Raw genomic sequence first — 144,179 nt, 5'->3', positions numbered from 1 at the left:
AACCACCAAGTTGGATTGGCAGTAAGGAAAGCGAATGCTATATTGGCATTCATTTCAAGAGGAATAGTGTATAAGAGTAAGGAGGTGTTGATGAGGCTCTATGGGGCACTGGTGAGGCCTCATTGGGAATACTGTGTGCTGTTTTGAGCCCCCTATCTTAGAAGGGATGTACTGATGTTGGAGAGTGTTCAGAGAAGATTTATGAGGATGATTCCTGGAATTCAGGGGCTAACATGTGAGGAGTGTTTGTCCGCTCTTGGACTGTGTTCATTAGAGTATAGAAGAATAAGAGGGGATCTTATTGAAACATTTTGAATATTGAAAGGGTTGGACAGAGTAGATGTGGAAAGGCTGTTTCCCTTGGTGGGTAAGTCCAGGACAAGAGGCCACAGTCTTAGAATTAGAGGGTACCCATTTAAAACAGAGATGAGGAGAAATTTTTTTAGCCAGAGGGTTGTGGATTTATGGAATTCGTTGCCGCATACAGCTGTGGACGCCCGATCATTGAGAGTGTTTAAGGAGGAGGTTGATAGGTATCTGATTAGTCAGGGTATGAAGGGATATGGGGAAAAAAACGGAAATTGGAACTAGATGGGTGAATGGTTTAGCTCATGGTGGAGTGGTGGAGCAGACTCGATGGGCCGAATGGCCTACTTCTACTCCTTTGTCTTGTCTATAATGGATTGTGTGTGTGTGTGTGTGTGTGTGTGTGTGTGTGTGTTGGTGTTCCTGTAATGGATAGTGTAAGGGTAGCTGAGGTCCTGTAATGGACATTGTGTGTGTGTGCACGCGTACATGTTGGTGTTCCTGTAAAAGAGAGTACTTGCTCATCAGTCTCTGAAGGTGAGTGAGCAAGTGCAGCAGGCAGTGAAGAAAGCTAATGGAATGTTGGCCTTTATTACAAAGGGAATTGAGTACAAGAGCAAGGAAATCCTTTTGCATTTGTACAGGGCCTTGGTGAGACCACACCTGGAGTATTGTGTGCAGTTTTGGTCTCCAGGGTTAAGGAAGGACATCCTGGCTGTGGAGGAGGTGCAGCGTAGGTTCACTAGGTTAATTCCTGGGATGTCCGGACTGTCTTACGCAGAAAGGTTAGAGAGGCTGGGCTTGTACACGCTGGAATTAAGGAGATTGAGGGGGGATCTGATTGAGACATATAAGATTATTAAGGGATTGGACAAGATAGAGGCAGGAAATATGTTCCAGATGCTGGGAGAGTCCAGTACCAGAGGGCATAGTTTAAGAATAAGGGGTAGGTCATTTAGGACAGAGTTGAGGAGGAACAACTTCTCCCAGAGAGTTGTGGAGGTGTGGAATGTGCTGCCTCAGAAGGCAGTGGAGGCCATTTCTCTGGATGATTTCAAGAAGGAGCTAGGTAGGTATCTTATGGATAGGGGAATCAAGGGTTATGGGGACAAGGCAGGAGCCGGGTATTGATAGTAGATGATCAGCCATGATCTCAGAGTGGTGGTGCAGGCTCTAAGGGCCGAATGGTCTACTTCTGCACCTATTGTCTATTGTGTCTGTGGTGGGGGGGGGGGGTGTTGTTCCTGAAATGGACAGTGTAGCAGTGAAGGAATGGGTGAGGTCCTGTAAACCCTTTCCAGTGCGCCTAATGCTCAAACCGGTGCTCTGATTATGCCATAGGCCTCGCCCTCCACTCTGTCCTGACCCATCAAGAAAATGATGCCTCATATGCCTGGATGCTGTCCATCAACTTCAGCTTGGCATTTATCACAGTCGTCTCTCTGAAGCTGGTGGGTAAACTGTCCTCGTTATGACTCAACACCCCTCTCTCTAACTGGATGTTGGACTCCTTAGTGGAACAACCCCAGTCAGTTCGAGTTGGCAGCAACATCTCAAGTTCCATCATGCTGAGCACTGGTGCCCCCCAAGGCATGCACTCAGCCCATTGTTGCTCACAATATTGACTCACGACTGCACTGCCAGATCCAACTCAAACCACAGCATCAAATTCGCTGATGCTATAACGGATGGCCTCATCAGCAACAATGATGTCTCAGCATCCCAAGGGAAGGTTGACAGACTTGTCAAGTGGTGCAAAAACTACATTCATGGACAAGACAAATGAGATGATTATGCACTTCAGGAAGGCACATGTTGACCACTCTCCATTGCATGTCAATGGCTCCGCCGTGGAGAGAGTGAAGAGCAGAAAGTTCCTTGGTGTGGACATAATGAATGATCTAACCTGGACTGTCTCCCTTTCTCTTCACCATTTACACCTCAGACTTCAACTACTGCACAGAGTCTTGTCATCTTCAGAAGTTTTCAGATGACTCTGCCATAGTTGGATGTATCAGCAAGGGAGATGAGGTCGAGTGCAGGGCTACTGTAGGAAACTTTGTCACATGGTGTGAGCAGAATTATCTGCAGCTTAATGTGAAAAAGACTAAGGAGCTGGTGGTAGACCTGAGGAGAGCTAAGATACTGGTGACCCCTGTTTTCATCCAGGGGGTCAGTGTGGATATGGTGGAGGATTACAAATACCTGGGGATACATATTGACAATAAACTGGACCGGTCAAAGAACACTGAGGCTGTCTACAAGAAGGGTCAGAGCCGTCTCTATTTCCTGAGGAGACTGAGGTCCATTAACATCTGCCGGACGATGCTGAGGATGTTCTACGAGTCTGTGGTTGCCAGTGCTATCATGTTTGCTGTTGTGTGCTGGGGCAGCAGGCTGAGGGTGGCAGACACCAACAGAATCAACAAACTCATTCGTAAGGCCAGTGATGTTGTGGGGATGGAACTGGACTCTCTCACGGTGGTGTCTGAAAAGAGGATGCTGTCTAAGTTGCATGCCATCTTGGTCAATGTCTCCCATCCACTACATAATGTACTGGTTGGGCACAGGAGTACATTCAGCCAGAGACTCATTCCACCGAGATGCAACACAGAGCGTCATAGGAAGTCATTCCTGCTTGTGGCCATCAAACTTTACAACTCCGCCCTTGGAGGGTCAGACACCCTGAGCCAATAGGCTGGTCCTGGACATTTCATAATTTACTGGCATAATTTACATATTATTATTTAAGTATTTATGGTTCTATTACTATTTATTATTTATGGTGCATCTGTAACAAAAAACAATTTCCCAGGGGATCAATGAAGTATGACTAAGGAAGAAGGCAGAGCAGTGTCTACACTTTCTGAGCAGACTGAGGCACGCAAGGCCTCCCATCCCCATTCTAACAGTTTTCTATAGGAGCAGCACTGAGAGTGCCCTGTCTGGCTGCCTGCATCATTATGTGTTATGGAAACTGCCTTATATTTTATTAATGTATTGATGGTAATGTTTGGTTTATGTGCTGTGTGATAGGTGTATTGTGGGTACAGTGTGATCGGGGGAACATTGTTTCATTTAGTTGTATACATGTACAGGCAGATAACAATGAACTTGAACTGTGTGTGAGTGGATGAGGTCCTCTAACGGACAGTGTCAGGATGGGTTCAGGGTCCATGTGTGTGAGCATACATTCACGGAACAGGCTGGACAGGATCTAGGATCAGCTCCTGATGGGACGTCAGTCTCATTTCCCTATGCTGTGTAATGTGTGCACAATGGTACTTGGGAGCAGTGGTACTGGGTCTACAAGTGTGGTGTTGCAGGGGACAGCAAGTGAGCTGAGTACAGGTGGAGGGGGATTGGAAACACTGTGCTCCCATCTCTGGATGCTGTGGAGAGGGTGGGATGGGAGCAGTGGGTAGACTGGGCAAGGTCCAGTGGTCTGGGCATCCTCAGGAAGGTGGCTCCTTGAGATGAATGTTTAAGCAGAACACTCTGTAATTATCAGGGGAGGGGAAAGCAAGATCCTTCCTGTAATCACAGCTCAGGATCTGAGCAACCTCATAGCATAATGGCTAAATTCACCAGGTGTAACTTTACATTGATTAGAGGAAAGTACTGTATAGGGGGTATGTCAGACGCAGGTTTTTTTCACACAGGATGGTGGTGTGTGGATCGGGATTGGTGGAAGAGGGATTTAAAAGGCTCTTAGATAAGTGCGTGGATGAAAGAAAAATGGGGGTGTTATGTGGGAGGGAAGGGTTTGATTGATCTTAGAGTGGGTTAAAAGGTTGGCACAACACTGAGCTGGTGTGTTCTAAGTTCTATGTCAGTGACACAAAGAACTTAAGGGACAAGTTTCATTGTGGAGTTTATCACCAACCTGTCCCAGTCCAACCATATTGCTGCCACAGCCAAGGAAACTCACCGGTACCTATACTTCCTCAGGAGGCTTCAGAAATTTTTCATTTCCCTGTCAACCCACCAACTTTGATCCATGCACCATTGAAAGCATCCTATCCAGGTATATCATAGCTTACAATGGTAACTGCTCTGTCTGTGACTGCAAGAAATGGCAGAGAGTTGTGGACACAGGTCAGCACATTACAGGAACCAGCCTCCCCTTTGTGGACTCTGACTAGATTTCTCACTGCCTTAGTAATCATCAAAGACACCACCCAACTGGATTTTCCCTCTTCTCCCCGCTCCCATCAGGCAGAAGATATAAAAGCCTATAAGTTCGTACCACCAGGCTCAGGGACAGTATTCAGACTACTGAACAGTGCCCAGAATAGCATGATATGCAGAGAGTCTTGACCTGACGGTGTTCCTCATTATGATTTGCACCTTATTGTTTACCTGCACTGCACCCTCTCCGTAACTGGAACACTATATTTGCATTCTGTTACCGTTTTACCTTGTTCTACGTCAATGTACTGTGTAATGATCTGATCTGTATGAACGTATGGAATACAAGCTTTTCACTGTATCTTGGTGTCTGTGACAATAATAAATCAATTTACCAATATATACAAAAAGGTGGTTGGGTTGAGCTGATCGCCGATCTTGGCAATTTACTTGCAAATGTCTCATCTCCATGCGAGGAGACGTTGTCAGTGTGTATTTCTGCAACTAAATTGCTAAGATCAGAGAACAACTCAACCCAAACTTCGCCCACCCGAGCTACACATGTTGTGAATTATTTCAATACAGAAAGGTGGTGGAAAAGTGTTGCAACATCATAAAGGAGCTCACCCATCCTGCTCATGGACTGTTTGTCCCACTCCCACCAGGGAGAAGGCTAGGTAGCATCCACACCAGGACCACCAGACTCAAAAACAGGTACTTTTCTCTAGCAGTAAGGCTGATTAACACCTCTGCCCAGTAATCCACCCCTCCACACCCCCAACCACCGCTACTTTATTATTTCCTGTTGGAGTCACCTTATGTATGGACACTCCTGTGCCTAACATCACTTTACAATCAATCTGTGAATAGAAGCTATCTTATGAATTTATATTTAATGTGGTTTTTATTATTATCGTGTTCTTTATCTTTTTTTTTTTTTTTGTGCTGCATTGGGTCCAGAGAAACAATTCTTTCATTCTCCTTTACACTTGAGTTCTGGAGATGACATTGAACAATATTGGATTTTGACCTTGCACTTTAAAAGGGTGCACTGGATTTTTGAAGCTGCTTTCTCCCTGTGGAATCTGAACCATTCCTTGCCAAGCGAGAGACTCCAGCTGGACATGGTGCAAGTGTGGATTCCAGCACAGGGGCTGGCCATCCCTTCATTAAGACTCTTTGCCGAGTGCAGATTCCAGGTGGTGTGACTTTCCTAGCTCCAAGGCCAATGAATCCGATGTCTGCTCCATTCGGTTTGAAAGGCAACGGATGGCCTGGAGCATTGTTTCCATCTTCCCAACCTTCTCCTTGAACCTGGGAAGGAGGAGCCATCAGAAAACACACATCATTCACAGCTCCAATCCTGGATCTTACATAGGAAGCACAAAGTTAACCCGCTCATAGCCTAAAACCAGTGCAATACTGAGGGCTTCATTCATGTTCCGGCCAGTCTTAGAAAATATAACCATATAATCATATAACAATTAAAGCGTGGAAACAGGCCATCTCAGCCCTTCTAGTCTGTGCTGAACTCTTATTCTCACCTAGTCACACCAACCTGCACTCGGCCCATAACCCTCCATTCCTTTCCTGTCTATATAGCTATCCAATTTTACTTTAAACGACAATATCGAACCTGCCTCAACCACTTCTGCTGGAAGCTCGTTCCACACAGCTACCACTCTCTGAGTAAAGAAGTTCCCCCTCATGTTACCCCTAAACTTTTGCCCCTTAACTCTCAACTCATGTCCTCTTGTTTGAATCTCCCCCACTCTCAATAAAAAAGCCTATCCATGTCAACTATCAATCCCCCTCATAATTTTAAACACCTCTATCAGTTCCCCCCTCAAACTTCTATGCTCCAAAGAATAAAGACCTATGTTTCATGAAAAATCTTAGCTAACCTGTTTATTTTTCAAGTAGGACAGCATTGAGTGTGTTTGAAATTGTCTTCAATCCATGTTATCACTGTGGTGGTGATTTGTGATGGATTAATGTTGGGAGAGTTTCACTCTGTGCCTGACCGTAGCAGTGTCTGATGAAACGGTGTTGAGGAAGCTTCATGCTGTGACTGACCCAGGGACTGTTTGATGGGATGGTGCAGAAGGTAGTTCACTCTGTCTCTGATCACAGGAGTGTGTGCTGGGATGGTGTACTGAAAGACCGGAAGATATAGGAATAGAATTAGGCCACTTCACCCATTAAGGCTGCTCTGCCATTTTATCACAGCTGATCCATTTTTCCTCTCAGCCCCAATCATCTGTCTTCTCCCTGTATCGCTTCACTCCCTGACACATCAAGTATCCATCAGCCTCTGACTTAAATATGCATAAAGACTTGGCCTCCACAGCTGCATGTGGCAAAGAATTCCACAAATTCACCAATTCCTTGGCTGAAGAAATTCCTCCTCACCTCCATTCTAAAAGGACACCTCTCTGTTCTGAGGCCTCTGGTATTAGACTCTCCCAGCATTGGAAATATCCTCTCCACAACCACTCTATTAAAGCCCCTCACCATTCGATAAGTTTCTATGAGGTCACCCTTCACTCTTCTGAACTCCAGTGAATACAGGCCCAGAGCCATTAACCACTCTTCATATGACAAGACAGTCAATCCTGTAATCATTTTCATGAACCACCTTTCAACCGTCTCCAGTTTCAACACATCCTTTCTCGGATTAGGGGCCCAAACCTGCTCATGAGGTCTCACCACAGCTTTATAAATCCTCAACATTACACTCTTGCTTTTATATTCTGGTCCTCTTGAAATGAATGCTCACATTGTATTTGTCTTCCTCGCCAAAGACTCAACCTGCAAATTAACCTTTCGGGAATTCTGCACAAGGATTCACAAGTCCCTTTGCAACTCAGTTTTTCATATCTTCATTCCATTTAGAAAATAGTCAACTTTTTCATTTCTTCTACCACAGTGCATGACCACACACTTCCCGACATTGTATTCCATCTGCTGCTTCTTTGCCCATTCTCCAAATCTGTCTAAATCCTTCTGAAGCCTCTCTATTTTCTCAGAACAACATGTTCCTCCACCTATCTTCATGTCTTCTGCAAACTTTGCAACAAAACCATTGATTCCATCATCCAAATCATCGACATATAATAGAAAAAATATCGATCCCAACACTGACTACTGTGGAACACCACTAGTCACCAGCAGCCAAACAGAAAGGGCTCCCTTTATCCCATTCTTTACCTCCTGCCAGTCAGCCACTGCTTTATTCATGCTAGAATCTTACCCGTCTCATAGCTTATTACACAGCCTCAGGTGTGGCACCTTATCAAACGTCTCCTTAAAATTGAAATATAGAAATCAACTGATTTTCCTTTGTCTAAGCGGCTTCTTATTTCTTCAAAAAATTCCAACAAATTTATCAGGCAAAATTTTACTTTGAGGAAACCAAGCTGACTATGGCTTATTTTAGCATGTGCCTCCAAGTACCCTGAGAACTCATCTTTGAAAATCGACTCCAACGTCTTCCCACTAACTGGCCTACATAGCAACATAGAGAAGAATAGAAAACCTACAGCACAATACATGCCTTTTGGCCGACAAAGCTGTGCTAAACATGTCCTTACCTTAGAAGTTACCTAGGGTTACCCATAGCCCTCTATTTTTCTAAGCTACGTGTACATATACAGGAGTCTCTTAAAAGACCCTATCGTATCCAACTCCACCACGGTCACCGGCAGCCCATTCCACGCACTCACCACTCTCTGCGTAAAAAAACTTACCCCTGAGATCTCCTCTGTACCAACTTCCTTAAAACTGTGCCCTCTTGTGACAATCCACACGATCAATGCCTCTCATCATCTTGTAAACCTCTGTCAGGTCAGCTCTCATCTTCCGCCGCTCCAAAGAAAAAAGGCCGAGTTCACTTCTCATAAGGCATGCTCCCCAATCCAGGCAACGTCCATGTAAATCTCCTCTGCACTTTTTCTTTGGTTTCCACATCCTTCCTGTAGTGAGGCGAACAGAACTGAGCACAGTCCTCCAAGTGGGGTCTGACCAGGGTCCTATACAGCTGCAACATTACCTCTCAGCTCTTAAAATTAATCCCATGATTGATGAAGGCCAATGCACCATATGCCTTCTTAACCACAGAGTCAACCTGCGCAGCAGTTTTGAGTGCCCTATGGACTCGGACTCCAAGATCCCTCTGATCCTCCACACTGCCAAGAGTCTTACCATTAATACTATATTCTGACATCATATTTGACCTATCAAAATGAACCATCTCATGCTTATCTGAATTGAACTCCATCTGCCACTTCTCAGCCCAGTTTTGCATCCTATCAATTTCCCTTGTAACCTCTGACAGCCCTCCACACTATCCACAACAACTCCAACCTTTCTGTCATCAGCAAACTTACTAACCCATTCCTCTGCTTCTTCATTCAGGACATTTATAAAAATCACAAACAGTAGGGGTCCCATAACAGATCCCTGAGGCACTCCACTGGTGGCTGACCTCCATGCAGAATATGACCTGTCTACAACCACACTTTGCCTTCTGGGGGCAAGCCAGTTCTGGATCCACAAAGCAATGTCCTCTTGGATCCCATGCCTCCTTACTTTCTCAATACGCCTTGCATGGGGTACCTTATCAAATACCGTGCTGAAATCCATATACACTACATCTACTGCTCTTCCTTCATCAATGTGTTGAGTCACATCCTCAAAAAATTCAATCAGGCTCGTAAGGTACGACCTGCCTTTGACAAAGCCATGCTGACTATTCCTAATCATATTATGCCTCTCCAAATGTTCATAAATCCTGCCTTTCAGGATCTTTTCCATCAACTTACCATCCACCGAAGTAAGACTCACTGGTCTATAATTTTCTGGGTTATCTCTACTCCCTTTCTTGAATAAGGGAACAACATCTGCAACCCTTCAATCCTCTGGAACCTCTCCCGGCCCCATTGATGATGCAAAGATCATTGCCAGAGGTTCAGCAGTCTCCTCCCTTGCCTCCCACATTAGCCTGGGTACATCTCATCCAGTCCCGGTGATTTATCCAACTTGGTGCTTTCCAAAAGCTCCAGCACATCCACTCCCTTAATATCTACATGCTTAAGTTTTTCAGTCCACTGTAAGTCATCCTCGCAATCGCCAAGATCCTGCTCCGTAGTGAATACCGAAGCAAAGTATTCATTAAGTACCTCTGCTATCTCCTCTGGTTCCATACGCACTTTTCCACTGTCACACTTGATTGGTCCTATTCTCTCACAGCTTATCCTCTTACTCTTCACATACTTGTGGAATGCCTTGGGGTTTTCCTTAATCCTGCTTGCCAAGGCCTTCTCATGACCCCTTCTGGCTCTCCTACTTTCATTCTTAAGCTCCTTCCAGCTAGCCTGATAATCTTCTAGATCGCCATCATCACCTAGATTTTTAATCTTTCGTAAGCTCTTCTTTTCTTCTTGACTAGATGTACAACAGTCTTTGTACACCACGGCCTACAGTTCACTTTTTTCTGTGTCTCTCCCTTCTTGAAGATTGGAATGACATTTGTAACTTTCCAATCTTCCAGAACCATTCCAGGATCTAGTGATTCATGAAAGATCATTAATAATGCCTGCATAATCTCTTCAGCCACCTCTTTCAGAATCCTAGGGTGTACACCATCTGGTCCAGGTGACTTATTTACCATCATACCTTTCAGTTTCCCAAGAAACATCTCTCCAGTTATGGTAACTTCACACACTTCATGACATCTGACACCTGGAACTTCCACCATACTGCTAGTGTCCTTCACAGTGAAGACTGATGCAAAATACTTATTCAGTTCTTCTGCCCCATTACTAACTTCCCAATATCATTTATCGATGGTCCAATATGCAATCTCTTTTAACCTTTATGTATCTGAAAAACTACTTTGGTATCCTCTTTAATATTTTTAGAACATAGAACATACAGCACAGTACAGGCCCTTTGGCCCACAATGTTGTGCCAACCCTTAAACCCTGCCTCCCATATAACCCCCCACCTTAAATTCCTCCATATTCCTGTCCAGTAGTCTCTTAAATTTCACTGGTGTATCTGACTCCACCACTAACTCAGGCAGTGCATTCCACGCACCAACCACTCTCTGAGTAAAAAAACCTTCCTCTAATATCCCCCTTGAACTTCCCACCCCTTATCTTAAAGCCATGTCCTCTTGTACTGAGCAATGGTGCCCTGGGGAAAGGCACTGGCTGTCCACTCTATCTATTCCTCTTAATATCTTGTATACCTCTATCATGTCTCCTCTCCTCTCATCCTTCTTCTCTCCAGAGAGTAAAGCCCTAGCTCCCTTAATCTCTGATCATAATGCATACTCTCTAAACCAGGCAGCATCCTGGTAAATCCCCTCTGTACCATTTCCGATGCTTCCACATCCTTCCTATAGTGAGGCAACCAGAACTGGACACAGTACTCCAAGTGTGGCCTAACCAGAGTTATAGAGCTGCATCATTACCCCGTGACTCTTAAACTCTATCCCTTGACTTATGAAAGCTAACACCCTATAAGCTTTCTTAACTACCCTATCTACCTGTGAGGCAACTTTCAGGGATCTATGGACATATACCCCCAGATCACTCTGCTCCTCCACACTGCCAAGTATCCAGCCATTTACTTTGTACTCTGCCTTGGAGTTTGTCCTTCCAAAGTGTACCACCTCGCACTTGTCCGGGTTGAACTCCATCTGCCACTTCTCAGCCCACTTCTGCACCCTATCAATGTCTCTCTGCAATCTACGACAATCCTCTACACTATCCACAACACCACCAACCTTTGTGTCATCTGCAAATTTGCCAACCCACCCTTCTACCCCCACGTCGTTAATAAAAATCATGAAAAGCAGAGATCCCAGAACCGATTCTTGTGGGACACCACTCGTCACATCCCTCCAATCCGAATGTACTCCCTCCACCACCCTCTGCTTTCTGCAGGCGAGCCAATTCTGAATCCACCTGGCCAAACTTCCCTGGATCCCATGCCTTCTGACTTTCTGAATAAGCCTACCATGTGGAACCTTGTCAAATGCCTTACTAAAATCCATGTAGGTCACATCCACTGCACTACCCTCATCTATATGCCTGGTTACCTCCTCAAAGAACTCTATCAGGCTTATTAGACACGATAAGCCCTTCACAAAGCCATGCTGACTGTCCCTGATCAGACCATGATTCTCTAAATGCACAGAGATCCTATCTCTAAGAATCTTTTCCAACAGCTTTCCCACCACAGACGTAAGGCTCACTGGTCTATAATTACCCGGACTATCCCTACTACCTTTTTTGAACAAGGGGACAACATTCGCCTCCCTCCAATCCTCTAGTACCATTCCCGTAGACAACGAGGACATAAAGATCCTAGCCAGAGGCTCAGCAATCTCCTCCCTCACCTCGTGGAGCAGCCTGGGGAATGTTCTGTCAGGCCCCGGGGACTTATCCATCCTAATGTATTTTAACAACTCCAACACCTCCTCTCCCTTAATATCAACATGCTCCAGAACATCAACCTCACTCATATTGTCCTCACCTTCATCAAGTTCCCTCTCATTGGTGAATACAGAAGAGAAGTATTCATTGAGGACCTCGCTCACTTCCACAGCCTCCAGGCACATCTTCCCACCTTTATCTCTAATTGGTCCTACCTTCACTCCTGTCATCATTTTGTTCTTGACATAATTGAAGAATGCCTTGGTGTTTTCCTTTACTCTACTCACAAAGGCCTTCTCATGCCCCCTTCTTAACCATATAACCATATAACAATTACAGCACGGAAACAGGCCATCTCGGCCCTTCTAGTCCAAGAAGAACTCTTTCTTCTTGCTCTCCTCAGCCCTTCTTAAGCTCCTTTCTTGTATGCTGCTTCTTCTACCTGACTAGATTTTCCACCTCACTTGTCACCCATGGTTCCTTCACCCCACCATTGTTTATCTTCCACACTGCGACAAATTTATCCCTAACATCCAGCAAGAGATCCCTTAACATCGACCATATGTCCACAGTACATTTCCCTGCATTTAGCTAGCTTACTTTTGTATTCAGAGGGTGAAGCTTAGTATGATGGTGCCTAATTGCGACCCCTTTGTCTGCATCTTTGGAAGCAGCTCTATTTCTATCTTTAATATCCTTTTTTTCTCCCTTTTCAGGGTTCTGTTGAAGACCCTGACCTGGAGTTACACGCTGATATCAGTTCATGGCGGGAATGGAGCCCATTCTCGGGTCCTCACGAAATATGCCAAGGACGAAGCCAAGAAGAGTAGCACGCCTTCAGGGTGTCGGATTTTCATGGCTCTAGAAGTGAGCAGGTTCGAGGTTGGTGCCACCACAGAAAACTGGTGTGTTGTGGGAGACGGAAGATCGTAAGCAGCGAGCTAGCTGCTGGCTGTGTGCCCAAAGACCCAAAATCTTTGGGCACAGAGCTCGGAAAAAGCGATACAGCAGACTTTTAACACCATAAATCGGTGAGCTGTTTTGTTATGTCCCCCCTATTGCTATGAAACGGGGACACCTCTTCTTCTCTTATTAGGGAGAGAGAGAGCCTGTGGTATATCGAATACTGGGTTAACGAGTAGTCTTTGTGTACAGCAGATCTGTGTCTTTATTGATGCTTTGCCAAATGCTTGAGTACTCGGTAGAGGGCGCTGATGCTTTTTTTGCTGGTGGGGGAGGCGGGGTTGTTGCTTTGCAGCAGCTTCTGATTGGAAGTAGGGAGCTGGGGGGGTTTGGGGTTCTAACTTTTAACTGCCATTCATTCTTGGGACACTCCTCTGTTTTCGTGGATGTTTCCAAGAAAAAGAATTTCAGGATGTATATTGCATATATTTCTCTGACATTAAATTGAACCTATTGAACCTAATCCGTTTTTACCTTAATTACTTTTTTAGTTGCACTGTTGGTTTTTAAAAGCTTCCCAATCCTCTAACTTCCCATTAATTTTTGTTCTATCATATATCTTCTCTTTGGCTTTTATTTTGGCTTTGACTTCTCTTGTTAGCCACGGTTGTGTCATCTTTCCTTTAGAATACTTCTTCCTCTTTGGGATGTGTTTATCCTGCGCCTTCTAAATTGCTTCCAGTATTTCCAGCCATTGCTGCTCTGTCATCATCCATGCCAGTGTTCTTTTCCAATCAACTCTGGTCAACTTCTGTCATACGTCTCTGTAATTCCCTTTACTCCACTGTAATACTGAAACATCTAATGTTAGCTTCTCCTTCTCAAATTTCAGGATAAATTTGATTACTCCCCCCCTAAGGGTTCTTTTACCTTCTGCTCTCTAATCAATTCTGGTTCATTGTACAACACCCAATTCAGAATAGCTGATCCCCTAGTGGGCTCAACCATGAGCTGCTCTAAAAAGGCATCTCATAGGCCTTTTAGAAGTTCCCTGTCTTGGAATCTAACACCAACCTGATTTTCCCACTCCTTGTTGTTATTCAGTTGTTAAGTCGAGTCTGAGTCTTTGTGGCATCATAGACTCCGGCACACCAACCCTATTTGTTGGAAACTCCCAATCTACCCATGATTATTGAAATCCCACATGACTATCGTAACATTGCCCTTTTGGCATACATTTTCTATCTCCCATTGTAATTTGTAGACCGCATCCTACAAATGGGGGTCTTTATACGACTACCATCAAGGTCTCTTTACCATTGCAGTTCCTTAGCTCGTACCACAATGATTCAACACCTTCTGATCCTCTGTCATCTCACTCTAATGGTTTGTTTTCAGTTTTTACCAACAGAGCAACTCGGCTGCCTCTGCCTTTTTGCCTGTCCTTTTGGTGCAATATGTATTCTTGGACATTCAGCGCCAAGCTATAATCTTCCTTCAGCCATGATTCAGTGATACTTATGTCACCATAAGTGCTATTCTCCAACTGTGCTACAAGTTCATCTGTCTTATTTGTTATACTGCATGCATTCAAACATAATGCTTTCTGTCCTTTTTGATTTTGTCCACCTTTTACATTGCAACCTATCCTGTACTCTGCAATTTTGCCATATCAATAGCCTCACCTCTACACATGTCTCTGCTTGTAAACCAGCTACCTCATCTTCAGCAGTTTCCTAGGAAACTTCTTGCATGGAAATATCTGCAGCTCAGGACACCAGTCACACCATGCTCAATCTTTTGATTCCTAATTATGTCTGAGCTCTTACCAACATCTGTCTCCACAGTCTCTCCACTAACTGTTCTGGCAGTCTGGTTCCCAATCCCCAGTAACTCTAGTTTAAACCCCACCGTGCAGCATTAACAAACTTTCCCAATAGGATATTAGTCCCCCTCCAATTCAGGTGCAAACTGTCCCTTCTGAATAAGTCCCACCTTCCCTGGAAAAGAGTTCAATGATCCAAAAATCTCATGCCCTCCCTCCCACTCCAACTGTGCAGCCACTGTATGATACAGTTAAACTGTATAATCTTCCTAGTTCTGGCCTCACTAGCTGAACACAATATTCGCAATCCTGAGATCACAACCCTGGAGGTCCTGCCCTCTAACTTTGCAACTAACTCCCTGAACTCCCTATGCTGAACCTTGTCACTTGTCTCACCCAAGTCATTGGCACCTACATGGACCGCGACGTCTGGCTGTTCACCCTCCTACTTAAGAATGCTGAGAACTCGATCTGAGATATCCTTGACTCTGGCAACAGGGTGGTAAAAAACCATCCAACAATCTCGTTCCCACCCACGGGACCTTCTGGCTGTTCCCCTAACTAACAGTTCTCCTACCACCACAGCATGCCATTTCTCCCCACTTCCCTTCTGAGTCCCAGAGGCAGGCTCAGTGCCAGACCCAACCACTGTGACTTTCCTCTGTTAGATAAACCCCTCTCAACAGTATCCAAAGTGATATACCTGTTGTTGAGGGGGATGGCCACAGGGGTACTCTGCACTGGATCCGTAACCCCTTTCCCCTTCTTGACCGTCACCCAGTTTCCTGTGTCCTGCACCTTGGGTGTAACTACCTCTCTATATGACTGATCTATCACTCTTCATCTCCTGAATGATCAGGATTTCATCCAGTTCCAGCTCCAACTCCTTAACAAGGTTTGTTTGAAGCTACCGTTGAATGCACTTCTCACAGTTGTAGTGGTCAGAGACACTGGCGGTCTCCCAGCTTTCTCATATCCTAGAAGAGGTGCATTGCACTATCCTGCCTGAAATCTCTAGTGTCCTAACTGAGAAGAAATGAAGAGTGGAAGGAGAAAAAAGAACCTAACCAAGAGCATTTATTTCCTTTGCTCTCTCTGCCTGAACCCTCTCATCTCTGAAGATCTACAGCCTCAAGATCACCACTCTAACTCTGTCTTCTCAGACAATGGGTGCTGTGCTTGCCCCTGCCTTCCTTCAATTTGCTCTTGCTAATCAATCCCAAACACCAATTGGTCACTGTTAAACCTCTATTTTGCTGAAGCAACCCACTGCTTTCTTTTCTACTCGAGTTATGGACCTGAGTGAAATCCCGCCCCCCTCTCAAATTTCTTGACTGCAGCTAAGAAGATTGTAGTCCAGCATTGGAAACTTCCCCATCATATTTCAAGTATTCACTGGTTTTGGAGCTTTTTGGACATTTCTTACCTGGAACTGTCATCAGCAAGAGTAAATGATACACGACCAAACACAATCTTAATGTGGACAACTTTGGTATCTAACTTAAAAAATCTTTTGTTAAAATAGGAATGCTTTGTCTGTGTATGTACTACTATTCAGTTGATTGGTGGAGGGGAGAGGGATAGGGGGGAGAGAGGGGTGGAGAGGGGATGGTGATGAAGGTTGGGAGGTGGCTGGGTTAAGCAGTCAAAATGTAATTGGCAACTGGTTGTATTGAATGTAATTTGTTGGTGTTGCAATAAAAAATTAATAATAAAAAAAACGAAAAAAAATTTCCAATGTCTGGATTGATTGCTGGTCAAAACTTAAAGGGAGCTTCACTCTGTTTCTGATCTTGGGAGTGTATGATGGGATGGTGTAGAGTGATCTTCACTCTTGGCCTGTCCTGAGAGTGTGTGATGGGATGGTGTACAGTGATCATAACACTTGGTCTGTCCCAGGAGTGTGTGATGGGATGGTGTGGAGTAATCTTCACTCTTGGTCTGTCCCAGGAGTGTGCGATGGGATGGTGTAGAGTGATCTTAACACTTGGTCTGTCCCTGGAGTGTGTGATGGGATGATGTGGAGTGATCTTCACTCTTGGTCTGTCCCAGGAGTGTGTGATGGGATGGTGTGGAGTAATCTTCACTCTTGGTCTGTCCCAGGAGTGTGTGATGGGATGGTGTGGAGTGATCTTAACACTTGGTCTGTCCCGGGAGTGTGTGATGGGATTGTGTGGAGTGATCTTCACTCTTGGGCTGATCCAGGAGTGTACGATGGGACAGTGTATCTCACCTGTACTCTCACTTTTCGGAAATCCTTTCACCCCCACCTCCCCCGGTGATGAACCCAGCCAGTAATGAACTATCACCTTTTGGTTTGCATTTATGGCGGTAACCGGCACTGACCTGGCGAGAAGACTTTCTGTGGGCTGCTGCGCCTCAAGACTCGCCCTGATCTCCTCCATGATGTTGTCGGACACCGCATTCTGCTGCTGGACGTCCAGCAGGCCTTTGGAAATCACCGACTGGTAGCTGCTTCTCCCTATATCCTCCTCCACTGCCACCATGAGACTTTCCAAGGCAGAGCCGGTACCATCCATCAATCCCTTCAGAGGGCTCAGATCCTCCTGGGTGGCCAGATCGGCTCCCGGCTGCCCATCGGGTGTGGTCACTGTGCTGGTCAGCAGGGTGATGGAGCAGGAGCCCAAGACCTGGTCCTGGCCCGGCACTAGGAGCCAAGTCACATCGTCAGCCAGGACCGATTCATTTAACATCAGGGGGAAGACCAAGTCCCCAGGCTTGATCTCTGATCCATGACGTTCTGCGCTCTGACTGCAGGTGCCAGGGAGAAACACTGTTGCAAGTGCCCACAGCAGGGACCAGTCAAACCTCATGATGGGCTAGAGATGGGAAGGACAGTTATACTTCAAAATCACATCTACACCCTCTGTACATAGAACAGTGCAGCACAGAACAGGTCCTTCAGACCATGATGTGTCAGACTTTTAACCGACTCCACAATCAATCTAACCCTCCCCTCCCACAGAACCCTCATTTCCTCTTTAATCAAAGTGTCTCTCTGAGGTTCTATTAAATGTCTCTAATGTATCTGCCTCTACCATCAACTGGGGACTGTATTTATCCAAGAAACCCACAACATTTCACCAGGCTCAGGACAGCTCCCACCCCACTGTTACACTCCTTCCATCTTCTTCAGTCCCCCATTCACTCTCACTCCAGCTCTCCCTCTCTCACTCCATCTCTCCCACACTCTCTCACTCTCTCTCACTCCATCACTCTTTCCCTCACTCCATCCTACCCTCTCTCATTCCCACTCCCTCTCCCTCAATCCATCTCTCCCTCTCTCACTGCCACTCTCTCTCTCATTCTATCTCTCCATCTTTCACTGCCACTCACTCCCTCTCACTCCATCTCTCTCTCCCTCACTCCCACTCTCCCTCCCTCATTCCATCTCTCCCACTCTCCCTTCCTCACTCCATCTCTCCCACTCTCCCTCCCTCACTCCATCTCCCTCCCTCTCTCCCACTCTCTCTCTCCCTCCCTCACTCCCTCTCCCACTCTCCCTCCCTCTCTCTCACTCTCCCTCCCTCACTCCCACTCTCTCACTCTCCCTCCCTCATTCCCACTCTCCCCCCTCGCTCCCACTCTCCCTCCCTCACTCCATCTCCCTCCCTCATTCCCTCTCTCTCACTCTCCCTCCCTCACTCCCACTCTCTCACTCTCCCTCCCTCACTCACACTCTCCCTCCCTCACTCACACTCTCCCTCCCTCACTCCCACTCTCACTCCCTCACTCCCACTCAATCACTCTCCCTCCCTCACTCCCACTCTCCCTCCCTCCCTCTCTCCCACTCTCTCACTCTCCATCCCTCACTCCCACTCTCCCTCCCTCACTCCATCTCCCTCTCACTTCCCACTCTCCCTCCCTCACTCCATCTCTTCCACTCTCCTTCCCTCACTCCATCTCTCCCACTCTCCCTCCCTCATTCCATCTCTCCCACTCTCCCTCCCTCACTCCATCCCTCCCACTCTCCCTCCCTCACTCCATCCCTCCCACTCTCCCTCCCTCACTCCATCTCCCTCCCTCTCTCCCACTCTCCCTCCCTCACTCCCACTCTCCCATTCTCCCTCCCTCACTCCATCTCCCTCCCTCACTCCCTCTCTCACTCTCCCTCCCTCACTCCCACTCTCCCTCCCTCAATCCCACTCTCCCTCCCTCACTCCCTCTCTCTCACTCTCCCTCCCTCACTCCCACTCTCCCTCCATCACTCCATCTCCCTCCCTATCTCCCACTCTCTCACTCTCCATCCATCACTCCCACTCTCCCACTCTCCCTCCCTCACTCCATCTCCCTCCCTCATTCCCTCTCTCTCACTCTCCCACTCTCCCTCCCTCACTCCATCTCTCCCACTCTCCCTCCCTCACTCCCTCTCTCCCACCCTCACTCTCTCACTCCCACTCTCCCTCCCTCACTCCCACTCTCCCTTCCTCGCTCCCCCTCCCTCACTCCCTCTCTCTCACTCTCCCTCCCTCACTCCCACTCTCCCACTCTCCCTCCCTCACTCCATCTCCCTCCCTCACTCCCTCTCTCTCCCTCCCTCACTCCCACTCTCCCTCCCTCTCTCCCACTCTCTCACTCTCCATCCCTCACTCCCACTCTCCCTCCCTCACTCCCTCTCTCTCACTCTCCATCCCTCACTCCCACTCTCCCACTCTCCGTCCCTCACTCCCTCTCTCTCACTCTCCCACTCTCCCTCCCTCACTCCATCTCTTCCACTCTCCTTCCCTCACTCTATCTCTCCCACTCTCCTTCCCTCACTCTATCTCTCCCACTCTCCCTCCCTCACTCCATCTCTTCCACTCTCCTTCCCTCACCATCTCTCCCACTCTCCCCCCCCCTCACTCCATCTCTCCCACTCTCCCTCCCTCACTCCATCTCTCCCACTCTCCCTCCCTCACTCCATCTCCCTCCCTCTCTCCCACTCTCCCTCCGTCACTCCATCTCCCTCCCTCACTCCCACTCTCCCTCCCTCACTCCATCTCCTTCCCTCTCTCCCACTCTCTCACTCTCCATCCCTCACTCCCTCTCCCTCCCTCACTCCATCTCCCTCCCTCACTCCATCTCCCTCCCTCACTCCATCTCCCTCCCTCACTCCCACTCTCCCTCCCTCACTCCATCTCCTTCCCTCTCTCCCACTCTCTCACTCTCCATCCCTCACTCCCACTCTCCCTCCCTCACTCCATCTCCCTCCCTCACTCCCTCTCTCTCACTCTCCCTCCCTCTCTCCCACCCTCCCTCCCTCACTCCATCTCTCCCACTCTCCCTCCCTCACTCCATCTCTTCCACTCTCCTTCCCTCACTCCATCTCTCCCACTCTCCCTCACTCACTCCATCTCTCCCACTCTCCCTCCCTCACTCCATCTCCCTCCCTCTCTCCCACTCTCCCTCCATCTCTCCCACTCTCCCTCACTCACTCACACCCTCTCCCCCACTCTCCCTCCCTCACTCCCTCTCTCCCACTCTCCCTCCCTCTCTCCCACTCTCCCTCCCTCACTCCCACTCTCCTTCCCTCACTCCCACTCTCTCAATCATTCCATCACTCCCTCCCTCACTCCATCTCTCCCTCCCTCACTCCATCTCCCTCCATCACTCCATCTCCCTCCCTCCCTCACTCCATCACTCCCACTCTCCCTCCATCACTCCATCTCTCCCTCCCTCTCTCCATCTCTCCCTTTCTCACTCCCACTCTCTCCCCCACTCCATCTCTCCCTCTCTCACTCGCAGAATATTACCTTGGAGTCACACGGCTATGAATCAGACAGACCCTTGTCTCCCAGCCACTCCTGCCCTGCACTCGTTCCCTGGTGGTCTCTGGCCGTTGGTACCTCCCTTGCCCTTCCGCAGTCCCTCTGAGGCCGACCGACGGCTGCAGGGGAACGGCTCCGTTCTCCTCTCCTGGTGCTGAGATGTTCTGCCCTCCTGTTCCTTGTCGATTTATTTTCTATTGGATGCTTTATTTCAGTTCCCGAACATCTGTGATATGTTAATGACTGGCAGTTTGGACTGCTGGCCCAGACCAAAGAACAACAAACACTGGCTTACCAGATGTTTCTTAAAGGCCCAGCAACAGAAACACATGTTTATAAATAAATACGTCACTGGAAAAGCTTCGAATGCCAGCGTGAGCCCGAGATATTTCCCTCTGTGATCTTGGCTTGGTCTTCTCAAAGTTTAAAGTTCAAAATTCAAATTTCATCTAAGCTCAGTATCAAGGTATGCATATAGAACCAGTCTGATGGACCTGTATACTATCCTGAAGTTCCTTTTCTTGCAGCATTTATCGGGTAAAAATAAAATACAACAGAATTTTACAAAAGACTATACATAGGACAAAGGTTGACAAAAGAAGACAGACAGCAAATAAATATAATACTGGGAGTATGAGGTGTAGAGTCCTTGAAAACGAGCCTATAGTTTGTGGAATCAGTTCAGAGTTGAGGTGCGTGAAGTTACCACGCCGTTTCAGGGGTCAGGTTGCTGAGGGGTAATAACTGTTCCTCAACCTGGTGGTGTGGGACCTAAGGCTCCCAGTGGCAGTAGCAAGACATTTATCTATCTCACAGACCTGCTCTCAGCAACACAACACGTAGCAGAAAATGTCTCCAGAACCTTTGCCCACACTCCTGACTATATTAGTGGTGCTAAGGTCAAGAGGAGTGAGAGCTTCCTGAAAGTGAACATCAGCAATTAGCTATCTTAGTCCAACAAAACAGACATCACAGCCAAGACAGCTCACCAACGCCTTTACGTCCTCAGGTGGCTGAGGAAACTTGTTCAGTCAGGTTTCTGCTCTCCCGCCAAATGTAAACAAGGTGAGAGCTGGAACCTGATTGGATGAGGACTAACCAATCAGGAGGTACTGGCTATGAGGATATAAATAACACTGGATTAGACATGGCCAGGCATAATCCCCGATGGGAAGGAGAGTCTGTCATAGAAACATAGAAACAGAGAAAACCTACAAAACAATACAGGCCCTTTGGCACATAAACCTGTGCCGAACATATCCTTACCTGGGGTTACCCATAGCCCTCTATTTTTCTGAGCTCCATATACCTGTCCAGGAGTCTCTTAAAAGACCCTATCGTATCCACCTCCACCACCGTCGCTGGCATTCCACGCACTCATCACACTCTGCATAAAAAACTTACCCCTGACATCGCCTCTGTACCTTTTTCCAAGCACCTTAAAACTGTGCCCTCTCATGCTAGCCACTTCAGCCCTGGGAAAAAGCCTCTAACCATCCACACGATCAATGCCTCTCATCATCTTGTACACCTCTATCAGGTCACCTCTCATCCTCCGTCGCTCCAAGGGAAAAAGGCCAAATTCACTCAACCTGTTCTCATAAGGCATGCTGCCCAATCCAGGCAACATCCTTGTAAATCTCCTCTGCACCCTTTCTATGGTTTCCACATCCTTCCTATAGTGAGGCGACCAGAACTGAGCACAGTACTCCAAGTGGGGTCTGACCAGGGTGACATTACCTCTCGGGCTGCAACATTACTTCTCTGTCATCGAAACGTTGGTTATAATCGATACTCGGACATGCTGGAAGGTCGAGAGGCTTTATTCATCATATATGCCAGGAAAGTACGAGATCCTTTTTTGCACCTTATTGTCTGCCTGCACTGCACTTTCTCTGTAACTGTAAAACTTTATTCTGCAGTTTGTTATTCTGTTACCTCGTTGTACCTCAAAACACTGATGTAATGATCAATTATGAACAGTGTACACAACAAGCTTTTCACTCCATCTGAGTGTGACAATAATAGACCAATTGTCTCTCCCTCTCCTCAACTCCTTACCCTATAATCCTCCAGCACCCCCTTGTTCCCAAATTCAGTCCCTCTTCCAATGACTTCCTATGCCTGAACCAAAAAATTCGGACCTCCCTGTTGAAACCTCACTTTCTTCTCTCTGCATTTTTGACTTGGTACTGTTATTAGAATTGGTTTATTATTTTCACCTGTACCAAGGTACAGTGAAAAGCGTGTCTTGCATGCTGTTCATGCAGATCAGGTGAGGTGCACTGAGGTAGAACAATGTAAAACAATAGCGATAGGAATATTGTGTTCAGTTCTGATTAGATTATGAGAACACTCAGTCCTCTTTTATTGTCATTTAGAAATGCATACATGCATTAAGAAATGATACAACGTTTCTCCGGAGTGATATCACAGAAAACAAGACAGACCAAAGAGTAACACTGACAGAACTATATAATTATAACATACAGTTACAGCAGTGCAAAGCAATACCTTAATTTGATAAAGAACAGACATGGGCACGGTTAAAAAAAAGTCTCAAAGTCCCGAGTTGATCGACTCCCGAGTCCCTGATAGCAGACGGCAAAAGGGAGAAACTCCCTGCCATAAACCTCCAGGCACCAACAACTTGCCGATGCCTTGGAAGCAGCCGACCCCAGCCAACACTGAGTCCATCCATCTGAAAGCTCCGAGCTTCCGACCAGCCTCTCCGATACTGCCTCCCGAGCGCCATCCTCTGCCGAGCACCTTCGACCTCTCCCCGGCCGCTGAAACACACAAAGCCGAGGATTTCGGGGCCTTCAGCTCCAGAGATTCTGGTTTCCACACAGTGGCAGCATCAGCCAAGCGGGCATTTCAGAGGTTTTCCAGATGTTCCGCTGTGCTCTCACGTCTGTCTCCATCAAATCAGGATTGTGCACGGTCCCCTACTTGACAGATAACAGATATTCATCACCGAAGTGGCTGCGCACGCTGCCGTCGCGCCACCATCTTCTCCCCCCTCCTCCTTATTATAGGAAGGATGTGGAAGCTTTAGAGAGAGTGCAGAGGAGATTTGCCAGCATGTTGCCTGGATTAGAGAGCATGTCTTATGAGGAAAAGTTGAGTGAGCCTTGGGTTTTTCTCTTTGGACTGAAGAAGGATGAGAGGTGACATGAGAGAGGTGTACAAGATGATAAAAGGTGTAGATCGAGTGGACATCTGTGTGGAAATTGCTAATACGGGTGGGTATAATTTTAAGGAGCTTGGAGGAAAATATAGGGGTAGAGGTAGGTTCTTTATAAAGACAGTGGTGGGTGTGTGGAATGCTCTGCCAGGGATGTTGGTGGTAGAAGCAGATACATAAGAGCATTTAAGAATCTGTTAGATAGGCACGTGGATGATAGAAAAATGGAGGTTTATGTAGGAGGGAAGGGTTCGATTAATCTTGGAGTAGGTTAAAAGGTCAGCAGAACATCATGGGCCAAAGGGCTTGTAATGTTCTATGTTTTGTGTTCTATGTTGTAACATAGGGTTAAAATCCAGCTGCCTGTTACAGTGGTCAGTGTCTCATCGATGGCGCCTGAGATCTGGAAATATCCAAAGCTGTAAAAAATCCCAGTGTGATGAAGGGCAAGGGGTATCCCAGGGGAACCAAACTTGAGTCCCACCAAACAGTCTGCTGTTGGAATGTTGGCGTCTTTCCGGGAAAGAGTGTGTGTTCCTGGAGAAGCTGACATCATCCAGACAAATTTTAGTTCCAACACTCGGTAAAAGTTCTGTTTTTAATCTTGCAGCTTCTTCCTCTTGATCCAGTGTGAACATAGGAATGAGGGCGAACGGTAGGCCCCACAGTTATATATTAATTTTTAAGAGATACCGCACAGTAACAGGGCCTATCAGCCCAATGAGACCACGCTGGCTGATTATATCATCTAATCAATTAGCCTCCTAACCTGTACCTCTGTGGAATGTGGGACAAAACCGCAGCACCCAGTTTGCAGACGATACAAAGATAGGTGGAGGGGCAGGTGGTTCTGAGGAAGTAGAGAGGCTACAGAAGGACTTACATAGACTCAGAGAATGGGCAAAGAAGAGGTAGATGAAATATAGTGTCCGGAAGTGTATGGTCATGCACTTTGGTAGAAAAAATGAAAGGGTTGACTATTTTCTAAATGGAAAGAAAATACAAAATTCTGAGGTCCAAAGGGATTTTGGAGTCCTTGTGCAGGATTGCCTAAAGGTTAATTTGCATGTTGAGTCTGTGGCGAGGAAGACAAATGCAATGTTAGCATTCACTTCAAGAGGATGTAAAATGGAGGCTTTATAAGGCACTGGTGAGGCCTCACTTGGAGTATTGTCAGCAGTTTTGAGCTTCTGAGAAAGGATGTGCTGAAACTGGAACGGGTTCTAAGGAGGTTAATGGAAATGATTCCAGGATTCAACAACTTGTCATATGAAGAACATTTGATAGCTGTGGGCCTGTATTCACTGGAAATCAGAAGAATGAGGAGTGACCTATTTAAAACCTATCAAGTGGTGAAAGGCCTTGTTAGAGTGGATGTGAAGAGGATGTTTCCTATGATGGGAGAGTCTAAGGCCAGAGGACAACCTCAGAAAAGAGGGACGTCCTTTTGGAATGAAGCAGATGAGGAATTTCTTTAGCCAGACAGTTATGAGTCATTGGAATTCTTTGCCACAGGCAGCTGTGGAGGCCAAGTCTTTCTGTATAATTAAGGCAGAGGTTGATAGATTCTTAATTGGTCAGGGCAGGAAGGGATACAGAGAGAAGGCAGGAGATTGGGGCTGAGAGGGAAAATGGGTCAGCATTGATGAAATAGCAGAGCAGACTTGATGGGCTAAATGGCCAAATTCTGTTCCTATATCTTGTGGTCTTATACATAATTGGAATTGTTTTATTATTGTCACATGTACGGAGACACAGTGAAAAGCTTGTCTTGTCTGGTGTTCACGTAGATCAGATCACACAGTGTATTGAGGTAGAACAAGGTAAAACAATAACAATGCAGAATAAAGTATAACAGCTACAGAGAAAGTGCGGTGCAGACAGACAACGCAGTTAATCTGACAATACCATAAGACCATAACGCACAGGAGCAAGATTAGTCCAGTGGCCCATCGTGTTTGCTGCACCATTCGATCATGGCTGATTTATTTTCCTGCTCAACACCATTCTTCTGCTTTCCCTCCATAACCTTTGATGCCCTGACTAATCAAGAACGTATGAACCTCTGCTTTAAATACACCCAAGGAATTGGCCTCTACAGTCGTCAGTTATTCTTGAGAATAAATGTCCCAACCTATCCACTCCTTGACACATTACTCCTTAAATCTTTTCTGCAACCTCGATTTTAAGATTAAGATCAGCTTTGTTTGTGACATGTACATTCGAACATACAGTGAAATACAACATTTTGTGTCAAATCAAGTCAGATCATTAAGAATTATGCAGGGGTCAGCCACTAGTGTCACCAGCTTCACAGAGGCTTGGAAATGCAGGACTGGTTAGACCACACTTGGAGTATTGGGAGCTGTTTTGAGCCCCTTATAATACTATGCCCAGAAAATAGGAGCAGAATTGGCCTATAGGGGCTGCTCCACCATTTCATCGTGGCCAATCTATTTCTCTTTCAGCCTCAATCTCCTACCTTCTTCCCTCTCCCCCGCCCAATAACCCTTCCTGGCTGGACCAATCAAGAATCTCTCATCCTCTGCCTTAAATGCCCCCAATGACTTGGCCTTCATAACTGCCTGTGGCAACAAATTCCACAGATTCACCACTCTCGGGCTAAAGAGATTCCTCCTCATCTCCATTTTAAATGGTTGTCCCTCTATTCTGAGGCTGTGCCTCCTGGTCCTAGATTCACCCACCATTGGAAACATCCTCTCCACAACTACTTTGTCAAGGCCTTTCACCAGTCAATATATTTCAATGAGGTTACTCCTCATTCTTCTGAATTCCAGTGAGTACAGGCCCAGAGCCATCAACTGGTCCTCATATGGTTACCCTTTCATTCCGAAAATCATTCTCACGAACCTCCTCCGAATCCTTTTCAGTCAGCATATTCTTTCTTAAATAGGGGGCCCAGAACTGTCCATAATACTTCAGATTAGGCACCATCAGTGCCTTATTAAGTTACCCACATTGTATTCCATCTGCCATTTCTTCGCACATTCTCCAAATCTGTGTCCTTCTGTAGTCCCATTGTTTCCTCAAAACTGCCTGTCTCTCCACATATCTTCAAATTTTCCACAACCCTGGCCACAAAGTCATGAATTCAATCATCCAAAATCTTTGACAAAGAGATTTTGTTAATCAAAAAGTGTTAAAAGAATCTGTCCCAACACAGACCCTTGTGGAACAACACTAGTCACCAGCAGCCAACCTGAAAAGGGAACCAGAACTGCAACAGATTTGTCAGGCAAGACTTTCCCTGATGGAAATTATGCTGACTCTTGCCTATTTTATCATCTGTCTCAAAGTACCCCAAAACCACATCCTTAACAATCGACACCAACATCTTCATAACAATTGTGGTGAGACTAACTGGTCTAAAATTTCCTTTCTTTTGCCTCTCTCTTTTCTTGAAGTGTGGAGTGACATTTGCAATTTTCCAGCCCTCTGGAACCATGCCAGAATCTATTGATTTTTGAAAGATCCTTACTAATGCCTCTACAATCTCTTTGGCCTCCTATTTCAGAAGCCTGCGGTGTACGCTATCTGGTCCAGGTGACTTATCAACCTTCAGACATTTCATTTTCTCAAGCGCTTTATCCTTATTAATGACAACTTTACTCACATCTGCCCCTGACACCCTCAAACTCCTGTTATATTGCTTGTGTCTTCCACAGTGAAGACTGATGCAAATTACTTATTTGGTTCATCCACCATTTCTTTCTCCCCATTACTACTTCTCCAGCATCATTTTCCAGCAGTCTGGTATCTACTCTCATCTCTTTTTTATTCTTTATGTACTTGAAGAAATTTTTGGTATCCTCCTTAATGTTAATAGCTAGCTTACCTCTGTATTCCATCTTTTCCATCTTTGTGTCTTTTTGAGTTGCCTTCTGTTGGATTTTAAAAGCTTCCCAATCCTCTAACTCCCTCTCTTTGACTTTTATGTTGTCTTTGACTTTTCTTGTCAGCCACAGTTGCAACATGCTGCATTTAAAATACTTCTTCTTTGAGATGTATCTATCCTGCACCTTTTGAATTACTCCCAGAAATTCCAGTACTGCAGCTCTGCCACTATTCCTGTTAGTATTGCCTTATAATCAACTTTTGGCCAACTCCTTTTTCCGGTCTTTGTAGTTCACTGCAATAGAGATGCATCTGACTTTAGCTTCTGCCTCTCAAATTTCAGGGTAAATTCTATCATATTATGATTAGTGACTCTTAAGGGTTCCTTTACCTTAAGCTCTTTGATCTATTCCAGTTCCTTGCACAACACCTAATCCAGAATAGGTGATGCCCTCGTGTGCACAACCTCAAGCTGCTCTAAAAAGCCATCTCATGGGCATTCTACAATTTTCCCCTTTAGGGATGCAGCACCAACCTTATCTTCCCAATCTACCTACATATTGAAATATTCAAAGACTACCGCTCATTGTCCTCTTGACATGCCTTTTCTGTCACTTGCTGTAACTTGTATACCACTTTGCTACTGTGCAGAAACCTGTATATAACTCCCATCAGGATCCATTTACCCTTGCAGTTTCTTTGCTCTACCCACGATTCTATATCTTTTGATCCTATGTCACCTGCTTCTAAGGATTTAATTTCATTTTTTGCCAACAGTGCCACACCATCCCTTCTGCTTACCTACCTGTCCTTTCGATACAATGTGTATCCTTCCATGTTAAGCTCCAAGATAAAATTATCTTTCAATTATGACTCAGTGATTGCCACAAAATCATACCTGCCAATCTCTAACTGTGCTACAAGTTCATCTCCCATATTCCATATACAACATGCCTTTAAATATAACACATTCAATCCTGTATTCATCACTCTTTTCGATTCTGTCTGCCTCTTACATTGCCAAGACTCCTGGCTGCTCACCCTCCCCCATTAGAATGCTGTGGACTCAATCAAAGTCTTTCCTGACCCATACATCTGGGAAGCAACAGACCATCTGGATGTTCCTATCATGTCTACAGAATCTCGTTTCTATTCCACTAACTGTGGAATCTCCTACCATTACTAAAGTCCTCTTCAGCACTCTTAACTTCTGCAACAAAGGGGTGAATACTTCTCTATAGTTCCCATCTATCATTTCATCAGTCTCTCGTATAAGATAAAGGTCATTGAGCTGCAGTTTCAGTTCCTTAAGACGTTCTCTGAGGAGCTGCAGATCAGCACACCTGATGCAAATGTGGTTACCAGATATGCAGTAGGTCTCCCCGAATTCCCACATTTCACACAAAGTGTAGAACCCAGTCCAAGAACCATTCTTACTTGTCTAACTGTACCCTAACAAAGCCCAGTCCCTGAGCCATTCTCACTGGTCTAACTGTATCCTAACAAAACCCAATCCCTGAGCCATTCTCACTGGTCTAACTGTACCCTAACAAAGCCCAGTCCCTGAGCCATTCTCACTGGTCTAACTGTATCCTAACAAAACCCAATCCCTGAGCCATTCTCACTGGTCTAACTGTACCCTAACAAAGCCCAGTCCCCGAGCCATTCTCACTGGTCTAACTGTACCCTAACAAAGCCCAGTCCCCGAGCCATTCTCATTGGTCTAACTGTATCCTCACAGATGAAGAATGAATAATAAATAAGAAACTTGACTGATACGTACTGTACCTCACCTAAGCACGATGAGCCAAAGCCTCCCCACATTAACACTGGCTTCTATGCTTACCCTGCATTATTTATATTCACCTTTGCTAATGAATCCCGTTTACCTATTGGCCACAGTTCAAACTCCAAAACCTATAAGTAAGCAGCTTATCTAACAAAGGATATGCTGTCATTAGAGAGGGTGATGGGAATGACCCTAGGAAAGAAAGGATTAACATATGAGGAGCGCTTTATGGCTCTGCGAGTGTTCTTGCTGGAAATTAGAAGAATGAATAGGAATCTCTTTGAAACCTATTGAATATGGAAAGGCTGAGATAAAGTGAACGTCCAGAGGATGTTTCCTACAGTGGGGAAGTCTTGAACCAGAGGGCACAGCCTCAGAATAGAAGGATGCCCCTTTAGAATAGAGATGAGGAAGTATTTCTTTAGCCAGAGGATGGTGAATCTGTGGAATTCATTGCCATAGACGGCTATGGAGGACTGGTCTTTGGGTATATTTAAAACGGAGGTTACTAAGTTCCCGATTAGTAAGGATGTGAAAGGTTACAGCAGGAAAGCAGGAGAATCGGGTTGACAGAAGTAATAAATCAGCCATGATGGAATGGCAGAACAGACTTGATGGATTGAATGGCATAATTCTGCTCCCATGTGTTATGGTTGTGGAATATTATTATGTCGGATTGGTTAGAGGAGGTGCAAGCCGGATTCAGGAATCCGGCTAAACTGGGAAAATTGAATTCATGCAGCACACATAAAAGTTGCTGGTGAACACAGCAGGCCAGGCAGCATCTCTAGGAAGAGGTACAGTTGACGTTTCGGGCCGAGACCTTTCGTCAGGACTAACTGAAAGAAGAGCTAGTAAGTTAAAATCAGATTCATTCCCTTTCTTCTCCTGGAAACTGCAAAGACAGAGATAAAGGTGTTTATGTTACTTCCACACAAACTCAGCATTCATTGTTAACAGATTTTCAATGCAGATGGACTCATTATCCAGTCGTGAGCCTCTCCACTCAAGAAAATCATGCTGATGTTGGCCAATTTTGTCAAATGCCTCCAAGTACACAGAAACTTCATCATTAGTAATACCTTTCAACAGCTTCCCAACCACTGAAGTCAGGATATCTGACAGAGGACGACCGTGGTGAACGGGTCTCCGGCCCTGAGCCTGGTTCCGTGGTGCAGAAGGGAGAGAAGAAGATGAGGAATGCAATAGTCACAGGGGATTCCATAGTGACAGGAACAGACGGGAGGTTCTGTCACCCTGATAGAGATACCCGTATGGTGTGTTGCCTCCTAGGTGCCAGGGTATGAGATGTCTCGGATCGGGTGCAGAGTATTCTGAATGGAGAGGGTGAATGGCCAGAAGACTCGGTACACATTGGTACCAATGACATAGGTAGAAAAAGGGAGGAGGTCCTGAAGAGAGAATTCAGGGAGTTGGGTAGGAAGCTGAAAAGCAGGACCTCCAGGGTAGTGATCTCAGGATTGCTGCCTGTGCCACGTGCTAATGAGTGCAAGTATAGCATGATCAGGCATATCAATGCATGGCTGAGAGACTGGTGTAGGGGGCAGAAATAAATCAAAGATAGCATGCAACAGATGATAGAAAGGACAGGCATAATCACAGCCAGTGAGATGAGTTACAGGGCAATAGAGGTGTGGTCCAGTTAAAACAGAAAGCAACAAATACTGGACTAAATTTGTTGTATTTGAATGCATGCAACATAAGAAATAAAATGGACATCTTGAAATTCAGCTACTGATTGGCAAGTATGACATAGTGGCTATCTCTGAAACATGGCTAAAGGATGGCTGCCATTGGGAGCTGAACATCCAAAGACATGCAGTGTATTGGAAAGATAGGTTACTAGGCAGAGGAGGTGGTGTGGCCCTATGTATAAGAAGTGATATTAAATAATTAGAAAGGGATGATATAGGATCAGAATGTGTAGAGTCTCTATGGGTTAAGATAAGAAATGACAAGGGTAAAAGGACCCTAATGGCAGTTGTATATAGGCAACATAACTTCATTGGACATGTGATTAGGAAAGAGAAGTTAGAATGCATGGTAATTATGGGAAAGATTGAAGGGAAGAAAGCAAGAGGAAGACAAAGACAAATGATGATGGAGACAGCAGCCAGAGAACTGGAAATGAATACCAATGAATTGATCCACTTGACCCAAAACAGGAGTGTGTGGGCCATGGCAGTCAAAGCTCACACTGGGCACGGCACCTGATGATGATGATGATACAGGCCTCCAAACAACAGCCAGGATGGGGATTACAAATTACAGCAGGAGACAAAAAAGATCTGTCAGAAGGGCACTGTCATGATAATCGTTGGGAATTTTAACATGAAAGTGGTTTGGGAAAACTAGGTCAGTTCTGGACCTCAAGAGAGAGAATTTCTAGAACGTCTATGGAATAGCTTTTCAGAACAGATAGTTGTTCAGCCCACTAAGAGATCGGTTGTGCTGGATTGCGTGTTGTGTAATGATTTAGGGGTGATAAGAGAGCTTAAGGTTAAGGAACCCTTAGGGAACAGTAATTAAAATACGATCAAGTTCACTTTGAAGTTTGACAGGGAGAAATTAAATTCCAATGTGTCGGTATTTCAGCGGGATAAAGGAAATTACAATGGCATGAGAGGAGCACTGGGTAAGATTGACTGGAAAGGGACACTAGTAGAGCAACAACGGCTGGAGTTTCTGCAAAAAATGAGGGAAGTGCAAGACAGATACATTCCAAATAAGAAGAAATTTTCCAATGGAAGAAGGACACTACTGTGGCTGACAAGTGAAGTCAGAGACAAAGTAAAAGCAAAAGAGAGGGCATACAAGGAAGCCAGAGCTGGTGGGAAGATAGAGGATTGGGGATCTTTTAAAAACTTGCAGAAGGAAACTAAGAAGGTCAGTTGGAAGGAAAAGATGAATTATGAAAGGAAGCTGGCGATTAATATCAGAAAAGATACTAAAAGCTTTTTTATGTATATAAAGAGTAAAAGAGAGTTGAGGGTGGATGTAGGAACAATATAAAATGACACTGGAGATATTGTAATGAGAGATGCAGAGATGGCAGAGGAATTGAATGCATAATTTGCATCAGTCTTCACAATGGAAGACATCTGCAGTATACCGGACATTCAAGAGTGTCAGGGAAGTGAAGTATGTGCAGTTAAAATTATGACTGAGAAGGTGCTCAGGAAGCTTAATGGTCTGAGGAAGGAAAAGTCCTGATGGAATGCACCCATGGGTTCTGAAGGAAGTAGCTGGAGAGATTGCGGAGGCATTAATAGTCATAGTCATACTTTATTGATCCCGGGGGAAATTGGTTTTCGTTACAGTTGCACCATAAGTAAATAAATAGTAATCAAACCATAAATAATTAAATAGTAATATGTAAATTATGCCAGGAAATAAGTACAGGACCAGCCTATTGGCTCAGGGTGTCTGACCCTCCAAGGGAGGAGTTGTAAAGTTTGATGGTCACAGGCAGGAATGACTTCCTATGATGCTCAGTGTTGCATCTCAGTGGAATGAGTCTCTGGCTGAATGTACTCCTGTGCCCAACCAGTACATTATGTAGTGGATGGAAGACATTGTCCAAGCTGGCATGCAACTTGGACAGCATCCTCTTTTCAGACACCACCGTCAGAGAGTCCAGTTCCATCCCCACAACATCATTGGCCTTACGAATGAGTTTGTTGATTCTGTTGGTGTCTGCTACCCTCAGCCTGCTGCCCCAGCACACAACAGCAAATGTGATCGCACTGGCCATCACAGACTCGTAGAACATCCTCAGTATCGTCCGGCAGATGTTAAAGGACCTCAGTCTCCTCAGGAAATAGAGATGGCTCTGACCCTTCTTGTAGACAGCCTCAGTGTTCTTTGACCAGTCCAGTTTATTGTCAATTCGTATCCCCAGGTATTTGTAATCCTCCACCATATCCACACTGACCCCCTGGATGGAAACAAAGTTTCCTACCGTAGCCCTGTTCTCAGCCTCATCTCCCCTGCTGATTCATCCAACTATGGCAGAGTCATCAGAAAACTTCCGAAGATGACAAGATTCTGTGCAGTAATTGAAGTCCGAGGTGTAAATGGTGAAGAGAAAGGGAGACAAGACAGTCCCCTGTGGAGTCCCAGCGCTGCTGATCACTCTGTCGGACACACAGTGTTGCAAGCACATGTACTGTGGTCTGCCAGTCAGGTAATCAAGAATCCACCTGCATCGCTGTCAGCTTCTCCCCCAGCAGAGCAGGGCGGATGGTGTTGAACGCACTGGAGAAGTCAAAAAACATGACCCTCACAGTGCTCGCTGGCTTGTCCAGGTGGGCGTAGACATGGTTCAGCAGGTAGACGATGGCATCCTCAACTCCTAGTCGGGGCTGGTAGGCGAACTGGAGGGGATCTAAGTGTGGCCTGACCATGGGATTAACCACAATAGGCACTGGAGGAAATTCTTCCGCTGAATATTATGATTTTATTGTACGATATTACTTTATCACTATATTTTGAGGTGGGGTTGGGGGAGTACTGGGCTGGACGTCCTTCTCACTTAAGGAAAGTGAAGCCTCTCCTTTCCAGTGAACTTTCAACAATCGATAGATTCTGGCATTGTACCGGATAACTGGAAAATTGCAAATGTTACTCTGCTATTTAAGAAGGATGGGAGGCAGCAGTAAGGAAACTACAGACCTGTTAGCCTGACAACAGTGGTTGTAAAGTTGTTGGAATCAGTTGTTAGGGATGAGATTACAGAGTACCTGGAGGCACATGACAAGTTAGGCCAAAGCCAGCATGGTTTCCTGAAAGGAAGATCCTGCCTGACAAACCTACTGCAATTTTTTGTGGAAATTACAAGCAGGGCAGACAAAGGAGATGCAGTAAATGTGGTGTACTTGGATTTTCAGAAGGCCTTTGACAAGGTGCCGCACATGAGGCTGCTTAGCAAGATAAGATCGCATGGAACAACAGTGGGGTTTCTCGCATGGGTGGAGCATTGGCTGATCGGCAGAAAACAGAGAGTGGGAATAAAAGGATCCTATTCTGGCTGGCTGCCAGTTACCAGTGGAGGTCCACAGGGGTCGGTGTTGGGACAGCTGCTTTTTACAATGTATGTCAATGATCTGGACTATGGGATTAATGGATTTGTGGCTAATTTTGCCGATGATACAAAGATAGGTGGAGGAGTGGGTAGTGTTGAGGAAACAGAGAACCTGCAGAGAGACTTAGATAGTTTAGGCGAATGGGCAAAGAAGTGGCAAATGAAATACAATGTTGGAAAGTGTATGGTCATGCACTTTGATGGAAGAAGTTAATTGGCAGACTTTTACTTAGGTGGGGAGAGAATTCAAAATTCAGAGATGTAAAGGGACTTGCGAGCCCTTGTGCAGGATACCCTAAAGGTTAACCTCCAGGTGTCATGGTTCTGTTTGGTTGTTCCCCTTTAACGCTCCTTGCTCCCTGATTATACCCTAATTACAAACATCAGATTTCCAATTGCTGCTAGCTTACTCAATTATGGTACACCTGGTTTGCATCAAAGACTGTGAAATAAGTATGATGGCCTCACTACACAGCTTCACCAGTTTGTTGGTCGACTCTTGTGAGAGTAAACCTCGTTTCCTATTCCTGAGAACTGTGAGTTCTAGCTTCGCATCATCTTCTGGATATTGACTCCCCATTCACAGAGGGACTATGCCTAATGACTCTGCATCAGCATCTGTGTCCTGCACTTGGGTTCGTCCCCAGCCACGTCCTTGCAACACCAGGTTGAGTTGGCGGTGAAGAAGGCAACTGCAATTTGGCATTCATTTCTAGAGGTGTAGAATATAAGAGCAGGAATATGATGTTGAGGTTCTATAAGGCACTTGTGAGACCACACTTGGAGTATTGTGTGCACATTTGAGCTCCTTATTTTAGAAAGAATATACTGACATTGGAGAGGGTTCAGAGAGGATTTACAAGAATGGTTCCAGGAATTAAATGTTACCATATGGGGAACATTTGGCAGCTCTTGGGCTGTATTCCCTGGAGTTCAGGAGAATGAGGGGGGATCTCATAGAAACATTCTAAATATTAAAAGACCTGAGCAGATTAGATATGGCAAAGTTATTTCCCGTGGTAGGGGAGTTTCAGACAAAAGGGCATGACTGCAGGATTGAAGGACGTCCATTTAGAACAGAGTTCCATTTAAATTACTTAAATTCCGTTAAATTACTTTAATCAGGGGGTGGTAAATCTGTGGAATTTGCTGCCATGAGTGGCTGTGGAGGCCAAGTCATTGGGTGTATCTAAGGCAGAGATAGATAGGTTCTTGATTAGCCAGGGCATCAAAGGGTATGGAGAGAAGGCAGAGGAGTGGGGATGACTGGAAGAATTGGATCAGCCCATGATTGAATAGTAGAGCAGACTCAATGGGCCGAATGGCCTACTTCTGTATCTTATTGTCTTATGGTCTTATAATTTTCTTTTTTCTGCCTCCTTCCCTTCTTAAAGAGTGGAGTGACATTTGCAGTTTTCCAATCCTCTGGAACCATTCCAGGATCTATTGATCTGGAAAGACCATCACCAGTTCCTCCATAATCTCTTCAGCTACCTCTTTCACAACCATGGGGGGAGCAGTCTATTTGGTCCAGGTGATTGATCTATCTTTTAAGATGGTGCTGATAAAACACGTGATGACTTGCTAGCAATAAACAAAACTGCTTTATTGTTCGCAAACACGAGGAAATCTGCAGATGCTGAAAATTCAAGCAACACACACAAAAAAGTTGCTGCTGAACGCAGCAGGCCAGGCAGCATCTATCGGAAGAGGTACAGCTGACGTTTCGGGCCGAGACCCTTCGTCAGGACTAACTGAAAGAAGAGATAGAGATAGTCCTGACAAAGGCTCTCGGCCTGAAACGTCGACTGTACCTCTTCCTATAGATGCTGCCTGGCCTGCTGCGTTCACCAGCAACTTTTGAGTGCTTAATTGTTCAGACATTTTTTAGAAAATTATCATTATAATCTTTAGCCTGAAATATCCCTTTTGGAGTTGAGCTTTTGAACCTTCTGTACGACGTGGCAATTTGGCGGTGTGAATTGAAGCTTCGAAGTCACAGGATGGTTACAGCATGGTGGGTATGGAACAAGTCAAGGTGCTGGGCCCAGGCCTGAGAGTGAGTCGTGAACCAATAATTGGACACTGTTGGAGCGCTATTTGAAGCGATAATACTGAGGGGAGGTGACAGGGCATGAGCCCGGGGTCGAGGAGCGGTAATACTGAGGGGAGGTGACAGGGCATGAGCCCGGGGTCGAGGAGCGGTAATACTGAGGGGAGGTGACAGGGCATGAGCCCGGGGTCGAGAAGCGGTAATACTGAGGGGAGGTGACAGGGCATGAGCCCGGGGTCGAGGAGCGGTAATACTGAGGGGAGGTGTGACAGGGCATGAGCCCGGGGCCGAGGAGCGGTAATACTGAGGGGAGGTGTGACAGGGCATGAGCCCGGGGTCGAGGAGCGGTAATACTGAGGGGAGGTGACAGGGCATGAGCCCGGGGTCAAGGAGCGGTAATACTGAGGGGAGGTGTGACAGGGCATGAGCCCGGGGTCGAGGAGCGGTAATACTGAGGGGAGGTGACAGGGCATGAGCCCGGGGTCGAGGAGCGGTAATACTGAGGGGAGGTGTGACAGGGCATGACCCCGGGGTCGAGGAGCGGTAATACTGAGGGGAGGTGTGGCAGGGCATGAGCCCGAGGTTGAGGAACTACCTGCTGTTTTGCAAATTTAAGCACTGGGAAAATTGGAAATGTTGGGTACGGGCTAAATCATGCTGGTAGGGCCCAGGCCTGAGAGTGTATCAGAGCAACAGGGTCTGGGTCCGAGAGCCAGAAACAACCCATTTTAAACAGCAGCCCAGGTTGAAAAGATCAGCGTGTTGGGGTCAGAGGAGAGGGACAGGCTGGCGTTCAGCTCACTGCTCTATGAGGCTTACTCGTCTCTGAGCTGAACTGAGGGTGTGGTCTGCAACTAATGGACTTCTGGATCAGCATACTGTGATGATAAATGTACATTGACCTTTGAACTTCAGACTTTTCAGCTCCCTAAGCACCTTATCAATAAAAATAGCAACTTCACTCACTCTTGCCCGCCGATACTCTCAAATTTCTGGCATACTGTTAGTTAGTGTCTTCTACAGTGACGGTTGTGGAAGTTTATCCACCATTTCCTTGGAGAATTTGAGAATTCATTGCTGTGCGGTCAGGGCGCCGACTATGAGGTGTTGTCCTCCAGTTTGTGCTTGGCCTCACCCTGCTGGTAGAGGAGACCGAGGGCCAGACATGGTCAGGGCATGAAAGGATACAGGGAGATGGCAGGAGATTGGAGCAGGGAGGAAAATTGGATCACACATGATGAAATGTGTGATGGACCAAATAGCTTAATTCTACTTTCATATGTTACTGTGGGAACTGGCAGGTTCTAGTGGAGGGGGGAATGGAAATTAAAAAGGCTAGTAACCAGGAGATCTAGTTTGTCAGATTGATGGTTAAACTTGTCCTGTCAGTTGTCAAAGTGTTCGAAATGACAGACTATCGGCAGTGATGGATAAGAAGTGACAGGAGGCAGATTCTTTAACCCGTGACGTCAGGGAGACATGCTTGAGAGCCCTGGAGGCCCTGAGATCAGTGCTGATTACAATGCTCAGGAACAAGGATCAGAATAAAATATAAACAAACTGAGGAGCTGATTAATCACCACGCTTCAACAGACCGTGACAGGCTGCTCAGAACCACAATGTGTAATTAATACTGTCAACTGGAACATGCAGAGATGTAAACAGTCAGAGAGTCAAAGAGCACTACAGCACAGAAACAAGCCCTTCAGCCCATCTAGTACAGTCTGAACTGTTACTCTGCCTAGTCCAATCAACCTGCACCTGGATCATAGCCCTCTTTACCTCTCGCATGCAAGTACTTTTCCAAACTTCTCTTAAATGTTACAGAATCCACATCCATCACTTTAAATTGGAGCTCTTCCACACTTGCCCTTTAATATTTCACCTTTCACCCTAAACCCATGACCTCTAGTTCTAGTCTTAGCCAACTTCACTGGAAAAAGCCTGCTTTTGTTAACCCTATATGTACCCGCTCATAATTTTGTACATCTCTATCCAATTTCCCCTCAATCTACACTGCAGGGAAAACAATTCCTACTGTATTCAGCTTTTCCCTATAGATGCCTGCGTAGGAAAAGGCAGCAGTGGTCATGGCAGTGTAACAGAGCTTTCACCAGTGACCAATCTGGTCATCAGAAGTTTGAGAAGAAGGGACTCTGTCAGATCCACCGCTCGAATGGTGAAAGGCAGCAGCCGGTTTGCAGCAGCGTAATAGAGCTTTGACCAGTGACCAATTTGTGTTTCAGTTCAATAAGCAAAAAGAAATTAAAGGAAGGCAGAGGCAAGGACAGCAAACATCATCGCAGAGTCCGTCGTCTGAGAGACCATAAAGTACAGGAGTAGAATTAGGCCATTTGGCCTATCGAGTCTGATCCAAATTTCCTCTCTGCCTCACTCCTGCCTTCTTCCTGTAAACTTTCATGCCCTGAATCTATCAACCTCTGCCTTAAATATCCCCATTGACTTGACTTCCACAGCTGGCTGTGGCAACCAATTCCACAGATTCACCAATCTCTGGCTAAAGAAATTCCTCCTGATCTCCATTCTAAATAGATGCCCCTCTATTCTGGAGCTGTGTCCTCTGATCATAGACTCCTGCACCAAAAGAAACATCCTGCCAATCAGCCAATACTTTATCCATGCTAGCATCTTTTCTGTAATACCATGGACTCTTAACTTGTTAGCCTCATGTTGCATCTTGTCAAAGGCCTTCTGAAAATCCAATTACTTGGCATCCATCGATTCTATCCTGTGTATCCTGCTTGTTATTTCTTCAAAGAATTCGAACAGATTTGCCAGGCAAGATTTTCCCTTAAGGAAACCATGCTGACTCTGGCCTATTTTATCATGTGCCTCCAAGTACACCCAGAACCACATTCTTCACAATTGACTCCACCACTTTCCCAACCACTGAGGTCGGATTAACTTACTTAGTTACTTCCTGCCTGTTATGCCGCTGGAGTTTAGGGCAATAATGAAGGTCCTTCACCTCTCCCTGTCCTTGGCCACTCAGATGTAGGATTCTTCAGAATCAGAATCAGGTTTAATATCACTGACATGTGTCATCAGATGTGTTAATTTTGCAGCAGCAGTACAGTGCAATACATGATAATACAGATAAAAATTGAATTTCAATTAAGATAACATATGTATAATAAATAGTTAAAATAATAAGAAGTCCAGAAACAGAAATTTCAAAAAATGTATTGAGGTAGTGTTCACAGGTCCAATGTCCATTTAGAAATCAGATGGCAGAGAGGAAGAAGCTGTTCCTGAATTGCTGAATCCGTGCTTTCGGGCTACTGTGCCTCCTCCCTGACCATAACACTGAGAAGAGGGCTTGTCCTGGTTGGTTGAGGTTTTTAATGATGGACACTGCCTCTCTGAGGCACTGATCCTTGAAGATGTCTTAGGTATAATGGAGGCGCTTACGCGTGATGAAGCTGGCTAAATTTGCTTCTCTCTGCAGTTTACTTTGATCCTGTGCAGTCACCGTCTCCTCCCCTCCATACCAGACAGTAATGCAGCCAGCTAGAATACTCTCCACAGTACATCTGCAGAAGATTTTGAATGTTGTAGATGATAAACCAAATTTCCTCAAACTCCTAATGAAATATAGCCACTGTCTTGCGTTCTTTATAGCTGCATCTCCACGTTGGGACCAGGTTAGATCCTCAGAGATATTAAGACTCAGAAACAGGAAATTGCTCACTTTCTCTACTTCCGATCCCTCTGTGAGGATTGGGTCATATTCCCTTACCTTACCCTTTCTGGAGTCCACAATCAGCTCTTCGGTCTTACTGACATCGAGTGCAAGGTTGTTGCTGCCAATCCACTCAACTAGCTGGTATATCTCGCTCCTGTACGCCCTCTCATCTCCATCTGAGATTCTGCCAACAATGGTTGTATCATCAGCAAATTTATCGATGGCATTTGAGTTACATCTAGCCACACAATCATGGGTGTAGAGAGAATAGAGCAGTGGGCTAAGCACACATCCCCGAGATATGCTAGTTTTCCAGAGGTGACCCAGGCCTGTACAAGAAAACCAGGTATGACTTGTGGAGAGCTATTTCGTAAGAACATAATAAGAAATAGGAGCAGGAGTAGGCCATCTGGCCTATCAAGCCTGCTCTGCCATTCAATAAGATCATGGCCGATCGGGCCATGGACTCAACTCCACCTACCTGTCTTTTCCCAATAACCCTTAATTCTCCTACTATGCAAAAATCTATCTAACCTTATCTTAAGTATATTTACTGAGGGCAGGGAATTCCACAAATTCTCTGGGAAAATCAGTTGCTCCTAATCTCTGTCCTAAATCAACTCCCCTGAATCTTGAGGCTATGTCCCCTAGTTCTAGTCCCATCCACCATTGGAAACAACTATCCTGCCTCTATCTTATCTATCCCTTTCATAATTTTATATGTTTCTATAAGATACCCTCTCATTCTTTGGAATTTAGTGAGTACAGTCCCAGGCGACTCAATCTCTCCTCATAGTCTAACTCCTCATCTCTGGAATCAGCCTGGTGAGCCTCCTCTGCACTGCCTCCAAAGTCAGTATATCCTTCCTCTAGTAACAAGACCAGAACTACACGCAGTACTCCAGGTGTGGCCTCACCAGTGCCCTGTACAGTTGCAGCTTAACGTCCCTGCTCTTCAATTCAATCTCTCTAGCAAGGAAGGATATCTTCCCATTTGCCTTCTTGATAGCCTGCTGCACCTATAAATCAAACTTCTGTGATTCATGCACAAGCACTCTTAAGTCCCTCTGCACTGCAGCATGCTGCAATTTTTTACCATTTAAATAATAATCTGATTTTTCCTTCCAAATTGGATGACTTTGCATTTACCAACATTGTACTCTATCTGCCAGACCCTTGTCCATTCATTTAACCTATCTATATCTCTCTGCATTCTCTCTGTATCTTCTGCACAATTTGCTTTTCCACTCAGTTTAGTATCATCAGCAAATTTAAATGCACTACTCTCGGTCCCCTCTTCCAGATCATTAATGTATATCGTGAACAGTTGTGGGCTCAGCACCGACCCCTGTAGCACACCGCTCACCACTGATTGCCAACCAGAGTAACACCCATGTATCCCAACTCTCTATTAGTTAACTAATCCTCTACCCATGATAATACATCACCCCAAATCTATGTATCATTATCTTATGGATAAGTCGTTTATGCAGCACCTTATCGAACACCTCCTGCAATTTCAAGAGTGCAGAAACAACTCCAAGTGAGGTTGGAGCAACATTGGATGCACGTCAACTCTGGCGAGGTTTGCAAGACGTAACTCCCTACAAAGCGAAACCCAGCATCATGAATGGCAGTGATGCTTCAGTACCAGATGAACTCAACTCCTTTTATGCCTGTGTTGAAAGGGAGAATAAAGCTACAGCTGTGAGGATCCTGCAGCGCTCAGTGACCCTGTGATTTCTGTCCCAGAGGCTGATGTCAGCCTGTCTTTTAGGCGGGTAAAACTTCACAATGGGCAGGCTCAAATGGAATACCTGGTAAGGCTCTGAAAACTTGTGCCAACCAACTAGTAGGGTACTCAAAGACATTTTCAATCCCTCACTGCTACAGTCAGAAATTCCCAACTGCTCCAAAAGGGAAACAATTATACCAGTGCCCAAGAGATCAGGGTGATCTCTCTTCACGACTGTCATCCTGTAGCACTCACACCTACAGTGATGAAGTCCTTTGAAAGGCTGGTCATGGCTAGAAGCAACTCCTACCTCAGCAGGGAACTAGTCCCACTGCAATTTGCTTGTTGCCACAATAGGTCTACGGTGGACACAATCTCAATGTCTCCTCACGGTCTTCAGTCACCTGGGCAATACAAACACCTATGTCAGGATGCTGTTCATTAACTGTAGATCAGCATTTAACACCACCATTCCTACAGTCCTGATCGAAAAGCTGCAGAACCTGGGCCTCTGTACCTCCCTCTGCAATTGAATCCTCAGCTTCCATATCAGAAGACCACAATCTATACGGATTGCTGACAATCAACACTGGATTCTTCATTGCTGTTTCTGTAACATTTTAGTTTCACCAGTCAGAGTTGTTAGCCCTGAACCTGGAGGACTGGTGGACCACTCTTAGTCTGTCCCCTACCCTTTGACTTGTTTGGCATGGGTAACCCTACAAAGAGATGAAGCATAAAGCCCTGATTTCAGCCAACTTAGCTCTCCAGATCATTGAGGTATGCAAGCCTCCAAATCATGGCAAAGTTTTCATCCTCTTGGAGGTGAGGTCAGACTAACTGGCATACTATCTCCTTTCCTCTGCATCTCTCCCCTCCCCAGAGTGGTGAGCTTGAGTCTTTAGCTCTTCAAGGCTTCAGTCAGAGAAAGCAAAGCAAAGAAAAACTCTAGGTTAAGATTTTTTCTTCCTTCCCTTCTTTATATCTGCTCAGCTAGGACAGCAGAGATGCCATGCGGGATAGTGGAGTGCTCCTCTTGCGGGATGTGGGAGGCAAGGAGACGTCCAGCGTCCCTGGTGGGTACAACTGCGAGATGCAGCTTCTAACAATCCGCATTAAGGTGTTGGAGCTGGAATTGTGTGAACTCCAGATCATTTGGGTAGGTTGAGGGGGTGATAGGTAGGACATACAGAGAGGTAGTTACACCCAAGGTGTAGGGCACAGAAACTGGGTAACAGTCAGAAAGGGAAATGAGGTTAAGGAGTTAGTGCAGAGTACTCCTGTGGCCATCCCACTCAACAACAGGTATATCACTTAGGATACTATCAGAGGAGATGACCCAACAGAGGAAATTAAAAGTGGTCAGGTCCCTGGCATTCAGTCTGCATCTGTGACTCGGAACGGGAGGGGGCAGAAGAGGCTCACTGTGGTGCTAGGGGACTCGTTAGTTTGGGAAATCGACAGGAGGTCCTGTGGGCGAGAACAAGATTCCCAGATCATATGCTGCCTCCCGGGTGCCATAGTCTGGGATATCTGAGCAACACACACAAAATGCTGGAGGAACTCAGCAGGCCAGGAAGCATCTACGTAAAAGAGTACAGTCGATGTTTCAGGCTGAAACCCTTCGGCAGGACTCTGGGATAACTTGGATCACGTCCTCGACATTCTTAAGTGTCAGGGTGAACAATCAGAGGTCGTGGTCTATGTAGGTACCAATAACATGGGTAGGACAAGTGACAAGGTTCTGTATCGCGAGTTCAGGGAGACAGGTGCTGTTAAAGAGAAACTTCAGTCAAAGAATCAAAAGAAAAGCTTCAGAAAAGCTCCAGGCAGCATCTTGGAAAAGAGAACAGTCGACGTTTCAAGCCGAAACCCTTTGGCAGGACTTTGGGTTTTGGCCCGAAATGTCTGCTGTACTCTTTTTCTTAGATGCTGCCTTGCCTGGTGAGTTTCTCCAGCGTTTTCCGTGTGTTTTTTCAGATTTCCAGCACCTGCAGATTTTCTCCTGTTTGAGCTTCTCACCATATCCTTTGATACCTGACCAATCAGGAAATGATCAACTCCCCCCTTAAATATACTCACCGACTTGGCCTCCACCGTGGTCTGTGGCAGAGCATTCCACAGATTTATTACTCTCTAGCTAAAAACAAATCTTGCTTGCCTCTGTTTTAAAGGGTCACCCCTCAATTTTGAGAATGTGCGCTCTAATTCTGGATAACCCAAACCATAGGAAACATCCTCTCCACATCCACCCTATCTAGTCCGTTCAACATTCAATGAGATCTCCCTGCATTCTTCTAAATTCCAGTGAGTACAGGCCTAAAGCTGCCAGATGCTCCTCATATCCAGAATCATCTCAGAATCACCCCTTCATTCTCAGAATCATCCTTGTGAACCTCCTCTGGACTCTCACCAATAATGACACATCCTTTCTGAGATATGGGGCCCTAAACAATTGACAATACTGTGTGTCTTATAAAAGCTCAGCATTATCTCCTTGGTTTTATATTCTATTCCCCTTGAAATAAATGCCAACATTACAGTTGCCTTCTTTACCACAGACTCAACCTGTAAATTAACCTTCTGGGAGTCTTGCATAGGACTCCTAAGTCCCTCTGCACTCTAATGTTTGAACCTTCACCCCATTTAGATAATAGTCTGCACTCTTATTCCTTTTACCAAAATGCATTATCATACAATTCCCAACACTGTATTCAATCTGCCACTTTTTTGCCCATTCTTCAAATTTGTCCAAGTCCTCCTATATTCGTATTTCTTCCTCAGCACTACCCACCCCTTCAGCTGTCTTCGTATCATCCAAAAAACTTGCCGCAAAGCCAACAATTCCATTATCCAGATCAATGACAAACAATGTGAAAAGTAGCAGTCCCAATACTGACCCCTGAGGAACACCACTAGTCACTAGCAGCGAACCAGAAACCCTTTTATTCCTATTCACTGCCTCCTGCCTGTCAGCCATTCTGCTATCGATGCCAGTATCTTTCCTGTAATGCATAGAATTTTATCTTATAAGCAACCTCATGTGACATCTTATCAAATGCCTTCTGTACATCCACGTAAATGACATCCATTGCCTCTCCTTAGTCCACACTGCTCGTTACTTCCTTGAAGAACTCTAACAGATTTGTCAGGCAAGATTCCCCTTCACAGAATCCATGCTGTTTGACCTGTTTTATCATTAGTCTCCAAGAACATTGAAAGCTCATCTTAACTAATAGAATCCAATATTTTCCCAACCACTGAGGTCAGGCTAACTGGCCTATGATTTCCTTTCTTTTGTCTTCCTCCCTTCTTAAAGAGTGGAGCAACACTTACAATCTACCATTCCTCCGGCACCATGCCAGAATCAAGTATTCTTGAAAGATCATGACCAATGCATCTGCTATCTCTTCAGCAAGCTCTCTCAGGGCTCTGGGATCTAGTCCATCTGGACCTAGGACCTTTGAGTTTGCTTCGCACTTGTCCCTTTGTAATATCAATGGCATTCTCTCCTGCTCCCTGACATTCACGGTCACTGGCACACTGCTAGTGTCTTCCATAGTGAAGACAGATGCAAAGTACCCATTAAGTTCATCTGCCATTCCTTTGTCCCCCATTACTCCCACACCAGCATCATTTTCCAGTGGTCCAAAATCAACTCTCACCTCCCTTCTACTCTTTAAATAACTGAAAAAAAATTTGGTATCCTGTTTTATATTAATGGCTAGTCTGCCTTCATATTTAATCTTTTCCCTTTTAGCTTTTTAGTTGCCTTTTGTCGGATTTTAAAAGCTTCCCAATCATCCAACTTCCCACCCACTTTTGCTACCCTATATGCCCTTTCCTTGGCCTTTATGCAGTCCTGCCACAGTCAGCCACAGTTGCCTACCCTTGCCATTTGAGAACTTCTTCCTCTGTGGGACGTATCTATCTTGTGCCTTGTGAACTATTCCCAGAAATATCAGCCATCTCTGCTCTGCTGTCGTTCCCACCAGTATTCTCTTCCAGTCTTCCTGGGCAAGCTCCTCTTTCATGCCTCTGTAATTCCCTTTATTCTACTGTGATACTGATACATGTGAGTTATGCATCTCCCTCTCAGATTGCTGTCTGAATTCAATCATATTATGATCACTGCCTCATAAGAGTTCCTTTGCGTTAAGTTCCCTAAAAAGATCTGGGTTTTTATACAATACCTAATCTAAGATAGCCTTTCCCCAAGTTGGCTCAAGCTCAAGATGCTCTGAAAAGCCATCTCATAGGCATTCAACAAATTCCCTCTCTTGCGATCCAATACCAGCCTGATTTTCCCAATTCTCTTGCACGTTGAAGTCCCCCATTACAATTATGTCATTACCTTTATTACATGCCTTTTCCAGCCCCCTTTTCAATCTCAACTCCGCAACTTGGCCACTATTTGGAGGCCTATATATGATTCCCATAATGTTTTTTTATCCTTGCAGTTTCTTAACTCCATCCACAAAGGTTCAACATTCTCTGACCACGTCATCCATTTCTAAAGACGTAATTCCATCTCTTACCAACAGAGTCACACCTCCGCCTGCCCTTTTGTGATATAGCAACACTCCACGTCCTGACTTGAAAAATACATATATCATTGTTCCTTCACCATCATTGGGTTGAAGTCCTGGACTCGCTTGCGAAACGCACTGCGGGGATACCCATACCTCAAGGACACAGTGTTTCACCACCACCTTCTCAAGAGCAACTCAGGCTGAGCAATTAATTTTTGATGGACTGCAGTTCAAGGTCTCTTCGAGGGGGACTCTTGCTATTTCTTGCATGGTGGAGGGTGCGGGGGATTGATTCCTGGGATGGCAGGACTTTCATATGATGAAAGACTGGATGAACTAGGCTTATACTCGTTGGAATTTAGAAGATTGAGGGGGGATCTTATTGAAATGTATAAAATCCTAAAGGGATTGGACAGGCTAGATGCAGGAAGATTGTTCCCGATGTTGGGGAAGTCCAGAACAGGGGGTCACAGTTTAAGGATAAAGGGGAAGCCTTTTAGGACCGAGATGAGGAAAAACTTCTTCACACAGAGAGTGGTGAATCTGTGGAATTCTCTGCCACAGGAAACAGTTGAGGCCAGTTCATTGGCTATATTTAAGAGGGAGTTAGATATAGCCCTTGTGGCTAAAGGGATCAGGGGGTATGGAGGGAAGGCTGGTACAGGGTTCTGAGTTTGGATGATCAGCCATGATCATACTGAATGGCGGTGCAGGCTCAAAGGGCCGAATGGCCTACTCCTGCACCTATTTTCTATGTTTCTATTCTCATCGGACAGATATTTAAGAGTCTCTTAGATCAGCACATGGATGGAAGGAAGATGGAGAGCTATTTGGGAGGGAAGTGTTAGATTGATCTTGGAGTCAATTAAAATGTTGGCACATCATCGTGGGCCAAAGGGCCTGTACTCTTATGCAATGTGCTATGTTCTATGTCCTACATTCTACTTTCTATACTCTGCATTCCATGTTCTATGTAAGTCACATCTTGAGCACAGAGCAGGTTTAATCAGTGACTTGGTTTGCTGGAGATGTCCACATCTTTCAGCTCAATTGATTCCAAAGCTGGAAGAAAACACAGGTTAATTATTCATCCTGGAAGGTCATTGAGCAAAGAACATTAACTAGCTGGTTAAGGGGCCACTTCTCCTTTGCGAGGAGTCTTCTGTGCTTCCCCTCCCCAGCACCTAACACCCCACCCTATCCACTAACGCCACCCCTCCCCTCAATCTAAACACATCGACGCAATCACGAAGAAGACACCGGTGGCTATGCTTCATGAGGAGTTCAAGGAGATTTGGTATGTTACCAAATTTCTACTGATGACCACGGAAACCATTCTAATTAGTTGCAGCATCATCTGGTACGGAGTGAGGGAGGGGGAGGGGGAACTGCACCGGACTGGAAAAAGCTGCTGAAAATGATCAACTCAGCCAGCTCCAACAGGAGAACTAGCCTCCCCAGCATCGAGGGGACCTTCAAGCAACGATGCCTCAAAAAGGCAGCATCCTATTACCCGGGATGCTCCCTTCTTATTACTCTGATCAGGGAGGAGGTACAGGAGCCTGAAGACACACAGTCAGCATTTTTAGAACAGTGCTTTCCCCTCCACCATCTGATTTCTGAACGGACAATGGACCCATGTACATTGCCGCACTACTTATTTATAATTTCATGTATCTATACATTTATTACCGTAATCTATGATAATTTTTATGCATTGCATTGTACTGCTGCTGCAAAACAACAAATTTCATAACATATGTCAGTGATATTAAACCTGATTGTGATTCAAGCTCTGATTTTCCCCGGGTTGGGTGGCTGGGCACTGACTCTTTAAAAGAACAGACTAGGCCTGAATAATACTTCTCTCTCCATAAAGCTTCATAGAATGGCCTTCACTCTGTGAAACTATAGAGACTGTTCTGCCGGCCTCACTGGGTGGGTGGGGTTCAGCTCTCTGTGACCTTGTTTGCTTCTCCCTCCTGTCTCAGTGAGGTTAGGGATAGAGAGGGGCCTAACTCATCTCTGCTGACCAACCTAAGCTAGTCCCATTGGCCGGTAACCCCCTAAACTCTTCCTATCCATGTACCCGTCTAAATGTTTTTTATAATTTGTAACTGTACCCACTCTAACTGTAATAAGTTCTTCAGGCCTGTCTGGGACGCCGAAAAACATTGGGCACTAAGGCTTTTAGAGCCATAGCTGGTTAGCTGTTGTTTAACGAGAGTTGTTAATCTTTTAGAGTTCATTGTGTCTTTCTTGAGGAACTCCCTCTTTGTAATGTTGCTGTCTGTTTAAGCTTGTTAAGTTTATTTTGATTGACTTGGGAATGCTGTGTTACTTGTATGATTTAGGCAGATGCCTGACTGGCACCGATCGTGGGGTCCCAGTTTTGAGAATGTTACTTCCTGCAGTGTTGCTCAGTTGGAATTGTTATGAATAGATTCTGGTTGCCGTCTCTACATTGGAGTCTGCCTTTCCTCTGCAGTTGGGTACTCCTATTGCCAGCGCACTTCATGACACTACCTCCTGTCCTCTGTCTGAAAAACCTGCCTCTCAAGATCCCTCTGAACCATTTCAGCTCTCACTTTAAACCCATGCCCTCCAGTTCTGGACTTCACTCCCCTCGGGTAAAGATAATGACCATCCAGCTCATGGTTTTGTTAACTTCTATAAGGTCACCCCTCAGCCTCCTTCACTCCAGGGAATATCCGGTCTCGCCTTACACTGTAGCTCAATCTCTCCAGTCCTGATCCAAAGGTTCCAGATCTGCCTTCCACACAGACAGCCACAAAGCAATGTAAACCATGGAACCCATTCAAAGAGAAACATCAAACGCCCCATGCACAAAAAAAATCATGCAAACAGCAACACAAGAAAGCAAAAAACATAGAATATAAAACACAAAATTGAAAGAGTCCGTATTCAGTTCATCTCAGTGTTTGTTTCCTCAGGCAGGCCCAAATCAAAATTGCCCAAAATTACAGGGAAAAACAATGATCAGCCAGAGGGAGGGAGGGAGGGAGAGAGGGAGAGAGAGAGGGAGAGAGGGAGGGAGGGAGGGAGAGAGAGAGAGAGAGGGAAAAGGAATGAATTTGAATACAGGGACCATCCTCCCGCAGCACAAGTGAGAGGCTGGTAGGTGGCACTGGATACTGGTTCGCCTTCCACACTCACCTCAATCTCTTCAGAGCTTTACTCGAGAATAGAGTCGATCTTGGGCCTCTGCCCTGCCTCCAGGCTTCGTGGCTACAAGGCCACATGCTTCACTCAAAACATCCTCAGAAACAGCAAGGCACCAGATCGCTCAATCGGCCCAAAAAACACACCACCAGACTGTACATCACCGGCTCAAACAGTACCAGAACCACATTTGGAAGAAAAAGATGTGAACGAATCATGAAGTCATGGAGATATACAGCTCAGAAAATAACAGGCCTTTCGGCCCATCTAGTCCATGCCAAAAACCATTTAAACTGCCTACTCCCAACCATAGCCCTCCATATCCCTACTATTCATGAACCTAACAGCTCCTTCGAACTTATCCCTCTCACTTTAAATGCATGCCCTCTACTATTAGACATTTCAATCCTGGGAAAACAATATTGTCTGTCTACTCTAACTATGCCTCTCATAATCTTATAAGCCTCTGTCAGGTCTCCCCTCATTCTCCGCTGCTCCAGAGAAAACAACCCACATTTGTCAAACCTCTTCGAACAGCACATGCCCCCTAATCCCGGCAGCATCAAGGTGAACCTCTTCGTCACCCTCATCCTCCCTGTACTGGGCAGCCAGAACTGAATGGAATGCTCCAGATGTAGCCCAATCAGAGTTTTATGAAGCTACATGGAAACCTGGAACAAGAGACTCTGCAGATGCTGGAAACTCAGAGTAACACACAGAAAATGCTGGAGGAACCCAGCAGGTCAGGTAGCATCTGTGGAAATGAATAAACACAAGAGGTTCTGCAGATAGTAGAAATACAGAGTCACACACAGAAAATGCTGGAGGAACCCAGCAGGCAGCATCTATGGAAATGAATAAACACAAGAGATTCTGCAGATACTGGACACACACACACAAAATGCTGGAGGAACTCAGCAGGTCAGACAGCATCTGTGGAACAGAAGATACTGAAAAATGGTGTCAGTCCAAAACGTCGACTGTACTCTTTTCCATAGATGCTGCCAGGAGTGCTGAGTTCCTCCAGTATTTTGTATTGTTGATTGCTCATGGCTGTGTGCACTTATTAGGCATTCCGTTAGTCTCATGAGGCCATGGATGTGCGCCTTGGAAGGTTTCCAGGGTTGTATGGAAGACTGGTAGTTGCCCATGCTGCAACTCTCCCCTCTTCATAGCACCAATGTTGTCTAAGGGAAGGGCATTAGGACCCATACAGCTTGGCACCAGTGTCGTCACAGAGCACGCTGCCTTGGTCAAGGCTCGAACTAGCGACCTTCAGATTGCAAGATGAACGCCTTAACCATTTGGCCACGTGCCAACATGTGTTTGCACTATTATCCTGCAAACTGTTGGGTGCTGTGGTGTTGTCTGTTAAGGTATTGCCCTGTGTTTTATGCTTGGCACCGAACCACAATCAGTAACAAAGGAACACTCACAATGCGCTGGAGGAACTCAGCAGGTCAGTCAGCATCAATTGAAAAGATTAGTCGACGTTTCGGGCCGAAACCCTTCATCAGGACTGAAGGAAGAACTTTGGGGAGGGTTTGAAGAATGCTGGTAGTTGAAAATAAACAGTAATTTGAAAGACAAAGGGGTGGGGGAGGGAAAGCAGGGAGGTGATTGGCAGGAGAACAATGCACAGTAGTAGAAGGATGCGGAACCATGAGGGAGGTGATATGAAATAGGGATAGAGGAAGGGAGGGGGAGGGTATTACCGGAAGTTGGAGAATTCTATGTTCATACCAAGGGACTGGAGACTACCTAGACAGTTTATGAGGTGTTGTTCCTCCAACTTGAGTTTAGCCTCATCATGGCAGTAGAGGAGGCCATGTATGGACATATCCGAATGGGAATGGGAAGCAGAGTTGAAGTGGGTGGCTACCGGGAGATCCTGTCTGTTGTGTCACATACTGGCAATAAAATGATTCTGATTCTGACCCTCTCTCTTTGGACAGCGGTGGGTTACTGCCACAGGTGAGGGAAGGGATGTTTCCTGCCCTGTACTAGTGGCTGGATGCTGGTTAAAGTATCTGGAGTGATTCAGGGAGAGTATTGCTCGGAAGTTATACAATAACCCTCTGATAGAGTTACTGCAGTTATATAGTAACTCTCTCTTTAATTCCCCTTCTGTTTGTTGTTACACAATATGAGCAATTCTGAGTTGATTTGGTGCCGACAGGGAACCAGGGCCCCAGGCACCAGCAGGGAGAGATTACAGATGTGGATTACATGATGGAGTGGAGTGTGTGTAGAGTGGGGGTGTACATGGATATTGAGGGTGTGCTTATGTCAGCGTGAATGTACACTGAACTGGCATCACAGCCGATTCACTGTCTCTGTCCCCTGAGCCAGATCTCACCCCAGGCTGTGGCAGGACCCAGACATATCAGCAAGGTTCTGAGCAGGAATCAGGGACTGCTTGAAACAACTCTCTCACTTTACACCTATAGCCACTGTTTCTTCATTCTCCAATCCTGAGTGCATTCACCCTAACATGCTCTCACAATTTTATACGTGTCTATAAGATAACCCCTCAAATTCCTACACTCCAATGAACAAAGTTCTAAACTGCCCAACCTTTCTCCATAACACAGTCCCACAAGTTCTGGCAGCATCCTTGGAGACGTCCACTGCACTCTTTCCCATTTAGTGACATCTTCCCTATTGTACAACAATTCCCAAAATTAAACAACAATCCAGTGTGCGTTCACCGTGCCATGCTGCGGTGAGTCAGACCTCCCGGCACCCAGGTTCTGGCTTGTTCCGCACACACTGGTCATCTATGCCTTCGTCTAGATTCAGCCCTCTGGTTAGTGAGTAGGGCAACACTCACGAGCTGCCAGCACGATCCTCATTTGATTTGACGCAAATGATACATTTCACTGTATCTTTCAATGCTTAGATGTATATATAACAAATTAAACTAATCTGTATTTGTGTGTCTGTGTGTGTGACCATAAGATATAAGAGTAAGTGGGCAAATTAGGCCATTCAGCCCATCGTGTCTGCTCTACCATTCCATCGCGGTTGATTATTTACCCTCTCAACCTCATTCTCCTGCCTTCTCCATGTAACCTTTGTTTCTAACTACTCAAGAATCTAGCAATCTCCACTTTAAATATACCCAATGATATGGATTTCAGGGTCACCTGTGGCAATGAATTCCACAGATTCACCACACTCTGGCTACAGGAATTCCTTCTCATCACTGATCTAAAGGGATGTTCTTTTGGTCGGAGCCTCCCCATGATTTGAAACTTCCTCTCCACATCCACCCTATCGAGCCCTCTCAATATTCGGTAGGTTTCATTCTTATTTTTCTAAACTCCAGTGAGTAAACAGCGTATTTCACTGTATGTTTCAGTGGCTATCTGACAAATAAAGCTACTTTTTAATCTTTAAAACAGTTGTTATGTCTGGGTCATCCACTTCCTCTGGCATCTAATTTCACATAGATACCACCCTTGGTGCACAAAATTAATCCTCAACTTCCAATAAAATCTCTCCCCTCTCACCTTAAAACTCTGTCCTCTGGTGCTGATTTCCCCAACCCTGGGACACAGACTGAGTGCATTCACTCTATCTACACCCCTCACTATTTTTATACACCTCTATAAGATCACCTCTCAGTCTCCTATGCTCTAAAGAATAAAGTCTGAGTCTGTTCAAACTCTCTCTATTACCTCAAGTTGAGGCAACAATCTTTTCTGCACTCTTTCCAGTTTCATCACTTCTTTCCTGTTTCAGGGCGACCGAAGTGGAATGCAATACTCCAAATGCCTCCTCACCAGCGTCCTGTACAACCACTACAGACCCTCTAGCTTTTATACTCAATGTCGTGTCTTGTGAAGGCCAGCACACCAAAAATCTTCTTCATCACACCGTCTGCCTGTGACTGAACTTTCGATTAACCATGTACTTGTACGCCAAGTTCCCTCTGTTCTACAATTCTCCAGACCATTCTCTATGAAGGCCCTAAATGGATTTGACTTTGCAAAATGCAGCATTTCACACATCCAAGATTAACTCCATTTGCCATTCCTCAGCCCATTTCAGCAGCTGATACAAATCTTCCTGTGATTTTTAATAATGTTCTTCACTGTCCACTATATTAACTATTTTCACATCATCTGCAAACTGACTAAACAACAAACACAAAATGCTGGAGAAGGTCAGCAGATCAGCAGCATCTATTAAAATGGATTTTACTTACCAAACAAGTTCAGGTTTATCATTGCTGATATATGTCATGAAATTTGTTGCTTTGCAGCAGGTGTGCAGTGCAAGACGTAAAATACAATACCCTGCAATGCATAAAAATCTATAGATTACAATACTTAAAGATACAATACATTACAATACATAAAATACTATACATTACAATAAGAAATATAAAGATAAATATATATATATATATATATAAAATGCAAAACTAGAACAAAGCAGTGAGGTGGTGCTCATGGATTTGTTGTCCATTCAGAAATCTGATGGTGGAGAGGAAGAAGCTGTTCCCAAACACTGAGTGTGTGTCTAGAGCTCCTGTATCTCCTCGCTGTTGGTAGTAATGAGAAAAGGGCTGCTCCCAGAAGGTGTGTGTCTTTAGTAATAGATGCCTCCTTTTACAGACACCACTTTTTGAAGAGGTCCTCGATGGTGGAGAGGGTTGTGCCCATGCTGGAGGTGGCTGAGTTTACAACCCTGTATTCTTATCCAAGTTGTTGATACCGAGACAGACATGCGTGCGTGACAGGGCTCGACTGCCCATCCTGCCAAACATGCTCAGCCTTCACTCCTCCTAAAACCCGATATCAAATTGGAGACAAAATCCCAGTACAGGATTAAGCAGACCAATTAATCATTGACCCCATTATCAACAACAGGAATTTCAGCCACATACCTCTTGCAGGGATATCTCAGACACATCAGGGACTGTGGATCACTGTTTGGCTCTCTCGCTCCTCCGACAGACGTGATCTCTGCTCTCAGAGCACCTTCACTGATCATGGTAAGTGCTCCCCAACTTGTGTGGCAGAGGGTGAGACTGAATTTGGGTGGCAGTGAAGAGTGGGTTAATGCAGCCATTGGTCTGGGTGGACAATGTTCCAAGGCTCTGGGAGGAACGGGAGAACTTGGGGCCAACTCCCCCCGGCAGAGGCATTTGAGGGAGGAGTGGAGTTGTGAGGGGAAGGAACATAGAAGTGTTTGTACAGGCATGTGTCCCAGGGACAAAGTTATGGTACATAACAGAGATCTGTGACTGGACCTGGGCAAGAATTGGTGCTGCGATCTTGGCAGGGATCTGGGAATTCCACCTATAGTACAGAATAGAACTGGGGATCCAGGTTGGGAACTAGGACGAAGATCTCGAGCTGGCATCTCAGGCAAGGATTGCCATAGGGTTGGGATCTGGGAATGGGGTCCGTGAATGTTATCTGTAGTAAGGACTGGGATTCGGATCTGGTACCTTGGACTGAGGAAAAGTAACTGGAACTGTGGTCCGGCAAGGAATGGTATGGACACTCAGTGATGGGTTAATCGATTTGTTTCAAACCGACACTGGGGGGCAACACAGAAGTGTAGTGGTTAGCGTAAGGCTTTTACAGCATCATCGACCCAGGTTCAATTCCTGCCACAGTCTGTCAGGAGTTTGAACGTTCCCCCCGTGACTGAGTTGGTTTCCTCCAGGTGCTGCGATTTCCTCTCTCATTCCAATGGGTTAGTAGGTTAACTAGTCACGCCTGTGTGATTGCGCGGCGCGGGCTCATTGGGTTGCAAGAGCCTGTTACAGTGCTGTATTTCTTTTAAAAAAAACAACATTCAAAGTGTAAAGTCGTCATCTCAGGCTTTACCACAAGCAACAAGCTGCAGCTGGATGAACATTCAACATGGTAATGAAAGCAAACATGATTACTTCATGTCCAGGGGTTAGCTGGCAGATGCTTACTGCTGTTCGGTGAACTGTTTGGCAGTAAATATACTCGCAGGGTCTGTTCATGAACTAAGAGTCCTGGTATTTTAATTGCTGTACTCCTTTAACAACATCACTGACGCTGCTCACACAACATACTCCTGAATATTATCTTCCACTTCTTGCTAAGGAAATATAGGGCCTTAGTTTAAGTGTCCAAATGGTATTGAACCCATATTGTCCTGCCTGTACTGACAGCGTGTGGTAGGACAGTGTAGAGGGGGCTTCACCCTGTGTCTGACCCAGCCGTGTATGACGGCACGGTGTAGCGGGTGTTTCACTCTGTGTCTGACCCTGGGAATGTGTGATGGGACAGTGTAGAGAGAGCTTCACTCTGTGTCTGTCCCTGGGAGTGATTGATGGCATTGTGTCGTGGGTGTTTCACTTGTATCTGACTCCGGGCGTCGGTGATGGGACAGTGCAGAGGGAGCTCCACTCTATATCTGACCCCGGGCGTGTATGATGGTACAGTGTAGAGGGAGCTTCACTCTGTGTCTGTCCCTGGGAGTGATTGATGGCATTGTGTCGTGGGTGTTTCACTCTGTATCTGACTCCGGGCATCTGTGATGGCACAGTGCAGAGGGAGCTCCACTCTATGTCTGACCCCGGGCGTGTATGATGGGACAGTGTAGAGGGAGCTTCACTCTGTGTCTGTCCCTGGGAGTGATTGATGGCATTGTGTCGTGGGTGTTTCACTTGTATCTGACTCCGGGCGTCGGTGATGGGACAGTGCAGAGGGAGCTCCACTCTATATCTGACCCCGGGCGTGTATGATGGTACAGTGTAGAGGGAGCTTCACTCTGTGTCTGTCCCTGGGAGTGATTGATGGCATTGTGTCGTGGGTGTTTCACTCTGTATCTGACTCCGGGCATCTGTGATGGCACAGTGCAGAGGGAGCTCCACTCTATGTCTGACCCCGGGCGTGTATGATGGGACAGTGTAGAGGGAGTTTCACTCTGTGTCTGTCCCTGGGAGTGATTGATGGCATTGTGTCGTGGGTGTTTCACTCTGTATCTGACTCCGGGCATCTGTGATGGCACAGTGCAGAGGGAGCTCCACTCTATGTCTGACCCCGGGCGTGTATGATGGGACAGTGTAGAGGGAGCTTCACTCTGTGTCTGTCCCTGGGAGTGATTGATGGCATTGTGTCGTGGGTGTTTCACTCTGTATCTGACTCCGGGTGTCGGTGATGGGACAGTGCAGAGGGAGCTCCACTCTATGTCTGACCCTGGGAATGTGTGATGGGACAGTGTAGAGGAGAGCTTCACTCTGTGTCTGTCCCTGGGAGTGATTGTTGGCATTGTGTCGTGGGTGTTTCACTCTGTATCTGACTCCGGGCATCTGTGATGGCACAGTGCAGAGGGAGCTCCACTCTATGTCTGACCCCGGGCGTGTATGATGGGACAGTGTAGAGGGAGCTTCACTCTGTGTCTGTCCCTGGGAGTGATTGATGGCATTGTGTCGTGGGTGTTTCACTCTGTATCTGACTCCGGGTGTCGGTGATGGGACGGTGTAGAGGAAGTTTCACTCTGTGTCTGACCCTGGGCATGTGTGATGGCATTGTGTAGCGGGTGTTTCACTCTGTGTCCGACCCTGGGAATGTGGGTAGGGATAGAGTAGATGGAGCTTCACTTTATGTCTGGCACAGGGACTGTATGATGGGATGGTGTTGAAGGAGCATCACTCTGTGTCTTACCCTGGGAATGTGTGATGGGACAGTGTAGAGGGAGCTTCACTTTGTCTCTGACCTTGAGAGTGTGTGATGGAACGGTATAGAGAGAGTACTTAATTTTGTCCAGGAAATGCGCAACTGGACAGCATCACTTTTCTTATCACAAACAAGAGAAAATCTGCAGATGCTGGAAATCCAAGCAATACATACAAAATGCTGGGGGAACTCAGCAGGTCAGACAGCGTCTATTGAGAAGAGTACAGTTGCTGCGTCGGTCTGCGGCCCTTCAACAGGACCTGTTTTGAACAGCATTTTGTGTGTCACTTTTTGTTAGTTGAGGTTCTTCTACTTTGATACCCAGTTTTGAGTTTTGAATTATTTTATTCTCCGTGAATACCTGAGCCTGATTAGTTCTAATTGGACTAACTTCGGCGCATTGGGATTGCCTTTGGTATCGCTCAGAGACACTGGTGGATACTGCTCCAGATTTCTATAACCCTAGCAGCGGAAACATTTGTGAAATGAACTTGAGCAAGCGGCCACCCAAAGTCTCCTTGTCATTTAATCACATCTCTGAAGATGGATCAGGCACCAAATGTGATTTATAAACCGAGAAAAAAAACCCTTTCAGTTTCTGATCTTCCATTTCCTGCACAGACTCTGAGAGACGCTCATCATTCTGTCCAGTAAATGGAGCACATTGCTCTTCCAGCTGCGACTGCGTCCAAGAACGCAGTCCCAAGAAGCACTCTTCAGCCCACATATAGCTAAATCTCCTTACATCTCCAAAAGTTTAGAAATACTGATAAGGATACCTTTTGCTTTCCCATGTTAAAATCTTCCCCCAAAGCAGAATTGGAATCAGGGTTTATTGTCACTGATAAAAGTTGTGAAATTTGTTGTTTTGTTGTAGCAGTACAGTGCAATACATAAAGGGTATGTGTGTATTTTTTTCATTTATTTATTTAAATAGGCACTTCCAGCCCTTCAGACTGCACCACCCAGCAAAGCTTGATTTAACTCTAGTCTAATCATGGGACAATTTACAATGGCTAATTAACCTACCAACCAGTACATCTTTGGACTGTGGGAGGAAACCGGGAAGACATACAGAGTCCTTACTGTGATGTCGCAATTGAACTCTTTCAGAGTCGATGCCTCCAGAAGACACGGTACATCATTAAAGACCCCTCACACCCTCGCCATGAACTGTTTGTTCTTCTGCCATCAGGCAAACGTTACAGGAGCATCAAAACTAAAACCACAAGGCTACTAAACAGCTTCCTCCCACAGGCAGTCAGACTGATAAATAGCTGCTCTACCTGCCTCTGCTTTGGACACTTTTAACTTGCACTGGACACTTATAACTTGATTTTAACTGACATGTGGCTGTTGTGTTTTACTATTTATTGTTATGTTTATTATTTAGTGTTGTGTTTGTCATGTTATGATTGCACTGCTCCTGAGAAACGCTGTCTCAGTCTGCCCTGCAGGGCTGATGTATGGTTAGAATGACAATAAAGTTTTTTGAATCTTTGAATCTTTGAAACTCTGATACCCCAATCTGTAATCATGTTGAGAAATGAAACCTGGGTCAGCAGCACAGTACGGTGTTGTGCTAACCACTATGCCAGTGTGTCACCCATATCTATCCATCTATGTATGTATTTATTGATTCAGGGAGACAGCACAGAAACAGGCTCTTCCGGCCCATGAGCCCACGCCACCCAATTACACCCATGTGACCAATTAACCCACTGAACTGTACAGGTTTGGAATGTGGGAGGAAAGCAGAGCACCTGAAGGAATCCCACGTGGTCACAGCGAGAATGTAGAAACTCTTTATGGATAGCGGCGGATTTGAACTCTGAACTCCAATGCTCCGATCTGTAGTACTGATACGCTAACTTCTTTGGTACTATAGCAGCCCACTGTGCTAGTGTGGCACCCTGCCGTGGGGAGAAGGCTGGTTTCCGTGCATTCATGGACAGCACAAAAAATTGGAAGCCTTTTGGATTGCGAAGAAGGTTGTCCGATGGTACAGCAGGACGTAGGTTAGGTGGAATGGCAGCTTAGGCAAAACCTACTCCCCTCCATAGATGCTGCCTGACCTGCTGAGTCCCACCAGCAGTTTGTGTGCATTATTCTGGATTACCAGCATCTGCACTTTTGTGTTTTTGATTAAACGGGAAGTTGGGTAATTGGAAGCTAGTCCAAGAAATGTGAAGTAATGGAATTGGATGGTTTGTTATTATTCAGAATCAGAATCAAAAACATATTTAATATCAACGGCATATATCACAAAATTTCAAACACGAGATGCTGGAGATCCAAAGCAGTGCACACAAAATGCTGGGGAGACTCAGCCAGTAATGCTGCATTTATGGAAATAAATCAACAGTTGACATTTTGAGCTGAGCTCCTTCATCACGTCTGAGAGGAAAGCGGGGGAGATGCCTGAATTAAAAGGTCGGGGGAGGGGAAGAACGATAGGAAAAAGGTGATAGGTGAGGCCAGATGGGTGGGAAAGGTCAAGACTGGAAAAGGAGGAACTAGATAGGAGAGGAGAGTGGAACATAGCAGAAAGAGGGTCTCAGTCCTGATGAAGGGCCTCAGCCTAAAACATGCTGCTTGGCCTGCTCAGTTCCTCCAGCGTCTTCTGTGTGTTGTCAAGAAATCTGTCGTCTCTGCGGCCGCAGTACAATAATAACAGAGAGAAAGAATGTAAGTTGCATTGTATGTACTATACAACATTAGAAAACCATAACAGACTGCAGAATAAAGTGTTAAACTGTTACAGTGAAAGTGTAGCATAGGCAGACAATAAGATGCAAGGCCATAATGAAGTTTGTGAAGTCAAGGGTCCATCTTATTGTACCAGGGAACCATTCCAAAGTCTGATCACAGAAGGGTAGGAAAACATAGAAACATAGAAAACCTACAGCACAATACAGGCCCTTCGGCCCACAGTTGTGCTGAACATGTCCCTAGGCTTACCTATAGCCCTCTATTTCACTAAGCTCCAAGCACTGATCTAAAAGTCTCTTAAAAGACCCTATCATATCTGCCTCCACCACCGTTGCCGGCAGCCCATTCCACGCACTCACCATTCTCTGAGTAGAAAACTTACCCCTGATATCTCCTCTGTATCTACTCCCCAGCACATTAAACCTGTGCCCTCTTGTGGCAGCCATTTCAGTCCTGGGAAAAAGCCTCTGACTATCCACATGAACAATGCCTCTCATCATCTTATACACCTCTATCAGGTCACCTCTCATCCTCTGTCGCTCCAGGGAGAAAAGGCCGAGTTCACTCAACCTATTCTCATAAGGCATGCTCCCCAATCCAGGCAACATCCTTGTAAATCTCCTCTGCACCCTTTCTATGGCTTCCACATCCTTCCTGTAGTGAGGCAACCAGAACTGAGCACAGTACTCCAAGTGGGGTCTGACCAGGGTCCTGTATAGCTGCAACATTTCCTCTCAGCTCCTAAATTCAATTCCATGATTGATGAAGGTTAATACACCGTATGCCTTCTTAACCACAGAGTCAACCCGCGCAGCTGCTTTGAGTGTCCTATGGACTCAGACCCCAAGATCCCTCTGATCCGCCACACTGTCGAGAGTCTTACCATTAATACTATATTCTGCCATCATATTTGACCTACCAAAATGAACAACTTCACACTTACAGGAGGAATTCTGCAGATGCTGGAAATTCAAGCAGCACACATCAAAGTTGCTGGTGAACACAGCAGGCCAGGCAGCATCCCTAGGAAGAGGTACAGTCCACATTTCAGGCCGAGACCCTTCATCAGGACTAAATGAAGGAAGAGCTAGTAAGAGATTTGAAAGGGAGAGATCCAAAATGATAGGAGAAGACAGGAGGGGGAGGGATGGAGCCAAGAGCTGGGCAGGTGATTGGCAAAAGGGATACAAGAGGATCATGGGACAGGAGGCCCAGGGAGAAGGAAAAGGGAGAGGAGGGAAAAACCCAGAGGATGGGCAAGGGGTATAGTCAGAGGGACAGAGGGAGAAAAAGGAGAGAGAGAGAAAGAATGTGTGTATATAAATAAATAACGGATGGGATACGAGGGGGAGGTGGGGCATTAGCGGGAGTTAGAGAAGTCAATGTTCATGCCATCAGGTTGGAAGCTACCCAGACGGAATATAAGGTGTTGTTCCTCCAACCTGAGTGTGGCTTCATCTTTACAGTAAAGGGGGCCGTGGATAGACATATCAGAATGGGAATGGGATGTGGAATTAAAATGTGTGGCCACTGGGAGATCCTGCTTTCTCTGGCGGACAGAGCATAGGTGTTCAGCAAAACGATTTCCCAGTCTGCGTCGGGTCTGGTCAATATATAGAAGGCCACATCGGGTGCACCGGACACAGTATATCACCCCAGCCGACTCACAGGTGAAGTGTCGCCTCACCTGGACGGACTGTCTGGGGCCCTGAATGGTGGTAAGGGAGGAAGTGTAAGGGCATGTGTAGCACTTGTTCCACTTACAAGGATAAGTGCCAGGAGGGAGATCAGTGGGGAGGGATGGGGGGGACGAATGGACAAGGGAGTTGCGTAGGGAGCGATCCCTGCGGAAAGCAGAGAGAGGGGGCGAGGGAAAGATGTGCTTAGTGGTGGGATCCCGTTGGATGTGGCGGAAGTTACAGAGAATAATATGTTGGACCCGGAGGCTGATGGGGTGGTAGGTGAGGACCAGGGGAACCCTATTCCTAGTGGGGTGACGGGAGGATGGAGTGAGAGCAGATGTGCGTGAAATGGGGGAGATGCGTTTGAGAGCAGAGTTGATGGTGGAGGAAGGGAAGCCTCTTTCTTTAAAAAAGGAGGACCTCTCCCTCCCCCTGGAATGAAACATCCTGAGAGCAGATGCGGCGGAGACGGAGGAATTGTGAGAAGGGGATGGCATTTTTGCAAGAGACAGGGTGAGAAGAGGAATAGTCCAGATAGCTGCGAGAGTCAGTAGGCTTATAGTAGAAATCAGTAGATAAGCTGTCTCCAGAGATAGAGACAGAAAGATCTAGAAAGGGGAGGAAGGTGTCGGAAATGGATCAGGTAAACTTGAGGGCAGGGTGAAAGTTGGAGGTAAAGTTAATGAAGTCAACGAGCTCAGCATGCATGCAGGAAGCAGCGCCAATGCAGTCGTCGATGTAGCGAAGGGAAAGTGGGGGACGGATACCAGAATAGGTACGGAACATAGATTGTTCCACAAAGCCAACAAAAAGGCAGGCATAGCTAGGACCCATACGGGTGCCCATAGCTACACCTTTAGTTTGGAGGAAGTGGGAGGAGCCAAAGGAGAAATTATTAAGAGTAAGGACTAATTCCGCTAGACGGAGCAGAGTGGTGGTAGAGGGGAACTGATTAGGTCTGGAGCCCAAAAAGAAGCGGAGAGCTTTGAGACCTTCCTGATGGGGGATGGAAGTATATAGGGACTGGATTTATCTAGGTTGAACTCCATCTGCCACTTCTCAGCCCAGTTTTGCATCCTATCAATGTTGCGCTGTAACCTCTGACAGCCCTCCTCCACACTATTCACAACACCTCCAACCATTGTGTCATCAGCAAACTTACTAACCCATCCCTCCACTTCCTCATGCAGGTCATTTATAAAAATCACGAACAGTAAAGGTCCCAGAACAGATCCCTGAGGCACTCCACTGGTGACCGACCTCCATGCAGAATATGACCGGTCTACAACCAGTCTTTGCCTTCTGTGGGCAAGCCAGTTCTGGATCCATAAAGCAATATCCCCTTGCATCCCATACCTCCTTACTTTCCCAATAAGCCCAGCATGAGGTACCTTATCAAATGCCTTGCTGAAATCCATATACACTACATCTACTGCTCTTCCTTCATCAATGTGTTTAGTCACATCCTCAAAAAATTCAGTCAGGCTCGTAAGGCACGACCTGCCCTTGACAAAGCCATACTGACTACTCCTAATCGTACCATACCTCTCCAAATGCTCATAAATCCTGCCTCTCAGGATCTTCTCCATCTTCTTACCAACCACTGAGGTAAGACTCACTGGTCTATAATTCGCTGGGCTATCTCTACTCCCTTTCTTGAATAAAGGAACAGCATCCGCAACCCTCCAATCCTCCGGAACCTCTCCCATCTCCATTGATGATGTAAAGATCATCGCCAGAGGCTCAGCAATCTCCTCCCTCGCCTCCCACAGTATCCTGGGGTACATCTCATCTGGTCCCGGCGACTTATCCAAGTTGATGCTTTCCAAAAGCTCCAGCACATTCTCTTTCTTAATATCTACATGCTCAAGTTTTTCAGTCTGCTGCAGGTCATCGCTACAATCACCAAGATCCTTTTCCACAGTGAATACTGAAGTAAAGTATTCATTAAGTACCTCTGCTATTTCCTCCGGTTCCATACACACTTTTCCAGTGTCACACTTGATAGGTCCATTTCTTTCACTCCTTGTCCTCCTGCTCTTCAAGGAGCTGTCCTTAAGCCTGCTGCTATGTGCTTTCAAGCCTTTGTATCTTGTGCCCGATGGGAAAGGGGAGAAGAAAGAATGTCCCATGTAGATGGGGTCTTTGATTATGCTGGCTGCTCTACTGAGGCAGAGCCAAGGATAGACAGAGTCTGTGGAGGGGAGAAGCTTCAGTGATGTGCTCAGTTGTATCACATTTCTCTGCGGTTTCTTGTGGTTTCAGACAGAGCAGTTGCTGGACAAGACACTTCCTATAGTGTATTGAGAAAAATTGGAGTAGGGATACTAAATTTCTTTAGCCTCCTGAGGAAGTAGAGCTGCTGGTCAGTTTTCTTGGTTGAGACATCAATACGGTTGGAACAGGACGGGCTATTGGTGACTTTTTCTCCCAAGTTCTTGAACCTCTTTACCTTCTTGACCTCAGAATCATTGTTGTAGACAGGAATATACACCCCCCCCCCCCAAGTCAACTGTTGAAACCATGATCGAGATTTTTGGCCTGAAATGCTAACAATTACTTCCCCCCACCCCCCAATTCATCAGCTCATTCTGCTGAGTTTCTCTCAACTTAGTGTGTTTCTCCATTGCTGGGATCTAAAGCAGGACCATCACTGATGTGAGCACCATGTGGACTCTGGCCATATTCACCCTGGCTTGTCTATGGCTGCTCGACGTGTCTGGCTTGGAGACTCACCTTCTGTCTGTCACTACATTCAGGTCCAAGGCGTCGAAGGCTACACGTTCCGGAACTGGGCTGAGACATATACCTGCCAGCCGGAGTTATACTTCGAACCCAACTCCATGGAGGAGATACGGCAGGTGAGTGACCTGGAGACCTCTGTCCCTACACTGTGGGTGGCAATAGTGCCACACAGGGTCAGCACTAGAGGGAAAGGGCAGTGGAGAGGGGAGGAGAGGCAGTATACCCAGCACACACTGAAACACTGAGAGAGTGTACACACATGGGAACAAGAGAGTGTACACACATGGGAACAGTGAGAGAGTGTACACACATGGGAACAGTGAGAGTATACACACATGGGAACAGTGAGAGAGTGTACACACATGGGAACAGTGAGAGTGTACACACATGGCAACAGTGAGAGTATACACACATGAGAACAGTGAGAGAGTGTACACACATGGGAACAAGAGAGTGTACACACATGGGAACAGTGAGGGAGGGGGTGTACATATAGGACAGTGAGGGAGATAGTGTGTATACACTGTTTCGGTGATGGAGAGGGTGTACACATTGGGACAGTGAAGGGGAGTGTGTACACACTGGGACAGTGAGGGAGAGGATATACACACTGCTTCAGTGATGGAAAGGGTGTACACACTGGGACGGTGATGGAGAGAGTGCACTTATGGGGATACTGACAGAAAGAATGTGTACACATTGGGACAGTGAGGGAGAGGGTGTATATGCTGGGACAGTGATGGAGACAGTGTGTATACACTGCAACAGTGAAGGAGAGTGTGTACGCACTGGTACAGTGACAGAGAGAGTGTGTACACGCTGGGACAGCGATGGAGAGGGTGTATTTATGGGGACAGTGAGAGAGAGAGAGTGTATTTACGGGGACAGTGAGGGAGAGAGTGCGTACACACTGGGACACCAACAGAGAGAGTGTGTACACACAGACAGTGATGAAGAGAGTGTACACACTGGGACTGTGAGGGAGAGGGTGTACACACTGGGACAGTGAGTGAGAGAGTGTATTTACGGGGGCAGTGAGGGAGAGAGTGTATTTACGGGGACAGTGAGGGAGAGAGTGTGTATCCCCTGGATAGACGAGGTTTTGCTCCAGGTCCCTCGAAGAACAAAACAGTTGCCCATTATGCTGCCTCTGTCTCACTCCCTGCAGATCCTGGAACTGGCCAAGCAGCGCAGCAAGCGAGTGAAGATTGTGGGCTGTGGGCATTCCCCCTCGGATATTGTCTGCACTGACGACTACCTCATAAGGCTCAACCATCTCAACAAGCTGCTCAAGGTAAGGTTCGGATGGCAGATTCTACACGGCAGCTCACTGACCTTATTCCTCATGTCCTCAGAAAACAGGCAGGGAGAAGGCAGATGGAACCTGGTGTTTGGAAATGTTAAGTGATGCATGTTGGAGAAGTCAGATATAGATGGAGTTTAAACAGTGAATGGCAGGTGAGGGGTATGCAGGCCAGGCAGCATCTATGGAAAAGAGTACACAGTTGACGTTTTGGGCCAAGGCCCTTCATCAAGACTGGAAAAAAAAGATGAGGTCAGAATAAGAAGTTGGGGAGAGGGGAGGGAGAAGTATAAGGTTGAGATGATAGGTGAAACTGAGAGAGGGAGAGGAGGTGAAGAAGAAAAGCTGGAAAGTTGATTGGTGAAAGAGGTAAAGGGACAGAGGAGAGAGAATCTGATAGGAGAGGGTAGAAGACCATAAAAATAGGAAGGAGGAGGATCATCAGAGGTTGGTGATGTGCGGGTAAGGAGATAAAGCGAAAGATGGAATCAGGAATGGGGAATGGCGAAAAGGGGAGGGTCAATTACCAGAAGTTCTAGAAATCGATGATCATGCCATCAGGTCAGAGGCTACCCAGATGGACTATAAGGTGTTGCCCCTCATTCTGAATGTGGCGTCACCATGGCAGTGGACTGACATGTCAGAGTGGGAAGGGGAAGTAGAAATGAAATGGTGGATACCAGAAGATAGTGCTTTTCCTGGCAAATGGTCTCCCAATCTATGTCAGGTCTGACCGATGTACAGGAGGTCACACCAGGAGCACTGGACACAGTATATAACCCCAACAGACTCACAGATGAAGTGTCGCCTCACCTGGCAGGACAGTTTGGGGCCCTGAATGGTAGCGAGGGAGGAAGTGTAGGGGCAGGTGGAGCACTTGTCCTGCTTGCAAGGGTAAGTGCCAGGAGGGAGATCAGTGGGGAGGTGTGAATGGACAAGGGAGTCACATAGGGAGTGATCCCTGTGGAAAGTGGAAAGTGGGGGGGAAGGAAAGATGTACTTAGTGGTGGGATCCTGTTGGAGATAGCAGAAGTTACAGAGAATTATGTGCTGGATGCTGAAGCTAGTGAAGTGGTAGGTGAGGATAAGAGGAACCCTATCTCTGGTGGGGTGGTGGGGTGAGGGTGAAATGGAAGAGATGTGGGTGAGGACAGCGTTCATGGCAGAGGGAAATAGCTCCTTTCTTTGAAGAAGGACATCTCATTAGTTTTGGAATGAAAAACCTCATCCTGAGAGCAGATGTGGCAGAGGCACAGGAACGGAGAGAAGGGGATGGAAGCTTTACAAGTGATAAGGTGGAAAGAGGATAGTCCAGGTAGCTGTGAAATCAGTGAGTTTATAAAAGATATAGGTAGAGAAACTATCTCCAGAGAGAGAGTCAGAGAGATCAAGAAAGGGGAGGGTGGTGTCGGAAATGGAGCAAATAAATTTGAGGACAGGGTGGAAGTTGGAGGCAAAGTTGATGAAGTCAATGAGCTCAGCATGGGTGCAGGAAGCAGCATCGATTCAGCTTAGTAAAAGTTGAGGACTGATACCAGTGTAAGCTTGGAACATGTACTGCTCCACATGGCCAACAAAACGGCAGGCATAGCTGGGACCCATGCGAGTGCCCATGGCTACATCTTCTGTTCGAAGGATGTCGGAGGAGCCGAAGGAAGTCGGAGGGCCAGTTCTGCTAGAATGGTGGTGGAGGGGGACTGGTTTGGTCTGTTGTCCAGAAAAAAGTGGAGATCTGAAAGGCCTCCTGCTGGGGGATGGAAGTGTATAGGGACTGGCCATCCATAGTGAACATGAGTCGATCTGGGCCAGGGAACTTGAAGACATTGAAAAGACTACTTGTATATTTGATCATGTGGCAGCTTTACTGAGTCAGTGAGCAGTGTAGACAGAGTCCATGGAGGGGAAGCTGGTTTCCATGATGTACTGAGCAGTGTCCACAACCTTCTGCTGTTTCCTACAGTTACAGGCAGAGTAGTTGCTGTACCAAGCTGTGTGTATCCAGGTAGTGTAGTTTCTCAATATAAATAACCAAGGATTGGTGGGGATATCCCCAATTTCTTTAGCCTTCTAAGACAGCTGATCTGTGTCTGAGAATGAAAGGGTCCATAGTATTTGATGGCTTTGGGTCTGTAGTTTAGAAGAATGGGGGAGGATATTATTAAAACATATTGAATATTTCAAGATCTAGCTAGAGTGAATGTGGAGAGGATGCTTCCAATAATGGGGGTGTCTAGGCCAGAGGACACAGCCTCAATATAGAGGGACATCCATTTAGAACAGAGATGAGGGAGGAACTTCTTTAGCGAGAGAATGGTGAATCTGTGGAATTAATTGCCACAGATGGCAGTGGAGGATATCATTGGGGGTTTATAGGCTCTGGACTAGCAAAGGCATCAAAGGTTGTGGACAGAAGGCAGGGGAATGGGATTGAGAGGGAGCATAAATTAGCCACGATGGAATGGCAGAGCAGACTCAATGGGCCAAGTTGCCTAATTCCAAACTTGTGTTTTATATTCCAATGTTCCTTTCTTGGCAGGTGGATAAGGAGAAGCTGCAGGTGACAGTGGAGGCAGGGATGGAGTTGACTGACCTGAACGAACAGCTGGTATCGTTCGGACTGGCTCTGTCCAAGTGAGTGTGCATCCGGGACTAGAGGGTTAACTTGCACACTCATCCCACACACCTTTCCAGCAACATGCACCATTTGAGCTGCCTGGCTTCCAACACCACCTGGCTGAGGCAGCAGGGTGGCTCGGCAGATTCAGATTCACTTACTTATCAGACTCAGAGTCCAGCTTGTTACCACTGACGCACTTTGAGAAATTTGTTATTTTGCAGCAGCAGTACAATGCAATACATAAAACATATACTCAGTGGCCACTTTACTAGGCATCTCCTGAACCTACTGAACTGGCTGCTGATCATCTGTTGGTCGACTTCTGCGGCTGCGGCTCATCCATCTCGAGCCTCAATGTGCTGTGCATTCAGAGATTCCCTTCTGCACGCCACTGTTGCAACGTCTGGTTATTTGAGTTACTGTCATCTTTCTGTCAATTTAAACCAGTCTGGCCATTCTCCTCTGACCTCTCTCATCAACAGGACGTTTTTGCCCACGGAACTGACCCTCACTGGACGTTTTTTTTTGTTTTTTTGCACCATTCTCTGTGAACTCTAGAAACTGTTGTGTGCGAAAATTCCAGGAATCAGCAGTGACTTAAACCACCCCATATGGCACCAAGAATCTTTCCACAGTCAAAGTCACTTAGATCGTATTTCTTCCCCATTCCAATGTTCAGTCTGAACAGCAACCGAACATCAGACCGTGTCAGCAGGCTTTTATGCACTGAGTGCTGCCATGTGACTAGATAAGATTTGCGTTATCCAGCAGGTGTACAGGCGTATCTAATGAAGTGGTCACTGAGGGTATTACAATAAACATAGAACATAAAACATAGAATAGTACAGCAAAGTACAGGCCCTTCGGCCCACAATGTTGTGCCGACCCTCAAACCCTGCCTCCCATATAAGCCCCCACCCTAAATTCCTCCATATACCTGTCTAGTAGTCAGTATTAAACTTCACTAGTGTATCTGCCTCCACCACTGACTCAGGCAGTACATTCCATGCACCAACCACTCTCTGAGTAAAAAAACCTTCCTCTAATATCCCCCTTGAACTTCCCACCCCTTACCTTAAAGCCATGTCCTCTTGTATTAAGCAGTGGTGCCCTGGGGAAGAGGCGCTGGCTATCCACTCTATCTATTCCTCTTATTATCTTGTACACCTCTATCATGTCACCTCTCATCCTCCTTCGCTCCAAAGAGTAAAGCCCTAGCTCCCTTAATCTCTGATCATAATGCATACTTTCTAAATCAGGCAGCATCCTGGTAAATCTCCTCTGTACCCTTTCCAATGTTTCCACATCCTTCCTATAGTGAGGTGTCCAGAACTGGACACAGTACTCCAAGTGTGGCCGAACCAGAGTTTTATAGAGCTGCATCATTACATCGCGACTCTTAAATAAGAAATATAAAAAATTAATAAGTACTGCAAAAAGGGAGCAAAGGTAGTGAGGTAGTGTTCAGGGGTTCAATGTCCATCCAGAAATCGGATGGCAGAGGGGAAGGGGCTGTTCCTGAATCGTTGACTGCGTACCTCCTTCCTGATGGTGGCAATGAGAAGAGGGCATGTCCTGGGCGATGGGGATCCTTCATGATGGATGCCACCTTTCTGAGGAATCACTTTTTGAAGGTGCCTCGATGCTGGAGAGGCTGGTGTCTGTGATGGAGCTGGCTGAGCTTTGCAACTTTCTTCTGCCTTTTCTGATCCTGTGCAGAGGTCCCTCCATACCAGATGGTGATGCGACCCGTCAGAGTGCATCGAAACATACAGTGAAATGCAGTGTTTGTTTCAACGACCGGCACCCCTGAGGGTGTGCTGAGGGCAGCCCTCACGTGTCGCCACACATTGGCGCCAACATTGCATGGCCACAATGTTCGACAGGATGGCACAAACAACGGGAGCAACAAAATAATAACAACTGAGAAACAAACCCTTTTCCCGGCCTGCTCGCACATACCCCAGGCCTCAGAGCTCCAATCCTTGGTCCCAGACTTAATGAGCCTTCAAGCTTCATTGCCTGACCTGGACTCACAGACAGCTGAACATACTAACCCATGTCATGTTTACATGCATTTAAGTTTGGGGTGAGTGTTCAGTGTTCAATCAACCACTTGAAGCAGCCTAGGGACACACTCTCCCCGAGAACACAGAACGTTCGGTGGTTGCCACGGTAATGCGGCAGTTCGCGGGACGCTACTACAGCTCAGGGTGTTTGGGTTTCAGAGTTCAATCCCGATGTCATCTGAAAGGAGTCTGTATGTCTTCCCCGTGAAATGGGTGGGTTTTCTACAGGTGCTCTGGTTGCATTCCACAATCCAGAGATGTTGTCATAAGTTGCGTTGCAACTAGGCTGGGATGATGTTGGGACATTCTGGGCAGTGTGGATAAATGTCAGATAAATGTATACAATATACATCCTGAAATTCTTTTTCTTCACAAGCATCCATGAAAACAGAGGAGTGCCCCAAAGAATGAAAGATAGTTAAATGTTAGAACCCCAAAGTCCCCCTCCCTCGCATAAGCAGCAGCAAAGTGATAACCCCCCCCCCACCAGCTGTGTTGTGTCTCAATAAATTAATAAACACAGAACACTGTACATTACGGTACAGACAGGCTTTTCAGCCCACAATATTGTGCTAACCTTTTAACCAGCTCTAACATCAATACAACCCTTCCCTTCCACACAGCCAGCCATTTTTCTTTCACCCATGTGCCTACCTAAGAGTTTCTAAATGCCACTAAGGTATCTCCCTGTACCGCCAGCCCTGGCAAGGTGTTCCATGCACCCGCCATTCTCCGTGACATCCCCCAACGACCTTAAAATGATGCCCCCTGCTATTAGCCATCTCTGCCCTGGGAAACAGTCCGGCTGTCCACTCTATCTATGCCTCTCATCATCTTGTACACATCTATCAAGTCACCTCTCATCCACCTTTATTCCAAAGAGAAAAGCTCTAGCTCACACAACCTATCCTTATAAGACATGCCCTCTACTCCAGGCAGCATCCTGGTAAATCTCCTCTGCGCCTTCTCGAAAGCCACATCTTTCCTATAACGCGGTGACCAGAACTGAAGTGCGGTCCAACCAGCGTTTGAGCAAGATCGAGTCAGTACTCAGTGATAAATAATGTATAAATTGCTCGTACTCCATCACTGAATTCTTGCAGGTAAGCGACCTTACTGCTCAGAGTGAGTGGGTGAGTGATTAACGTGTGTCATGTAGTGAACCTGGTGATTACAGCTGAGAAAACATTAGTGAGGTTAACAATCCACTGAAACACTGCAAATTAATTATCACAGCACGCAACAAAACTACATTCAGCAACTATCAATATTTAACAGTGAGGTTATTAAATAAAGGCTGTTTATTGTCTGCCGGCTGTGACATTTCTGCGAAATCACAAGTTGATGAAAATAACAGGAATTGGCACAGTACCACGGGGGTCCCGTTCCAACTGATTACAGGGGCAGGAGGCGGGTTCAGGTCACCAGATGAGTAAACACGCACAGGGAGAGGCCAAGACCAGAGGACACAGCCTCAGGATAGAGGGGCGTCCTTTTCGAACAGAGAGGAGGAGGATTTTTTTTTAGCCAGAGAGTGGTGAAGTGGTGGAATTGTTTGCCATAGGCAGCTGTGGAGGCCAAGTCTTTACATATATTTAAGGCAGAGGTTGATAGATTTTTGATTGGTCAGGGTATGAAGCTATAGGGGGAGAAGGCAGGAGATTGGGGGTGGGAGGAAAATTGGATGAGCCATGATGAAATGGAGGAGCAGACTTGATGGGTAAAATGGCTTAATTCTGCTCACATATCTTGTGATCTGATGCACTGGCAAACATCTGTCCTTCCACCAACCTCCATATCATAGAGTAATAGAGTTGTCCAGCAGAGAAACAGCCCTTTCGGCCCACAAAATCCATTCTAACTTTCTCCATCTCCACTAATTCTATTGGCCCTCTGTTTCTTGCCCACTGAAGTGCCCATGTAAATGCCTCTTAAGCGTATTGACTGTATCTGATTCCACTCATTCTCTGGACGGGAGTTGCAAATACCACCCATTCTGTGGGAAAAATCTATCCCCAGATTTTAAATCTCCTTCCCTACACTTCATTGGTCAGATCACATTTGGAGTACTGTGAGCAGCTTTGGGCCCCTTACCTGTGAAAAAATACACTGCGTTTGGAGAAGGTCCGAGGAGATTCACAAGAATAATTTTGGGAATTAACATACGAGGAGCGATTGCTGGCTTTGGGCCTGTACCTGCTGGTGTTTAAGAGAATGATGGTGGAATCCCATTGAAACCTATCAAATATTGAAAGGCCCAGATAGAGAGAATATGGAGGATGCTTCCTATAGTGGGGGAGTCTACGACCAGAGGGAACAGCCTCAGAATAAAGGGACATCCATTTAGAACAGAGATGAGGAACGATTTCCTTAGCTAGAGAGCAGTGAATTTGTGGAAAGAATTGCCACAGATGACTGTGGATGCAAAGTCTTTGGGTGCATTTAAAACAGAGGTTGATAGCTTCTTTATCAGTCAGGGTGTCGAAGACTCCAGAGGAAAGACGGGAAAATAAGGTTGAGGGGGATAATAAATCAGCCATGATGGAACGGCAGAGCAGATCAGATGGGGAGTGGTAGTGGAGTGTATAGCTAGGGGACACTGGCACTAACTTATCACACAGAGGTGGGGCTGGCCTGTCATGATTTCTCCTAAATAAGACAGCGGGTGGAAGGTGAAGGGGGTAAATGGAGAAGGTGAGGGGTGAATCCAGATGGAGACAGAGGACCAGTGAGAGGGACACACAAGAGCCTGGCTGTCAGGAGGTCTGGGTCACTGCGGCACAGTCTGGTACTGTAGTGCAGCACTTTACAGCACCGACACTCAGTTCCATCCGCTGTCTGCAAGGAGTTTGTATGTTCTCCCCGTGATCGTGTGGGTTTCCCCTGAGGCTCAAGTTCCTCTCACGATCCAAAGACATACAGGTTAGGGTTGAAGGGCTGTGCAATGCTACGTTAGCGTCGGAATTGCAGCGACCCCGTAACCGTCACTGATTTGATATGACACAAAATGGTGCGTTTCACTGCATGTTTCGATGTACATCCGACAAGTAGAGCACATTATTAATCTAACCCGTCAGCCCTGGTTGACAACGACTAAGAGCCCCGCTCCCATCCCTGTCTCATCCCTGAGTTAACTGACGGCTCATGAAACAGCACAAGGTCTTTCAAACAAGATCTGAAATACAGTCTGACAAGAATCAACTTCTGCTCTCCTGCAGAGTCATTAAAATCCTTGAGTGCTGATTGGTCTTGATAAGTGTGCTTTTCAGCAGAGTTTTCACATAAATGGGGTGATTATATACAGACAAGATCAGCTCTATCAGTATGTGTGTGTTTGATGTGTGTCTGTGTCTGTGTGGGGGACAGTTTGGTGAGTGTGTGTATGTGTGTGTAAATGTTGGTGTATGTGTGAGGGGGTTCGGTGAGTGTGTGTGTGGGAGAGTTCAGTGCGTGTGTGTATGTGTGTGTAAATGTTGGTGTATGCGTGAGGGGGTTCGGTGAGTGTGTGTATGCGTGTGTAATTGGTGTATGTGTGAGGGGGTTCGGTGAGCGTGTGTGTGTGGGAGAGTTCAGTGCGTGTGTGTATGTGTGTGTAAATGTTGGTGTATGTGTGGGGGGTTCGGTGAGTGTGTGTGTGTGTGTGTGTGTGTATGTGTGTGTAAATGTTGGTGTATGCGTGAGGGGGTTCGGTGAGTGTGTGTGTGTGGGAGAGTTCAGTGAGTGTGTGTATGTGTGTGTAAATGTTGGTGTATGCGTGAGGGGGTTCGGTGAGTGTGTGTGTGCGTTCAGTGAATGTGTGTGTAGGGTGTGGTGCTATACATGTGTATGTCTGCTCATGTTTGCATATAAGTGTAGGCATGCCCGATATCTGCATGTTGGATGCTTTCCTGGTGTCATGGATTCTTGATTATCTGACTGGAAGACCACAGTACGTGTGCCTGTAAGACTGTCTGTTTGACAGAGTGATCAGCAGCACTGGGGCTCCACAGGGGACTGTCTTGTCTCCCTTTCTCTTCACCATTTACACCTCGGACTTCAACTACTGCACAGAGTCTTGTCATCTTCAGAAGTTTTCTGATGACTCTGACATAGTTGGATGTATCAGCAAGGGAGATGAGGCTGAGTACAGGGCTACGGTAGGAAACTTTGTCACATGGTGTGAGCAGAATTATCTGCAGGTTAATGTGAAAAAGACTAAGGAGCTGGTGGTAGACCTGAGGAGGGCTAAGGCACCAGTGACCCCTGTTTCCATCCGGGGGTTCAGTGTGGACATGGTGGAGGATTACAAATACCTGGGGATATGAATTGACAATAAACTGGACTGGTCCAAGAACACTGAGGCTGTCTACAAGAAGGGTCAGAGCCGTCTCTGTTTCCTGAGGAGACTGAGGTCCTTTAACATCTGCCGGACGATGCTGAGGATGTTCTACGAGTCTGTGGTGGCCAGTGCGATCATGTTTGCTGTTGTGTGCTGGGGCAGCAGGCTGAGGGTAGCAGACACCAACAGAATCAACAAACTCATTTGTGAGGCCAGTGATGTTGTGGGGATGGAACTGGACTCTCTCACGGTGGTGTCTGAAAAGAGGATGCTGTCCAAGTTGCATGCCATCTTGGTCAATGTCTCCCATCCACTACATAATGGACTGGTTGGGCACAGGAGTACATTCAGCCAGAGACTCATTCCACCGAGATGCAACACAGAGCATCATAGGAAGTCATTCCTGCCTGTGGCCATCAAACTTTACAACTCCTCCCTTGGAGGGTCAGACACCCTGAGCCAATAGGCTGGTCCTGGACATTTCATAATTTACTGGCATAATTTACATATTACTATTTAATTATTTATGGTTTTATTACTATTTAATTATTTATGGTGCAACTGTAACGAAAACCAATTTCCCTCGGGATCAATAAAGTATGACTATGACTATGACTACATTTGTGTGTTTTGCATATGTGTGTATATGAGTGTGTCTGGTGTGTATATGCTGTGTGTACAGTATGTGTCTGTTGTGTGAGGTGTATCCAAGGACCTTGCCTAATGCAGTTGTGTGTTCTGTGCTTGTGTGTTCTGTTTATGTACTGTGCATTTGTTCTGTCCGTGTATGTTCTGTGTGCTTTAAGGTGTTGTGTGTCTACTCTGTGAGAGTGTGCTGTGAGACTGTGCCTGTGTTTACACTAACTGCATGTCTTTGCCCCTGCAGTATTGGCGCGGTGTCAGGTGTGTCTGTCGGTGGAGTGATTGGAACTGGCACCCACAACACTGGCATCAAGCATGGCATTCTGGCAACCCAGGTACTGGCTCTGCCCGCGGGCAATTGATCAGCAAAATAGTCCAGATACCACCACAATGTTTACCCGTCTCAGTCTCTTTCTCTCTGCAAGGAAGTCTCTGAAAGCCAAGGCTGCAAATGCTGAAAGCACTCAGCAGGCCAAGCGGTGGCTGTGGAGAGAGAAACAGCTGGTGATACTGGTGGTTGTCCTTTGCTCAGGACCAACTCCCTCACCAGAGGTTTCCACATCTCTGTCTGATCCTGACCAAGCGTCACTGAGATGAGTGACCACTCTGGACAACAAGTTTTTTCAAAAGTGTTGCTTCCTCAGAATGTTTTTGTTTATAATTGAACATTTAAAGCTGAACACAAATATAATTTCAGACTACTTTTATCATGTAGGAATTTGGAGAAACTTCAATTAACTTTTATTGAATGTAATGTTTAATTGCATAATTGTGCTGACACTTTGCAATAGTTCTACTAAGCTAAAATGTTTTGTTGATGATTTTCATTTGTTCTCAGTCTCTAAGGTTTCTTGCTTAAGTGTCCAACAATAATCAGTCAGCATTGAAGGATTCCAGTTGCCCTGATACAGTTTCTCCAAAACCACAATGTCCTGGTGAAACCTTTGACCTTGCTCATCACTGACAGTGCTAAGAATCACAGGGATGGAGTCCAAATAGGAATATAGAAAACAAATTTTTAGTGACATGTGCTTCAAGGTTTTGTACGTTTGAAACATGTTGTCAGCCATCTGCACGTTGTTTGGTGCTCTGTAGTTGCCAAGAAAATTTTCAACACACACTTGAATGCCTTCATGTGATTTCCTCCAGTTCCACCTGAAAATCATTTAACTTACTGTCATTAATGGCCTGTTTAATTTGTGGATCAACTAAAATGCCTTCCATAATCCTGGCATCAGTTAATCTGACTTCAATTATGAATTGAAATAACAAATATAGGTGATTTCAAAAAAGGTGTGTGATAGGGAAATTTCATGATGATTTTCATGATCAGCAGCTCAGAATCAATAAATACACCCAAACCAATTCAGGAAGCAAAATCTTGGTTGTCCAGCGACGTTGCACCGAGTGCAGTGGGTTAGGAGGATTCAGGGTCCCGTTTTACTCTGTCCTGCTGACCCACCAGAGTTCGGGGGTGCTGTCAATTGGTTTGCTATTGTCACATGTACCCAGCTACAGTGAAAAACCTTGTTTTGTATGGCACCCATACAGATAATTTCCTCACATCCGTGCCCCGAGGGAGAACAAGGGAAATCAATAACAGAATAGAGTGTTACAGTTGCAACAATAACTGATAATGTGCAGATTGTGACGTCAAGGGTCCATCTTATTGTACTAGGGAAACAATCAAGAGTCGTACAATAAAGGGGTAGAAGAGTCCTAGGCAGGATATATGCTTTCAGATTTTTCTATCCTCCGCCTGATGGGAGTATGGTCTTTGATTACACTGCAACACACACGAAATGCTGGAGAAACTCAGCAAGTCAGGCAGCATCTATAGAAATGAATAAACTGTCAACGTTTCAGGCTGAGACCCTGCTTTAGGACTGGAAAGGAAGGGGGAAGATGCCAGAATAAAAAGATACAAGGAGGGGAGGGAGGACTAGCTAGAAAGTGATAGGAGAAACCAAGTGGGTGGGAAAGGTAATCGGGTGGAGAGGAAGGAATCTGATAGGAGGGAAAAGTGAACCATAGAAGAAAGGGATGCAAGGGGATGTGTTAGGCAGGTGAGAAGAGATAAAAGGCCAGAGTGAGAAATAGGAGAGGGAGCGGGTGGGGGCGGAAAACATTTTTTACTAGAAGGAGAAACTGGTATTGATGCCAAAAGGTTGGAGGTGAACCAGAAGAAATATAAGGTGTTGCTCCACTGCCCTGAGGGTGCCATGGACCAACACGTCAGAACGCAAATGGTTTGATGATGCTGGCTGCTTTACGGGGTCAGTGAGAAGTGAAGACAGAGTCCATGGAGGGGAGGCTGGTTTCAGTGATGTGCTGAGCTGTGTCCACAACTCTCTGCAGTTTCCTGTGGTCACGAGCAGAGCAGTTGCCACACCAAGCCGTGACGCATCTGGCTCGGCAGTTCACTACCTTGTGTCAAATGGATCCCAGAGACATGCCAAGTTTCCTGAGCCTCGAGGAAGTCGAGGTGTTGGTGAGCTATCTTGGCTGTGTCATCTACAGGGTTGGACCAGGATAGCCTGTTGGAGATGTTCTCTCCCAGGAAGCTTTCAACCCTTTCTACCTCAGTACCATGGATGGAGACAGGAGCATGCTCACTGCCCCGTTCCTGAAGTCAATAACCAGTTCTTGCTGGTGCAGCTCCTTGACCACGACGGCAGGAGCAGCCCCTCCACTGGCACCAGCGCTAGGCTGCTGAGATAAAGTCCCGGGGACTTCACGCTCCTGTCTACCTGCACTGGATCCATAACCGTCCATACTCTTCCCATCCATGGACTTCAGAATCCGAAACCTTTATTATGGCCAAGTATGTGGACACATATAGGGAATTTGATGCCAGTTACCCTGAGCTCTCGCTGTACAGAATCAAAAAGCAAACAAAACAATAGCGCAAATAAGGTGGATTTGGTTTATAATAGACTAAAATTCAAGTGTTCATAAGACTGATGGCATACGGAAAGAAACTGTTCTTGTACCATTTGTCCTGGCATACAGTGATGTAAAGTGCCTACCAGAAGGAAGGAGTTGGGACAGGTGATGTCCAGGGTGTGATGGGTCTACAATGATGCTGCTTGCTCGCTTCCTGACTCTAGATGCATATAAGTCCTGGATCGAGGGCAGCTTCACACCAATAGTCCTTTCCGCAGCCCTGCGACGGTTCTTTGGAGTCTACTCTTGTCTTGTTTGGTAGCTGATCCAAACCAGACAGTGATGGACGAACAGAGAACAGACTGGATTATTCCTGAATAGAATTGAATCAGCAGCTCCTGAGGCAGGTTGTACTTCCTGAGTTGACGTAGGAAATATAACTTCTGCTGAGCCTTTTTGATAAGAGTGTCCGCATTGGGTGTCCACTTCAGGTCCTGGGAGATTGTGGTACCCAGAAACCTGAAGGTCTCCACAGCAGACACAATACTGTTGAGTATAGTGAGTGGGGGGAGTACTGGGGGGCTCCTCCTGAGGTCCACCGTCATCTCCACAGTCTTGAGCGTATTTAGTTCGAGATTGTTCTGACCATATCAGAGGGCCAGCCGTTCCACCACCCGTCTGTATGCAGACTCATCAACGACTCGGATTACTTATCGTAAACGTTGAAATCAAACCTGCATCCAGCTCATTCCACACTCTCACTACCCTCTGAGTGCAGAAGGTCGACCTCATGTTTCCCTTAAATATTTCACCTTTCACCCTTAACCCATGATTTCTAGATCTAGTCTCATCCAACTTCAGTGGAAAAAGCCAGCTTGCATTTACCCTCTCTGTACAGCTCGTAACCCATTAACGTGGCTTTGCATCCCCAGGTGGTGTCCCTGATCCTGATGACTGCTGCCGGTGAGGTCCTCGAATGCTCGGAGTCCGTAAACCGGGAGATATTCCAGGCCGCCAGGGTGCACCTTGGTGCACTGGGTGTGGTTCTAACCATCACCATCCAGTGCGTGCCTGCCTTCCGCATAGAACTGCAGCAATTCCCACAAACTCTGACAGAGGTACGGTACCAAGGGCGGCAGTGAGCAGTGATCACGTGTGGGCGACCAGGGTCGTAACTCTGACACAGGTCTGGCATCAGTTGGGTGATACTGTGGAGTAACCCCACTGGGTGAACTGTCCTGCTAGGGAACAAAACCACTTGCGTTTTCATAAGAGGCTTTGATCAAGTGGACAGCCGGAGACTTTTTCCTAGGACAGAAATTACTAATATGAGCGAACCTAATTTTAAGGTGACTGGAGAAAAGTGCAGAGAGGGTGTCAGAAGTAGGATTTTTACACAGAGAATGGCAGGTGCATGGGGTGGTGCTAGAGGCAGGTACTTTAGAGGCATTTAACTGGCCACCACAGACTTGCCGGACGATGCTGAGGATGTTCTACGAGTTTGTGGTGGCCAGTGCGATCATGTTTACTGTTGTGTGCTGGGGCAGCAGGCTGAGGGTAGCAGACACCAACAGAATCAACAAACTCATTCGTAAGGCCAGTGATGTTGTGGGGATGGAACTGGACTCTCTCACGGTGGTGTCTGAAAAGAGGACGCTGTCCAGGTTGCATGCCATCTTGGACAATATCTCCCATCCACTACATAATGTACTGGGTGGGCACAGGAGTACATTCAGCCAGAGACTCATTCCACTGAGATGCAACACAGAGCGTCATAGGAAGTCATTCCTGCCTGTGGCCATCAAACTTTACAACTCCTTCCTTGGAGGGTCAGACACCCTGAGCCAATAGGCTGGTCCTGGACTTATTTCCTGGCATAATTTACATATTACTATTTAATTATGTATGGTTTTATTACTATTTAATTACTTATGGTGCAACTGTAACGAAAACCAATTTCCCCCGGGATCAGTAAAGTATGACTATGACTATTTAAGAGACTCTTAGATAGGCACATGGATGAATGGGAAATGGAGGGATATGTGAGAAGGAAGGGTTAGGTTGATGTTAGAGTAGATTTAAAGATTCGCACCACATCACGGGCTGAAGGGCCTGTCCTGTGCTCTAGTGATTCACTGTATATTCTAGGTTCACAAACAGAGTCAGAGAGCAGTCCTGCACAGAAACAGGCCATCCAACCCATCAGATGACAGCCTGATCTTCTGCCTATGGCCATCAACGTGCACTGGGTCCACAACCCTCCCTACCCCTCCCATCCATGGACCTATCCAGACATGTCGTAAACGTTGAAATCAAACCTGCATCCAGCTCATTCCGCACTCTCACTATCCTCTGAGTGTAAAAGTTCTACCTCACGTTTCCCTTAAATATTTCACCTTTCACCCTTAACCCATGATCTCTCGATCTCGTCTCATCCAACTTCAATGGAAAAATCCAGCTTGCATTTACCTTACCTGTACACCTCATAATTTTGTGTACCTCTATCAAATCTCTCCTCATTCTCTTACGCTCTGGAGAATTAAAGTCCTTTCCCTATGACTCAGGTCCTGAGGTCCTGAGGTCCTGGCAATATTGATCAGAGTCTGGAAACACAGCTACCCTAGTTTCTCTAGCTTACCGCTCTGGTAAAAAGGGTAGCCACAGGCAAGTGAAACTCTAGACTTGCACCATTCTCCAATGGCCCTAAGGATTCCTCAGATTGAGAAAGGGGGTAATTCCCTTCGGGTTGGCCATCCTTTGTTGAAGATGACAGATGATGATGGAGAGGTAGGATGAAGGAAGAATGGATGGACTGATGAAGCGTGTTCCCACAAAAGGTAGAGAAGAATACAGCATAGACAGAACCATCGGCCCAGCATGTCTCTGCCTACAAAAAGTAGTGGATGTAGCCCAGCCCATCACAGGAAAACCTTTCCCAACCATTGAGCACGTCTGCAAGGAGCACAGCCACAAGAAAACAGCATCTATCATTGGGGACCCCAACCATCAGGCCATGCTCTCTTCTCACTGCTGCCATCAGGAAGGAGGTACAGGAGCCTCAGGACCTGTATCACCGGGTTCAGGAACAGTTATTAGCCTTCAACCATCAGGCTCCTGAACCAGAAAGAATAAGAACCATAGAGTGATTGAAATCTACTGCTCAGAAACAGGCCATTCAGCCCACTTAGTCCATGCCAAACCATTTGACCTGTCCTAATGACCTGTACCCAGACCTTAGCCCTCTATACATCTCCCATCCATATACCTATCCAAATTTCTCTTAAACGTTGAAATCAATCCCACATCCACCACTTGCACTGGCAGCTCATTCCACATTCCCACTATCCTCTGAGAAAAGTTTCCCAACAGGTTTCACCTAAACATTTCACCTTTCACCCTTAACCCATGAGCTCCAGTTCTAGTCTCACCCAGCTTCAATGTTAAACCTGCTTGTATTTATTCTGTCTGTACCCCCCATAATTTTGTCTACCTTTATCAAATCTCCCCTCAATCTATTACACTCCCAGGAATAAATTCCTAACCTATTTGACCTTTCCCATGAACACAGGTCCTCAAGTCCCAGCCACAACCTTGTACATTCTCCTCTGCTCTCTTCCGGTCTTATTTCCATCTTTCCTGGTTGCTGGTGTAACACCTCACACTTGTCTCCATTAACTTCTCTCATCTCAGCTCTGAACTGATTCTACAACTTATGGATTCACTTTCAAGGATTCACAACTCATGCTCCCGATGTTATTAATTATTATTTTTTTTTGTGTTTGCAGTTTGTCTTCTTTTGCATATTGGTTGCTTGCCTGTCTTTGGGTGTAGTTTTTCCTTAATTATATTGTGTTTTTTTTTGCATTTATTTTGAATGCCCACAAGAAAATGAATCTCACAGTAATATGTGGTAACATATATGTACTTTGCTAATAAATTTACTTCAGACTTTGAAATTAAACTAATCCCTTCCGCCTGTATTCATAACCTCCAATCACTTCATATATTCATGGGTCTAACTAAAACCTCTTAAGCACCCCTGTTGTACCTGCCACCACCCTGGTCCCTTTGCACCAAAGTGCATGACCATACGCTGTACATTTTCCTACGCTGTATCCATTTACCACTCCTTTGCTCATTCTCCTCATCGGTCCAAGTCCTTCTGTGAACTGCTTGAAATTCTTCTGCACCCTCTCCAAATCATTCACACCCTTTCTGCAACAGGGTGACCAGAAATGCCCACAATTCTCCAAGTTCAGCCTTACCCAGCTGTAACATGATTTTCTGACTTTAAGGAATCCTGCACTTTATTAGAGGGAATAAAGATGGAGACTATTTTCTGAACAGGGAGTGAATTTAGAAACTGGAGGCACGAAATGTGACAAACACTGGTGCTCTCAGTGGGACGGGTTCCCTAAAACGAATGAGAAAACTAAATTCCTCCTCAGATCAGTGGGCTTGTGGACAGCAAAGATCACAATCAATAAATCTTAACTCCACAGCTCAACTGTGACAAAGCGAAGGTTTACAGGAGGAATTAAATACCACATATGCAAGATCAATTGTAATCCCTAAATTTAAAAAAAACAAATTACATTTCCTCACAAAAGGTAACAATGGGTCTTGAAGAATAAGAAGGTGAATTAGTTGTGGTTTAAACAGAGTAGATTTCAGGCATGGGAAAGAGAGAGAGAGAGAAAGAGAGAGACAGAGTGCGATCTGTGTGGAGAGAGAGAGAGAGAGACAGAAAGAAATCCATTCATTACATAACAGTCATCTTCCTCTGCCACCATTGCTAGTTATCACTTGGTACAGGCAGTTTCTAATCCTTTCTGCACTGTTATAGCAGGGGACCATTCAGCCCATTCAGTCTATTCTGTCCCTTGTTAGACTAATCTTGCCAGATCCATTCCCCCTCTTTTACCCCATATTCCCACAAATTACACCATCTCCAGTTCTGACAGAATCATCCTCACATTTCCGGTCAGCTTCCCCTTGCATCTGCTCACACCTCGCAGCTCAGCATTGTGAATCCATCTCTCTGGATTCCTGCCATCCACGACCTGACATATCTTCCCCAGGCTCCTGTGCTCTAAGGAGGACAACCAGCTCCTGCTGTGGCTGAAGTCTCTCACCCTGGCCCTAACTGGTAAATTTCCTCTACACCCTCTCCAACATTCACGCCACAGTGGGTATGCAGAGGATGTTTCCTATTGTGGGGGAGTTTAGGACCAGAGGGCACAGTCTCAGAATACAAGGATGTCCCTTTAGAACAGAGATGAGGAGGAATTTCTTTAGTTAGAGGATGGTGAATCTCTGGAGTTCATTGCCATGGATGCCTGTGCAGTCCTAGTCATTGGGTATATTTAAAGCAGATAAGTTGATTAGCTCTTGATTAGTCAGGATGTCAAAGGTTACCGGGAGAAGGCAGGAGAATGGGTCATGATGAAATGGTAGAACAGAATTGTTGGGCAGAATGGCCTAACTCTGCTCCTCTGTCTTATGAGCTTATGGTCTTATGAGACCTGGACACTCTGTTCCAGCTCTAATGTACCCAGTTTCTGCACAAAAAACTTCATTGCTTCCGTTCTTTAAGCCTCTGCTAATGAATGCCAGGAGTTTTCACTTGACCTGTCACTTTAAAGAAATTATGTTCATGTACACCTGTCCCAACTCTACGTAGAGCTGCCACATTCGGTCTGGTAGAGCCTCTCTGTGATGGGAAGAGAGGAACTGTATGGAGGGAGGAACTGTCCCATCCTCTTGTGTGGGCATACATTTACCTGAACCCCAGACCGAGACAACCTTTCACTAATATCTGCAGTCAAGGGTCAGAGTTGAGAGGGAGAGAGAGACAGAGGGAGGGAGAGAGTGGGGGAGAGAGATTGTAAGAGAGAGAATGCAAAGAGCACGTGTGTGTGAGAGAGAGAATGATAATGTGCAAGAGAGAATGTGAGAGAGCGTGTGTGAGATTGAGAATGAGAGTGTGAGAGTGAATGGTAGAGAGAGAACGAGAGAAAGAATTTGAGTAAGTATGTGAAAGAGAGAGAGAACGAGAATGAGAGAGAGGGAGAGAGAGAATGTGAAGAGTGTGTGTGAGAGAGAGAATGCGAAGAGTGTGTGTGTGAGAGAGAGAATGCGAAGAGTATGTGTGTGAGAGAGAGAATGAGAATGGGAGAGAGAAAATGAGAAATAGAATGAGAGAGGGAGGGAATAAGATAGAGAGATAGGTGGATAGAGGTAGAGTTATGTGGTGGTGGGTGGTGCACAGGGATTCACAACCCCAGTCCGTCAGTCCTGGGACAGGAGTAGGAATATCACCACAGCAGCCGGGGGGTTTACACCTTGGTGTGGAGATCAAATCTCTGTAGCAGAGACAGTGACCAGAATGTCTCAACAATAACCAGGGTTCCAGACATGACCAGTGTCCCACAATGACCAGAGTGACCAATAATAACCAATGTCCCAACAGTGACCAGTGTCCCACAATGATTCATGTCCCGATAATGACCAGTGTCCCGACGATGACCAGATGTCATAAAACCCAGGTTTATAAAAGCATAGTTAACAGCCATCTTTCAGCTCTGTCGTCGTATCCTGTGGATGTTTGATTTAGAAACTCACCCTGTTCCGCCCTAAGTATAAAGATTAAATAAAGATTAGCTTTATGTGTCACACGTATATCAATGTGTTGTTTCATCAATGGTCAGCACAGTCTCAGGATGTGCTGGATTCAGTCCTCAAGTGCTACTTGAAAGGATGTACTTAGCAGCCTGGCCTCCCCAACTCTTGTGAGAAGAGCTACCTGATCTACGTCACTTGCTCTGTAACCCAAAACTGGTTTCAGAGCCCTTCCCACTCCCATCCAGTGCAAATGACGTCCCCAAACCTGCCTGTGGGACCCCTCACCCACCTGCCATTTCTGGGGGTGTGATAGGTTGGGGCACAGCCCAGTCCCGGGAGGTGATGTTCTCAGAAGAGCTGGGAAAATCTGAAGGAGCAGTCAATGACGAACCACACAAGTGTGAGATTGGCCTCAGTACCAACGCACTGATTTGATACGTCACGCAGCAACCAATGACTCAGGTGATGGGAAGAAGTTTAACAGAGATGTGCGGGGTATGATTATAAAACAGAGGAGTGGTGGGTGCCCGGACCTCTCTCCTGAGGGTGGTGGTGGTGCAGGGAGATTCAAACAAGGTGCCTGGAACTGTCTCTCAAGGGTGGTGGTGGTGCAGGGAGTCTGTCAGAGAGTGTGTGTGAGTATTTGTGTATGCGTATGTGTGTGTCTGCCTGCCTGAGTGTGTGCGTGAGTGAGTATGTGAGTATTTGTGTATGCGTATGTGCGTGTGTGTGTGTGTTTGTGTGAGACTGTATTACAACCATGCCTGCCTGAGGACGGTGATGGTGACCCACATGAGGTGAGGTCTCAGTCTGCACCACGCAGCTTCACTGAATCACTTCCGCTCTATTTCTCTGCAAGTTTAGCCCCTGGTTGCTGCAAATTGCAGAAGTCTGCAGTCTTTATCCTTCAGTCAGCTTTGATTTTCTCTGCGGAGCGAAGGAGGGTAAATGGTGACTTGATAGAGGTGTACAAGATGATAAGAGGCATAGCTAGAGTGGACAGCCAGAGAATTTTTCCCAGGGTGCAAGTGGCTAATATGAGAGGGCATAATTTTAAACTGATTGGAGAAAAGTAAAGGTGGGGGGCCGGTCTGAGGTAGATATTTCACACAGAGAGTGGTAGGTGCATGGAACGCCTTGCCAGGGGTGGTGGTAGAGACAGGTACGTCAGGGACATCTAAGAAGCTCATAGATAGGCATATGGATGAGAGAAAAAAAGAGGGCTATGTGGGAGGGAAGGGTTAGATTGATCTTAGAGCAGGTTAAAAGATCAGAACAACATTGTGCCTGTACTGTGCTGTTCGATGTTCTAACACAGCGACTCATCAGTTGTGACAGATCTTGCCACTGCCTAGCCCAGCAGATCTGTATAGCACAGAAACAGGCCAGTTGGCCCATCACCTCCATGCTGACCATATCATTTTCTATAGTAATCCCATCTGCCTGCATTCTTTGTAGATCCCTCTCTGCCTCACATCTGAACAGATGCCTCTTAAACCTTGTTACTATTCCTGTCTCCGCCACCTCCTCTGGCAGCTCATTCCTGTGTGAAAACATTACCCCTCAGGTCCCCGTAACCATCTCCATCTCATGTTGAGCCCATGTCTAGTTTTAGACATCCCAAATGTGGGGAATGGACTCTGGCTTTTGAAGTACAAATTATAATCAAAATCAGGTTTAATATCCACAGCATGTGTCATGAAATTTGTTGTCTTTGCAGCAGCAGTACAGAGCAATAGATGATAATGTAGTAAAAATGTGAGAATTACAGTAAGTATAGAAATATATTAAATAAGTAGTGCAAAAAGAGAAAAAAGTTTTTAAGTATAGTAGTGTTCATGAGTTCAATGTCCAGTTCAGATTGGATGGCAGAGGGGAAGAGGTTGTTCCTGAATCGCTGAGCGTGTGCCGTCAGGGTTCCGTACTTTCTTCCTGATGATAGCGATGAGAACAAGGCATGACCTGAATGATCGCGTCCTTAGTGATGGACTTTCTGAGGCATCATTCCTTGAAGATGTCCTGGATACTGTGTAAGCTAGTGCTCATGATGGAGCTGACTAAGTTTACAACTCTGCAGCTTATTTCAATCCTGTGGAGGTAGCATCACCCCCCGCCCCCCATACCAGACAGCGATGCACCCGGTTAGAAAGCCCTCCATGGTACATCTGTAGAAATTTGTGTTTTTGGTAACACACAAGTCTTCTCAAACTCCTGCTGTTGAAGTATTGCCCCTCTCATGCCTTCTTTGTAGCTGATTCGATATGTTGGGTCCAGGATAGATCCTCAGAGATGTTGACACCCAGGAACTTGAAACTGCTCACCCTTTCCAGTTTGATGTCCCTATGAGGACTGGTGTGTGTTCTCTTGTCTTACCCTTTCTGAAGTCCACAGTCAGTTCTTTGGTCTCACTGATGTTGAGTACAGGATTGTTACTGCAACATCACTCAACCAGCTGATAGATCTCACTCCTGTACACCCTCTCGCCACTTTTGAGTTGCAGGCATCGCTGGCATGTCCATTATTCATTATCCTCTAGTGACTGGGCTCCAAAAAGTGATGGTGAACCACGATAGAATTTCTGTGACAAGGCTTTGACTTGAGGAGGGACTGTATTCTGAGATACAGTGAGGGGCAGATCCTTGCAGCCCAACGAGCTTCGCCACCCAGCAGCCCTATTTGACCCTGGCCTAATCACAGGGCAACTTACAAAGACCAATGAGCGTACTAACCGTTACGCCTCTGGAATGTGGGAGGAAACCGGAGCACCCTGAGGAAACCCACGTGCTTCACAGAAAGGACAAACAAACTTCTTCCAGACAGCAAGGGAACTGATATCCTGAGCTGTAATCAATCAATGGCTCCAAGTAGACAATGGATGCGCCCCTCGGGGCACAGACTGGGCGATGAATATGGAGATCCTGGGTTGCCCAGACATCAAGACCCCACTCTCGGCCTCGCGGATGTGGTCCAAAGGAATGCGAAGCAGTACATTTGGCATCAGCTTGGCTGCAGGAGCTGCCGGGAGGTGACGTGATACGTTATCCAACCGCCTTAGGGGCTCCACTCCGGATTTATGTAGGGTTTACTCCTCAGCCTTCTCTTCTCCCAAAGATACCCACAAGGCAGTGGGATCCGTAACCCTGGATAGGAGCCCATACCGGGTACTGTCAGCCGGAGCCAGATGAGCCCGGGACTCGTGTAAGGCAGGGTCGTCACACCCTGTAGTAGTGACATATGAAGCCACTACCTGCTACCTGTCCTGAGCTGTAATAGTGTCGTGCTAACCACTACACTACCCCGGCACCCCAGGGAGATCCAGGGTTTAGACCCACAAACATAGAGGAAAGGGGAAACATTTTCAAGTTGGGATGATGGTGGACTTGCATGGACATGCTCCCTTTGTCCTCTTTCTATCAGAGCAGAAAGTCAACGTCAAAGTCAAATTTATTTTCATTGTTCAGGTCTGCACATCGGCAATGAAGAACGCTCTTGTAGCAGCATCACAGGCACAGAGCACCAGATGAGTAGTACTCACATGAAAAACACACATTAGACATGAATTATACACGATTTCTACCAGAGAGAGCATCATTTAAATAAAAGAAGATTCAACATTGTTTAAGGTCATTTCTGGTACACAAGTGTTTAAAGAGAACAAAATAATTGCTACTCCAGATCTGATGCAGCACATTAATAATAATAAAAAATCATGATAAAGGTAAATACATCAGATAAGTTTAAATATAAAAATTGATTGTAAGTGACACTAGACATCAGAGGCATCTGTCCATAAGGTGACTGACAGGAAATGATAGTGACAGAAAAGTGGTGGTTGGGGATGTGGAGGGGTGGGTTAGTGGCTGGAGGTGTTGATCAGACTTACTGCTTGGAGAAAGTAACTATTTCTGAGTCTGGTAGCCCTAGTGTGGATGCTGCGCAGCCTCTTCCCTGATGGGAGTGGGACAGACGGTGGGTGGGAAGTTCATGATGTCACTGGCTCTTTTTCTGCCCATTTCTGTATATATGGTGGATAGGGTGGTACTGGTGATGTGCTGGGCAGAGTTAAGTAACCCATCGTAGAGCCTTCCTATCTATTGCAGTGCAGTTTCTGTAACGTGTAGAGATGTAGTTTGTTCCGATGCTTTTTACTGCACATCTGCAGAATGACCATAAGACCATAATACAAAGGAACAGCCCATCGAATGCTCCAGCTTTTCATCATAACAGATCCACTTCCCCCTCAACCCCATTGTCCTGCCTTCTCCCCATAAGCTTTCACACCCTGACTAGTCAAGAACCTATCGACCTCCACATTAAATGCCCCCAGTGACCTGTGCTCCACAGCTGCCTGTGGCAACAAATTCCACAGATTCACTACCCTATGGCTAAAGAAATTACTCCTTATTTCTGTTCTAAAGGGACATCCTTGTATTCTGAAGCTGTGCCCTCTGGTCCTAGACCCCATCACGATAGGAAACATCCTCTCCACGTCGACTCTATCAAGGCCTATCAATATTTGATAGATGATGTTCTCTCCTAGGACATGAAGCTCTCAACCCTTTTAGCTTCAACACCGTGCATGTGCCGCCCTTCCTGACGTCAGTGACAGCTCTTTTGTTTTCGCTGACGTTGAGGGAATAGTTGTGGTCATGACACCATGTCACTAAGCTCTCGATCTCCTTCCTGCACTCGACCCCTTTGAGATGTGGCCCACTATAGTGGTGTCATCTGCAAACTTGTAGAGAAAGTCCTGGCCACGCAGTCGTGAGTGTACAGAGGAGGACGAGGATATAAATTTGTGGGGCATCAGAGTTTGCAATAATCATGGTAATACTCATGAGAGAGTCTGCAGATACTGGAAATCCAAAGCAACACACACAAAACACTGGAGAAACTCAGCAGGTCAGGAAGCATCTATGGAAATAAAAAAAGCAGTCGACACTTTGGGCCAAGACCCTTCTTCAGGTCATACTGTGGCTGAACTGTAGTGACTTAGGTTGAACTGAATGGTTGAGGGAAATAGATCTTGGCTGAATCCAGTAGCATGGGTCTGCAGGCTTCTGTACCCCCTGACTGAGGTTGGCTACAAGAAGATGCCTTCTTCCCGAATGGTGGAGACCCAGGTTTGGGAGGTGCCTAGGTGATTGGCTGTGGTGTGGTTTGTAGATGGTGCACAGCGCAGCCACTGTGGTGCTGGAGGATGAACTGTTTCAAGTTTCTGATGATCTATCCTGGGCCCAACATATTGATGCAATTACAAAGAAGGCACAACAGTGACTATATTTGATTAGTAGTTTGAGGAGATTTGGTATGGCATTAAAGGCCCTCACAGATTTCTACGGACGTACTGTGGTGAGCATTCTAACTGGTTGCATCACCGTCTGGTACGGGGGCTGGGGGTGCGCTACACAGGATCGGAAAAAGCTGCAAAGGGTTATAGACTCAGCCATGTATACTAGCTTCCCCTGCATTGAGGATGTCTACAAAAGACGATGCCTCAAAAATGCAGCATTCGACATTAAGGATCCTCATCACCTACTCTTCTCATTGCTGCCATCAAGGGGCCTTCAGGAGCCGAAAGACACACACTCTGCATTTCAGGAACAGCTTCTTCCCCACTGCCATCAGATTTCTGAATGGACAACGAACCCATGAACACTACATCATTCTTTTATTTTTCTCTTTTACTTTCTTTTTGCACTACATATTTAATTTAATTATGTATATATATATATATTTCTTATTGCAATTTATTGTGCTTTATTATGTATTGCAACGTAGTGCTGCAATGATACATGCCAGTGATATTAAACCTGACTCTGACTGGTAGGTGAGGTGTGAAATTTCACCAGCAACGAGAAGAAAATATTTTATCCCACAGTTTTTCTTCAGTCTCAGGGCATCAGTCAGGCATGGAGTGATCTTCTTATATAGACAACCCTGCAAATGTTGCATAGCATCTCCTTGGGGTGAAGGAGGATGAGATGTGACTTGATAGAGGTGAACAAGTTGATAAGAGGTACAGATCGAGTGGACAGAGACTTATTCATAGTCATAGTCATAGTCATACTTTATTGATGCAGGGGAAATTGGTTTTCTTTACAGTTGCACCATAAATAATAAATAGTAATAGAACCATAAATAGTTAAATAGTAATATGTAAAATATGCCAGTAAATTATGAAATAAGTCCAGGACCAGCCTATTGGCTCAGGGTGTCTGACCCTCCAAGGAGGAGTTGTAAAGTTTGATGGCCACAGGCAGGAATGACTTCCTATGATGCTCTGTGCTGCATCTCGGAGGAATGAGTCTCTGGCTGAATGTACTCCTGTGCCCACCCAGTACATTATGTAGTGGATGGGAGACATTGACCAAGATGGCATGCAACTTGGACAGCATTCTCTTTTCAGACACCACCGTGAGAGAGTCCAGTTCCATCCCCACAACATCACTGGCCTTACAAATGAGTTTGTTGATTCCGTTGGTGTCTGGTACCCTCAGCCTGCTGCCCCAGCACACAACATTCGGATAGTGGAATGGCAAATATAGGGGGTCAGAATTTTAATGCAATTGGAGGAAAGTATAGAGGGGATGTCAGAGGTAAGTTCTTTACACAGAGCGCTGGGTACGTGGAATGCCCTGCCGCCAAGGGTGGTGTAGAGGTAGATGCATTAGGGACATTTAAGAGACTCTCAGACAGGTAGATAGATAATCAAGAAATGAAGGCCTATGTGGGTGGGAAGAATTTGAATAGTTTAAAAGGTCAGCATAACCCGAGGGGCCTGGATTATGCTGTACTGTTCTACGTTCTATGAATTTCTACAAGGAGCAATGAAGCTGATGAGTGGACACTCCATCCAGCAGCGCCGGATATTGTGTACATATTGACTCATTAATTCATCCTGAGTGCAGGGTCTCACTGTAGATGAGAATGACTCTCACTGCCTTTCTGCAGGTTCTGAATGACCTGGACAGTCACCTGCATCGATCGGAGTACTTCCGCTTTTTCTGGTTCCCTCACACGGACAAGACAACTGTTTTCTACGGAGACCGCACGGACAAGGTGCAGTGTGTTGTGCTTTTGTTCTGTGAGATTCTGTATCACCTGCAGTAAGGGGACCTGACTGTAAATGCCCGCAAGAAAATGAATCTCAGGGTAGGATATGGTGCCATATAGCTTGTACTTGTTTATTTATTTAGAGATACAGTGTGGAACAGGCCCAATGAGCCACACCGCCCAGCAACCCACCAATTTAACCCTAGCCTAATCACAGGACAAGCTATAATGACCACAACCTGTACGTCTTTGGACTGTGGGCAAAACCAGAGCACCATGTGGTTCGCGGTGAGAAGGTACAAACTTGCTCACAGAGAGTGCCAGAATTGAACTCTGAACCCCGATGCCCCAGGCAGTATTAGCATCGGACTAACTGCTTTGATACTACATTTACTTTGAACTTTCACAGATGGGCCAAAAACACCCAGTCACATAGTTACTCAGCAGGGAAACTGCCCCATCGGGTAGCTAAATTCTTTCAACGTCAATGCCAACTTCAGGGATGAACTGGATATGGGCATCAGTTCCCTCCACATTCCCATAACTGTTATTCTAACTGTGTGTCCTGTGTTTTTCAGCCGATCAAGAGCACCTCAAACTGGCTGAAGGACCACATCATCGGCTACTACCTGCTGGAACTGCTGTTGTGGATCAGGTCAGTTAGACACCACCCAAGCCAAAGCATGGTCTCAGAGGTCAGCGGCCGTTCCTTTATGCACCAGGTCCCCCAGGTCAAAGGTCATTTTCAGAGCTCCAGCTGACAGGTCACATCACAGTGAGCCCAGATTCACACACTTCTCTCAAAGCTACTGGCTGCGCAAGTTGATGAGAAGGCATATGCTGTGTTGGCCTTCAGGTAGGGGACACAGTTCAAGAGCTGCAATATAGTGTTAGAGCTCTATAAAACCCAAGTTAAATCACACTTGGAATATCGTGTTCGGTTTTGGTCGCCTCATTATAGGAAGGATGTGGACGCTTTACAGAGGGTGCAGAGATTTACCAGGATTCTGCCTGGATTAGAGAGAATGTCTTACGTGGATAGGCCGTGTGAGCCACAGCTTTTCTCTTTGGAAGGAAGGAGGATGGACAGTGACTTGATAGAGTCACATTGATAATTGGCATCGATCAAGTGGACAACCAGAGACTTTCTTGTGGTGGAAATGGCTTAAAAGAAAAGGCATAGTTTTAAGGTGATTATCGGAAAGTATAGGGGGATGTCAGAGTTAAGTTATTTTTTTTACACAGAGTGGTAGGTACGTGGAATGTGCTGCCTGAGTTGGTGATAAAGGCGGATATATTGGAGATATTTAGGAGATTTTTAGGTGGGCATATGGATGACAGAAAAATGGAGGGAGGGATGGGTTAGATTAATGCTAATGACATATTTTCAATGTTCAAATGACAAATAAAACTAATATATCTAATTTAAATGAGATGCTCTCTGGTTTCTTTTGGTTTCCAACCCACAGGCTATGGATCCAGCAGGATGCCTGGGTCAAACCCTAATCACTGACCTCTGACCTTCTCTTGCAGCACCTTTTTCCCCCGCTTGGTACCCTGGATCACCCGCTTCTTCTATTGGCTGGTCTACTCAGCAAAGGTCACACAGGTCAAACGGAGCGACAAAGCTTTTAACTTCGAGTGTCTCTTCAAGCAGCACGTATCAGACTGGGCTGTTCCCATGTAAGTAGCCCGATCCATCAATGGCAACATGTTTCTGTCTTTCCTGCGCCTTGCTCAGTCCCTTCCCGCCTTCTTTCCTTCCTACCACTCAGTGGTATCACCTCTCAGGCCAAATGACTCCTATCCATCTTTCCCTCGGATCTCTCAATCCCTTTATTTATTAAGATACAGTGTGGAAAAGGCTAGCAGTCTCCCGATTTAATCCTAGCCTAATCATAGCTTATAATGACCAATTCACCTACCAACCTTTTGACTGTGGGAGGCAACTGGAGCACCCAGAGGAAACCCACATGGTCACAGGGAGAACATACAATCTCGTTACAGGCAATGGCGGGAATTAAACCCAGGTCACCTGTAAAGCGTCATGCTAAACACTACGCTACCTTACCACACAGATTATCTCAGTCTCTTTAACACCTCCATCTCTTCTGCTCTCTCTCTCTCTCTCTTTCTCTCTGCTCTTTTGCTCACATGAGTTGTAGGGTTTACTAAAAAAGGCATCCATTAGCCTTGAGAGACCATGGATCTGCGACTGGAAAGTCTTCACTCTCCAGGGCGCAGGCCTGGGCAAGGTTGTATGAAAGACCAGCAGTTGCCCATGCTGCAAGTCTCCCCTCTCCACGACACCGATGTTGTCCAAGGGAAGGGCATGAGGACCCATACAGCTTGGCACCGGTGTTGTCGCAGAGCAATGTGTGATTAAGTGCCTTGCTCAAGGACACAACACGTTCCCTCGGCTGGGGCTCGAACTCACGATCTTCAGATCACTCGTCAAACGCCTTAAACACTTGGCCACGTGCCCAATTTAGGGTTTACTAAATTGAGGGTTTTAAGGGTCACTGACCAAGATGGATAAATACTATTGAGATCTAATTGATCTACAGTATTGGTTGCATCTGTAATAATCAATGCCGCCCCACAACAATTGATCTATGTTGTAGGGTAGCACAGTCACATACCCAGTTAATGTAAAGCTATTACAGGTTTGGTTCCCACTGCTGTCTGTAACGAATTAGTACATTCTCCCTATGACTGTAGAGGTTTCCTCTGTGTGCTACAGTTTCCTCCACAGCTCCACACTGACTATCAGACACCTTCTATGATAAATCTTTCATTCCAACATCTTGACACTAGGGGGAATTCACGGTGACTGATCACACCAAAAAAAAACACACACTTCTGGGATTTGTCAGGATGTAGTCTGGATTAGACAGCATGTCTAATGAGGATATGCTGAGTGAGTTAGGGCTTTTCTCTTTGGAGCGAAGGAAGATAAGAGGTCACTTGATAGGGGTGTACAAGATGATAAGACACAGAGATAAGAGGTATGTGCCAGATAGCTTCAGTAAATTCCTTCTGCTCTATTTCTCTACGAGTTTAGCTCCCGGTTACTGCAGATTCCAGAAGTCTGCAGTCTGTATCTTTCACACCGTGAGATAGCCAATCTATGCAACAGTGCTCCTTACACAACAGTGAACTATGATTTTCTCTGTGGAGTGAAAGAGGGAAAGAGGTGACTTAATAGAGGTGTACAAGATGATAAAAGGCATAGATCAAGTGGACAGCCAGAGACTTTTTCCCAAGTCGGAAATGGTTAATATGGGAAGGCATTTGCTTAAGGTATTTGGATAGAAGTACAGGGAGGATGTCAGAGATGGGTTTTTTACACAGAGAGTGGTGAGTGTGTGGAATGCTCTACTGAGGGTGGTGGTAGAGGCAGATACATTAGGGACATTTAAGAAACTCTGAGATAGACACCTGGATGACGGAAAAATGAATCACCCTATATAGCCAGTATCAATCGTGGGTCACTGAGGTGTACACAAGCCAGAAGACCATAAGATATAAGAGCAGAATTAGCTCATTTGGCCCATCGAGTTTGCTCTATCATTACATCATGGCTGATCCATTTTCCCACTCAGCCCCAATTTTCTGCCTTCTCCCCGTGTCCTGTCATGTGCTGATCAATCAAGAATCCATCAAGCTCTGCCTTAAATATACCCAATGATTAGTCCTCCACAGCTGCCTGCTGCAACGAATTCCACAGATTCACCACCGTCTGGCTAAAGATCTCCTCATCTCCATCTAGAAGGACACCCATCTATTCTGAGGCTCTGTCCTCTGGTCTTAGATTCCCCCACCACTGGAAACATCCGCTACACTCTATTGGGGCCTTTCAGCATTCGATAGGTTTCATATCAGGCCCTCCACCACCCTGTGGTTTTGCTGTTTTATATTGTGAAGCCACGTACAAAGATCAGCTTAACCACTCTGCCACATCCCTTCTCCCCTGTCACACCCACTTCCGTCTTTGCCTCTACCGCTCGCTGGCTCTTCCTGTTACATCCAGACTTTGTCTGAGGAGACTTAGACGCGGTATTCCCAGAGCAATGACGGGTTGGCATCCTGTCAGCCCAAGTCTAGGAGTATGTCTAATGCACACTTTGTTGGTTACAGTGAGAAGACGGGTGCAGTGCTGGGACAGCTAAAGGAGTGGCTGGACAGGAACCCCGAGGTGCGCGTCCATTTCCCGGTCGAGATCCGGTTCGCTCGTGCTGATGAGATTTTTCTCAGCCCCTGCTACAAGCGAGACACCTGCTTCATCAACATTATCATATACAGGTATCGGGAGAGGCAGCAGATCACAGATCAGCCCCACCAGCAGGATACTATGTCTAGGACAGTCCGTACATCTGTGTCCCGGTGTCAGACACTGTACATTCTGAGCAAGTGTGTGTATGTGTGAGTGTGAGTGTGAGTGTGTGTGTCTGTGTTTGTGTATGTGTGTGAGAGTGTGAGTGTGTACATCTGTGTCCCGGTGTCAGACACTGTACATTCTGAGCAAGTGTGTGTATATGTGTGAGTGTGTGTGTGTGTGTGTGTGTGTGTGTGTGTGTGTGTGTGTGTGTGTGAGAGAGAGAGAGTGTGAGTATGTGTGAGTGCTTGTATCAGAGAGAATGAATGAGACAGAGAGGGAGAAATGGAGACAGAGAGAATGACAGAAAGCAAGAGACACAGAGAGATAGAGAGAGGCGGAGAGAGAGACGGAGAGAGGGAGACAGACATAGATAGAGACAGACAGATGAAGAGTGAGTGATTTATAGACTGGTAATAGTTCTGACGAGGGGCAGAGCCAACACTGAGGACATTGTGTTTCCAGAGTGTGGGAAGACTGTGCTGCCCACTGCCCTGATGACCGGTGTGATCACTCCCTCTCTCTCCCGCAGACCCTATGGGAAGGAGGTGCCCCGAAAACGGTATTGGGAGATATATGAAGAGATCATGAGAAAGAACGGGGGGAGACCTCACTGGGCCAAGGTGAGTGACAGTGTTCACATACCTCAAGGGAGCAGAATTGGCTGATGCCAGGTTCAAAGCAGAGAGGTCAACACAGCAGAAATGTTCTCTACAAAAATCCATTTTCTTCACAAAACTACAGAAGTTTATTCGCTCATAAAATACACACAATGATCAGAGATTTACAATACTATTTATAATTTCAAATTAAAATATGTTTACTATCATCTACAAAACACTCAACTCCCTGGTGGGCCCACCGTTCTCCGAACTCCCCCACCATGTCCATCGTGGCCACATGCTCCCTCTCTAAAGATAGTCAAGCACAAACATAACCCTGGAAGAATTGCAGCCAGTCAGCCTGTGCAGAGCCCTTGACTGCCAGCAGCCTGGACCCTCGGATTGCCATCTCGGCTAGGCCCAGGTGCAATCCCACCAGTAGATTCCCCGTGCAACCCACGCTCTTCATACTGGGTGACCATAAATCAGGAGCACAGGGCTGAACAAGAACAGAAGAAACAGTGAATAACATGGACTTCTGCAACTTTCCAAACATTACTGTGCTTCTCTTCCAATCGATTCCCTGGTTCCCTGCCCAAAATAACATTATGTCAGCTTGGAAAATGCCAAACAATTCACATTCACGAGGCGCTGAGTAACACTTTTCAGTGGCCAACTCGTGTGGGGATGGGCCTGAGGGAGTTGTGTCACCATGTCTATGTCTAAGCATCCGAGATCACTGTGTGTTTCAAACCAATCTCTCACTCTCCTCAATGTAACATTACAGGAAGGATATGAAGGTTTTGTACACAGTGAAGAAAGAGGTTCATCAGGATGTTGCCTGGATTAGAGAGTATTATCAAGGCTGACCTGGACGGGAAAGGCAGTTTCCCGGAGCAAATAGCTTTCACAACATTGCGTCCAGATGTAATCGTATGGTCTGACACCAGTAGAGAAGTGGTTATTGGTGAACTCACAGTCCCCTAGGAAGACAACATCGATGATGCCCATGAGCGCAAGTTAACCAAGTATGCAGAATTAAGATCAGAGTGCAGAGACAGAGGGTGGAAGGTCTCATGCTATCCATTCGAAGTAGGCTGCCGTGGGTTTATTGCGTTCACTCTCCAGAAGTGGCTGCATGACCTTGGCTTCACTAGAAGAGAGATCAAGTCAACCAGCAATAGCTGAGGCAGCAGAGAAAGGATCAGCATGGGTGTGGACCAAGTATGTCCAGAGGGGCAGATAGTCAGACAGTGTATACATATCTTTCAAACTCTTCACTAGTTGCATTGACACCTGAAGAATAGACTATCTGTTCGATGGAAGTGACTGATAGAGGCAGATGCCAAGTTTTTAAGCTCACCAGTGGGAAGTGGTGCTTTAGCACTGCTGGCCCACCACCTCGAGGGAGTCTTGATCATAAGTGGGCCGAAACTCCTGAAGACTGGTGGCAGATCAACTGGTGATCCCACTGGTGATAGCACAGGACAGTTAACATCTTAGTCCAGGTGTATTTTGTAACTAAGGAGAGTTTGGAATAACTTGGATCATTTCCTCTGGAGTAGCCGAGACTAAGGAGAGACCTAATAGAGGTTTACAATTATTGAAGGTATAGATAGAGCAGAGAGCCAGAGTCTTTTTCCAAGAGTCAAATACCAAAGGGACTAGCTTTAAGGTGAAAGAGGAAAGTTTAAAGGAGAAATGTGGGGCTAGATTTTGTTTTATACAGAGAGGGGCAGGTGCCTGGAATGTTCTGCCAGGGATGGTGGTGGAGACAGATATGATGGTGGTATTTAAGAGGCGTTTATACAGCCACATGAACAGATAGGGACTGGAGAGAAATGGACATGTGGAGACACATGGTATAGTCATAGAACACTACAGCACTGAAACAGGCCCTTTGGCCCATCTAGCCCATGCTGAACCATTAATCGGCTTAGTCCCATTGACCTGCATTCAGACCATAGCCCTACCTACCCATCCAAATTTCTCTTATACTTTGAAATTGAACCTGAATCCATTATTTCCTCCTGGCAGCTCATTCCATACTCTCACCAACCTCTGAGTGAAGAAGTTCCCCTCATCCTTCACCTGTAATCCATGACCTCCAGTTGTAACCTCAGCCAACCTGAGTGGAAACAGCTTGCTTGCATTTACGTTATCTGTACCCCTCATAATCTTGTATATCTCTATCAAATACCCCTTAAGTCAGTCTAAATCTCTAATGAGGTAAGCTGATCAATTTGAGGGGTTAATTCTGCTCTTCCCTCCACAGATGCTGCCTGACCTGCTGGCTATTTACAGAATTTGCTGTGTTAGTTCTAATCTCCGCTCTTTGTTAACTATCCAGGCCAACAGCTGTGTCCACAAGGACTTTGAACAGATGTATCCTGCTTTCCAGAATTTCTGCTCCGTTCGTGAGAAGCTGGATCCTTTGGGAATGTTCCTCAACAACTTTCTGGAAAAAGCCTTTTTCTAAGAATGTAATTTCTTTTCTCTTCAATAAAGAGTCATTGGTGACTTAGTTGAGAATTTCTGTGGATTCCTTCCTTCAGATCTGACCATTAGGATCAGTATAGATGGATATCTGATGGTAGTTATAGACTAGATGGGCTGAAGGGCCTGTTTGCCTGAGGACTCACTGAGCTTTGTCTGTGCTGTAAGATTCCATGTCCCTCTCTCTCACACACACACAACACACTCTCTATCTCACTTACACACACACATTTTCTCTCTCTCACACACACTCTCTTTTGTCTCTATCTCACTCTCATTGCTCTCTCTCTCTGTATTGTCCCTCTTTTTAGCTGGAAGCAGTGGGCTGTGCTGAGACAGTGGAGAAAGTGACAATTTCACTTCTAAAATGCTGCTTTTGTGTGACCTCCAGTAACTCAAACAGTCACGTGTGATCGTCCACAAGTCCCCAAGTCCCAGTTGCCATGGAGACAAGTTAATTGCTGCTCTTGCAAGTAATTTGCGGAAACATTTCAGGCCCCCGGGTGAATACAGTCTGTCCCATTGGCTTCCTGATACTGGGTCAGTATACTGTTAGTTAAAGCATCATCGCACAGAGAGATCTGCCCTCTTGTACTGGGAAGTCATGTGACTCCTCTCGTATCCAGCGTGCTCTGGAATGGTCACACCCCAGTGATGCAGTACCTCTAATGTTCTTCCTGAGGATTTATGGTCAGTGTGGAGGGATGAAGGGGGTAATTTCCTCCCATTCACTTTAAGATGGACAGGCAAAGCTTGACCCATGAGATGGGCTGGCATTGAAGTGTAATAGCTTAATGCTATCACAGCACCAGAGATCCAGCTTCAAATCCAGCCAGTGTCTGTAAAGAATTTGTAATTCTTCACGTGACTGTGTGGGGTTCCCCTGGGTGCTCTGGTTTCCTTCCACATCGAACAACTTACGGGTTAGAATTAGTAAGTTGTGGGCAAGTGATGTTGGCACCAGAATCATGGCAACACTTGTGGGCTGCCTCGAGCACATCCTCAGACAGTTCTGCTCATTAACTCAAACACATTTCACTGTTTGTTTTGGTGTTTCAAAGTTTATGTAAAAAAAATAGTCAATCTCCACAAGTATCAATTTAAAACCAAAAATATTAGAGATACTCAGCTGGTTAGGCAGCAACTGTGGAGAGAGAAATCAAGCTCATGTTTCAGGCTGAATACCACTCAGTGTTGCTCACTGTGTCCAATGTACCAGTGAATGTACAGGAGCATCAGGACCCCACCACCAAGTTCAGGAACAGTTATTACCCCTCGCCATCAGACTCTTGAACCAGTGGGGATAATGTCACTCAACTTCACTTGCCCCATCACTGAAATGTTTCCACAATCATTGGACTCATTTTCAAGGACCTTTCATCTCATGTTCTCAATTTCTTCTTTTGCCTGATGATTTATTATTACTCTTATTTCTTTCTTTTTGTATTTGCACAGTTTGTGTTTTCTGCACACTGGTCGTTCACCCAGTTGGTGCGGTCTTACATGGACTCTATTATGGTTCTTGGATTTATTGAGTGTGCCCACAAACAAATCAATCTCAGGGTTGTACATGGTGACATAAATGTACTTAGACAATAAACTTATCTTGATCTTTGGTTATGACCCCATTCCCAATCTCCTCTCCACTGAACAATCTGAATCTTCATCAAAACAAGAATGAAATCCCAAGTTCCTGAAGTGAATCACTCATTCCCTCCATCATCGACTGCACTCATGTGCCTCTCCCTGCCTCCACTTTCCCTCTCTGGCCCAAGTGTCAACTTGCTGATTGTCGTGACTCACTGGATTCTTGCTGACTCAAATTAGATCATAAAATTACTAGATTACCAGACCATAGGATTACTAAATTACTAGAACTGAGGCCACCTCATCCCATTAAACCTGTGCCAGCACAATCTTGTCCGTTTAACTACTATGTTCTTAGAAAGGCATTAAAAGATTACCCTTATTTGTCATGTGTACATTGAAACCTACAGTGAAATGTGTCTTTTGTGTCAATGACCAACACTGTCTGAAGAAATGCTGGGAGCAGCCCACAAGTGTCACCACACTTAAGGCACCGATATAGCATGCCCACTCCTTAGTAACCCTCACCTGCACATCTCTGGGATGTGAGAGGGACCTGGAGGAAACCCACTCGGTCATAAGGGAACATACAAACAATGGGGGGCATTGAACCACAATCTTACACCTCGTACTCTAATACTGTGAAGCTAAATGTTAATGCTGTTGTTGCTGAGTGCCGTCGGGTCATCGTTGTGTAGTTCTCCACAAGGTCTTTGTGGCATTATATGGAATGCCCAGCTCAGGACCCGGCCAGATTCAAACTCAGGACCATCCTCTTTGAAGTCTACTGCTGATGCCACTACACCACCGGCCAGCCCGACCTGCTAATACATTATTATTATATCAAGAACAGGCCAGTCAGCCTAGTGTCTGTGCAACCATGAATCCAGTTTAAAACTTCCAATCTGCATGCACTTTCTCTGTGTGCTCATGTGCCCAGCTTCCTACTAAAGATGCTGTTGTATCCACTCCCACCTCTTTCCCTGACAATACTCCAGTTACTCACCACCCAAAAAATCCTGCCGTGGAAATACTGTGTTTTATTTATTTATGTAACAGATGCTTCCAGCCCTCCCTATTACAGCTATGTGACCAATTAATTTGGCAAATTGACTTTAGACTGCGGGAGGAAACCAGAGCACCCGGAGGAAACACACACAGTCACAGGGAGGAACATACGAACTCCTTACAGCACAGGCTGGATTTGAACCCAGGTTGCTGGTCCTAAAATAGATTTACGCTAACTACTGCACTACTGTTTAAATTTTAGCCCCTCACCTAAAATTAACACCCTCTAAATTTGGCATTTTCACCCTGGGAAAAAGATTCCCTTTGCTATCTATTACATCTCCACTCAGGGAAAAAAATTCCTTTTGTTACGGATGCCTCTTGCAATTTTATAAACTTGTATCAGATCCCTCTTCAGCCTCTGATGTTTGAGAGAACACAATCCAAATTTGTTCAACCTCTCTGTATAGCTCATACCCTCTGATCCAGGCAGCATCCTAGTGAACCTTTTCAGCATCATCTTGTACACTGCCATCAAGTCACCCCTCATTCTCCTTCAGTCCAAAGAGAAAAGCCCCAGCTCGCTCAACCTATCCTCATTAGCCATGCTTTCTAATTCAAGCACCGTCCTGGTAAATCTCCTCTGCGTCCTCCCTGAAGCAGCTACATCCACCCCTGAAGAAGTGACCAGAACTGAACACAACACTTAAAGTGTGGTCTAACCAGAATGTTATAAAACAATTCCACCATTGTCCATAAGGAGTTTGTACCTTCTGCTTGTGACTGCATAGGTTTCCTCCAGATGCTCTGGAGTCTTCCCGCATACCGGCCAGTGGGTTCATTGTCGTGTGGGTGTAATTGGACAGTGCAGTCTCATTCAGCTGGAAGGGACAGTTACCGTGCTGTATCTCTAAATTAAACATTATTTGGCAGCTCTTGACTCAAGATCTGTTGGGTTCGTTGATTGAGGAACATGAAGCAGGTAGTTGAAGCTGAAATACTGATCATCCGAGATTGAGACGAATGCGGAACGATCCGAACATCTTCCTCCTGTTCCTACAGAAGATGCCTGTGTGCATTAGTGCTATACAGACCAGTAGCACAGTCAATGACAGCAGAAATGGGCACACTGGGAGAAGGTACTCTGTCTGTGGTCCCTGTCCAATTCTGGGCAGCAGCTGTTAGTCAGACACAGGCAGCTGGCTGCCCTGGCCACAGTCTGCTCCCTGAAGCTAACTGATTTGTGTGTGCTATTAACTCCTCAAGACCATGACACATCGGAGCAGAGTTAGGCCATTCGGCCTATAGTCTGCTCCACTATTCCATCTCAGCTGATTTATTTTCCTTCTCAATCCCATTCTCCTGCCTTCTCTCCATAACCTTTGATGCCCTAGTTAATAATCTATCAACTACCACTTTAAATATACCCAATGACTTGGCCTCTACAGCTGTCTGTGGTAATGAATTCCATAGATTCACCACTCTCTGGCTAAAGGAATTTATCCTCATCCTGGCAATATCCCTCTCAATAGGGTGCGGACACAGTCTACCTCACAGTATAGTCTGACTAACGTTACCCATACAGCACACAACTACTTCCATTTGAAGAGATGAATACAACAGCACAGCACAGACCCTTCGGCCCATAATGTGGTGCTGACCCTTTAATCTACCCTCAGATTAATCTAACCCTTCCAGGCCACACAGCCCTCCATTTTTCTATCATCCATGTGCCTATCTAAGAATTTATTAAGTGCCCTCAATGTACCTGCCTCTACCACCACCTCCTGGCAGCGTGCTCCATGCACTTACCACTCTTAACAAAATTCACCTCTGATATTCTCCCTACATATATTGGCCAATGGGCCTGTTTCCATGCAGTAAGACTCTATCAGCTAGTATACAGAAAATCAGAGCAAGGAGTTAATAGTATAAATCTATGAATCAGTGATCCATTTTCCCTCTCAGCCCCAATCTCCTGCCTTCTCCCCGTATCCCTTCATGCCCTGATCAATCAAGAATCTATCAGCTTCTGTTGTATACCCAATGACATGGCCTCCACAGCTGCCTGTGGCAAAGATTTCACATACTCACCACTCCCTGGCTAAAGCAATGCCTCATCTCTGTTGTAAAAGGACTCCCCTTTATTCTGAGGCTGTGTCCTCTTGCCTTAGACTCCCCCAGCATTGGAAACATCTTCTCTGCATCCCCACTTTTGAGGCCTTTATGTGTAAGTAGATTAATAGGTCATATGGGTGTAATTGGGTGGTGTGGGATCGTTGGGCCGAAAAGGTCTGATATTGAGCTGTGTCTCTAAATAAAATACTTCAGAGACTCCAGTAGGATCAACAAGCCAACAACAAAGTACTTTCGGATCCAGCACTCTCTCAGTACTGATTCTTATATCCTGGTTTTGGCCGTGTACCCATAGATTCCTCAAAGTTGACATACGAGATGATAGGGTAGTTCAGGTGTATAGTGTGTTGGCCTTCATTAGTTGGGGAATTGTGCTTATAAGATTATAAGATATATGAACATCGACTTCTCTAACTTCCGTTAATGCCCCACCTCCCCCCAAACCCCATCTGTTACTTACTTTTATACACACATTCTTTCTCTCACTCTCCTTTTTCTCCCTCTGTCCCTCTGAATATCCCCCTTGCCCATCCTCTGGGTCCCCCCCCCCACCGTCTTTCTTCCTGGACCTCCTGTCCCATGATCCTCTCGTATCCCCTTTTGCCTATCACCTGTCCAGCTCTTGGCTCCATCCCTCCCCCTCCTGTCTTCTCCTATCATTTTGGATCTCCCCCTCCCCCTCCAACTTTCAAATCCCTTACTCACTCTTCCTTCAGTTAGTCCTGACGAAGGGTCTCGGCCTGAAACGTCGACTGCACCTCTTCCTAGAGATGCTGCCTGGTCTGTTGTGTTCACCAGCAACTTTGATGTGTGTTGCTTGAATTTCCAGCATCTGCAGAATTCCTGTTGTTTAGGAGCAGAATTAGGCCATTTGGCCCATCGAGTCTGCTCCATTTCATCATGGCTCATCCAATTTTCCTCTCAGCCCCAATCTCCTGCATTCTCTCTGTATCCTTTCATGCCCTGACCATCGAGAATCTATCAACCTCTGCCTTAAATATACTTTAAGAACTTGGCCTCAGCACATGCCTGTGGAAAAAATTCCACAGATTCTTCACTCTCTGCCTAAATAAGTTCCTCCTTATCTCAGTTCTAAAAGGGTGCCCCTCCATTTTGAGGCTGTGTCCTCTGGTCTTAGACTCTCCCACCAGAGGAGACATCCCCTCCAGATCCACTCTATCAAGGCCTTTCACCATTTAATAGGTTTCAATGGGGTCACCACTCATTCTTCTGAATTCCAGTGAAAACAGGCTTAGAGCCATCAAATAATCTTCAGATGACATGTCATTAAATCCTGGACTCATTTTCATGACCCTCCTTTGAACATTTTACAGTTTCAGTACATCCATTCCAAGATAAAGGGCCCAAAACTGCTCACAATACTCCAAAATAAGGCCCCTTTATAAAGTTACAACATTACATCCTTACCTTTATATTCTAGTCCTCTTCAATGAATGCTAACTTCCCATTTGCTTTCCTCACTACAGACTCAATCTGCATATTAACCTTTAGGGAAACCTGCACAAATCCTTTTGCACCTCTGTTTTTTCATATTTTCTCTCCATTTAGAAAACAGTCAACCCTTTCATTTTGTCGATCAAAGTACATGACCTGAAACTTCCCGACACTGTATTCTTTATTCAGCTATTTCTTTGCCCATTCTCCTAATTTTTCTGTGCTCTGTAGCCTTCCTGAAAACTATCTGCGCCTCCACCTAACTTCATGTCATCCCGCAAATTTTGCAAGAAAGCCATCAATTCCATCACCCAAATTATTAACATAAATGTAAAATGAATCGGTTCAAACACAGAGTCCCATGGAACACCACTAATGACAGGCAGCCAGTCAAAAAAGGCTTCCTTTATTCCCAGTCTTTGCCTCCTGCCAATCAGCCACTGTTTTATCCAAGCTAGAATCTTTCTTGCAGTGAAGATTACTCGCAGCGTGTTAAGCTGTGGCACTTTGTCAAGGGTCGTCTGAAAATCCAAGTACACAACATCAACTGATTCTCCCTTGTTGATTCTTCAAAACATTCCGACAGATTTCTTCGGCAAGATTTTCCCTTGAGGAATCCATGCCTATTTTATTATGTGCCTCCAAGTATCCTGAGATCTCATCCTTCATAATTAACTCCAACATTTTCCCACCACCAAGGGCAGACGAACTGGCCTATAGTTTCCTTTCTTGTACCTCTCTCTCTTCTTGAAAGAGTGTAGTGACATTTGCTATTTTCCAGTTTCTGGAAACGTTCCAGAATCTAGTGATTCATGAACGTTCATTACTAATGCCACAACAATCCCTTCAGCCATCTTTTTCAGAACTTTGGGGTGTACACCATGTGGTCCAGGTGACTTATCAACCTTCAGACCTTACAGCTTCAGTTTCTCTAGTTATGGTTACTTCATGCGCATCATGCTCCCTGACACCTGGAACTTCCACAATACTGTTAGAGTATTCCACAGTGAAGACTGATGCAAGATACATTCAGTTCATCCGCCATTTCATTGTCCCCCATTACTACCTCTCCAACATCATTTTCCAGTAGTCTGATATCCATTCTTGCTTCTCTTTTACACTTCATGTATCTGAAGAAACTTTCTGTATTCTCTTTAATATTATTGGTTAGCAAACTTTTGTATTCCATTTTTATCTTCTTAATGAGTTTTTCAGTTGCCTTCTGTTGGTTTTTGAAAGCTTCCCAATCCTCTAACTTCCCACTATTTTTTGCTCTATTATGTGCCCTCTCTTTGACCTTTATGTTGGCATTGACTTTTCTTGTTAGCCATGGCTGTGCCATCTATCCTTTAGAGTACTTCTTCTTCTTTGGGATGTATATATTCTGTGCCCTCCAAATTGCTTCCAGAAATTCCAGGCATTGCTGCTCTGTCGTCATCCCTGCCAATGTTCTTTTCCAATCAATTCTGACCAACTCCTCTCTCTTGCCTCTGCAATTCCCTCTACTCCACTGTAATACTATCTCATCTGACTTCAACTTCTCAAATTTCAGGGTGAATTTGATCATATTATAAACAAGGTAAAAGCTGCAGTTGCTGGAAATCCGAGCAACATACAAAATGCTGCAGGAACTCAGCAGGCCAGGCAGCATCTATGGAAAACTCTTGCCAAAGTGTTTCGGCCCAAAACGTTGACTGTATTCTTTTCCATAGATGCTGCCTTCTTTCTCGTAAGAGTTCTTTTACCTTAAGCACTCTAATCAATTCCGGTTCATTGTACAACACCCAATCCAGAATAGCTGATCCTCCAGTGGGTTCAACCACGAGTTGCTCATAAAAGCCAACTCAAAGGCATTCTAAGAAATTCCCCCTCCTGTAATCCAGCACCAAACTGATTTTCCCAATCTTTCTGTGTAATGAAGTCCCTCATGAGTAGTTTAACACTGACCATTTGTCATGCATATTCCATCTCCAGTTGTAATTTGTAGGCCACATCCTTACTACTGTTTGTGGGTCTCTTTTAAGGTGATTAGAGAGAAGTACAGGGGGATGACACAGATAGATTTTTTACAGATTGGTGGGTACCTGGAACACTCTGCCAGGTGGTAGAGGCAGATACATTAAGGATAGTAATGAGGTGATTCTGGCACTCGATAATGAGGGAAAGGCTGGAGATTCTGTGCACGTGAATGGGACCCCTGGATGGTGTGTTGCCTCCCAGGTGCCAGCGTCAGGGATGTCTCAGATCGCATCCACAACATTTTGGAGAGGGAAGGGGAGCAGCCAGATGTCTTGGTAAATATTGGTACCAATGACATAGGAAGGAAAAGCAATGAGGTCCTGAAAAGAGAATTTAGAGAGCTAGGTAGAGAGCTAAGAGGCAGGACCTCCAGGGTAGTAATTTCTGGATTGCTGCCTGTGCCACACGCCAGTGAGGGTAGAAACAGGATGGTTCGGCAGATAAATGCGTGGCTGAGAAACTAGTGCAGGGGGCAGGGCTTCAGGTTCTTGGATCTCTTCTGGGAGAGGTATGACCTGTTCAAAAGTGACGGGTTGCACCTGGACCTGTGGGGGACCAATATTCTCGTGGGCAGGTTTGTTAGAGCTGTTGAGGAGGGTTTAAACTAACTTGGCAGGGGGTTGGGAACCAGAGTGAAGGGACTCAGGAAAAGGCGGATGAGAAAAAGTAAAGATAGCGTGCAGTCAGATTGTCAGGAAGGGCAGGCAGATGATGGGACTTAGTTGTAGCCAACAGATGGAGTATCAAATCATTAGGGATGCAGAATCAGAAAGGATAGCAAATACAGTACTCAAGGTGTGTATCTAAATGCGCATAGTATAAGAAATAAGGTGGATGATCTTGTTGCAATATTACAGATTGCCAGGTATCATGATGTGGCCATCACTGAATCGTGGCTGAAAAATGGTTGTAGTTGGGAGCTGAATGTCCAAGGTTACACGTTATGTTGGAGGGATAGGAAGGTAGGCAGAGGGGGTGGTGGGGCTCCACTGATAAAGAATGGCGTCAAATCAGTAGAAAGATATGTCATAGGATCAGAAGATGTTGAATCCTTGTGGGCTGAGTTAAGAAACTGCAAGGGTAAAAGGACCCTGATGGCAGTTATGTACAGGCCTCCCAACAGTGGCTGGGAGGTGGACCACAGGTTACAGCAGAAAATAGAAAAGGCAAGTCAAAAGGGCAATCTTATGGTAGTCATAGGAGATTTTAACATGCAGGTCAATTGGGAAACTCATGTTGAAAATGGATCTCAAGAGAGTGAGTTTGTTGAATGACTAAGAGATAGCTTTTTAGAGCAGTTTGTCATTGAGCCTACCAGGGGAGCAGCTACACTAGATTGGGTGTTATGTATTGAACCGGAGGCAATTAGGGAGTTTATGGTAAAAGAACCCTTAGGAACCAGTGATCACAATATGATTGTGCTCAAATTAAAATTTGATAAGTAAAGTCTGATGTAGCTGTATTTCAGTGGAGTAAGGGAAATTATGGTGGTATGAGAGAGGAGTTGGCCAGAGTAAAACCTGCTAGCAGGGATGTCAGCAGAGTAGCAATGGCGTGCATTTCTGGGGAAAATGAGGAAGGTGCAGGATATGTGTATTCCAAAAATGAAGAAATACTCAAATAGTAAAATAGTGGCTGACAAGGGAAGTCAAAGCTATTGTAAAAGCAAAAGAAAGGGCATACAACAAAGCAAAAATTAGTGGGAAGTTTTTAAAAAGCTACAGAGAGCAACTAAAGAAATCACTAGAAGCGAAAAGATGAAATATGAAAGCAAGCTAGCAAATAATATCAAAGTGGACAGTAAAAGTTTTTTCAAGTATAGTAACATAGAAACATAGAAAATAGGTGCAGGAGTAGGCCATTCAGCCCTTCGAGCCTGCACCGCCATTTATTATGATCATGGCTGATCATCCAACTCAGAACACCGCCCCAGTCTTCCCTCCATACCCTCTGACCCCCGTAGCCACAAGGGCCATATCTAACTCCCTCTTAAATATAGCCAATGAACTGGCCTCAACTGTTTCCTGTGGCAGAGAATTCCACAGATTCACCACTCTCTGTGTGAAGAAGTTTTTCCTAATCTCAGTCCTAAAAGGCTTCCCCTCTATCCTCAAACTGTGACCCCTCGTTCTGGACTTCCCCAACATCAGGAACAATCTTCCTGCATCTAGCCTGTCCAATCCCTTTAGGATCTTATACGTTTCAATCAGATCCCCCCTCAATCTTCTAAATTCCAACGAGTACAAGCCCAGTTCATCCAGTCTTTCTTCATATGAAAGTCCCGCCATCCCAGGAATCAATCTGGTGAACCTTCTCTGTACTCCCTCTATGGCAAGGATGTCTTTCCTCAGATTAGGGGACCAAAACTGCACACAATACTCCAGGTGTGGTCTCACCAAGGCCTTGTACAACTGCAGTAGTACCTCCCTGCTCCTGTACTCAAATCCTCTCGCTATAAATGCCAGCATACCATTCGCCTTTTTCACCGCCTGCTGTACCTGCATGCCCACTTTCAATGACTGGTGTATAATGACACCCAGGTCTCGTTGCACCTCCCCTTTTCCTAATCGGCCACCATTCAGATAATAATCTGTTTTCCTATTTTTGCCACCAAAGTGGATAACTTCACATTTATCCACATTAAATTGCATCTGCCATGAATTTGCCCACTCACCCAACCTATCCAAGTCACCCTGCATCCTCTTAGCATCCTCCTCACAGCTAACACTGCCACCCAGCTTCGTGTCATCCGCAAACTTGGAGATGCTGCATTTAATTCCCTCATCCAAGTCATTAATATATATTGTAAACAACTGGGGTCCCAGCACTGAGCCTTGCGGTACCCCACTAGTCACCGCCTGCCATTCTGAAAAGGTCCCATTTATTCCCACTCTTTGCTTCCCGTCTGCTAACCAATTCTCTATCCACATCAATACCTTACCCCCAATACCGTGTGCTTTCAGTTTGCACACTAATCTCCTGTGTGGGGCCTTGTCAAAGGCCTTCCGAAAATCCAAATATACCACATCCACTGGTTCTCCCCTATCCACTCTACTAGTTACATCCTCAAAAAATTCTATGAGATTCGTCAGACATGATTTTCCTTTCACAAATCCATGCTGACTTTGTCCGATCATTTCACCGCTTTCCAAATGTGCTGTTATCACATCCTTGATAACTGACTCCAGCAGTTTCCCCACCACCGACGTTAGGCTAACCGGTCTATAATTCCCTGGTTTCTCTCTCCCTCCTTTTTTAAAAAGTGGAGTTACATTAGCCACCCTCCAATCCTCAGGAACTAGTCCAGAATCTAACGAGTTTTGAAAAATTATCACTAATGCATCCACTATTTCTTGGGCTACTTCCTTAAGCACCCTGGGATGCAGACCATCTGGCCCTGGGGATTTATCTGCCTTCAATCCCTTCAATTTACCTAACACCACTTCCCTACTAACATGTATTTCGCTCAGTTCCTCCATCTCACTGGACCCTCTGTCCCCTACTATTTCTGGAAGATTATTTATGTCCTCCTTAGTGAAGACAGAACCAAAGTAATTATTCAATTGGTCTGCCATGTCCTGCTCCCCATAATCAATTCACCTGTTTCTGTCTGCAGGGGACCTACATTTGTCTTTACCAGTCTTTTCCTTTTTACATACCTATAAAAGCTTTTACAGTCCGTTTTTATGTTGCCTGCCAGTTTTCTCTCATAATCTTTTTTCCCCTTCCTAATTAAGCCCTTTGTCCTCCTCTGCTGAACTCTGAATTTCTCCCAGTCCTCAGGTGAGCCACTTTCTCTGGCTAATTTGTATGCTTCTTCTTTGGAATTGATACTATCCCTAATTTCTCGTCAGCCACGGGTGCACTACCTTCCTTGATTTATTCTTTTGCCAAACTGGGATGAACATTTGTTGCAGTTCATCCATGCAACCTTTAAATGCTTGCCATTGCATATCCACCGTCAATCCTTTAAGTGTCATTTGCCAGTCTATCTTAGCTAATTCACGTCTCATACCTTCAAAGTTACCCCTCTTTAAGTTCAGAACCTTTGTTTCTGAGTTAACTATGTCACTCTCCATCTTAATGAAGAATTCCACCATATTATGGTCACTCTTACCCAAGGGGCCTCTCACGACAAGATTGCTAATTAACCCTTCCTCATTGCTCAAAACCCAGTCCAGAATAGCCTGCTCTCTAGTCGGTTCCTCAACATGTTGGTTGAAAAAACCATCCCGCATACATTCCAAGAAATTCTCTTCCTCAGCACCTTTACCAATTTGGTTCACCCAATCTACATGTAGATTGAAGTCACCCATTATGTTAAAAATAAAAATGAGAGTGGATATAGGACTGCTAGAAAATAAGGCAGGAGAAATAATAGTGGGGGACAAGGAAATGGCTGCTGAACTGAAAGGGTATTTTGCATTAGTCTTCACTGTGGGAGACACTGGTAGCATGCTTGACACTGTAGTGGGTCCAGTCTCTGTTACAAGAGAACGTGCTCAAAAAGTTGAAAGACCTAAAGGTACAAAAGTCACCCAGACTAGATGAACTGCACCTTAGGATTCTGAAAGAGGTAGCATTAGAGATTGCAGTGGCATTGGAAATGATCTTTCAAAAATGATGGCATGGTGTCAGAGGACTGGAAAATTGCAAATATCACTCCACTCTTTAAGAAAGGAGGAAAACAGCAGAAAGGAAATTATAGACAGTTAGCCTGACTTCAGTGATTGGGAAGATGTTGGAGTCAATTGTTAAGGATGAGGTGATGGAGTACTTGATGACACAGGACAAGGTAGTACAAAGTCAGCATGGTTTCCTTCAGGGAAAATCCTGCTTGAGGAATCTGTTAGAATTCATTGAAGAGATTGAAGGTTACGGAGAGGTCAGGAACTGGGGTTGCAGAGTAGAAAAAGCGATCAGCCATGATTGAACGGCAGAACAGACTCGATGGGCCAGATGGCTTAATTCTGCTCCTATGTCTTATGATACCTAAGAGACTTAAATGGGCGTTTGGATTAAAAATATACAGGGCTATGTAGGAGGGGAGAGTTAGATTGATTTTAGGAGTAGTTTAAAAGATCAGCACAAGACCTTTGGCCGAAGAGTCTGTAGTGTTCGAGGTTCTATGTTAGTCAACATCTCCAAAGCCGGTAATCCGGTCATTATTAGAGAGTTGTTGGGAGCTTCCTGTGAGCAATGGTTTGCTGTATTTGCTACATAAAATTAGTGAGTGAATTTGACAAGTATTCATTGCCTTTGAAACCATGTGAAAGCTGCTATTTAAGTACAGATCATTCTTTAAAGCTTTTTCTGCTAATTGCCTCATGTCTTGAAATCCGAGATTATAAAGCCAAACCCGTCCAGAGGCGCTGGATTCCTCCAACAGTGAGGTAGGAGTTAAACGTTTTAAACGCAATTACATTTTGAGTTCCAGTTTCAAGCAAGAGGTTTACATGTCATGTGGATATGCCGAGCCAGTTAGGGCTTTACTCTTGGAAAGGAGGAGACTGAGAGGTGACTTCATGGAAATGTACAAGAAAAGATCTAGTGGATAGTCAAAGATATTTTTCCCCAGGGAGTAAATGGCTATTATGAGGATGTATAATTTTAAAGTGAAGGAAAGTATAGACGGGATGTCAGAGGTAGGTTTTCTACAGAGAGATTGGTGGGTATGTGGAACCCACTGACTGGGGTTGTGGTAGAGCAGATACATTAGGAACACTAAGAGACTTTTAGATAGGCACATGGGTGATAGAACAGTGCAGGGCTTTGTGGAAGGGAAGGGTTAGATTGATGCTAGAGTAGGTTAAAAGGTCAGCACAACAGTGTGGGCCGAAAGGCCTGTACTGTTCTGTAGGACAGGTGGTCACACAAAGTGCAATCAATGTGTTGCTACTGATCCTTTCAACATTTCCACCCCTTTTGTCCTCTTGACCAAACTTTTGTGGGTTTGTTTCCTGTTTAGCTGGAAGTGAATGAGGTGTTAAAACCGAGCACCCCACTTTGGCTGATCTCAGCATTAGTTTGGGGACCCACAACAACCAGCAATTCCAAATACCAGCAGTGGGATTACTTTTGGATGATTGCAGTATGGAGCAAGAATACCACAATGGGCTGAATAGCCTCCTTTAGTTGGTACAAACTCCAGCTGATCCCTGCAGAAACAATGGAAGAGCAGCTGAAGGGTCTCATCCCGAAATATCAACTGTACTCTTTTCCATCGATGCCGTCTGCTGTGCTGAGTTTCTCCAGCATTTTGTGTGTGTTACTTGGACTTCCAGCATCTGCAGATTTTCTTGTTTATGAGAGGAACACCGCTCTGAGGGTTGGGAAGGATGGAATGGGAATGGGCTGGATTATGGAATACTGTCCCAGACAGGGAGAGAGTGACACAGAGCCAGACTGGGTAAAGTGCGTTCAGCCTCCCTCAAAGCAAAACTGTTCTTTCAAACAGGTAACTTAACCAGGAGGCAAGTGTGTGCATTAACATGCAGATGAGAAATCACTCGTGAGAAAAGACAAAAATTTATTTAACATCAGAAGTCATTATGGAAAAAAAAATCACAGTGATTAGGTCAGTCTCTCAGTGTCCAGTCCTCAGGAGGGAGCAGGGATACTCAGGGGCTTCCAGTTGCACCAATGGGGTGGGGGATTAACTGACCGAAGGATGTTCACATGGCAGGTATCTGGGCACCACGGTAGCGTTGCGCTATTACAGTGTGGGGTATTGGAGCTCAGAGCGCAATCACTGCGTCCTCCGTTAGCAAGTTTGTATGTCCTTCACATGAGCGCATGCACTTCCTCCAGATGCTCTGGTTGCTTCCCACAGTCCAAAGTAGGTTCAAGTTAAATCGGGGGTTGCTGGGTGTCACCGGTCAAAGGGCCAGAGAGGCCTATTCTGCACTGTATCTTGAAAAAAACATTTCTGCTGATCGTGCACTGCACAGGTCAGGGTGCCGGACACAGTGTTGTACGCAGACCAGAGCCGAACACAGCTGTTGGTACGCAGACCCTTTACTCTGATCCAGTCAAGGTCGATGACTCTCACCTCTGACTTCGGCCAGGGATCACCACCACTCAACTCTAGACCCTAGCCTGGGGTGACTGCTCCCACCCCCCTTGACCCCACTAGAATCAGTTCCCCTGACCCTCCCCTCCTGTCAGTGCGCCTGCCCCTCGGCCAGCGGGGTCTGGGGGTTCTGCAGGATGTGCTGCTGTTGCAGTGGGTGGTAGCAGTAGTGTCCCTGCCGATAGAGCTCCTCCTCGGTGCTCCACCAACGCCGCTGATCAAACTCCGGAAAGAAGAAGGCGATCTCTCTTGCAGCCGATTCAGGAGAGTCTGGAGCAAAGAGACGAGAATCTCGGTGTCAGTGAACAGCCCGGGTGAGGTGGCTACAATGGGGCTCCCTGCTCCAAGGAGGGTGCCGCACAGAACGTGCCAAAGCCACATGACCTCAGTCATCCGGGGCTTGAAATAAACAGGAAAAGCTGTCTTACCTTAGAATGACAGAACACTACAGCACAGAAACAGGCCCTTCAGCCCATCTATTGTGTTGAACTATTATTCTGCCTAGACCCATTGACCTGCACCTCAACCATGACTTTCTTTATCCCCTCCCATCCATGCACTCATCCAAACTTCTCTGAAACGCTGTAATCAAACGCACACCCATCACTTCCACTGGCAACTTGTTCTGCACTCTGTCAACCGATTGAAAAAGATCCCCCTCATGTCACCCTCTAGTTCTAGTTTCAGCCAAGCCTAGGGGAAGAAGCCTGCTTGCATTCTTTGTAACTACACCCCTTATTATTTTGTAAACCTCAATTAAGCTCCTCTCATTCTCCTACACTCCAGGAATAAAGTCCTAACATACTAAACCTTCCTGACAACATCCTTGTAGATTTTCTCTGCACTTTTTCAATCTTATTGACATCTTTTCTGTAGGTAAATGACCAGAATTGCACACAATACTCTAATTTCAGGCTCACTAATGTCTTAGACAACATCAATGTGACATCGCAACTCTTGTACTCAATACGTTGATTAATGAAGGCCAATGTACGGTACGTAAAGGTTTCTTTACTATCCTACCTACCTATAATACCACTTTCAAGGAATTATAGATGTATCTGCATTCCCAGATCGCTCTGTTTTACCACACTCGTCAGTACCCTACCGCTCACTGTGCAAGTCCGACCTGGTTTACGTTATACTTTATTACTTTATTGTCACCAAACAATTGATACTAAAGCGTACAATCATCACAGCGACATTTGATTCTGCACTTCACGCTCCCTGGAGTACAAATCGATAGTGAATATAATAAAAATTTCAATTATAAATCATAAATAGAAAAGGGAAAGTAAGGTAGTGCAAAAAAACCCAAGAGGCAGGTCCGGATATTTGGAGGGTACGGCCCAGATCCGGGTCAGGATCCGATCAGCAGTCTGATCACAGTTGGAAAGAAGCTATTCCCATATTTGGCCGTACGAGTCTTCAAGTTCCTGAGCCTTCTCCCGGAGGGAAGAGGGATGAAAAGTGTGTTGGCTGGGTGGGCCGTGTCCTTGATTATCCTGGCAGAACTGCTCCAACAGCATGCGGTGTAAAGTGAGTCCAAGGACGGAAGATTGGTTTGTGTGATGTGCTGGGCTGTGTTCATGATCTTCTGCAGCTTCTTCCAGTCTTGGACAGGGCAACTTCCATACCAGGTTGTGATGCACCCTAGAAGAATGCTTTCTACGGTGCATCTATAAAAATTAGTGAAGGTTTTAGGGGACAGGCCAAATTTCTTTACTTTTCTCAGGAAGTAAAGGCACTGGTGGGCCTTCTTGGCAGTGGACTCTGCTTGGTTGGACCAAGTCAGGTCATTTGTGATATTGACCCCAAGGAACTTAAAGCTTTTGACCTGTTTCACCTGCACACCACTGATATAGATGGGGTCGTGCGGTCTGCTACTTGTTCTGAAGTCAACAACCAATTCCTTCGTCTTGCTGACGTTGAGGGATAGGTTATTGTCTTCGCACCATGCCACCAAGTTCTTAATTTCCTTTCTGTACTCAAACTCATCATTACCCAAGATACGGCATACAATTGTGGTGTCATCAGCAAACTTATGTATTGAGTTCAATGGAAACTTGGCTACACAATCATGGTTTGTCAATGAATTTAAATTGGAATGAATTTGAGAGTGGCTCAGTCCTCTGTCAATGGCACTCTGTTACACCCAGTGAGGCTGCATTGGAATGAATCCTCACCTGAGCCGTGCGTGGTGTTTCTGGTGTCTGTCAGCCCCAAGTGGCCACGGATGGAGTCCGGTGCAGAGAAGCGGGCTCGGAACACCCGGGTGGGCCCCATCAGCTGCCGCCAGCGGGTCACCGCGTCATGCTGGGCCAGGATGTACGCTCGCATGGGTCCACTGCCAAGCAGAACAGAGGTGAGAGAGCAGAGTTAATGGCAACTCCTGTCCGTGTCTGGGGAAAGGAGAGGGTGTCTCACCTGGAAAGAAAATAAACCCACCTGGCCATGAATTCCACCACTCGCTGATAGAAGAATCTGTCTGAAAACAGCAAATCATAAAAACATTCTTACATCAGTGATCAGGAACCAAGTCCAAGTAAGATCATAAAAAATAGGAACAGAATTAGGCCACTTGGCCAACTGCGTCTGCTCCGCCACTCCATTACGGCTGATTTATTATCCCTCTCAAGCCCGTTCTCCTGCCTTCTCCCTGTAACTTTGACAACCTGACTAAACAGGAGCCTGTCAGCCTCCGCTTTAAATACACACAATGCCTTGGCCAATGAACTGCAAGTTTAGCAGAACAACATTTACTCAAAGACAGCACCTTCACCAGAGGATGTCCTTAGTACCATCCCACTGTCGTCTTCCATATCTGACAACCAGTTCATTCATCTTGCAACATGCAGGAATTTATGCTGTTGTTAAGAACATAAAATTCCTGAACCAACCTCTTGTACAGGGAAGCTAGATTCTTGACATAGAACATCACAGCACAGTACAGGCCATTTGGCGCAGAATGCTGTGCTGACCTTATAACCTACTCAAAGATCAACCCAACCCTTCCTTCCTACACAGCCCTCCATTTTTTGTATCATCCATCTGCCTACCCAAGAGTCACTTCAATGTCCCTAATGTATCTGCCTCTACCACCACCTCTGGTAGTGCATTCCACGCATCCTAAGCACATTCTCAGTAAAATACTTACCTCTGACATCCACCGGCAGTACTTTCCTTCAAGCACTTTAAAATTAAAACTCCTGGTATTAGCCATTTCTGCCCTGGGGAAAACGTTTCTGGCTGTCCATTCGATTTACGGCTGAATGAGTTTGCAATCCACCTCGTCACGGCCCTTGCCGGCACTTTCTCTGCAGCTGTAACCCTTTTATTCTGCACTGTTGTTGTCTTCCCACGTACACTCCAGTGCTCTGACGTAACAAACTGATCCGTACAGACTGCATGCAAAGCTTTCGGCACAGTGGCCTTCAGAAATCAAAGTATTGAGTACAGGAGATGGGGATGTTATGTTGAAGTTGCACAGGACATTGGTGAGGCCTAATTTGGGGTATTATGCACAGACTTGGTCACCTACCTACAGGAAGGATGTAAATATGATTGAAAGAGTGCAAGGAAAATTTACAAGAATGATGCCAGGACTGGAGAACCCGAGTTATAAGGAATGATTGACTAGGTTAGGATTTTATTCCTTAGAACATAGAAGGTTGAGGGGAGATGCAATAGAGGTAAACAAAATTATGAGGGGTTGGGATAGGATAAATGCAAGCAGGTTGTTTTTGAGGTTGGGTGGAACTCCAACTACAGGTCATGGTTTAAGGGTGCAAGGTGAAATGTTTAAGACCATAAGAAATTTCCCTCAGGATCAATAAAGTATGTCTGTCTATCTATCTAAATAGGAGCAGAATTAGGCCACTTGGCCCATCGAGTCTGCTCTGCCATTTAATCATGGTTGATTTCGTTTTCTTCCCTGAGCCCCACTCCCTAGCCTTCTCCCCTTAACCTTTGATGCTGTGTCCAATCAAGAACCTATCAAACTCTGCCTTAAATACACTCAAGCAAGTGGCTCTACAAGGGCCTCTGGGATGGTTTCCCTGGCCTCCCATGAGGTCAGGGGTGCACTTGGTCAGACCCTGTGGATTTGGCTTCCTTACTGCACTTCAAAGCTGCAAATAACTCCTTCCTCAAAATTAACATATAATCTAAAGCCTCGCTACTATTATCCTCCGTTCTTGAGGTAAACACTCAGACCCCACTTGGAGTACTTCAGACCCCACTTGGAGTACTGCGCTCAGTTCTGGTCACCTCACTACAGGAAGGATGTGGAAGCCATGGAAAGGGTGCAGAGGAGATTTACAAGGATGTTGCCTGGATTGGGGAGCAGGCCTTATGAGAATAGGCTGAGTGAACTCGGCCTTTTCTCCTTGGAGCGACGGAGGATGAGAGGTGACCTGATAGAGGTGTATAAGATGATGAGAGGCATTGATTGTGTGGATAGTCAGAGGCTTTTTCCCAGGGCTGAAATGGCTGTCACAAGAGGACACAGGCTTAAGGTGCTGGGGAGTAGGGACAGAGGAGATGTCAGAGGTAATTTTTTTACTCAAGAGAGTGGTGAGTGCATGGAATGGGCTGCTGACAACGGTGGTAGAGGCGGACATGATAGGGTCTTTTAAGAGACTTTTGGATAGGTACATGGAGCTTAGTAAAATAGAGGGCTATGGGTAAGCCTGTTGGCGCATGGCCAAGTGGTTAAGGCGTTCATCTAGTGATTTGAAGGTCGTTAGTTCCAGCCTTGGCTGAGGCAGCGTGTCTGTCCTTGAGCAAGGCACTTAACCACACATTGCTCTGCGACGACACCTGTCTCCTAATGCCCTTCCCTTGGACACATTGGTGGCGTGGAGAGGGGAGACTTGCAGCATGGGCAACTATGGTCTTCCATGCAACCTTGCCCAGGCCTGCACCCTGGAAACTTTCCAAGGCGCAAATCCATGGTCTCATGAGACTAACGGATGCCTATATGTGAGTAAGCCTAGTAATTTCTAAGGTAGGGACATGTTCGGCACAACTTTATGGGCCAAAGGGCCTGTATTGTGCTGTAGGTTTTCTATGTTTCTATGTTTCAGCGACCTGGCCTCCACAGCTGCCTGTGGTAACAAATTCCACAAAATTCGTTACCCTCTGGCTAAAGAAATTTCTTTCCATCTCTGTTTTAAATGGATGACCCTCTATCCTGAGGCTGTGCCCTCTTGTACTGGACTCTCCCACCATGGGAAACATCCTTTCCACATTTACTCTGTATCGGCCTTTCAACATTCAAAAGGTATCAATGAGATCCCCCCTCATTGTTCTGAAGTCCAGTAAGCACAGACGCAGAGCTATCAAACGGTCCTCATATGATAACCCCTTCATTCCCGGAATCATTCCTGTGAAGTTCCTCTCTCTAAGGCCAGCACACCTTTTCTTAGATCAGCAGATCAAAACTGTACACAATACTCAAGGTGAGATATCACAGTGCCTCATAAAGCCTCTGCATTTCATCCTTGCTCTTCTATTCTAGACCTCTTGAAATAAATGCTCACATTTAAGGGGAACATGAAAGGAAACTTCTTCACTCAGAGGCTAACGCCTTCACTCTTGAGAGTGTGGGATGAGCTGCCAATGCAAACGGTGCATGCAAGTTTGATATCACCATTTAAGAGAAGCTTGGGAAGGTGCATGGATGGCAGAGGTGTGGACAGCTATGGTACGGGAGCAGGTTGATGGGATGAGGCAGTTTAAATGGTTCTGCACAGTCTAGGTAGACCGAAGAGCCTGTTTTTATGCTGTTCTTGACCCTATGACTCTAAAGAGAAGTTTTGCACTGTACCTCAGTACATGTGGGAATATTCACCCAATTTACCGAAGATGCTCTGCTTTATTTAAGTAAGGGAGAAATAATTGGCCAAGATTCGAGAGAATCTCTAAAATCTGCAAATACTGGCAATGTGAAATAATTGCAGGATATATTCGGCAGGACAAGCCGTACCTACAAAGAGAGGAATTTCCAACCTGAGACATTAGCCTCCCACAACCTGCTGAAGGTCGAGAACACATTCTACTTCTGGCTTCTGGCTCCCGCAGTCATAGTTTGATTTAAAATGACATTTATAAAGGATAAATTATATTTAAATAGTGACATAACAGTCCAAAAATAGGACTACTTTTGGAGAACAGCCTCGGGGTGTCCTTGGTGCTGCGTCACGGGGAGTGCAGGGCTCTCACTGGGTTGTGTTACACCACTAATGATGGCACAGTCCTGACCTGGCTCTGCTGGTCAGGTCAGATAGACCAGCATCAAACTGGTGTCGGCAGTCAGACAAATCAGAATCAGGTTTAATATCACTGGCATACGTCATGAAATTTGTTAGGTTTATGGCAGCAGTACACTGGCAATACATAATAATAGAGAAAGAATGTGAATCACTATATTTGTATAAGATAGTTCCATGAAATAAGTAGTGCAAAAATAGAAATAAAAAAGTGTTCAATGTCCATTCGGAAATCAGATGGCAGAGGGGAAGAAGCTGTTTCTGAATCGTGGCGTGTGCCAGCACCGGCAATCACACACATCATCACGCACTCAGTACTGACCTCCCAAAGGTGCAGATCCTTCTGTAGTATAACACTCCCAACCACTGGCACATACACAACACCACCCACTCACCATCAACCTCTCCCTCAGCACTGACCCACCACCCCACAGTTCAGCACTTCCTCAGCACCTCCCCCACATCCCCACATGTCCACCACATTCTGAGTGAACAGTTTCCTCATCTCAGTCTCAGCCTGAGATGTGACCCCTTGTTGTTGCACTTGCAGGTCAAGTTAACATCCTCTGGCCAGATTAGGTACATTCTTCCTCGTTCTTCTAAATGCCACGAGAACACAGGCGTGGGTGACTCAGTGTGCAACATCCTGGGAAGTAAGCCAGTGACTTCTGCAGAAGGACAGTCAGTTTCCCTGGAACACCACCTGCGGCTTTACTTCGTAAGGAGCTTGGGGAAATTTAGCATGTCACCACTCTCTCACAAATTTCTGTGAACGTACCATGAAGAGCATTCTAACTGGTTGTATCACCGACTGGTATGGAGGGGCCAATGCATAGGTTGCAATAAGTTGAAAACAGTTGTAGACTCAGTCTCTCTGCACTACTTATTTTGCAATTCATAGTAATTTTATGTCTTTGCACCGTACTAATGACACAAAAGGGTAGAGAGCTATGGGTAACCCTAGGTAATTTCTAAAGTAAGTACATGTTTGGCACAGCATTGTGGGCCAAAAGGCCTGTATTGTGCTGTAGGTTTTCTATGCTTCTATGTAAAACAGTGAATTTAGCATCATACAAGTCAGTGACAATAATAAACCTGACATTCATTGACTCAGTGCATTAACTTTTGCTGCCCCCTCTCTTTCAAAATATGTATTCCAGCTAGTGCAATTTTCCTTAAGCAACACACATCAAAGTTGCTGGTGAACACAGCAGGCCAGGCAGCATCTCTAGGAAGAGGTACAGTCGACGTTTCAGGCCGAGACCCTTCGTCAGGACTAACTGAAGGAAGAGTTAGTAAGAGATTTGAAAGTGGGAGGGGGAGGGGAGATCCAAAATGATAGGAGAAGACAGGAGGGGGAGGGATGGAGCCAAGAGCTGGACAGGTGATTGGCAAAAGGGATATGAGAGGATCATGGGACAGGAGGCCTAGGGAGAAAGAAAAGAGGGAGGGGGGAAAAAACCCAGAGGATGGGCAAGGGCTATAGTGAGAGGGACAGAGGGAGAAAAAGGAGAGAGAGAAAAAGAATGTGTGTATATAAGTAAATAACGGATGGGGTACGAGGGGGAGGTGGGGCATTAGCGGAAGTTTGAGAAGTCAATGTTCATGCCATCAGGTTGGAGGCTACCCAGACGGAATATAAGGTGTTGTTCCTCCAACCTGAGTGTGGCTTCATCTTTACAGTAGAGGAGGCCGTTGACAGACATATCAGGATGGGAATGAGACGTGGAATTGAAATGTGTGACGTATCAGAATGGGAATGGGATGGACATATCCTTCTCTAGGCTACTGTGGGAGGTGAGGGAGGGGATTGCTGAGCCTCTGGCGATGATCTTTGCATCATCAATGAGGATGGGAGAGGTTCCGGAGGATTGGAGGGTTGAGGATGTTCTTCCCTTATTCAAGAAAGGGAGTAGAGTTAGCCCATGAAATTACAGTGGTATGTAAAAGTTAGGGCACTCCTGGTCAAAATTTCTGTTACTGTGAATAGTTCAGTGAGTAGAAGATGGACTGATCTCCAAAAATCATAAAATTAAAGATGAAACATTCTTTTCAACATTTTAAGCAAGATTAGAGTATTATTTTTGTTTTGTACAATTTTAGAGGAAAAAAAGGAAAGGAGCACCCAAGAGGTTTGAGCTCTCAGTTAACTTTTACCAAGATCTCAGACCTTAATTAGCTTGTTAGGGCTATGGCTTGTTCACAATCATCGTTAGGAAAGGCCAGGTGATGCAAATTTCAAAGCTTTATAGATACCCATACCCCTCAAACCTTGTCCCAACAATTAGCAGGCATAGGCTCTTCTAAATAGCGGCCTAGCACTCTAAAAATTAAAATAAATGATGCCCACAAAGCAAGAGAAGGCTATCAGAAGATAGCAAAGCATTTTCAGGTAGCCGTTTCCTCAGTTCGTGATGTAATTAAGAAATGGCAGTTAACAGGAATGGTGGAGGTCAAGTTGAGGTCTAGGAAACCAAGAAAACTTTCTGAGAGAACTGCTCATAGGATTGCTAGAAAAGCAAATCAAAACCCCTGTTTGACTGCAAAAGACCTTGAGGAAGATTTAGCAGACTCTGGAGTGGTGGTGCACCGTTCTACCGTGCAGCAACACCTGCACAAATATAACCTTTATGGAAGAGTCATCAACCTTTCCTGCGTCCTCACCACAAAATTCAGCGTCAGAAGTTTGCAAAGGAACATCTAAACAAGTCTGATGCATTTTGGAAACAAGTCCTGTGGACTGATGAAGTTAAAATAGAACTTGTTGGCTACAATGAGCAAAGGTATGTTTGGAGAAAAAAGGGTGCAGAATTTTATGAAAAGAACTCCTCTCCAACTGTTAAGCACTGGGGTGGATCGATCATGTTTTGGGCTTGTGTTGCAGCCAGTGGCACGGGGAACATTCCACTGGTAGAGGAAAGAATGAATTCAATTAAATACCAGCAAATTCTGGAAGCAAACATCACACCGTCTGTAAAAAAGCCGAAGATGAAAAGAGGTTGGCTTCTACAACAGTTTAATGAACCTAAACACACCTCAAAATCCACAATGGACTACCTCAAGAGGCGCAAGCTGAAGGTTTTGCCATGGCTCTCACAGTCCCCTGACCTAAACATCATTGAAAATCTATGGATAGACCTCAAAACAGCAGTGCATGCAAGACGGCCCAAGAATCTCACATAACTAGATGCCTTTTGCAAGGAAGAATGGGCGAAAATCCCCCAAACAAGAATTGAAAGACTCTTAGCTGGCTACAGGAAGTGTTTACACACTGTGATACTTGCCAAAGGGGGTGTTACTAAGTACTGACCACGCAGGGTGCCCAAACTTTGGCTTCGGGCCCTTTTCCTTTTTTGTTATTTTGAAACTGTAAAAGATGGAAATAAAAAAGTAATCTTGCTTAAAATATTCAAGAAAAGTGTCACCTTTAACTTTATGCCTTTTGGAAATCAGGTCAACTTTTACTTGCTCAGCTATTCACAGTAACAGAAATTTTGATCGGGGTGCCCAAACTTTTGTATGCCACTGTATAGACCAGTGAGTCTTACTTCAGTGGTTGGTAAGATGATGGAGAAGATCCTGAGAGGCAGGACTTACGAACATTCGGAGAGGCATAAAATGATTCGAAATAGTCAGCATGGTTTTGTCAGATAGGTTGTGCCATACGAGCCTGACGGAATTTTTTGAGGATGTGACTAAACACATTGATGAAGGTAGAGCAGTAGATGTAGTATATATGGATTTTAGTAAGGCAGTTGGTAAGGTACTTCATGCAAGGCTTAATAAGAAAGTAAGAAGGCATGGGTTCCACACTGATTTGTGGATCCAGAACTGGCTTGCCCACAGAAGGCAAAGAGTGGTTGTCGGGATCATATTCTGCATGGAGGTCTGTTACCAGTAGCGTGCTTCAGGGATCTATTCTGGGACCCTTACTCTTCGTGATTTTTATAAATGACCTGGATGAGTAAGTGGAGGGATGTGTTAGTAAATTTGCTGATGACACAAAGGTTGGGGGTGTTGTGGATAGTGTGGCAGGCTGTCAGAGGATACAGCGGGACAATGATAGGATGTAAAACTGGGGAGAAGTGGCAGATGGAGTTCAACCCAGATAAGTGTGAAGTGGTTCATTTTGGTAGGTCAAATATCATGGCAGAATATAGTATTACTGGTAAGACTCTTGGCAGTCTTGGATCAGAGGGATTTTGGGCTCTGAGTCCATAGGACACTCAAAGCTGCTGCGCAGGTTGACTGTGTGGTTAAGAAGACATACGGTGCATCGGACTTCATCAATCATGGGATTGAGTTTAAGAGCCGAGAGGTAATGTTACAGCTATATAGGACCCTGGTTAGATCCCACTTGGAATACTGTGCTCAGTTCTGGCCCCCTCACTCCAGGAAGGATGTGGAAACCATAGAAACAGTGCAGAGGGGACTTACAAGGGTTGTGCTTGGATTGGGGAGCATGTCTTATGAGAATAGGTTGAGTGAACTCGGCCTTTTCTCCTTGGAGCAACGGAGGATGAGGGGTGACCTGAAAGAGGTGTATAAGATGATGAGAGCCATTGATCGTGCGGATAGTTAAGAGACTGTTTTCCAGGGCTGAAATGGCTAGTACAAGAAGGCACGGTTTTACAGTGCTTAGAAATTGGTACAGAAGAGATGTCAGGGGTAAATTTTTTTTTTATCGGAGATTGGTGAGTGTGTGGAATGGGCTGCCGGCGACAGTGGTGGAGGTGGATACAATAGGGTCTTTTAAGAGACTCTTGGATAGGTACCTGAAGCTTAGAAAAATATAGGGCTATGGGTAACTCTAGGTAATTTTTAAGGTAAGGACATGTTCAGAACAGCTTTGTGGGCCAAAGGGCCTGTATCGTGCTCTAGGTTTTCTATGTTTCTATGTGTGTACCATTGGCCTGAAGGGCAGTTTCCATCCCACTTATAAGACTATTGAACAGTCTCCTACTACATGAAGATAGACTGTTGACTTCACAATCTGCCTGGTTATAATCTTGTACTTTATTATCTACCTGCACTTTCTCTGTAACTGTAACATTATATTTGGCATTGTTTATCTTTGTACTACTTTGTGCATGGAACAATCTGTCAGGATGGCATGCAAAAGTACCTGCATACACATGACAATATTAAACCAATTACATCATTAGCCTGATGGGACGAGGGAGAAGAATAGTTAGGCATAGGCTAAAGGGCCGAGGGATTTGTTTCTCTGCTCTAGTGCTCTATGATTCTGTAAAGTTACAGGTTGTTTGTTCACACCAGTAAGATGGACCCATACCTGAATGTTCTGCGTAAAACCTTCGGGACTCCTCCTGACTCCATTTTAAGTATTTGTGCATCACAATGATGAAGCCGTTGTCCAGAATCCTCTGATGGACAGCCTGTGAATGGCAATCAGTGTTAGACACGATGGAGACATAACCACTGCAGTAGTGAGGGTCGACACACTGGGCCCGTTGGAAAGGTCAAGTATGGGCTGAATTGAAGCAGTAGGGCCCATTGGAAAGGTCGGGCATGAGCTCAATCGAGGAGGTGGGCCCCACTGGAAAGGTCAGGTACGAGCTGAATCGAGGCAGTGGGCCCCATTGGAAAGGTTGGCTAAGAGATGAATCAAGGCAGTGGGACCAGATTGGAAATGTCGGGTAGGGGCTGAATCGAGGCAGTGGGGCCCAATGGAAAGGTCAAATAGGGGCTGAATTGAGGCATTGGGGCCTGGGACGCAGAGCGTATAAAAGTGGCAGGGTGAGGAACGGCCTGAAATTCGGCTGATTTAAGTGCTGGGCCAGATTGAAACGATCAGGGTGTCAGGGATGGTGGAGAGGGAATGGCCAGTGTTCACCTTGCTGCTCCTTGAGTTTTCTCTTCTCTGAGCCGAACTGAGGGTGTGGTCTGCAACTAACGGGTTCCTGGATTGGCTGCAGTGGTGACTAGCTTCATGCCTGTGGATTCACTTTCGTGAACTTCAGTTCTGAATGTTATCTGCTTACCTTTATTGTTTGCACAATTTGTTTGGTTTCTCTGCACGTTCTTGTTTGTAATGGGTTCGATCGGGCTTCTCTGTTTTGTGGCTGTTGAATACGGTGTACATTGAACTTTCTGAGCCCATGGACATACCACTCAGGGTTACAGACCGTGTTCCAAACCCAGCGGACCTCGCTTTGTACAAGGGCAGGGGAATCTGATCCACAGACCCTCACACAAAAATGTTGCCCGAATTGTTGGACTTTAGTTATAGGGACAGACTGGTTAGACCTGGTTATGCGCTGCCCGGTGTGGTGGTTGAAGCAGTTGCATTAGGGACATTTAAGGGAGCCTAAGATAGGTACATTTTCATCAATAAAATTGAAAGTGTGCAGACAAAGTTTACAAGAATTTTCCCGGGATGTGAGGATTTGAGTTCAGGGAAAGGTTGAATAGGTTACGATATTATTCGCTGGAGCATAGGAGAATGAGGTGAGATTTGATAGACTATACAAAATTAAGTGGGGGGGGATAAATGCAAGCTGGCTTTTTCCACTGAGGTTGGATGAGACTAGAACTAGAGGTTAAGAGGGAACATGAGGGGGAATTGTTCACAGAGTGTAGAACGAGCTGATAGCGGATGTGAGTTTTGAATTCAATAGTTAAGAGAAGTTTGGATGGGTGCATGGATGGGAAAGGTATGGAGGGCTATGGTCCAGGTGCAGGTCAATAGGATGAAGCAGTATAATAGTTTGGCACAGACTAGATGGGCCAAAGGGGCTGTTTTTGCAGTGTAGTGCTCGATGACTCTATAGTGACAGAGGGATACATGAAAGAGAAAAACATAGAAGGCTACAGGCAATGTGACTGATAAAGAGTCTGACTGCAGAGAGCCAGTATGGGCTCGAAGGGACAAAATATCCCTGTTCCTTGCTGCAGCAATAGCTTTTCTTTCAAATTTACTTGTCCACAGGATAGAGATGTCACTGGCAAGTGAGTATTTTTGCAATGAGGTGACATTTAAGGTTCTGGACTCAGACAGGGCATGGAAGGCACATTTCTTCCTTGGAGGACATTAGTCAACCAGGTTGCCATTATCGAAAAGTCAGTAACCTCCTGGTTTCTCTCATCAAGATGGGATTTCTCCCGTTTGCTAATTTGCTTAATTGCCTGAATTTAAATTACTGCCGCCATGCTGGGATTTGAACCACTATCTCCAGACAGTCGCCCGGAACTCTGGCTGCCTATCCAGTATCTCAGCAATAATACAACAGTTCTTCCCTCCTTCCCTTCCCCGAACAGCAGACCAGTTGCTTGGATGTGTGAGTAGCACACACAAAACTGTGGAGAAACTCCGCAGGTCAGGCAGCACCTATGTCCCTGTACCTATAACCAGTTAAAGTGGGCAGTACGGTAGTGCAGTGATGGCGATCACCAATTACGATTCAATTCCCACCTTTGTCGGGAAGGAGCTTGTACATTCTGCCCATGGCCATGTGGGTGTTCCGGTCTCCTCCCACATTCCAAAAATGCACGGATTAGGGTTAACTCGTTCTCGGCATGCTATGGTGATGCCAGAAACCTAGATCGGCCTAGACAGAGTGGACGTGGAGAGGATGTTTCTTCTAGCGGGGCATTATAGGACTAGGGGGCACAGTCTCAGACTCGAAGGATGTCCCTTTAGAACAGAGATGAGGAGAAATTTCTTTAGACAGAGGGTGGTGAATTCATTGCCACAGTGGCTACGTAGGCCAGGTCATTGGGTATACGTAACGTGGAAGTTGAAAGGTTCTGGATTAGTCAGGGTTATGTACAGCAGACAGAAGAATGGGGCTGGTGGGACTAATAAATCAGCCCTGATGGAATAGCAGGGCAAAGCAGACTCAATGAGCTGACAGGTCTAGTCTGCTCCTATGCCTTACGGAAGTGTGACACGCAGGGACCCAACACAATCCTCACTGATTCTATTTCACTTGATGCAAATGACGCATTTCACTGCTTGTTTTGATGTACATTTGATAAATAGAACAAATCTTTAAACAGTCAATGTATTGGGCCGAGAAACTGATGAAGGGTGTCAGCCTGAAATATCAACTGTTTATTCCTCCCCGTGGATGCTGCCTGACCTGCTGAGTTCCTCCAGCACATTGTGGTTGTTGCATCTTCAGAAATTCTGGTGTTTTGGAGGTGAGAGAGTGAGGGTGGTGAAGTGGCGGCAGCCCGCCTCCAGCCCAGTGGTATGAAGCCAGTGGCTTACCTGTAGAATGAGCGGGTGTGCCACAGCATCAGGCTTGATTACGGCCAGTGTGAGCTGCAATAACGCGTTAGAGTGCCGGCCCACTGCCTGCATCGTCACCTGTCAGAAAGTTTCAGATACAGTCAGTCACACAGCTAACATAAAACCCGTCCCTCCTGGAAAACCTTCCCTCATACGCCAGGACGTTTTCTGACTTCAGCCTGACTTTTAACAATTATCCCTCAGAAGCTGATGGGTAAATTGTCCTTGTTGGGACTCAATACCTACCTCTGTAACTGGATCTTGGACTACTTAATGGATTGACTCTGGTCAGTTTGAGTTGGCAGCAACATCTCAAGTTGCATCATGTTGAGCACTGGTGACCCCCCCCACCCCCTCCCCGCGCCCCCCCCCAGGACATGCACTCAGCCCTTTGCTGTTCACGCTCATGACTGCACCGCCAGATCCAGTTCAACCCACACCATGGAGATTGCTGATGGGACAACAATGGTTGGTCTCATCGGCAACAATGGTGAGTCAGCATAGAGAGGGAAGGTAGAAAGGCTTGTCAAGTGGTGAGGGAACAACAGCCTGAGTCTCAAAGTGGACAACACAAAAGCGATCATTATGGACTTCAGAAATATGCAGGTAAAGCACACAGATAAATGAACTTTGAACTTTTGAACTTAGATCTTTGCAGAAAACAGCCCGTCTCAAACCTCGCTTGGCAGATCATATCTGATGCCATCAAAATTCACCTTTCCCCGATTTAGAATCTCAACCCGCGGACCAGACCTATGTTTTTGCATATTTACTTTGAAACTAATGGCATTGTGGTCACTGGATACAGTGTTACCCTACACAAAGTTCTGTCTTATTCCCTAATACCAGATCCAGTATTGCACACCCTCTGTTTGGGACTTCTATGTACTGGTAAAGAAAAACATTCTGAACACAGTGTGATGACAACCAAGTTATCAGAAGATTGATGCTGATGAGAGGGATAAGAGAGACAATGGAGAAACATTCAAAATGCTAATGAGAGAAGAGAGAGATTAACGAGAAAGAAACACATTTCAGATATTGACAGACCGATTGCTTTGAACCTGAACTGTTTGAAGTTTGATGGACAGGCGATACCCCAGCAGGGGGATAAAAAGAACAGGTTCGCTAACGCCCGACACACCACGAGATCACGAGATAACGAGACCCTGGAAGAGCGGTGTACCCCCACAAGTTGATGAGAGTTGGAGGTCTGGTCCGAGGGAACCGAACATAGACTGCCAGGGTGAAAAGGGACGATCGGCGGGAACCTGGTGTGTGTGTCCGCCCCTTGCCTGGGTGCCGGGTGCACCGCGGAAGAACGGTCGTATCCGGAATGGAGGGGTCACAGTCGGTGACCACAGAAGACATAAAAGGGTTCGCCCAAAAGCTAACTGCGAAGAACATCAAAGGTCTGTCTGAATCAAAATTTGCATTCTCTCTCTCTCCAACGGCACAACAGCGATTACTGCGAACTGTACTAAGCTGAACTGAACTCTGCGTCACTTGAGACTGATCATTTTACCCCTAGACTGCGATAGAGCTTGATTGATTCCTACTACCCTAGTTCTGTGTACATGTATGTTTTATCATTGCTAACCTGTTGCATTTATATCCTTACGATTAGAGTACTGTGTTACTTATTTCTTTAATAAAACTTTATTAGTTTCTGTTAAACCAGACTCCAACTAAGTAGTCCATTTCTGCTGGTTTGGCAACCCAGTTACGGGGTACGTAACAACAGTAGACAAACTCTATCCCATCTACTCCTTTTACATTGTGGGAGTCCCAGTCAATATGTGGAAAGTTAAAATCACCTACTATAACAACCTTATGTTTGTTGCAACTGTCTGCAATCTCTACAAATTTGTTCTTCTAAATTCCGAGGACTGTTGGCTGGTCTGCAATACAGCCCCATTAACATGGTCATACCTTTCTTACTCTTCAGTTCCACCCATAATGCCTCACTAGTTGACGAGTTCCCCAGTCTGTCCTGACAGAACACTGCCCTGGCAGAATCCCTGACCAGTAACGCCAGCCCTCCTTCTTTAATCCTTCCTGCTCTGTCATGTTTAAAACAACAGAACATCGGAATAGTGTGCTGCCAGTCCTGCCCCTCCTGCAACCAAATCTCACTATGGCTACAACGGCATAATTTCAGGTGTTGGTCCACGCCGAGTTCATCGGACTTTCATACAATATTTCTTGCATTGAAATGCACGCAGCTCAGGACACTGGTCACACCATGCTCAACCACTGGATTCCTGACTTTGTCTTCCCAACATCTGCTTCCACAACCTCCCCACTGACTGTTCTGGCACTCTGGTTCCCATCCCTCTGATGCTCTAGTTTAAACCCCACTGTGCAGCAGTAACAAATCTTCCCACTAGGACACTTCCCCCACTCCAGTTTTGGTGCAAACCGTCCTCCTGTACAGGTGTCATCTTTCCTGGAGGAGAGCCGAATGATCCAAAAATCTTACTCCCTCCCTCCTACACTAACTCCTCAGCCACCTGTTAATTTGTAAAATCTTCTTAGCTCTGGCCTTGGGTAACAATTCTTGGGTGTAACTACCTCTCTATGTGTTCTATTTCTCAGCCTGCCTCAGCCTCCTGAATGATCCCGAGTTCATCCAGTTCCAGCTCCAACTCCTAAACCAGTGATGTTGTGGGGATGGAATTGTACTCTCTGACGGTGGTGTCTGAAAAGAGGATGCCTTATGGGTGGAACTGAAGAATAAGAAAGGTATGACCATGTTAATGGGGCTGTATTGCAGACCAGCCAAGTTGCATGCCTTCTTGGACAATGTCTCCCATCCACTACATAATGGACTGGTTGGGCACAGGAGTACATTCAGCCAGAGACTCATTCCACCGAGGTGCAACACAGAGCATCATAGGAAGTCATTCCTGCCTGTGGCCATCAAACTTTACAACTCCTCCCTTGGAGGGTCAGACACCCTGAGCCAATAGGCTGGTCCTGGACTTATTTCCTGGCATAACTTACATATTACTATTTATTTATTTATGGTTTTATTACTATTTAATTATTTATGGTGCAACTGTAGCAAAAACTAATTTCCCCCGGGATCAATAAAGTATGACTATGACCATATGACTAAACACGGACTGTTAGAAGCTGCAGCTGGATGAAATTCTTGCAGTTGAAGTCATCAGGGCCATGGATGGTCTCCCTGCCTTCCCACATCCTGCAAGAGGAACATTCAGCTATCCTGCCTGGCATCTCAACTGTCCTAACTGAGCAGATACAAAAAGGGAAGGAAAAAAAAACTTTACCTCAAACTTTTCTTTGTTTTGCTTTCCCTGAATGAAGCCTTGAAGATCTGAAGCCTCAAGATCACCACTCTAACTCCGTCTTCTCAGACGACGGCTGCTGCGCTTGCCCCTGCCTTCCATTAACTTGCCCTTGCTAATCAATCCCAAACGTGGACTGGTTGCTGGTCAGAGCTCAGTTACGCCTCCGCGATCCGATTCTGCCTTTTTCTACTCCTCCCTTTTCTAAAGCAGTATGTTCCGTGTTTTGATGTACCTGTGACAAATAAAGCCAATCTTTAGTGAGCACTACAGCACAGAAACAAGGCCTTCTGCTTTAAACTCTGAAGGATGAGAGGCAACTTGATAGAGATATGTAAGATTATAAAAGTATAGACAGAATGGGCAGCCAAAGACTCTCCCCCCACCCCAAAAAAAAGCATTTTTATTTTATTTCATCTTACTTATTTAGTGATACTGAACGTAGAAGGCCCTTCGAGTCCTTTGAGCTGCCCCAGCAACCCCCGACAAATGATATTTACCCTAACCTAATCATGGGACAATTTACAAAAAAACAATTAACCTACCCGTCTCCTCTTTGGATTGAGGGAGGAAACGGCAACACCTGAGGAAACCCACACATTCCATGGGGAGGACGTAGAGGTTCTTTACAGAATGGCGCTGGAATTGAACTCCCAGATTAGGGACGACCCAAACTGTAATAAGGTCGTGATCACCGCTACGCGACGGTGGCGCGCCTTTTTTTTTCCGTTTTATTCTTGGGTTAATAAAAAAAAGCAAGCAACACGAACTATTTTTTGTGTTTCCAGCATCTGCAAAATCTCTTGTGTTTATAATGTGTTCTGACCGTACTGTTTCTTATAATACCGTGTATAATTTATATTCATGTTTCATGTGAATATTGTGTCTCTGATGCTCTGTGCCTGTGACACTGCTGTTGGGAGGTTTTCTGTTCCACCTGTGCATACATCGACGCAGGCACAAGACAATCAACTCGACTTCGCTCCAGTGGGTCAGATTTTTGTGCGCCCAGTCTTTCCACCAACCGGTTGATAAAGGAAGAGGGCCTGACAGTGCAGGCAGAGGATACCGTACCCAGTTACCGATCAAAGACATCCCGAGCACCGGACCTCCCACTGAGGATCGCAGGAATTGGGAGAACCCCAGGGCTGCAGAGAGGCCCAGCCCCACCCACAGGATGAACAAACGGTACGAACTCCCACTATCGTGTCGTGACTTGACAGGACAGTCTACACTAAAGGGTAATGGAAGTGAAAATGTCTGCCGCAGTGCTTGGGACAAGGTGGGGACTGCCATGGTCTGACACCCACCACCTTCCTCAGCAGCAGAAGGATGAAGCTTTGACGGGGGAACGGGAGGGTGGCCCTGGAAAAGTCTCCCCATAATTCTCGTCTCACATATTTAACTTTCCTCTCCTCAACTCTCCGTCGCTCCCGTCAGCTTAACCCTTTCCTTACCCCCACCCCTCTCGCTCCTCTCACCACAAGGACGCGGATCACTCGCCAGCCGCCATGGTAACCGCTCACCGGAAATGCGCCCATCGCTAAAACCGGTCCGCCGCCGGTGCCCCAGCGAGCCTTGATCGTGGAAACCTAACGCCCGGATATTCGGTCCGGGTCAGGAGCAGCTCTCCCCGCCACCGACAGCAGCTGCAGCAAATGTTGCCGGAGGAGGACGGCATCTATCCGATCCGGAACATGCCCTCGTCTCACAGCTACCAACAAAGAGAGGTAACCTAACCCTCATGTGCCTGAAGTCACACGCAACCAGGATCAGTCTCGATCAGGTTCTTGAACCGACCTGCACAACCATTACCCTCCCTCAGCAACCCAACACTACGGACCAACTCTTGCAGCTGGCCCTGAATATCTCTTTCCTTTTACACTCCTGTCTTGTTTGTGGTTTGTTCTGCAATTCTGTAATGGTGCATTTTGTGTCCTAATATCCCTGTGATACCACAGCAAGCAGGTTTTTCGTTGGCCTTGTATCTCAGTGTATTTGTCCACATGACAGTAAATACGGTTTGGTTTCTAACTGACCCGGACGTCCACAGCTGCCGCTGTGCAGTTACAGGAGTGAGGTTAACTGCTGCTACAAGTGGTTTCTCACAGTGAGTGGAATTGTCGTTACTTCCTGAGAACGACCATGACTCCACACACTGTGACAGAGCATAGAAATGCGTTCATAGAACATACACAGTGTGTCTGTACAGCACAGTACAGGTCCTTGATATTGTGCCAGCCTTTTAACCTACTCTAGGATTAGTCCAACCCTTTTCTCCTATATAGTTCTCCTTTTCCGATCATTCATGGTCCTATTTAAAAGTTTCTCAAATATATCTAATGTATCTGTCTCTACTGCCACCCCTGGCAGAACATTCCACACACCTACCACTTCACGTAAAATAACTGACCTCTGACGAACCCCCTATACTTTCACTGATCGCCTTAAGATTCAGCTTGTTTATATTAGCCACTTTCACCCCGGAAAGTCTCTGGCTATCCACTCGATCTACGACACTTGCCATCTTGAACACCTCTATTAAGCCATCTGTCATCCTCCCTCACTCCAAAGAAAATACTGTAGCTCACTCAACATAAGACATGCTCTTTACAGGGACAAAATCTGGTCACAACTCTGTGACAATGACACACGCAGCATGGCAAGGACTGCACGCCATTGCAGCCTTCAGGAAGAGACGCAACAGTACAGCCAACATGGATGTCTTGCTAAGTATTTTTTATGCTCGATTCAAGGTTGATAGGACTGAACCCCCAAGGAGAACTGTCGACGAAACCTGCTCCTTGGTCATCTCCAAGGCAGAGGTATGTAGAACGTTTCAGTGTGCCAACAGCCACAAGAGAATGGGGCCAGACTGCATCCCAGGGCGTGTCCTCAAAGTGTGGGCAGAACAGCTGGCTGGTGTGTTTACGGACATTGTTAATCTCTCCTTCTCCCAGTGTGTGTGCTCTCCTGTTTAAATCGTCCATCATTGTCCCTGTACCTAAGAAAACCAAGGTAGCAGGCCTGAATGATTAGACTCACGTCAATTATAAGCAAATGCGTTGAGAGACTGGTTAAAGACTACATCTGCAGCGTGCTACCACCCACACCGAACCCCCTACAATTCAACTACCAAAGAAACCAGTCTACCGATGATGCCATAGCCACAGCACGACACACTGTCCTCACTCACCTGGAGAGAGGGATACATACGTTAGAATGCTGTTCCTGGACGACAGTTCAGCATTCAACATTATAATTCTTTACAGACTTGACAGGAAACTCAGAGACCTCGGCCTGCACCCCACTTCGTGCAGCTGGATGCTAGATTTCCTATCAGATCGCTCATAGGTGGTAGATGGGCTCCCTCACCTCTGACTCTCAACTTGGGTGCCCCCAGGGATGTGCTCTGAGTCCCCTCCTCTACTCCCTTTACACCCACAACTCTGCCACACACAGCTCCAATCTGCTGATCAAATTTGCAGATGACACAACATTGATCGGCTTTATTTCTAGTGGTAATGAGACAGCCTACAGAGGAGAGGTTGACCCCCTGAAACAGTGGTGGCAGGATAGCAACCTCTCTCTCTCTCAATGTCCAAAAACCAAAAGAGCTGATTGTGGTTTACAGGAGGAAACGAGGCAGGCTCAGCCCGATCAACATCAATGAGTCTGCAGTTGAGGGATTGAGTAGTTTCAAGTTCCTCAGTATACACATCACCGAAGATCTCACTTGAACTGTACACACCGACTGTTCGGCAAAAAAAGCACAACAGCGTCTCTTCAACTTCAGGTGAATGAAGAAGATTGGCATGGGCCCTGAAATCCTTAAGACCTTCTACAGGGGCACCAATGAGAGCATACTGACTGGCTGTATCACTGGCTGGTATGGGAACTGTGCCAACATTGATCACTGGGCACTGCAGAGACAGCCCAGCACATCTGTGGATGTGAACTTCCCTTCCTTGAGGACACTTATAGCAGCAGGTGCAGAAAGAAGGTCTGGAAGGTCATCGAGGACACCAGTCACTCCAACCATAAGCTGTTATAGTTGCTTCTGTCTGATAAACAGTACCGCAGCATCAAAGCCAGGACCAACTGGCTATGGGACAGCTTCTTTCTACAAGCCATTAGACTTTTAAATTCACATGTCTGTACATTGTGACGGAGTCATAATGCAAAAAATTTTACTCCCTTGTGTTGTGGGATGGATGTAAAATTTAAATCAATTCCATTCTATTCTAAATCTCCTCTACACCCTCTCTAAAGCCTCAACATCCTTACAAAAATGAGGCACTGAAAACTAAACACAATATTCCAAGTGTGATCTAACCAGGGTTTTTACAGAAGTGCAACATTACCTTACAGATTTTGAAGTTAATCTCCCAACTTATGAAGACCAACACGTCAGACGCTTTCTTTGCAACCCTATCAAATTACGTGGAGACTTTGCAGGATCTGTGGTTAAAAACCCAATAATCTCCCTGTTCCTCCACACTGCTAAGATTCCTGCCTGTAACCCTGTACTGCCTTGAAACTCAGCGACAGCCAAGAGAGCCAATGTAAAGCAGAGGCTCTTATCACAAGAGAAAGAGGTGCTGTGGCTTTAGTGTGACCCACCCAGTGTTGAAAAGTAACTCTCAATAGATTTACTCATAGTCATAGTCACACTTTATTGATCCCGCGGGAAATTGGTTTTTGTTACAGTTGCACCATAAATAATAAATAGTAATAAAACCATAAATAGTTAAATAGTAATATGTAAATTATGCCAGGAAATAAGTCCAGGACCAGCCTATTGGCTCAGGATGTCTGACCCTCCAAGGGAGGAGTTGTAAAGTTTGATGGCCACAGGCAGGAATGACTTCCTACGACGCTCTGTGTTGCATCTCGGTGGAATGAGTCTCTGGCTGAATGTACTCCTGTGCCCACCCAGTACATTATGTAGTGGATGGGAGACATTGTCCAAGATGGCATGCAACTTGGACAGCATCCTCTTTTCAGACACCACCATAAGAGAGTCCAGTTCCATCCCCACAACATCACCAGCCTTATGAATGAGTTTGTTGATTCTGTTGGTGCCTGTTACCCTCAGCCTGCTGCCCCAGCACACAACAGCAAACATGATAGCACTGGCCACCACAGACTCAGAACATCCTCAGCATCGTCCGGCAGATGTTAAAGGACCTCAGTCTCCTCAGGAAATAGAGACGGCTCTGACCCTTCTTGTAGACAGCCTCAGTGTTCTTTGAACAGTCCAGTTTATTGTCAATTCGTATCCCCAGGTATTTGTAATCCTCCACCATGTCCACCCTGACCCCCGGATGGAAACGGGTCACCAGTACCTTTGAGGATCCATACAGACCCTAGAAAGCCATCTCCTTCTATAGAAGCACAATAGATGCCAATGCTGGAATCCACAGCAACAAACAAGCTGCTGGAGGAACTCAGCAGGTCGAGCAGCATCTGTGGGAGGAGAGGCAGTGCTGACATTTCAGGTCGAACCCCTGCATGGGGTCTGAAAATGGGGAATTGAGACAGCCAAATAGAGGAACTGAAGTGGTGAGAAAGCAGTCTGAGGTGATTGGTGGATTGGGGAGGGAGTGCTTGAAAAAGGAGGTTATGCTGGTTACGGGAGGGGAGGAGGTGGTTTGAAAAGGAGTCTGAGGTAATTGATGGTCTGAGGAGCTGTGTAAAATCATGTTGTATACATCGGGGAGGAGGGGGGCGGTGTACGTGGAAAGAAATCACACTGAGTCTGCAGTTCCTTTCAGAACAAATTTTATTACAAGCTGACATCAACAGGGGCGTCACAACATTTGGTAAAAAGGTTAGCCTTCATTCCAAGAAAATTAAAATATAAAAGCAATGATGTAATGCTGAGGTTTTGAAGCATAGGTTAGACTGCACTTGGAATATGGTAAGCACGAGGAATTCTGCAGATGCTGGAAATTCAAGCAACAGACATCAAGATTGCTGGTGAACGCAGCAGGCCAGGCAGCATCTCTAGGAAGAGGTACAGTCGACGTTTCAGGCCGAGAATGATCCAGGTAATGAGAAGGTTAAGGAATGAGGAGCGTTTGATGGCTCTGGGCCTGCGTTCACTGGAGTTCAGAAGAATAAGGGGGTTCTGATTGAAATCTGTCAAATATTGAGAGGCTGAAATAGAGTGGCGGGTGGCCGGGAGGACATACATCTCTACCACGGGGGGTGTAAGGTGCATCCGCTAGTCTGCAGGTCACCTGTGTGACCCTTGTAGCACCGGCTTAATACCCACCTCCCAGCACTGTATTGTTCTTTGTCCTATATCCTAAATGACATTGAAGGGAATGGAGGAATATAGACATAGACACAGACATACGTTATTGATCCCGAGGGAAATTGAGTTTTGTTACAGCCGCACCAACCAAGAATAGAGCATAAGTATAGAAATACAAAAACCACAAACAATCAAACAACAATATGCAAACTATACCAGATGGAAATAAGTCCAGGACCAGTCTATTGGCTCAGGTTGTCTGACCCTCCACGGGAGGAGCTGCAAAGTTCGATGGCCACAGACATTGTGTGGGCAGAAATGATTAGTTTCACTGGACATTTGATTGTGTTTTTTAATTATTTCGACACATCACGTCCAAAGGGTCTGTTCCAGTGCAGTATTGTTCTGTGTCCGATGTTCGAAATGACATTGAAGGGAACGGAGGGATATGGATGATACACAGGAGGAAGACATTTAGTACAAATTGTCACCAAGACCAGCACAGCATTGTGGGCTGAATGGCCAGTCCGCTGCTGTACTGTTTTATGTTCTAACAAACGTGCTGCTCCAATCACGTTTCACCGCCCCCTTCCTGACATCCCACTTGGGTCAGTTTTCCCTGACAAAAACATCCCAAATGTTGTCTCTGGAAATTCTTGTCTCACAGGTCAGATGAGTAGAACGTCTGGGCCTTAAACTTTTCCACGTCTGATGAGTGTGTCTGTGCAGAAATCCATCCGGGGTTCCTCCCCCCACACAGACCGATTCCCACTGTGGTTCAGCTGGTAGACGGTGGTTTGTTATCGGCTGAAACAAAAACAACGCAGTGAAGAATGGGAGAGTTAAACTCAGTGGTAGACCCTGTCTGAGTGGTTTCCCCGAGTCTCTGGCTCATGCAGGACCCGTGTCTCAGGGTTAGTTGAACTCTGCTGGTCTGTGCCATTTCCCCAAGTCTCTGACTCACAGAGATCTGGGGGCTCAGGGCTGAGTCACCTCTGCAGGCCCTGAGCACAGATTTGTGGCCAGAGATAATGATCTGGTCAGCATGGGTTGTCCTGACCACTATGTCGGGCTCCTGCTGGATGCAGGGTGCTGAGGGCTGAAGCACCCATGGGTGGGAGTCTCTATCAGTATCACAACACTAAAACGTCCCGATGCTGGACCCAATCCTGGGGTCATGAACAGCCTGTACCAAGGGGAGACAGACCACTCGGCCCCTCCATTCCATTCTGTCACTTAATCAGATGGTGGCTGATGTGTCTCGGCTCCAGTCAACCTTCACTTTCCACAACTAGCAAACTCTACTCAGCTCTGACTGGGAATTCCCACCTGTTTTGCGAGAGGATTGCACATCTCCACAGCATCCAGTGTTTCTGGGCTCCAGTGACGTTGTAACCCCACTTTCTGGAATTCCCCACCAGAACAAGTAGTTTCTCTACATCCACCAGAACGAACTCCATTAACATAGACAAACATTCAGTGAATTCACACTCAGTTGTACCATGTTCTGGTGTGGGATCTTCAGTGTACAGGAACACAAGGGAATCAGTGAGATCACACCTAGTTGTATAATGTTCTGGTGTGAGATCTCCTGTACACAGGAACACAAGGGGATCAGTGAGATCACACCTAGTTGTATAACGTTCTGGTGTGTGATCTCCAGTGTAGAGGGACACAAGGGGATAGTGTGATCACACCTACTTGTACCACGCGCTGGTGTGGGAATCTCCAGTGTACAGGAACAAGGTTACAGGGAAAGAAGGACTCAACCAGTTCCATTACGGGTACAACTCCCCCCACCATTCAGAACATCTACAAGAGGTGATATCTCAGGAAGGCAATGCATCATCAGAGAGCCCACCATCCGAGCTGTGTCCTTGACTCAATGCTGCCTTCACACAGGAGGTCCAGGACCCTCACGCGGATGTTCAACACCAACTTCTTCCCACTGCCATCAGGATCCTGAACCCCCCTGAACAACTCTAACACGACTTGTGCTGCTTTTAATTTCTCTCTCTCAACCTGTGCTCATGTCATGATATTTATGTTGTTGTTGATGTATAATTTATGTTAATTTAATTTTACATTAATTAGTTTTGTCGTGTTTGTAATGGACTGTGCTGGTGCAGTGAGCTGACCTTCATGGTGATTATACCCTGGGTGTGTTCGTCTGTGACAAGACACTTGAACTTGAAGATGAACTCCTTCACCGTCTAAACTGAGAGCACCGCAATCCAATTGTGAAGACGGCTGGGAACATTGAACTCTGCCTCATCTCGCCAGTAGATCTGGTTCAGATGACACTGTGAACTTGCTCAGGGATGGATGTCCTTTCCCTAACGTAATTCCCTGAAGTCATCATGAGGAGTTACTGATGGGTCCAGAAGAGGACAGGGACTGTGATTGGGAGTTTTTCATCGATCATCACCTTCCAAATTCCAGCAACTCATGTAACAGATCCTGCTGGAAAAATCAGGGACAACACTTGCTCAGCCTTGAAACCAATGGAGGTGATGAACAGCACTGGGTCTTTTAGACACTCAGCTTTACCAGGACTGTGAGGATGTCTGTGCATGGCTGAGCGACCTGATTCAGTAAAAGGTGTGAATTCACACCCTGGTCCAATTGGTGATCAGACTGAGCTGCCGCTGATCCATCACCACACGGGGCTCATTGCTCACTGGCTGTTCCTGTATAAAGACTTCTCCAGTCTCACCACTTCCACAGCAGTTGATATGGTTTAGCCGGCCTGTCCAAAGATGTTGCAACGTACCTTGGAGATGACCGTAGATGGACTGAGTGGGATGTTGCAGAGCCTAGTAGAGAACACAGAAATGGTGTGAACAACAGCTTGACAGCTCATGCTGTGGGAAAAGCTTCAATGTTCCAGAGGTGACCTTCCTTACCATGTAGGTGTTGTTTGAATTGACCTGGTGACCTCCTGAACCCTACAACAGAACACAATTGAACCATTACATCAGTCTAAACATTGTCAACACTGGCTTTAAGGTGAGAGTGGGACAGTTTAAGGGAGATGTGTGGGGCAAGTGATCACGCAGTGGGTGGTGGGTGTCTGGAACACACTGCCAGGGGTGGTGCTTGGAAGCAGGCATGACTGGAGCATTTAAGAGGCATTTAGGCAGATGGATGAATATGGATCATGCTCAGGGAGATGGGATTAATTCTATAAGCAAAAAAATTCTGCAGATGCTGGAATTCAGAGTAACACACACAAAATGCTGGAAAACTCTCCAGTTCAGGCAGCATCCATGGAAAGGAAAAAGTTGACACCTGCCAAGTAACTTCCTACCTCACCTCTGTTCAGGGCCCCAGTAGACCTTCCAGGTGAGGCAACATTTCACCTGCAAATATGTTGTGGTCATCAACTGGATCTCCCAATCTAGTTGGATCTCTCCAATATATCCTGATGTGGCCTCTTCTGCAATGGAGAGGCCCAGGTACACTGGGGAACCACTTTACCAAGCACCTTCATTGTATCTGCAACAAGGAGAATCTGCTAATGGCTAAGCTTTAAATTCCAATCCCATTCTCACTTTGACATGTTGATCCATAGCCCCATCTACTGCAACAATGAGGCCACTCTCACATTGGGGACCTCATATTCCATTTGTGTAACTTCCAACCTGATGGCATGAACATTGATATCTCTATATTACAGTAATTTCTCCCCCTTCCCCTTTCCTCTTCTTCCATTCCCCACACTGGTTTCCTTCTTACATCCTCATCTGCTTATCAGCACCCTCAAGTGCACATCCCCTTTTCTTTATCCCATGGTCTACTCTCCACTCTTATCAGATTAGTTCTTCTTCATACCTTTACCTTTTTCACCTATGACTTCCCAGGTTCATATATTATTCTCCTCCCAAATGCACCTCGCTTCACCTGTCATTTTCTACCTTGTACACCTTCCCTTCCTCCATCTTCTCATTCTGGCTTCTGTGTCCATCTTTTCAAGGCCTGATGAAGGGTTTTGGTCCGAAGCCCCATTCATTCCATAGATGCTGCCTGACCTGTGGAGTTTCTCCAGCATTTTGTCTGTGTTGCTCGGGATTAGTTTCATGTGGCATTGGTGTTGGCACAGCCATGATGGGCAGAATGGCCTGTTTCTGTGCTGTACTGCTGTATGGTCTGTGGTCAATATCCAGGAACAGTTACACCACATACATTTGCAAATCATTCAGACATTGCAGAAATATTCAATGAACCACAATGTCACTGGGGAATATCCCTGATGTAAGAAGCCAAGAACATACCAGAACGATCCCCACACAATTCTACTAATCTGAGAAAAGCATCAGAACTCACCGGGACATCCCTGGCCACGGAAACATTTTCATAATCTGCTCCTGGGCTCCGGTGATCAGTTTCTGTGGGTGGGTCGGTGAAATAGAGTATAAATTATCAGTAACAGCCGTCTCCGAGCTGTGAGTCCCACATTGCTGTCACAACACAACGACGGGCTCTTTCACAATCAGTCCCCGACCTTCACATTTTAATAACTCCACACAACAATCGGATCAGAATGAACCATTTAGTCACACGTACGGGACGGGTGGTTTCTAAACGCTCTGCGTCTGATGTGGAAAATGCCTCCAGTGACAGCAAGAACTCCCAGCACGACAGCCAGAATGAGCCAGGCCAGGTACGATGGGGCTCGGCACATCTCTGTTTGAGGAACGGAAAGGAAATCACATCAGTGGGTAAACATCTGGGAAGCACACTGTCAATGTAGAAGGAATCCATTCGGCCCATCCTTCTGTGCCAGCTCTTTGAAAAAAGGTGCTCACTAATCCCAGTCTCCTCATTCCCCAGAGTCCTCTGAAAAGTCCTTTCCAAGTATTTACCCAATCCCTGAAGGAATGATGCTGTTCCACCTGCTTGTACCAACTGACCCAGTGGATGACTGAATAAAGCACGACCCTCAGAGACTTCCTGTTCCTTGTTGCCATCTCACTGGAGACCATAATTCCAGTAAGGCATCGTTACTCTTGTACTCAAATCTGTCCCACAATAATGGACAAGGGTTCCTTTCCGAATGACCAGTTGTACCTGCCTGCTGGGTTTGATCTTTGTTTATCTCTGCATCCTCCTGACCAATCACATTGCCAGCACCTCTGCATCCCCGACAGGCTTGGATACACTTGGTCCCCTCATTGATACAGATTGTTAGAGCTGCGGCCCAGCCCTGATCCCAGCCACTACTGACAGTCTTCCAGACAATCACCCACTCTTCCCATTCCTTGGTCTCTGTCCAGTGACCAATCCCAAATCTGATGAATGTAATTTCCCAAATCTCACCTACCCTGAAGTTATTGAAGGGTTTCTGAATCTCCAGTGTGCAATACTCACTGAAAGACCCTCATCATTTCAGATTAGTGCAACCTCAAAAAACTCAAATGCATTGTCACCCATATTTCCTTTTTGTACGTCCACACTGCCTTGGTAAAT

At 45.9% G+C, this 144,179-nt stretch overlaps 3 protein-coding genes and 1 long non-coding RNA gene across 7 annotated transcripts; 1 reads left to right on the top strand and 3 right to left on the bottom strand.

Moving 5' to 3' along the window:
* Positions 1 to 5,302: 5,302 nt before the first annotated feature.
* On the bottom strand, positions 5,303 to 20,673 carry LOC140202116 (uncharacterized). 3 transcript variants are annotated; one of them, XR_011887002.1, is made up of 5 exons: positions 20,364 to 20,673; positions 16,957 to 17,450; positions 8,187 to 8,411; positions 6,342 to 6,592; positions 5,303 to 5,751 (listed from the first exon to the last, which is right to left on the bottom strand). XR_011887002.1 is itself a non-coding variant. In XM_072266973.1 (3 exons), exons 2-3 carry the CDS (start codon positions 17,442 to 17,444, stop codon positions 5,607 to 5,609), a joined length of 633 nt encoding a protein of 210 aa, XP_072123074.1. In that variant the 5' UTR covers positions 17,445 to 17,450; positions 20,364 to 20,671; the 3' UTR covers positions 5,316 to 5,606. The 3 variants fall into 3 exon arrangements, 1 of the variants encoding a protein (XP_072123074.1); XR_011887003.1 differs by lacking the exon at positions 8,187 to 8,411 and having other exon boundaries at positions 5,307 to 5,751; positions 20,364 to 20,672; XM_072266973.1 differs by lacking the exons at positions 6,342 to 6,592; positions 8,187 to 8,411 and having other exon boundaries at positions 5,316 to 5,751; positions 20,364 to 20,671.
* An 18,877-nt stretch (positions 20,674 to 39,550) lies between these two features.
* Positions 39,551 to 50,252, bottom strand: LOC140201117 (uncharacterized). The gene is made up of 3 exons (XR_011886779.1): positions 49,517 to 50,252; positions 42,118 to 42,211; positions 39,551 to 40,401 (listed from the first exon to the last, which is right to left on the bottom strand). It is a non-coding gene; the product is annotated as an uncharacterized lncRNA (long non-coding RNA).
* LOC140201116 (L-gulonolactone oxidase-like) lies at positions 47,556 to 99,356 on the top strand. Of its 2 annotated transcripts, none has more exons than XM_072264730.1 (13): positions 47,556 to 47,636; positions 54,403 to 54,527; positions 64,352 to 64,453; positions 65,506 to 65,631; positions 68,177 to 68,271; positions 75,531 to 75,621; positions 79,105 to 79,290; positions 91,751 to 91,858; positions 92,431 to 92,507; positions 93,386 to 93,535; positions 95,993 to 96,050; positions 96,763 to 96,853; positions 99,183 to 99,356. In XM_072264730.1, exons 1-12 carry the CDS (start codon positions 47,615 to 47,617, stop codon positions 96,808 to 96,810), a joined length of 1,188 nt encoding a protein of 395 aa, XP_072120831.1. In that variant the 5' UTR covers positions 47,556 to 47,614; the 3' UTR covers positions 96,811 to 96,853; positions 99,183 to 99,356. The 2 variants fall into 2 exon arrangements, with proteins under 2 accessions (XP_072120831.1, XP_072120830.1); XM_072264729.1 differs by having other exon boundaries at positions 47,561 to 47,636; positions 95,993 to 96,157.
* Positions 99,357 to 114,042: 14,686 nt separating this feature from the next.
* Positions 114,043 to 134,129, bottom strand: nme6 (NME/NM23 nucleoside diphosphate kinase 6). Its single transcript, XM_072264727.1, is given in 7 exon segments — positions 114,043 to 114,875; positions 116,792 to 116,952; positions 117,054 to 117,093; positions 126,174 to 126,276; positions 129,114 to 129,212; positions 133,930 to 134,072; positions 134,075 to 134,129. Coding segments are annotated over 7 exon segments (780 nt in total). The 3' UTR covers positions 114,043 to 114,696.
* Positions 134,130 to 144,179: the final 10,050 nt, after the last annotated feature.

This window comes from Mobula birostris, chromosome 8, assembly GCF_030028105.1.
Source record: "Mobula birostris isolate sMobBir1 chromosome 8, sMobBir1.hap1, whole genome shotgun sequence".
Taxonomy (NCBI): Eukaryota; Metazoa; Chordata; class Chondrichthyes; order Myliobatiformes; family Myliobatidae; genus Mobula; species Mobula birostris.
This window is presented reverse-complemented; position numbering and strand designations above follow the sequence as displayed.

What these genes read in the sequence shown, in the direction of transcription:
- LOC140201116 (XM_072264729.1), top strand. Translation starts at nt 47,615, where the DNA reads ATGAGGAGTTCAAGGAGATTTG. An exon ending in GAGGAGTTCAAGGAGATTTG is followed by an intron (nt 47,637 to 54,402) that starts GTATGTTACCAA and finishes TATCAACAACAG; the next exon opens with GAATTTCAGCCACATACCTC. An exon ending in ATCAACATTATCATATACAG is followed by an intron (nt 96,158 to 96,762) that starts GTATCGGGAGAG and finishes TCTCTCCCGCAG; the next exon opens with ACCCTATGGGAAGGAGGTGC.
- LOC140202116 (XM_072266973.1), bottom strand. Translation starts at nt 17,444, where the DNA reads ATGAGGTTTGACTGGTCCCTGCTGTGGGCACTTGCAACAGTGTTTCTC. An exon ending in ACAGAAAGTCTTCTCGCCAG is followed by an intron (nt 5,752 to 16,956) that starts GTCAGTGCCGGT and finishes CCTCCTTCCCAG; the next exon opens with GTTCAAGGAGAAGGTTGGGA.